The 119,537-nt window shown below is 50.6% G+C and overlaps 6 protein-coding genes across 12 annotated transcripts; 2 read left to right on the top strand and 4 right to left on the bottom strand.

Annotated features, from left to right (window-relative positions):
* Positions 1–409: 409 nt before the first annotated feature.
* Positions 410–21,476, bottom strand: ATG2A (autophagy related 2A). 2 transcript variants are annotated; one of them, XM_019954987.2, is made up of 41 exons: positions 21,187–21,476; positions 18,721–18,883; positions 18,452–18,604; positions 18,227–18,329; positions 17,679–17,814; positions 17,235–17,333; positions 16,841–16,937; positions 16,584–16,748; positions 16,340–16,480; positions 15,544–15,781; positions 15,315–15,459; positions 15,121–15,213; positions 14,521–14,679; positions 14,182–14,425; positions 13,739–13,835; positions 13,482–13,638; positions 12,636–12,778; positions 12,419–12,558; positions 12,165–12,322; positions 11,533–11,683; positions 11,205–11,404; positions 11,030–11,110; positions 10,693–10,799; positions 10,504–10,596; positions 8,885–8,955; positions 8,586–8,662; positions 7,717–7,887; positions 7,462–7,588; positions 7,163–7,377; positions 6,416–6,624; positions 6,036–6,171; positions 4,210–4,410; positions 3,903–4,004; positions 3,735–3,819; positions 3,510–3,645; positions 3,352–3,424; positions 3,117–3,199; positions 2,759–2,880; positions 2,463–2,617; positions 1,144–1,296; positions 410–1,054 (listed from the first exon to the last, which is right to left on the bottom strand). In XM_019954987.2, exons 1-41 carry the CDS (start codon positions 21,355–21,357, stop codon positions 818–820), a joined length of 5,787 nt encoding a protein of 1,928 aa, XP_019810546.2. In that variant the 5' UTR covers positions 21,358–21,476; the 3' UTR covers positions 410–817. The 2 variants fall into 2 exon arrangements, with proteins under 2 accessions (XP_019810546.2, XP_019810545.2); XM_019954986.2 differs by having other exon boundaries at positions 8,885–8,991.
* A 6,739-nt stretch (positions 21,477–28,215) lies between these two features.
* Positions 28,216–37,655, top strand: PPP2R5B (protein phosphatase 2 regulatory subunit B'beta). Of its 2 annotated transcripts, none has more exons than XM_019955175.2 (14): positions 28,216–28,898; positions 29,338–29,810; positions 30,594–30,790; positions 31,372–31,473; positions 31,633–31,725; positions 31,852–31,982; positions 33,144–33,203; positions 33,307–33,415; positions 33,961–34,014; positions 34,347–34,397; positions 34,521–34,640; positions 35,741–35,868; positions 36,133–36,234; positions 36,866–37,655. In XM_019955175.2, the coding sequence occupies exons 2-14, from the start codon at positions 29,612–29,614 to the stop codon at positions 37,008–37,010; spliced, it is 1,491 nt and encodes a 496-aa protein (XP_019810734.1). In that variant the 5' UTR covers positions 28,216–28,898; positions 29,338–29,611; the 3' UTR covers positions 37,011–37,655. The 2 variants fall into 2 exon arrangements, with proteins under 2 accessions (XP_019810734.1, XP_019810735.1); XM_019955176.2 differs by having other exon boundaries at positions 28,225–28,898; positions 29,725–29,810.
* GPHA2 (glycoprotein hormone subunit alpha 2) lies at positions 37,653–39,660 on the bottom strand. Of its 2 annotated transcripts, XM_070783136.1 has the most exons (4): positions 38,927–39,382; positions 38,424–38,526; positions 38,079–38,263; positions 37,653–37,967 (listed from the first exon to the last, which is right to left on the bottom strand). In XM_070783136.1, exons 2-4 carry the CDS (start codon positions 38,524–38,526, stop codon positions 37,866–37,868), a joined length of 390 nt encoding a protein of 129 aa, XP_070639237.1. In that variant the 5' UTR covers positions 38,927–39,382; the 3' UTR covers positions 37,653–37,865. The 2 variants fall into 2 exon arrangements, with proteins under 2 accessions (XP_070639237.1, XP_019810738.2); XM_019955179.2 differs by having other exon boundaries at positions 37,653–38,263; positions 38,927–39,660.
* A 539-nt stretch (positions 39,661–40,199) lies between these two features.
* MAJIN (membrane anchored junction protein) lies at positions 40,200–66,440 on the bottom strand. Of its 2 annotated transcripts, none has more exons than XM_070783135.1 (11): positions 66,344–66,440; positions 57,812–57,929; positions 52,289–52,334; positions 49,525–49,600; positions 49,225–49,350; positions 48,336–48,367; positions 47,945–48,036; positions 46,329–46,392; positions 42,702–42,774; positions 41,705–41,822; positions 40,200–41,152 (listed from the first exon to the last, which is right to left on the bottom strand). In XM_070783135.1, the coding sequence occupies exons 2-11, from the start codon at positions 57,910–57,912 to the stop codon at positions 41,107–41,109; spliced, it is 774 nt and encodes a 257-aa protein (XP_070639236.1). In that variant the 5' UTR covers positions 57,913–57,929; positions 66,344–66,440; the 3' UTR covers positions 40,200–41,106. The 2 variants fall into 2 exon arrangements, with proteins under 2 accessions (XP_070639236.1, XP_070639235.1); XM_070783134.1 differs by having other exon boundaries at positions 40,209–41,152; positions 66,285–66,433.
* A 20,971-nt stretch (positions 66,441–87,411) lies between these two features.
* Positions 87,412–96,358, bottom strand: BATF2 (basic leucine zipper ATF-like transcription factor 2). 2 transcript variants are annotated; one of them, XM_019955343.2, is made up of 3 exons: positions 94,305–96,358; positions 92,643–92,747; positions 87,412–89,432 (listed from the first exon to the last, which is right to left on the bottom strand). In XM_019955343.2, the coding sequence occupies exons 1-3, from the start codon at positions 94,341–94,343 to the stop codon at positions 88,752–88,754; spliced, it is 825 nt and encodes a 274-aa protein (XP_019810902.2). In that variant the 5' UTR covers positions 94,344–96,358; the 3' UTR covers positions 87,412–88,751. The 2 variants fall into 2 exon arrangements, with proteins under 2 accessions (XP_019810902.2, XP_019810901.2); XM_019955342.2 differs by having other exon boundaries at positions 87,412–89,435; positions 94,305–96,348.
* A 12,637-nt stretch (positions 96,359–108,995) lies between these two features.
* On the top strand, positions 108,996–116,848 carry ARL2 (ARF like GTPase 2). Of its 2 annotated transcripts, none has more exons than XM_019954806.2 (5): positions 108,996–109,409; positions 113,536–113,646; positions 113,742–113,904; positions 115,445–115,525; positions 116,369–116,848. In XM_019954806.2, exons 1-5 carry the CDS (start codon positions 109,345–109,347, stop codon positions 116,501–116,503), a joined length of 555 nt encoding a protein of 184 aa, XP_019810365.1. In that variant the 5' UTR covers positions 108,996–109,344; the 3' UTR covers positions 116,504–116,848. The 2 variants fall into 2 exon arrangements, with proteins under 2 accessions (XP_019810365.1, XP_070639327.1); XM_070783226.1 differs by lacking the exon at positions 108,996–109,409 and adding an exon at positions 111,128–111,227.
* Positions 116,849–119,537: the final 2,689 nt, after the last annotated feature.

Raw genomic sequence — 119,537 nt, forward strand, 5'->3', positions numbered from 1 at the left:
TGGTCCAGCGCCCTCCCAGCGCCCCAGGGAGGGCTGGATTGGGCTTTTGGGGGAGGAGCCAAGAAACGTGGTCTGGGTGAGGTGGGCTCCAAGGACCACTCCTCCTCTCCTCTCCACTCAGTGCCCGCCAGGTCACAAGTGGTGCCAGGGTGACAGTCCCCCAGGAGAGGGGCGAGGGGCCCAGCACATCAACAAGGCAGCGGAGGGGAGGAGCAGAGAGGTGGGCAGGTGGCTGGGTTCGAGGCCGGGGGCAGTGGGTGGGGTGGTGGTGGGCTGGGGGCTGTTCACCTGCCGGGTGCGTGAAGAGGGTGTGGCAACCCCTGGTGGTGAGCTGGGCAGTGCTGGGTACAGAGCTGGGGACCGGGCGGTGCAGGTCGAGGCTGGGGCACTGCAGGTACACAGGAGGGGCTGGCGGTGGGCAGTTTATTCCACGTCATGCAGACACTGACCCACACGCTCAAGGAGCTTAAAAATACATTGAGCCACACGGTGTTCGTGCCCCCATCTCCCGCTGAGACACAGAAAGACACTTGGCTGAGTGGGTCCGGGTCCGAGAGCCTCCATTCTGGAACAAGGCAGCGGTGTGGGCCCAGGTGGTGGTGGGGGCGTGGTGTCCTTTCTCCCGGGAGGAAAAGTGCAGAGACAGGGCCGAGGCCCCAGGCAGGGAAGGTCCACTCTCACAGCGGTTGGCAGCGGGTGGGCCTGTCAGGGTCCTTCCTGGTCCGTTTCTGAAGGCCTGGCCCATCCAGCGGGGGGCCGCAGCGCTCCGGAAGTGCCCCTGGGATGGCCGGGCGAGGTGGGGTCCCGGGGCCCGCGCTCAGTCCCGGGCCTCGTCCAGACGCCACTTCAGAGCGTGGTCCTTGTGCGCGTCGGGGAGGATCTGGTTGCGCATCCCTCCCAGCAGGTTGGACGTGGCCTCGGTGGCCAGGATGAGGGGCTTCACCACGGTTGGGGGCAGCTGGCGGATCACGCCCCCCACGGCGCCGGTCAGCCCCTTCTGTTCGTGGCCCCGAGACGCCACCTCGCAGATGGTCTGAGCTGTGTCCAGGATGCCCTGTGGAGGCCGGCGGTCAGTGCGGGAGTCCGTGGAGGGGGTGTGGGTGTGGACGTGGGATGACTGGAAGCGGGGCTGGGCCTCCTTACCTCGCGAACTGTGTCGTAGGCCTTGGCCACGCCCTCCCGGAGGTCAGCCGGCTGCTGGCCCTTCCGCAGCCTCCGCACGGAGCGCTTGTCCTGCAGGGAGCGCGAGATGGGCGCCGCTGGGGACAGGATGTCATACACGGTCTCAGCTGTGGCCTGGGGGCGTGGGGGACAGCAGATGAGGAGACAGGACCAGGAGGGAGCCCACTACCCCCCCACAATCCCTGCCTCCCCCACAGCCACACTGTACTGTACTGCTCCTGGAGTCCTGCCAAGCTCCCAGCCCCCACGTCAGGGGGCTTTCAGGTGACCTCATGCCCCGAGGGGACTCCCCGAACGTCCTCTGGACCCACACCCCTCCTCCTGCCTGTCTGGTGGCGCCACAGATGCAGCCCAAACCCAGTGCCTTGCCCTCCCCAGCTGCTCCTCGTGAGCCCCAGGGGCGGCCCTGACAGAGACCTGGGTTCCCCTCTGCCACCCCCAGCGTCGTTCCCCTCACCCGGCCTCCTCACCTGGCCGGGCCACACCCCAGCTCACTGCCCTGGGAGGGCCTCAGATACCCGCTTATCCCTCCAGCCTCCTCTCAAGAGATCCTGCCTGCCCCTCCCCAACTGCCCCGAGGATTTGCACGCTCCCCGCTCACTTCTGAGTATGGATGCACCTGTCCATCCGGCTCCCTCTACTCCAGAACCCAGGGCACTCATCTGCAACTGCTCGCAGGGTAACCCCCGGGCTTCCCGCCGGGCCTGGTGAAGCACCAGGGTCAATCTCTGGTTCATTCAAGAGAACCAGCCCCTTCCCCACCTGTCAGGACAGTGCCACGAATGGATGGACACCTGCTGCTGCTGCTAAGTCGCTTCAGTCGTGTCCGACTCTGTGTGACCTCATAGAGGGCAGCCCACCAGGCTCCCCCGTCCCTGGGATTCTCCAGGCAAGAACACTGGAGTGGGTTGCCACTTCCTTCTCCAATGCATGAAAGTGAAAAGTGAAAGTGAAGTCGCTCAGTTGTGTCCAACTCTTTTCGACCCTATGGACCGCAGCCCACCAGGCTCCTCCATCCACGGGATTTTCCAGGCAAGAGTACTGGAGTGGGGTGCCATTGTCGTCTCCGAATGGACACCTAGTGGGCTCTAAAGCTGGGGGCCTGACACTCCCACACAGGAGCCACGGGGGCTCCAGGCCGGTCACTTGGCCTCTTGTCTCTGTGACTCTTCCTCCTAAGATCTCAAACGTCCAGACTGCCCACGCTCGGTAGAGCTGAGGAGGGAACTGGGCACCGTGGAGCAGAGCCTCCCCGCCCTGGACGCTGGGGGTCTGCTCACCTGGATAGCTTGCACCAGCCGGTTGCTGAGTTCCAAGGCGGCCGAGGCTGTGGACGAGCCGAAGGAGGCAGCGCCGCGCTGCAGCCCCCGCATGAGGCGGCCGTCCTTCCTGTACTGCTCGATGGGCAGCCACAGCAGGTCCCGGAACCCTTGGACTGTGGGGAGGGGGTGGTCAGAGATGCCCGAGGCTGCCCCCACCTACCCTGCTGCGGGAACTCGTCCACTTAACTCCCCAGAGCAGCTTCTAGGCTGCCCGAGTATGGCAGTTTCCAGAGCGCCCAAAGTCAGATACTCACAGAGCTGGACGACTGAGTGCATGGGGCCCACACCCCCCAGCAAGCCCGGCAGCTGGTTCTTGCGGATGTCCTGCAGCCACTCATTGAGCGCGTAGCCCAGCACCTTGTCCACACCCAGGAGCCTGGAACAGGGCGGGGAGAGGAGGGTGGGGCGGGCAGAGCCCCTCACTGAGGGGTCACAGGGCCAGAGGGACCCAAGGCACCCCAACACACCCTGCAGTTCCACCCGGCCCGGTATGGAGGGACTGACTGAGCCCATTTCACAGAGGACAAAACTGAGGTGCCAGAAGGGTGAGGTCTTGGCCAAGGCCCGAGTCAGGAACAGACAGAGGGCCCTGCGAAAGGCCTGCAGGCTCACCCATGCCGGCAGCAGAGCCGCTTTAGCTTCAGCTCTGAACAGTTGAGCTGGGCCAGGCCGATGAGGAGACCTGCGAAAGTGCCCTGCAGAGGGGAGAGGAGCTGGAGTTTACACCCTGGGGCCCAGGGACCGGCCCAGCCCCCCGGAGCCACTAGAGGCTGACAGCGGCCGGTACTGCCTGGCCCCCCTGGCCTCCCAAGGCCACGGCAGGACTGGGACCTGACAGCCCACTCACCACCTGGTCCATGGTGACGTGCTTGCCATGGTAATCCAGCCAAATGGGTACTTCAGACGTGAAGCGGAACTCCCTGGGTGGGGAGTGGGGAGAGAGTCCCGAGGTCACTGGCCTGGCCCCCTGAGGCCTGGCCCAGGGTCCCCAGCCCAACGCCCTACCTGAAGTAGATGGGCTGCTGCTCGGTGGGGGAGGTGCCGAGCCTACCGCCTGCGGCCTCCTGGGAGCTGGTGGTCTCCACACCCTCCGGCTGCCCTTCCTGGGGGCCGCTGGGCGGGACCGGGGTCTCAGGGCGAGCTGGAGGGGAGATGGCGGGGACAGACTGGGGGTGGGCCCAGGCATGGTGGTGAGGCGGGGACCCTCCCCTCGCCAGCCCAGTTGCTCACCTTCAGCGGAGGTCTCTGCTGGGACCATGGGGTTGATGCTGGCCGCCAGGGTGGTGAAGAAGTCCCTGAGGAAGAGCAGGGCGTCCTGCGGGGAGTGAGGGGGTCAGACTCAGAGGCCAGTGGGGCAGCAGGCTCGGCTCAGGCTCCATCCCCACGTGGCCCGCTCACCTGATCCACGTTGAGCCGCAGGGGCAGCAGCGAGACGCGGAGGCAGCACTCGGGGCCCCCCAGGTTGGTCACGGGGGCCACGTGCAGTGCTTTGACCTTGAGCTGAAGGCAGGAGGTGAGCTCTGGGACCCGCTGCGCCTCAGGCCCCCAGCCGCCCACCGCTCACCCAGCGGGTCCTGCAGAGGCCGCTCCCTCAGCGAAGCCCGCCTGTGCTCCCACCCTCCCGGATGTGTGTGAGCGCGCGCATGCGTACGCGAGCGTGCCTGCGGGCTCGTGTATGGCCGTGTGCGGCCCGCGGGGCCCGTACCATGTTGGAGTGGGTGCGCCGCGGCATGCGCTCGCTCGTGTGGAGATACAGGAACTTGTTGATCTGGGAGGAAGCCAGCCGGTCGCGCACCTCCAGCTCCTGCACGATGAACACCTGGCGGGACAGCGGCTGCTCCTCCAGCTCCCGGCCAGGGGCGACGGGGCCTGGCTCCGCTGGGTATGCCTCGTGCTGGAAGCTCACCTGCGGGGCGCACGGCGGCCTGAGCGGGCCACTCCCTGCACTCTCCGCCCCACGTGGCTGTCCTGCCGGCACCGCATGCTCCGCACAGCCTCTGGTGAACCCGCAGGCCCGTTCTCACAGACCTCCCGTCCCCCGAGTGGCACCGGCGCCCCGTCACTCTCGAGGGCAGACCTGGTGCGGTCCTCCCGGCATCTCTCCATCGCCATGGCTGTCAGTCCTGCCTCCTCTACAATCCCTCCAGTCCCTCCACACTGTCACCGCCGCAGCTGCCCCTGGCCCGGGGCTGCCGTTCCCCCTCCCCTGAACACCCCCTGCTCACCCCCTCAAGCCCCTTCTCCTTCCACCCAGAGGGACCTTCGTGAAGTGTTCGCCTGCCCACCCCACGCCTGCAGACTCCTCCCCGTGGCCTTGCTAGGCCTTGCTCTCCCTCCAAGCCCCTCCTCGGCCCTTGCCCTTGATGTGGGGCACCCTGGCCTCTCTGCCCTTGACAGGTCAAAGCCTCCCTCAGCCACAGGCCCTTGCCGGGCCTTCTCTCCCCATCACTCGGCACTGTCACCAGCTCCCTGGCCCATGTGCAGTCTGCGGAGCACTCACCACCCCCCTGAAGCACTTCCGCCCGAGTTCTCTCAGCACCAGCGCCCTTGTGAGCTCGGGGAGTGGGTCTGTGTGGGCTCGCTCTCAGTGAGTGGCCCTTGACCTGCACCATTTCTCAGGCCAGCCTGGCCCGCTCTCTCCCTCATGGACACTCAGTCCAGCAGCCCACCCTGTGGTTCTTTCCGCTGTCCCTCTGGTAAAACCCAGAACCGCCCGTGGTCCTCAGGCCCTGTGCAGCCTGCCCGGGGTCGGAGCTCCGGCCTCCTCGTCTCCTACCGCTCCCCGCCCTTCTCAGCGGCAGTCTCGCCGGCCTCCTTGCTGGTCCCAGAACATGCAAGGGATGCTCCTGGCTTGTAGCCCTCGCGCTGTGCCCTCTGCCTGAAAACCTCCTCCTGGCTCACTTCCTCACACCTTTGTGCAAAACGGCACATTTCCACGAGCACCTTCCAGCCCTCCCCAGTGCTCCCTGAGCCCTCTCTCTGTTCACATTCCCCAAGCACTTATCACATTTGAGTATATGTATATCTAGTCTTCGGAGGCGGGCATGGCAACCCACTCCAGTATTGTCGCCTGGAGGATCCCATGGACAGAGGAGCCTGTCCACAGAGCTGGACACGACTGAAGTGACTTAGCACACGCACACGTGTAGTCTTATCAGGCTCCCTCTACTATGACACAAGGGACAGGAAGGCAGGTTTCTGTCTGCTTTGCTCATCGCTGCATCCAGCACTTAGAACAGCATAGCAGCAGCTGACTGAGTGCACGACCCGCGGGTTCCGTGGAGTGAAGCGCTAGCTGGGCAGCCGGGAGGGAAGGGTCTGTTCTGGTCCCCCACCCAGTCTGCCTTCTATGCCCGAGCCCCCAGCTCACCTTGCTGACCCCGGTCCCCACCCCCACCTTCTGCACCCAAGCTCCTGGCTCACCTTGCTGATCCCGGTCCCCGCCCAGCCCACCTTCTGCATCCGAGCCCCCACTCACCTTGCTGACCCTGGTCCCCATCCCTGCTTCCTCTGCCCAAGCCCCCCGCTCACCTTGCTAAGCTGAATCTCCATAAGGACGTGGTGCTGCCTCCCACTGCCCCCCTGTGCACGCCAGGAGTTCTGGGGCCGGTTGGGGCCGGAGCTGCGAGAAGGGGAACTCCGGGGGCCTGAGAGGCTGACCCTTGCCCTGGGCAGAGGAACAAGGGACGAGTTGACTCAAAGGGAACCCCCTTCCCACGTTCCCTCCGGTCAGAGTCGGGGCCAGAGACCCTCCCCCTGGGAAGTTGGCGGGGCATGGGGAAGAGGAAGCCTTAAGGCCAGAAGATGAGGCTTGGGTTCAAGGTCTCCAGCTGCCGAAGGTCAGAACTGGACCCCAGCCCGGGCCCCATCTCCTGGGGGCCCCACTGCCACCCGCACCCGCTCCTTCTCACCTGTGGCCAGGGTGGGGGCCAAAGTCTCGGCCGCCATAGAGGTGCCAGACGAGGGAGACCTCACGCAGCACCACTCGACTGCTGGGCACGGGGAAGTGGGCAGGTGCCCGCAGCAGGTCCGTGCTGCCCAGTGGCTGCGCAAAGTGCCCGTCCTGCACTACGATGGGGCCTGGGTGCAGCTGCGTCACCACGGGCTCCCCGTCGGCGGGCTGCAGGGGGGACGCCACGTGAGCACAGCAGCTCCCCCGGTCCAGGCCGCTTGTTTCCCCCATCCTCACACCCCTCTCCCCTATTTCACATAAGGGGAGTCTCACGGACCGTGACCTGGAGGGGCCTGAGTGCCCCGTGCTCCTGCCAGCCCTGCCTCCCTGAACTAAGGTCTTGCTTGCGTGTGACAGGGAGCTTGGGCATTCCCAATGGCACCGGGCGGCCGGGAGGCCAGCACCCTCACAGCGAATGGTGCTCCTCCCCCTCCTGCTATCTGCCCTGCTCCTCTCCCTCCCGACCCTCAATGTCCCCACCCCTCTGCCCCAGACTCCATGCCTTGTCACTCCTCTGGACCTTTGTCAACTTCTTCCAAGCCCACAGTGAGGGTTGCCTCCCCAGGGAGCCCTTCTCAGCCCTACCTGTGGTTCCAACCCGCATCCTGGCAGGTGACCACCTCCTGCCTCTCCCACAGTGGGAGTTCTAGGAGGCCCCAAACTGAGCACCCTCTTCCTGGCCCTGCTCAGCCTGCCCACCACACACCAGGATGCCCAGGCCAGGAGCGTCCAGGATGCAGAACTCATCGCTGTCCAAAGTGTCTCCATCCCCCTCATCTTCCTTTTCAGCTTCTTTGGCCCCAGAGCGGGACCCCAAGCTGCCAGTGGGGGCCCCAGCAGCGGGTGAGGGGGGTTGAGCCCCACTCCGTTCTCCGGGGAACAGGTAGACCGACACTGGAGAGGCCTGGAAGAAGGGGCTGCCTGTGGTGGAGAGAGGGGCCGGTTGAGGGCTGCCTGGTGTGGGTGCTGACTGTGTCTGCTGAGCCCACTGCACCCTGACCCCACCTGAGGCCTGCGCCAGCTCCCGCAGGCTGCGCTCGGTGTCCAGGAGGGCGTCCGTCAGGTCCCGCTGGTTGATGAGGGCCGTCTCCACCGGTGGGCACGAGGGCAGGGAGGCGGGGCTTTCTGAGAGCTGGGCCGGGCGGAGGGGCACTGGTGAGCTCGAGTTAGGAGGGAGGGGTGGGCCCCAGGGCCCTGGTGGGGGCCGCAGCAGGGGACAGGCCTGGGCGGAGCTCCGGGAACGGTGGGGCCAGGCCTCACCTGCACCTTCTGGCCGGCGATCTCCGTGGGGCTGGGCGGCCGGGGTGGGGGGTGCAGGTCCCCCGCGCTCGTCAGGTACTGCAGCAGGTTGATCAGCAGGGCACAGGAGTCAGCGCAGCTGTGCACGTGCATCGCATTGTTGGAGCAGCGCAGCTCGAACAGCGGCTGGCTCTGTGGGGCAGGGCCGGGCGGGGGTCAGCCCTGGGGTGGTCAGTCAACAACCCACTGAACATGGGCACACTCAGCCTGAGGGAAAAGGGGCTTCGCCCAGGGCTGTCCGAGGAGGCACGGGGGCTCTTCAGTGCCTCCAGGCTCCCGAGTCCTGCACCACAGCCCGGTGAGCTGGGGCCTGTGGTGGGGGTTTAGTTGCTCAGTTGTGTCCGACTCTTGGCGATCCCATGGACTGTAGTCCACCAGGCTCCTCTGTCGAAGGGGCTTTCCAGGCAAGAATACTGGAGTGGGTTGCCATTTCCTTCTCCAGGGGATTGTCCCCACCCAGGGATTGAACCTGGCTCTCCTGCACTGCAGGCGGATTCTTTACCAACTGAGCCCCAGGCCTAGTGACTGTCTTTTGCAGACAGGGAAATCAGGCCCCCACGGGCTGTCTCCGCAGGTCCTGCTCTTTCTGGGCCACAGCTGCCTTGTGCTGGCAGGGTTCCTACGGAGGGATGTCTGCCGAGGGCCGGACCCTTCCCAGGAGGGTGGCAACCACAGGGGAGGGCTGCCAGGGACTGCGAGCTGAGCCCAGGCCCCGGGGGCAGAAGCAAAAGAGACAGCAGGTGGGGGACAGTGACGCCCTGAGGCTCCCTTGCCCAGATACCTGCTCTGGCTCGGGGACCCTGGTAGGCCCTGGGCGCAGCCACACTCACCAGTCTGTCATCGGTGTTCCCCTTCCAGGTTTTTATCACGAGTTCCAGGAGGTCAACATCCAAGACGCAGACGTAATCTGAGGCAGAAGGCAGAAGAGGGCCCTGTTGCCTCCTCCTACCCAGCCCCGGCCCTGGTGGGAGAGTCTAGGGTTTGAGTGGGTGCCACCCTGGTGTGCGTGCGTGTGTCTGTGGGCGCTGAGAACCTGGCTGGCGGCTGGGGGAGGACGTCTGGCCGCTCTGGGGGTGGCCAGGGCCACAGTCCCTCAGAGGGGAGGGAGCCCAGTCTAGGCCCTGCCCACCTCGCCGCAGATCCAGGGTCTCCATCTCACACTTGTCGGACAGGTACAAGGCGGAGTCGTCGAGGATGAACCTGGCGGGGAACAGGGCTGAGAAGGGCCGGGAGCCGCTGCAGGGCCACAGCTCCTAAGAAGGTGGGGCTCACAGAGACAGGCAGAGGGGGCCCTGACAGGGTGTCCCAAGCTGACAAGAAACTAGTGCCAGCCCTTCTCTGGCCTTGGTGTTCTTGTCTGTACAATGGGGAGACCACAGGCCCAGCCAGCAGGCACTCGGGGACACTGGGCAGCATTTCTCTTTCTGCATATCTGTCCAGCTCGTCCATCTCACCTGGAACTCATAGCAGCCCTGGGAGGGAAATGTCCTGCTTTTCCCCTACTGCTTTTAAATATGTAAGAATAAAGCTAATCTCAGATTCTGAGAATAGAACCTTGGCCCTCCCAATCTGTGGGTTCTGCTTCTGAGGATTCAACCAACTGCGGATCAAAAATATTTTTTAAAAAATCCATTCTTGGTCAGAGAACCAAAACAAACAAACCAACAAAAATCTAGAAAGTTCCAAAAAGCAAAACTTGTATTTGTTGCATGCTAGCAACTACTTTCACTTTCCACTTTCATGCACTGGAGAAGGAAATGGCAGCCCACTCCAGTGTTCTTCCTGGAGAATCCCAGGGACGGGGGAGCCTGGTGGGCTGCAGTCCATGGGGTTGCACAGAGTCGGACACAACCGGAGCGACTTAGCAGCAGCAGCATTGACTACTTATGTAGCATTTACACTGTGTTGGGTGTTAAAAGTAATCTAGAGATGACTTAAAGAATATGGGAGGATGTACATGGGATACATGCAAATGTTGCACCCTTTTATATAAATGACTTCAGCCCTGAATTTTGGTGTCACGAGAGGTCCTGGAAGCAATCCCCTGCAGATACTGAGGGATAGCTATCCATCTCCTTCCAGTCTTTTCTGTGAAGACACGGAGACGTATACAAACACACCCCCAAGAATCTTTAAAAATATATGTATGTATGGCTTTATATCTTATTTTTTTCAGTAAATATTATTTGATGGCGTTTTTCAATGTTACTCTTAAATTTGACTTTAATGGTTGGGTAGGCCGTCTTTGGGTCAGGAAAATCCACTGGTGGTGGGCATGGCAACCCAATCCAGTGTTTTTGCCTGGAGAATCCCATGGACAGAGGAGCCGGACGGGCCACAGTCCATGGGGTCGCAAAGAGTTGGACACGAATGAAGTGACTGAGCACAAGGCCACGTTTGCTGACTGAGGTCGTAATCTGAGGTCATATAAACTGCTTACAAGTTTTAACTATTTTAAATTATACTATGGAGGCTTTATATTTTACCCTTCTTATCCTTTCTTTTATCCTGAGGACGACCTCCAGAAGTGAGATTATCAGGCAAGAGCTCAAACGCTCTGCCTCAGAGGTCTGACTGCCTCTAGGTAGGGGAAACCTCCTTGACTTCCTCAGAGAGGGATCACTCAGATGCACAGAAAGGCCTGAGGCCTGAGGACACACAGCAGGCATGTGGGACCCTGGGGAAGGGGTAGCTACAGCCGACTTGGGGTGGGATGGATGGGGAGCTTGGGTAGGAGGGGTTGCATACCTGAGCAGGAAGGTAGAGGTGTCCATGACGATGTTGCTGGAGAGGGTGAAGGTCTCAGCAGTGACAAGGACACGTACGGGGAGGTAGAGGGGCCTGGGAGGGAAGGGGTCACATTTGGGCTGGGGCAGGTTCCTTGCCCATGAGAGCCTGGCCCCAGCCCCAGGCCCCCAGGTCCCTGAGCCTGGGTACCTGTAGTCCACGGCACAGGAGAACAGGTGGACGTGTAGGATGGTGATGACCGTTGGAGGCAGGTAGCCCAGCACTGGGTCATCCAGGACATCTAAGAACTCCAATAGCTTTGGTGGCCAGAGGAGAGGTATGTGAGGGTGAGGGAGCTTCTTTCTTCCCAACCCCCCGCCCCAGCCCAGCCCCCTATGTGCTGCCCACCAGCTGTCCACCGCAGCCTGGCCCAGGGGCTCCACCCATGAGCCATCTCCAGTCCAAGGGCAGCTCTGGCGCAGCCTCTGCCCCTCGCACCTGCCTCACCCAGGCCTGGAGACCTGCCCGCTGCACCCTCTTGGCTCACCTGGGAGTGCCAGCTCTGCTCCGGCAGGGCCATGCGGTGGCGCAAGGTGGCCCTGTGCAGCCGCAGGGTCACCAGGAACTCCTGGGGGGCAGGGCAGAGTCAGCACAGGAGCCCCATGGACCTGGGAGGCAGAGCCCTGACCAAACAGGTGGGCCGGAAGCAGGCGGGCCTGTACCTTGACGTTCCTCTGGGGGTCCAGCTGGATGCGCACCGCGGTGGACAGCATGTGGGGGCCCCGGCCCTGGCCTCTGCGGCCTGAGGCTCCTTGCTCAGTTACCCCATCCTCCGATGGGTAGATGGTCCGGGCCAGCTGAGCCGGGGGAGCAAAGGCGGGCAGCTCCAGGCGACCGGGCAGTGGGTAGTCATCCATGGCCGCTGGGGAGGTATCTGGTGAGCTCCCCTGCCCAGTTGGGCACTCTACCCAGGGCACACATCCCTCCCGAGAGACTATCCGTGACCATGGACCCCTGGGACCCATGGCAACTGGCCCCCAGCCCTCACACCTCGGTGGTAGAGTGCTGCCTTCTCCGCTTCCAGGCAGAAGTAGCCAAGTCCCGGCTGGCCTCGGTACTGAGAGACGCTGAAGATGGTTCCTTGTTCCACGTCCAGCACCAGCTCGCCATGGGTGCCCTCCAGCCGCTTCCCACACTCGTCCTGCAGACAGAGCGTGCAGCCTGGCCTCAGAGGCTTTACTCGGCAGCCCCCACGCCCTCGGGGTCAGGGGGCCTCCAGAGCCCTGGTCTGACTAGGATTGGCTCTGGCTGCTCTCCAGACTGCTACAGATCTGGGGCAGCACCCAGAGGAGAAGGGTCACCCTCCCTGTCTACCTCCAAGCATCGGATGGTGCCTGCTCGGACCCCGAGCCTTACCTAACCCTAACCCTGAGTGCCTTACACATGGCAGGTGCTAGTAAGTGGCTGACGGGGCGTGATGGGATGGGTGGGGTGGCATGGGTGGGTCAGGGGAGCAGGTGGGTGCTAATGGCTGGGCAGGCCACACTCGGACCCAAGTAGGGCTTCTGTTTCGCACATTCCCAACTTGGAGCAGCTCACACAGGTCTGGTTTTCCTGCCGGTGGGGGCTCTGGAGTCGGGGGTCCCTGCCCCTGGGCTGTCGTCACCTCCTCTATGCCTCACCTTGGTCTCACAGTGGGCGGTGATCCGGCCCTTCAGCACCGTCACCAATGCAGAGAAGGTACTCTGGGAGCGAGGGCTCCGGGACTCACGGGCAAGGGGCCGGGGGGCACCTGATGCCCCCACTGAGAAATGGGTGTCCTCGTCGTCCGAGTCCGAGTCTAGGATGAGATCAAGGAGCTGAGTGGCAGGGAGACCCGGAGGTGGGGGAAGGGTCTGCCCCGGCGCCCGGGACGCCACCAGAGCACCCTGCCTACCCAGCTTGAAGGCAGACTTGCACATCTTGAAGCTGTCTTGCCAGAAGCCCGATGCATCTGGGCAGCCGGCGGGGGGCGTGGCGGGGGCGGGGGCGGGAAGCAGGTCTGCGGGCTCCCACATGAGCAGGTCATTGTTGATCCTGGGAGGACGGTGGGACACGGCGGTGAGGGGGGTCCGGCCCAGGCCCTGGCCACCCCGCCCCGCCCACACCATCACCTGTTGTAGAGGCTCTCGTAGGCCTCCTTGCTGGGCAGGAAGATATGGGCAGCGGGCAGGATCACTTCTAGGCTACAGCGGGACAGCGCCAGGGCCCGGGTCTGAAAGGTTCTCATCTCCTCAGGGTCTCCAGGGATCACCATCTTGAGGGGGAGGGGCGCGAGTGGGGAGAGCAGGGAAGGGGATGCGAGAGAGGTCAGGGCCTGCTGCCGGACTCAGAATCTGCTTCCTGAACTCCAACCATCATTCACATGAGCCTCCTCTGCTGGGATGTATGACAGCCGTCTTGTCTGGTCTGAAGGACTGACTGCATGTGAAACCTGCTCCAAGGGGCCTCATTTATGTTACCTCCTCTATCCTCATGGCAGGCCCTATGGGAGGGGTCATTACACCCACTCTCCAGAAGGAGAAGCTCATCTGTTGTTCACTTTCTAGGAAGTTGGACAATCCCGAGATGACACAGCCACGGAGGGGCAGAGCCTGGATTTGAACCTAAACCGTTTGGACCAGAGGCCAGGTGCTTAACTGCCTCTCACTCGACCCTCAGCACCTTCAGAGAATAGGATCCCGAGGCCCAAGTGTCCACTGCTGAGAAATGGCTGATGGGACGGGGTCATAACCGTCCCCATCAAGGCCCGTGGCCCAGGGCACTGCCCTCGCCACGGCCCCCACTCTCGGGCCCCACAAGCTGTGGTGTTTCTGATTCTTCACTGACCAGAGACAATGGAAGACATGAAATTCTCACTGGTGCTGAGTCACATGTTATCTGGCCCTGCAGGTGGTCTTATCCCCCTGGCCCACAGCCACTAAGTGGCTCCCAAGAGACTCAGAAGGCCTGGACCTCACCTCTTCCGTCTCGTACATGGTCCTTTTGGAGGAGAAGGGCGAGGGCTCGGGCTCCCGAAGGTCGCACAGGTTCTCAGCCGACAGCTCCAGATCCTCTCCCTTCTCCGAGGCCACTTCCCACGGTGCGTTGAGCTGGGGGTTCAGGGTCACCACTACCCTGCCAGGGCACAGGCCTGTCACTGGCCTGCAGGGCCTCCCGCTGCCCTTGGTAGCAAAGCCCTCCTCTCCTGTCTGCTCCTTCCAGAGCCCTGACTTACTGGGGCAGGAAGTACTTGTGCCCAGGGCTCTTGGGATCCAGAGCTTTGGAGACCCGCAGGCAGGGGATGGGCGGCTTCTCTCCATCTTCATAGGTGACTGGAGGGGATAGGGAGGGGTGGGGGTCGTCACTGCCACCTTTCCCCATCTCTTCCTCAACACCAGGTGGGTCAGTGGGGGCCTGGAGCCCTGCCCACGACAACTGTGTTTTATTGTTTACGGACCTGTGCCCTCCCTTGCACCCACAGTCTGCAACGGCCCTGGGATAAACAGTCCACTCTGCCCACTGCGCAGAGAAGCCCGGGGAACGGGCAGTGAGGGCGCCTCACTAAGCAGATGAGGCCTGGACCCCACTCATGACCCAGCCCCTTCTGGGGCCCCAAGCCCACCTCTCCCAGAGGCCTCAGCCCCCTGCCCAAGGGGTTGTCTCCTGGGGCAGTCTTACCATGCAGGTCAGAGCAGGTAAGTTCCAGGCGGGTGGGGGCTGGGGGACCAGGCCCACTGCTCAACTCTGACCGGAACTGGGGCTCAGTCAGCTCCAGTCTCAGCTGCTCAGCTCGCACGGCCCGGCCCGCCCAGGGGTCCCGCTCAGGTCGCAGGTCAGCGATAGGGAAGCGCAGCTGCAGTGTGGCCCGGGGTGCTGAGAGCTGCACCAGCGTGTGCTGCTCGGCTGCTAGTGGGGGCTCTGTCTGCGGGGCGGGGAGAATCAGAGCTGAGGCCACCCCCCACCACCCCAGGAGCGGGAGGATCCTGCCCCGTTCCCCACCCGGGTTGGGCCTCTCACCAGCAGGCCCGCAGGCAGCTCAGGAGGGGGTGTGGTGGCCAGGTGCAGCAGGGCAGCGAGCCGGTCCAGGGCCCCCAGTTCCACATCCGCCTGGAAGTCGGCCAGGTCCAGAGCCAGTTCTGAGTGACAATGGCAGGCAGGTGGGCGCCGGGGCCGGCTCTGAGGGGGAGGGTGCTCAGGTCAGCGAGTGCTGTGTGGCGGGGGATGTGAGGGCAGGATGGGCAGGGGTCCCCTGAGCGAAAACAGGAAGAATACAGAGCCCTCCCAAGTTGTGAGGAGATGAGCTTGGGGAAGGGAGACCCAGGAGGGGAGCAGGGCGTCATGGCCTGCTCGAAGCAGACAACCACGCCGCCCAGAACCTACCACCCACCCCCAGCCCTATGAGCTGGCAGGGCTTTGCCATGAACCAGGAGAGGGGCTGAGAGGATGGCACGCACGTGGCCCAGAGGTATTTCAGGGCTCCGGGGTTGGGGATGTGCTCTGGATGGAGCACAGGGAATGGGGTAGAGGGGGGAGCAGGGAGGCACCAGGGGAGGCTGGTGGGGGCAACACCCACAGCAAACAGCCAAGGGCCCCCAGGCCTGGAGTCGGCCGGGTTACCTTGGGCACCCGGCGCAGGGTCTGCGTGTGGCGCAGGTGGGCGCAGGGCTGAGCCGAGGCCTGGGATCGCAGGCTGTTGGGGAAGCTCAGGATCTGGGCAGGGACGGGGAAGACGGCGGGGTCAGGCTGAGCCCCTGCGCCCACCCTCACCTCCGGGCCCGGCCGCACCACACGCACAGGCTGTCAGCCCTCACCTCTGCGTACTCAGGCTCCAAGGCGCCCCTGGGCCACAGGCACTCCAGCACCTCCAGCTGCCCGAAGTGCACTTCTGTGCTGGTGGCCCGCCGGCCCCTGCTTGTCTGCAGCTCCCAGGACAGCTGCACGGCGGCACCCGTTAGCCTACGGAGAAGAAGCTGGGCGTCAGAAGCGGGGACTTCAGGGGCTCGGGGGTCCCCTCACGTTCAGGCCGCCCTGGGCTTGTACCGGACATGGCTGCAAGGACAGGCCCTCTGGAAGCGCGGTCGCAGACGGTGCAAGTCATGGGAGCCGAAGGACCCATCCACGGTGGCATCAAATTCGGCAAAAAAGTGGGTAGTGAGGTCAGGGGGTCCAGAAGACGGGGCAGATGTCTGAAGCAAGGTCAGGGTCACACCCCCCAAGGTCATCTTCAGCAGCGAGTCTGGGCGCAGGGTGTTCGAGGGGGGCACCGGGGCTGTCCTGCCTGAGAGGACAAAGGCTTCACCAGAGGCTCCCCAGAGCTCGTGGGGACCCCAGGTCAAGTGACAGTCAGACACTTCGGCTCGGGGCTGGGAGAAGCCTCGGCCAAGGTGAGCCCTGACTCCGACCGGGAGCTTGGCCAGGCAGGCGTGACACGAAGCCTCGTTATGTCAGACACTGAGTCCAGGCTCGATTCAACCTGCTCAAGGAAACTGGACAAACTGGAGGTGATAAAGCACTTACCCAGTACCTGACACATATAAACTCTCAAACATACAGCCTGCTGGGGTCAGGTCTTATCCCTCACGAGAAGAGAAACTGAGTCTCCAAGAGTTTAAGTACTTGGGCCAATGTCACTGACTCTACCGCCTGAGCCCCCAGGGAATCCCCCGGTGTCACTGCCTCTGAAATCCAGGCTCTGTCCGTCACTTTGCCACCTCCCCTGAGTGTTCCCCCAGAACCAGGTCACCAAGGGTGGACCCCCAGGCCTCCTGCACGCACGTTAGCAACATGACCCAACACCGCGCCTTCCTCCAGCTCTCCCGGACCTGGGAGGACTCACCGGTAGGGGGGGCTTGAGCAGAGAGCCGGCGGGAGGCTGTGGTACTGTGCACAGAGGAGCCCAGGTCTACGTCGGAGAGCGAGAGCTCGGACACGGCTGAGGCCACACTGCTTGTGAGGCCCGCCATGGAGAAGAAGAGGTCTGTGAGCCAGAGGAAGGGGTCTCAGAGACAGCCGGGCTTGGCCCCCCGAGCCCTGTACCCACACCAGACTCCGTCAATTGCCAGGTCTAGCCCCACACCCACCAGTGCTCTCCAGGTTGACAAGGGGGTTCGAAAGGGGGTCTGGGCTGAGGGGCTCAGTCCCAGTCCCCGCCTGCAGCTGCTGGTTCAGATCCTGTTCAATCAGCCACAGGTCTTCAGCACCGAGCGGGCGGCTCTTGTTCAGCTTGTCCACCAGGCTCTCGGGGTCTGCCGGGGAGGACATAGCCTTGTGTCAGTCCCATCTGCCGGCCCCTTCCCAGCCATCCTCCCCCACCCCCCGGACTACCCAGACACCTCACCTGCAAGGCTCACAGCGCTGAGCAGTTCCTGAAGCTGCTGGAGCTGCCGTGGGGTCAGGAGCAGGTGCAGGGAGCCCAGCTGTCCACACACCTCCAGCTGGGGGAGTAGCGAGCAACCATGGAGCCCACGCCAGCCGCTGCGGCCACCCACCTGCTCTTACCCTGAGGAGGCAGCCTGCCAGCCACCAGGCTGAGCTTGGCCACCAACTAGCTGTGCGACCCTGGCCCCAACTTGACCACTCTGAGCCTCTGTATCCCTGTTTCCCCAGTTGCCTTGAAGGCAATGAGCTCCCCCCTTCCAATGACCTAGCTCTGTCCCAGGGAATACCAGCTCTGCTGAGAAGGACGCTGAAATGTGGTATACTTCCTTGTCCCCAGAGGTCTGGGGACCCACCTTGGGGCCTGGGAAGGCCTCATTCTGCTTCAGTTTCACTGTCAGCTCCAGGCACCCTGAGCAGCTGCCAATCTGCAAAGGTGGCTCTGGGGGTCCTTCCTGGGAGACGAGATATAGGAGAGGAGGGATCGAAAAGATGCAGTCAAGGTGGCAGTAGTGGTAAAGAATCCGCCTGCCGATGCAGGAGACGCAAGAGACGTGGGTTCAATCCCTGGGTCGGGAAGATCCCCTGGAGGAGGAAATGGCCACCTGCTCCAGTATTCTTGCCTGGAAAATTCCATGGACAGAGGAGCCTGGCTGGCTACAGTCTAAGGGACGGCAAAGAGTCGGCCATGACGGAGCGTGCACACGGTCAGAAGGGGTGGAGAAGGGCAGGTGGGTCCAGGGCCAGCAAGGACAGGCATTCGAAGGAGAGAGAGACCGTGAGGACCAGAGTTGGCCCACCTGCTGGGGGAGCTCCTCGAAGTGCAGGCGGACCCCCGCCAGCTGCAGCAGCTTGTGGAGGAAGGCAGGAGGCTGGTGCACATCCACCGGGGGCGCCTGGCTTGGGTCTCGCACCGCCTCATCGCAGTACTCCAGTCTGGGGAGTGGAGGATCAGAGAGTGCCTGGGCCACCATGAGCTGGAGTCCCCCGCCACGCATCATATTCTAGAAGTCTGGGGTCAGTGACATCTGGCCTGCTGAGCTACCACATCGCAGCCAGGCCATCCTGGAACTCCATGGCCAGCCAGCTCTTGCTCCTCAGACCCTCAGCATGTGACCTGATCCTGAGGGCCCAGCACCCTGGCCCTGCACCACCCGGCCTCTGGACACCACTCCAGGCTCCCAGCACAGTCCACCTCCCTCTGCCACGACCACAGCCCAAGCCCACTCAGACTTGCCCTGATACCTCCTAGGAGCCTGGGATGGGGAGGCAGGCAGGGCCAGGGCCATTCAGCAGCCCCTCGCGCCCCTCCCCATTCACACAGCCCACCTGCTCGGCCTGCCCTTACCTCTGCACGTGGGCCTCCACCGCCACGCCACGCTCCCCAGTGCCCGGCGAGTGCTCCACCCTCACGACAGTATCCAAGAAGGTCACCTTGATCCTCCGCAGTACTGAGGGGTGGAGAGGGGGGTCTCAGGTCAGGCAGAGTGGTGAAGACCAGACAGTTTCCCTGTCAGGCAGCAGGGTGCTGCCTGAGGTCCTTGCACTAAGGGCCATGGAAGGGCCTACTCACCAGTCTCGATGGTCTGGGCGAACATCTCCAGTCCTTCCAGGGGCTGCGGTGGCTCAGAGGGCTCAGGCAGCCCGTCCCGCAGGCACTCCTGAGCCAGCTGCATGCTGGTGGTCATGCACGAGGCCCAGCTCTGTGAGTCGCCAGTCCCCGGCCCTGCAGGTAGGAAGAGGGTCTCAGGGCAGGCGGGCCCAGTCAGACCCTGGGTGCCCAGGCCCGCTCCCACTGTCTGCTCCCCTCCCCTCCGCGCCTGAGCTTCACCCGGCTCTGACCTGGGCCCTGGCGGGGTTGCAAGGTGAGCTGGAGGCCTGACACGTGCACAGTGCAGTGGTCGGTGAGCAGGGCAGCCCAGGGCACGGCCACTTCAATGGAGCCCACGAAGCCTTCCACCAGCTCCAGTGGCGACTCCATAGACTCCAGTACCTCATTCACAGACTGGGAGCAAACAGGAGACAAAGCCAGCTCAGGGAACTCCCAAACCCAGCTGTCTCCCTGCTACTGCACTCCTCACCAGGCCGCTCCACCTTGGAGAGCGCTCTTGCTCTCCCATCCCGCCACGTGCTACTTACAAAGTCCTACCTCTGCTCAACTGACCCCTACTCTTGGCTGCCCTGTTACTGTACAGTTCAACACGCCCAGTCTTTCAAACCTGAGGACGGGGGAGCTGAAGGAGGAAGAGGAAGGAGCCAGGCAGAGAGGATGGAAGGGAGGGTTCCAGGCATGGGAACAGCACGTGCAAAGGCCCAGCCGAGACTGCAGCAGCCCACATTCACCTGGACAAGCATGGGGTTTAAGGGGAGTGTCCGGGAAAGGCAGGCAGGGGCTGACCTGAGCTGGAGGGGGACCCCAACTCCACCTGGTGTAGCTGCACCTCTCTCTGAAGCACAAGGCTAGAGCCTCCTGTTACAAATAGAGGGACAGCCCCCTGCACCAGTCTGGAAGCTCCCCGGCGGCAGGAGCCCACCTGCCTTCTCAGTGTGATTCTAGGCACTGTGGTGCCACCCAGAGAGGGCCTCAGTAAACCTCTGTTGGATCCATGAATAAAATACACGGCAGAACCAGAAGGTCCACAGAGATCAAGTGCAAATTCCTTACCCAGAGATCCACAGATGGGGAACCTTGAGGCCTAAACAGAAGGGACTCGCCTAGTCACTCAGTGCATTCTGGAAACTGAGACTGAGACCCAGGTTTTTCTCTTTCTGCTATCGCAGGGTCCCCAGGGACCAGGCTTCTCTGGAGGTCCACAAGGTAGGGGCTGCAGGCCTAGCAGCTTGGAGAAGGGTGGGCATATTGGGAAAGAACTTGCATTCCACCAGGGGTCAACCCCTCCCTGGAGGCCAGGAAGGAAAGTAGCCTAGCTAGGAGTCAATTCACTCCCCAACCAGAGGGCAGGGCAGGTGGGAGTGTAGAAAGACGCAGTCTATAGGTTTGGGCCAGCCTAAGAGGCTGAGGTTAGAGGTCAGAAAAGGTCTTCTGCACAGGGATTCACAGCTAAGAAATGTCACCAACTCTGGGCCTGGGGGTCTCCTATGCTCCACATTTGCTCAGGAAGGCCTGGTCTACCGTAAAGCCCAACTCTTCTCGCCCAGACTATACTGAGGTGAGGCACACTGTCTGCTCCCCTAGAAAACTGAGAAGCCCCTGTCCTCATCGGGGCTTCCCTGATGGCTCATTTAGTAAAGAATCCACCTGTAATTCGGGAGACCCAGGTTCAATGGCACCCACTCCAGTATTCTTGCCTGGGAAATCCCATGGACAGAGCAGCCTGGCAGGCTACGGGGGAGGGGGCGGTTCACGGGGTCTCAAAGAGTAGTATACAGCTTAGCGACTAAACCACCAACTACCACCTGTCCCCTTGCCCACCCCTGTCACTCTGGACTCGAGGGCTGATCCAGTGCCAGCCCTGGTCTTTCGCCTCTACGGGGAGGCGCCTTTGCAACTTCCCAGGTCAGCTGTACCCTGAGTCACAGCTCTTTACCGCCCCCAGCCTCAGGGCTCTGACCCAGACCTCATTCCTCTCTGCTTGCCCAGAATCTCTCTCCTCTCTGCCTCAGGCCAGACCTCTCCACCTTTCCTCCAGGGCTTTCCTCTAGGTGATGCTACATGCTGATGCCCAAGCCCCTCCCCAAACACCCATTTGGTCCATCCCACTCTCCCCAAAGCAGGAAGTAGGCAGCAGAGGCAGTCAAACAAAGTGTTGATCAACAAGGGCGCTGACGCGGTTGTTGACATCCATATCCGGAGATGAACACCACCCACTGAGCCTGGGACGAGGGGTCAGGAGGTCAGGGCACCTTTCCCACAGGTGCCCACAGCAGGGTCCTGGACCCCTTCCAGACTTCCCCAACCAGCTGTATGTCCCAACTCTGCCACTTCCCTGGCCTGGTCCCACCAGAGCCCTCTAGTTCCTGCAATCCCTCCTCACCTTCTCCTTAGCCCCTTGACAACACCCTCAACTCTGGCCCCCAATTTGATACGCTTATCCTGGCATTCTCCAGAGAATTGACATCCGGCTCTCCAGCCTCAGTTTCTCTTCCTGCGAAGAAGAGGCAGGGACCCCTTCCCGTCTAGCTTCTGGCTCTGGACACGACTGGCTGGGGTCCCTCTGACCCCTGGAAAGGGCCGGACGCCCAAGGCCTCTCCACTCCGGTGCCTGGTCCCTTAGGTCGACCCTTTCGCAGGCAGCCTCAGGCCGCTGAGCTCCCCGAGTCTGACCCTTCCCAGGTTCGGATCCTCACCCAGATCTCCAGATGTATATCCCGCAGGGCAACGCTGCCCTTGTACAGATCCAGGCTGAGCTGGTCCAGGCTGAGGTGCTCCTGGAAGAAGTGACCCAAGTAATGGTGCAGCAAGTAGCGGCAAACCCGCTCTTTCACACAGTTCGACCACGGCCACAGCCATCGTGACATCTCGGGGACCGCCGGGCCCGGGCCGCTTCCACTCGCCTCTTGCCAGCGTTCCCCGTCCGGTTGCGCTGTTCACTAGAGCCCCCGGCTCACCCCGCCGCTTCTCTTAGTGCCAGGCCGCACCTCCGGACGCCCGACCACGCCCCCCACGCTCACTGCCATTGGTCACTGCAAAGGGCGAGGCCTACTGATTGGCTGCGGGGGCGGAGCCTTCAGGCGCGAAAAAGGGACTGGGTTCCCAGTATGATATAGAGCTCCAGATACTGATTTACGCTTGCGTATAAATTCTGTGTGGGTGGACCTTTAACCTCTCCTACGGGCTCCGGGAAGGCTGTAGCCTGAGGTGCCAGCCCTTCAAAGGAATGCGCATGTGCCGACTCGTCCAATTGGTACTTGAGGTGGTTGTGGAGGATTTAAAGGGACAGTGTCCCATTAAACTTAGTAAAAGCTTTCTAGAGGACCACTTGGTGTCAGAGACCCAGCACTTATCTCTAGAAACAATTAACTGAAAACATTTGCATTTTGAGCATTACTTTGCTAGCGTGTGAGATGCTTTTGAACTGTGGTGTTGGAGAAGACTCTGGAGGGTCCCTTGGACTGCAAGGAGATAAAACCAGTCAATCCTAAAAGAAATCAGTCCTGAATATTCATTGGAATATTAAAAGAGAAGAAGAACTAAAGCGCCTCTTGATGAAAGTGAAAGAGGAGAGTGAAAAAGTTGGCTTAAAACTCAACATTCAGAAAACTAAGATCATGGCATCTGGTCCCTTCATGGCAAACAAATGGGGAAAAAATGGAAACAGTGGCTGACTTTATTTTGGGGGGCTCCAAAATCACTGCAAATGGTGACTGCAGCCATGAAATTAAAAGACGCTTGCTCCTTGGAAGAAAAGTTATGACCAACCTTGACAGCATATTAAAAAGCAGAGACATTACTTTGCCAACAAAGGTCTGTCTAGTCAAACCTATGGTTTTTCCAGTAGTCATGTATGGATGTGAGAGTTGGACTATAAAGAAAGCTGAGCGCTGAAGAATTGATGCTTTTGAGCTGTGGTGTTCAAGAAGACTCTTGAGAGTCCCTTGAACTGCAAGGAGATCCAACCAGTCCATCCTAAAGGAAATCAGTCCTGAACATTCAGTGGAAGGACTGATGCTGAAGCTGAAACTCCAATACTTTGGCCACCTGATGTGCAGAACTGACTCATTGGAAAAGACCCTGATGCTGGGAAAGATTGAAGGCGGGAGGAGAAGAGGACGACAGAAGATGAGATGATTGAATGGCATCACCGGCTTGATGGACATGTGTTTGAACAAGCTCCGGGAGTTGGTGACGGACAGGGAAGCCTGGTGTGCTGCAGTCCATGGGGTCGCAGAGAGTAGGGTACGACTGAGCAACTGAACTGAAGTGATTTGCATTTTGCAAAACACTTAACCTTTATCTATCTCGTTCAACCCTCACAGCAACCCTCTAATGTAGAGACTATTGTAACCATTTTATAAAAAAGGAAACACATTTATAAAGGTTGCTATGAGCCCATAATGAAGAAGGTCTCACCTGGAATGCTTGAGAGGAGATTAATGCATCTTCCCTTCTCTTTGTACTTGGTCAGGCCTCCAGCCTCTCTCCCTATGAGAATAATAATAAATTTTAATATCTCTAATCCTAAAATCCAATAAAGAATGGATTCTAACCCCCTTGAGCAGGGGTTTATTATTTTGTACAGCCCTTGAACCAAGAATGGTTTTTACATATTAGAATAGTTGGAAATAATCAAAAGAAGAATAAGATTTCATGACCTAAATAGCGTATGAAATTCACATGTGTCCACAAATAAAGTTTTAGTGGAAGATATCTATGCTCATTTGATTATGTACTCTAGGGCTGCTTTCTTTTTAAAAATTTTAACGAATTTGGCTGCGTAGCTGCAACACGTGGGATCCTCCTTGTGTCATGCAGCCCACGGATTCTCTATATGCAGTGCAAGCTTAGTTGCTCCTCAGCATGTGGGATCTTAGTTCCCTGACCAGGGGTCGAACTTGTGTCCCCTGCATTGCAAGGCAGATTCTTAACCACTGGACTAGCAGGAAACTCCTTGGGACTGCTTTCTTGCTACAGCAGAGTTGAGTACTTGAGACAGAGCCCTACAAAGCCTAAAATATTTATTTTCTGGCCCTTTACAGAAAAATTTGCCCACTCTTGCCTTACAGGTTTGGTCACACAAGATCCCTTACATCATGATGACTTAAGAGATACTCACAGGTAATTATAATCCCATTTTAGCCTTACAAGAGAGATGAACTCTACTGAAATCTAAAACCAAAAGTTGGCCTGAAGCCGAAAGTTCAGGGATCTGGATTCCAATTCCAGCTCTGTGTGGCCTCAGGCAAGTCACTGCTCCTATTGATGAGACTGTTTTAATCCCTTTAACCTGGGTTTGGGTTAGACAGCTCAGTACCTGAAGAGTCTGAAGAACAGCCTCTGAGAGAATTGTTAGAAACACAAGGCAGGCCCCATTCTAGGAGGCCAGCTAATAAGATGCTGCTCAGAAGATGCTTGTGGAATGAATTAAGAGGTCTGCCTGACCCCCATGTTAGGCCAGGAGCAGGGCTGTGTTCATCAAGTGTTTATTAAATTAATAATAAAAATAACAGGGCTTCCCTGGTGGTCTAGTGGCTAAGAATCTGCCTGCCAATGCAGAGGACAGGGGTTTGTTGACTTGAAAAATAGCCAGAACCTAAAAATCGAGGTCCTCCCCTGGACAGCAAGGAGATCAAACCAGTAAATCCTAAAGGACATCAACCCTGAATATTCATTGGAAGGACTGGTGCTGAAGCTGAAACACCAATACTTTGGCCACCTGATGTGAAGACCCAACTCATTGGAAAAGACACTGATGCTGGGAAAGATTGAAGGCAAAAGGAGAAGGAATCGACAGAGGATGAGATGGCTGGATGGCATCACTGACTCAATGGACATGAGTTTGAGCAGACTCAGATAGAGTGATGGACAGAGAAGCCTGGCGTGCTGTAGTCCACGGGGTCACTAAGAGTTGGACACGATTTAGAGACTAGACAACAACAAAAATTGCGAGTCATGTTTTATCTGGGAGACAGCATTTCAGGTGACCCTGAGAGAGCTGTTTTGAGGAGTTTGGGTGGGGAATCAAGTTAAACAGAAGTTTGCAACAAAGGGCAGATAGTCTGGACATCAAAAGTATTTTTGTGAATTAGAGAAGACCAGAGTTCCCAAGTTAAGGAGTTAAGTGCTTTTCTCTGTATGGGGAGATGCAAGAGTCTGGCCTCACTGAAATCATCCCTTTCCTGTGCACCTCAGCTATCTGGGGCCAGTATCTTGTGCTTTTCACTTCCTGAGTTCCTCAGTGCTCAGCGTGGGGAGTGGCTGCAATCTGATGGCCGTTATGTCTCAGGTATTTTTCTCTTTCCTGAGTGCCCTTAGGGCTCAGGAATTCACATTTGGAGACTGGGAATCCTGATGACTGTGACATCCTTGCTGACTGACATGGCAGGAAATACGCTATTTCTCAGGTTGGATCCCTGGTCTGGGAAGATCCCACATGCCGCAGAGCAACTAAGCCAGTGCACCCCAGTTACTGAGCCCGTGCACGGCAACTACTGAAGCCCGAGCATCTAGAACCCGTGCTCCACAACAAGAGAAGCCACCGCAATGAGAAGCCTGCGCACACAGTGCAGAGTAGCCCCCACTGGCCACAACCAGAGAACGCCCATGGGCAGTAACAAAAACCCAGCACAGCCATAGCTGGAGCCCATCAGGCTCCTCTGTCCATGGAATTCTCCAGGCAAGAATACTGGAGTGTGTCAGTTCAGTTCAGTCGCTCAGGGTTTCCATTGTTTCTCCATCTATTTTCCACGAAGTGATAGGACTGGATGCCATGATCTTAGTTTTCTGAATGTGGAGTTTTAAGCCAGCTTCTTAACTCTCCTCTTTCACCTTTATCAAGAGACTCTTAAGTTCCTCTTTGCTTTCTGCCATTAGGGTGGTGTCATCTGAATATCCGGAGAAGGCAATGGCACCCCACTCCAGTACTCTTGCCTGGAAAATCCCACGGATGGAGGAGCCTGGTCGGCTGCAGTCTGTGGGGTTGAGAAGAGTCGGACATGACTGAGCGACTTCACTTTCACTTTCCACTTTCATGCATTGGAGAAGGAAATGACACCCCACTCCAGTGTTCTTGCCTGGAGAATCCCAGGGACGGGGGAGCCTGGTAGGCTACCGTCTATGGGGTCGCACAGAGTCGGACACGACTTAGCAGCAGCAGCAGTAGCATCTGAATATCTGAGGTTATTGACGTTTCTCCTGGCAATTTTGATTCCAGCTTGAACTTCTTCCAGCCCAGCATTTCGCCTGATGTACTCTGCATGTAAGTTAAATAAGCAGGGTGACAACATACAGCCTTGACGTACCCTTTCCCCAATTTTGAACTAAGTCTGTTGTTCCATGTCTGGTTCTAACTGTTGCTTCTTGACCTGCATACAGGTTTCTCAAGAGGCAGGTAAGGTGGTCTAGTATTTCCATCTCTTTAAGAATTTCCTATAGTTTGTTCCACACAGTCAAAGACTTCAGTGTAGTTAATGAAGCAGATGTTTTTCTGGAATTCTCTTGCTTTTTCTATGATCCAACAGATGTTGGCAATTTGATCTCTGGTTCCTCTGCCTTTTCTAAAGCCACCTTGAACATCTGGAAGGTCTCAGTTCACACACTGTTAAAGCCCAACTTGAAGGATTTTGAGAATTACCTTGCTGGCATGTAAAATGAGCACAATTGTGCAGTAGTGTGAACATTCTTTGGCATTGCCCTTTTTGGGGATTGGAATGAAAACTGACCTTTTCCAGTCCTGTGGCCACTGCTGAGTTTTCCAAATCTGCTGACATATTGAGTGCAGCACTTCAAAGCATCATCTTTTAGGATTTGAAATAGCTCAGCTGGAATTCCATCACCTCCACTAGCTTTGTTCATAGTAATGCTTCCTATGGCCCACTTGACTTCACGTTCCAGGATGTCTGGCTCTAGGTGAGTGATCACACCATCGTGTACAACTAATCTCCTGAACCTTTCATCTTGCAAAACCGATATTCTATACTCGTTAAACAGCAACACCAAAATGAGTGAATTTTGTGGTGTGTTAATAATATCTCAGTAAACATGATTTTAAAAATAATTTTCAGGCTTCCCTGGTGGCTCAGTGCTAAAGAAACTCCCTGCCAATGCAGGAGACATCAGTTCAATCCCTGATTTAGGAAGATTCCACATGCCTTGGAGTGACTAAGCCCTGTGCACCACAACTATTGAGCCTGTGCTCTAGAGCCTGGGAGCCACAGCTGCTGAGCCCATGTGCCACAACTACTGAAGCCCTTGCTCTAGAGTCCGTGCTCCGCAACAAGAGAAGCCACCATGATAAGAAGCCCTTGCACTTAAACTGTTAATAGAGAGTAGTCCCTGCTTGCGACAACTAAAGAAAAGCCTGCACAGCAAGGAAGACCCAGGACAACCGAAAATAAATATTTAAAAATTATTTTAAAAGTCTTTTTCAACTTTCCAACAGCCATGTAACATTGTATCTATTTTGAAATGCAGTTCAAAGGCTATTTCTTGCAGGAAATCTTATGTGTGTCTTCTACTCTTCAGTGCCCCAGTCCTCAATCTGAGGGTTGTACAAAGCACCAACCTTCCATGGCCACTCTGGCCTGGAGACCCTCAGAGTCCAGAGCACTGGGCCCGGGACCTGGGCTGGGGGTCTGGAGTTGGTGTGCTCCTGACTTAGGCTGGGAGGTGGGAGCCTGGGCTGCGGTCCTGGATTTTGATGGCAGGATATGTAACCTTGGGCAAAGCACTTCTCCTCTCCACTCCTCGGGGTCCTCATCTGGTTGTAGAAGGTTTGGTGGGCCTCCCCTCCCCCAGCTTTTTCTGTAGGGGTGTTGGAGAAGCTTCATCTCCTAAGCCTGGGAGGTGGGCAAGGAGGAGAGTATGGGCTTCCATTTGACAGATGAAGTCACAAGGGCCAGACGGACAGGCCTACCGAGCAAAGGATTCTGCTCTGGATCTCAGCCTGGCTAAACTGCAGCCTTTGCTTTTCATTGCTCCGGTAGGTGGGCACCCTTTGGGCACCCAGGCTCCCTCTGCAGCAGGTAAGGTGGCTGGGTGGTTCCAAGGCAGCAGAGTGGCCAACAAGGCCTAGGGCAGGATGAGGAAGACTCTGTAAAGGACCCCAGCCCCTCCCTGACTTCATTGCCAGGTTCCATTGCCCATTCCTGGTGCTCCATTGACCAGTTGTTCATTTGGGCAGAACTTTTGGGTGGAGATTTCGCAGTATAGGGTAGGAGATGAAGTCCAGGAGAATGAAGGGTGTTGGGGTCCAGGGTGCTAGGAAAGGGGCCCAGGACTACAAACCGGGAACTTTTGGCAGGAATGCCAAACTCCTGGAATTCCACCTGTGCCTTGGAGTCCCTGCAGCAGGGTTTTGAACAAGAGACCCCAGGAGCACATCTTAGGTCCCAGAGAGGCTGGGAGTTCCATCCAGAGAGGCTAGCTTGCTGGGGTGGTGTGGCAGCACCAGGGAGCACCTCCAGCTCTGATGCTTTGCCACTCCTAGGCTGGCCCTTTAAATCCAGACCATGATGTCACCTTAGACAGCAAGGGAGGGGAGGGGGACTGCAGGCTGAGGAAGGACTTCATTTCCCAGCAGCCTTGGAGGCACCACACCCCTCCCAGCAGGCACTGACTCACTGCAGACTATTAACCAGTCCAGTGCCATTTTCTACTGGTGTTTTAAAGTGTCCGGCCATTCTGGAGTGAGAGTGGCCTTCCCTTGTGGGTGGAATGCCTGGGGCACAGATGGAGCAGGGCAAATCTTTGGGTTGATGACAGAGAATTGGGCCTCTTTGCTGCCAGAGTCCTGGCATCGCCCCCAGCGTCCTGGTGCAGACTCCTGAGTCGTCCTCTCTCCGTGTGCACTCTCCCTTCCAGAGCCCAGGAGCCCAGCCCCAGTTGGACCCCGTCCCACTCTGCTTCAGTCTTGTCCCCTGGTGCCCGCAGGGATTACCCCTTCGGTCAGGCAGCCGCTTTAATTAGTGCAGGGACTACATCTCCCAGCTGCCCGCGGCGGGAACTTCCTGACGCAGCCCCCCTCCCCCGCCCCCCAAACCCGCGGGGATGTGCGGGCCGACTGGGGGAGGTGACTTGATGTCATCGTGAGAAGCTGGGCGGCGGGTGCCGGTGCGCACAGAGCCGGGGCTCCCGCGGTGCCGCGCGGGTCAGATACCCCGACTTGAGGAGAGGTCTGCGCGCTGCCCCGGCCAGCCCGGAGCCCGCCGAGCGCCCGCGCCCCGACTTGGGGCTGAGTTGGGGGCATGCTCCGGCCCCCCCGGAGCCGGACAGAGAACCCAGGAGCGCCGCCGCCCAGCGCCAGCGCCCCGAACCGAACCGCTGCGAAGGAGCCCTGAGCAGCTGCTGCCCTCCCCATAGGCAGCCCCTGGAGGGCCGTGACCTAAGTCTGGGCATCTGAGAAGTGAGTGTACCCCCATTGGGAGGCAGATGAGATTTGGGGGTGAGGAAGGAGAAACTGAGGTTGGGGAGGGCGCCGGGTTGTAGGAGGCGGGTGGCATGGGGATAGGGCCCCCATTCTTGGAAGAGTCCCTGGTGACCCTGATTAGTGGAGCAGGAACAGGGTCCCCATTCTGTTAGGGGCCAGGGATGAGGGCCAAGGTCCCCATTCTAGATAGGGTCTGGCTTGGGGGAGAGGCCCTATTTTGAGGGGGTTGTTTTAGAGCCTGGGGCCTTTATGTCTGGGACAAGGGAGGCACCTGCACCTCGTTTAGGGTCTGGGCCAGGGTCGAAAGGCAGGAAGATGGGCTGTCAGCGGCAGCCCCACAGGCTGTCCTGAAAGAACTGACAGGCTCTCTGTCTCTTTCTTGCCGACCTCTCTGCCCTGACTTTTTTTTCAAAAGAGCCAGGCTGGGAATCCTAGCTGGACTCTTCGGACCCTCAGGAAGGACCTGAAACCTGAGCCATCCTCCTCTCTACCGTGCTTGCCCCCCAGGACTGGGCAGTTGCCAAAGGTCCTGGGGGGGTCCCAGGACTGTGGTTGTGCCCACCCCATCCCCCCCACCTCCCGCAGCGCACAGGATGGGCCCAAGTTAGTCAACCCAGCCTCACTCAGCATCTTGCAGCCCCAGAGGGAACCTCAGGGGCTCTGAAGGCTTGACCCACCGCCTAGCTGCCATGGAGACGAAGCTACCCCCAGCGAGCACCCCCACCAGCCCCTCTTCCCCGGGGCTGTCCCCTGTGCCCCCACCCGACAAGGTGGACGGCTTCTCCCGCCGTTCCCTCCGCAGGGCCCGGCCCCGGCGGTCCCACAGCTCCTCACAGTTCCGCTATCAGAGCAACCAGCAAGAACTCACTCCACTGCCCCTGCTCAAAGGTGAGCCCGGCTGCTGGCCGCGAGGGGACCTGAGTCCTGGAGTGGGCCAGCGAGCCTTGGGGGTGGGGGAGTGAGAAGCAGCTGGCAGCTGTGATCCGATGGAGTCTGGATGGCCCCTTCCGAGCAAGGGACTCCACCACCTGAGCTGACCCCCACCCCCCAGCCCTCTCGCCCTCTGTGCTGACGCATGGCCTGACTGGCCTGTCATCCTTGGAGGTGGGGCATCTGGAGGTGGTGCCACCCTGGGGGGCAGACCAGGGCTAAGGGTGGGGCCTACAGCCTGGGTTCCAGGAAGCCACTAGCAGCCTGGCTGCTGCCAGGGTCCTGGAACAGGTGCTCAGCATGGCTCCCTGCAATCACGGTGTTGTCCCCCCACCTCTGGGTACAGGGCCCCACTAGCTGAGGCAGAGGGCACCCGGGAGACTCCTAGTCCTGGCTCTTCTCCCCACTTCTGGCTCTTAGAACAGAGTGCTACCTAGGAGAGGGAGGCCGTGGCTGCTGGGGGCACCTGTGGAAGGCCCAGGAGTCCAGGGTCTGTAACCATGCTTTCCAGTCAGGCCGCCGTGTTCTCTGGGCCTCAGTTAGGATGAAGAGATGAAGCTCCTTTACCTCACAAGGATGGAGGGTGGGACAGAAGTGGTTTACTCTCTGCAAGGAGTGGGAGATGGCCCAGAAGCATGGGGCATGGGGGCAGAGGAGCCTGCCCTAGGGATTAGGAAGGCCTGCCCCTGCCCAGAGCTGCAGCAGCTGGGGCCCAGGCTCAGACCCCTCCTCCCTCCCCAGATGTGCCAGCCTCTGAGCTGCACGAGCTGCTGAGCCGGAAGCTGGCCCAGTGTGGGGTGATGTTTGACTTCTTGGACTGTGTGGCTGACCTGAAGGGGAAGGAGGTGAAGCGGGCGGCACTCAATGAGCTGGTGGAGTGCGTGGGGAGCACCCGGGGGGTCCTCATTGAGCCTGTCTACCCAGACATCATCCGCATGGTGAGCACCGTGGTGTGCATGGGAACCCTACTGCCTGCCCGCGGAGCTCCCGGGCAGAGAATAAACCCATACACTGGCTTGGCCTTAGGGCCCATGTCTTCCCGCCTGACCCGTCTCCCAGCCCCACTCCTGCCCAGCACTCTGCCAGTGTGGGTCCCTCAGTGCCCCCTGGGCTTGTCCCACCCTGCCCTTTTGCTTACGCTCTCCTGAGGCCTGGTGTGCATTCCACACGTTCCTTGTGCCATGGCCTAGCTCATCTGCTGCTTCTTCCATGAAGCCTCTCTCAGTACTCAAACTAGAAATCTCCCCTTTACTGCTTAGAAAGTCCGTAGACCTTACCATTTTCCATCTTGTCTTCCCTGCTGGCCTGCACCTGGTAGAGGGTGGGGATGTGTCTCATCTGCCCCTCAGTCCCCAACCCCAAGCCCAGGTCTTCCATGAATTAGATGTTTAGGCAGTGATTACAAAGGAGGGAACTGCTTGCTGAGGCAGGTGCTGAGGCCCGTTAGACTCTGGATGAGGGATGTCCTAGATTCTGCCTCAGGGGGTTCTTCCTTAAAGAACCCTGACCTGCCCCTCAGATCTCAGTGAATATCTTTCGGACGCTGCCGCCCAGTGAGAACCCTGAATTTGACCCTGAAGAGGATGAGCCCAACCTTGAGCCTTCCTGGCCACATCTTCAGGTAGGCAGGCTGGGGAAGACAGGGATATGAGTTTCAGAAGAGACCCGAGGAGGGGGTAGAGGGTCTCTTGAGATCCTGGACTGTTGGCTGAGGGCCACAGGGCAGGATGAAGGGGAAGGCAGTTCCTGAACTCACCGTGTTGTCTGTCCCCTCCTCCAGCTGGTATATGAGTTTTTCCTGCGTTTCTTGGAGAGCCCAGACTTCCAGCCCTCTGTGGCCAAGAGATATGTGGATCAAAAGTTTGTCTTGATGGTGAAGTGGGGAACCCGGGCTGGGTGGTGTCATGGGGCAGGGGCAGGCTCTCTGTGGGGGCGTGGGGATAGGATGGAAGTAGCCTGGCTTGGTCTCTTTCCTAACCCCTGATCCCGGCACCCACAGCTCCTGGAGCTGTTTGATAGCGAGGACCCCCGGGAGCGTGAGTACCTCAAGACCATCTTGCACCGGGTCTACGGCAAGTTCCTGGGGCTCCGGGCCTACATCCGCAAACAGTGCAGCCATATCTTCCTCCGGTGGGTGCCTGCTGCCTGCCCTGCTGAAACCTAGGGAGGGAGCGGGGAGAGCTGTGGGAAGAAGACACAGGCAAAGGCTTCTGGGCTAGGGGACCCTGTAGAACTATGGCTTATTGAGTTTTTTTCTTGGCAGCATGTACTGCTGCCAGTAGTACTGCTTATACAAACCCTGTGAGATCAACAGAGAAAGGGTATTTATTTCTGTTTTACAGATGAAAAATAGAGGCTGAGAGATGAAATGGTTGCAGGGACTAGGTCAGTTCAGGGGGCCTAGGATCTAAATCTTTTGATCTTTGTTGTACCAGGCCATAGGACCCAAAGAAAGGGATTCTTTCTGTAAATATGTATTGAGCACCAATGCCTACTTGGCATCAGGGGCCCATATGGCCTTGTAGTTGAGACTGGCTCTTGAACTCGATGGCCTGTGTTTGAGTTTGGTTCAAATATTTGGGTGAATTTGGGCAAAATATTTAAGCTCTTTCCTAGCTTCCTCGTCTCTAGAATGAGAATGATAAGTATACTAACACAGAGACAGTTGTCAAGATGAAAGGAGGCAATGCCTTCGATCACTGTAACTCCCGGACGAAGACTAGAACTCTGAAACCTTAGCTCTTATTGTTATTAGCTATGAAATAGGTGAGGAATGATCCCTGTCCTCCAGGAGCTCAGGGTATTAGATCCCTTGCTTATTAACTTTAGGGCAAGTTTGACTGAGCTGCTGAGCCCTGATTTCTTCATCTGTTTGATGGATCTAATAAGCTCTACCTCTTGGGATAGTTTTGAGAAACACGTAGCCCAGAATAGACACTGTCATTCTTTCAGTTGACTGGCATGAAGAGTGAAGGACTCAGGCTGAGTGCCTGTGGACTGGATGGGGACCAAGTAATGAGCGTTAGGGTCTGGCAGACGGTGCTTCACAGAAGAGAGTTTTGAGCTGGGACCCAGAGTGGCAGTGGTGGCTGGGCTGAGAGGGTGATGTAGAAGTGGGTGTGGATCTCAGTGGGCCCGGTTTGGTGTTTGGGGAAGAGAGCACAGCCTCTGGGTTGGGAGAGAGCTGGGTTAACATGCAGGGCTGGGGTGGGTAGGCAGGGTGGTTGAGAGGAGGGTCGGGTCTGCTCCGATTGCCTTGAACTCTTGTGCATCCTTCTCTTCCTCTCAAAGGTTCATCTATGAATTCGAGCACTTCAATGGCGTTGCTGAACTGCTGGAGATCTTAGGAAGGTGACTCTCTCGGGGCCTCAGCTGGAGCATCTGGAGGATTCTGGGAGGAACGATGGAGGCCCAGTCATCCCAACCCTCTTCATCTCTTCTGTCCCCTCCTCAGCATCATCAATGGCTTTGCACTGCCCCTGAAGACTGAGCACAAGCAGTTCCTGGTTCGAGTCCTGATTCCCCTGCACTCTGTCAAGTCGCTGTCTGTCTTTCATGCCCAGGTAAGGCCCAGGCCTGGCCCTGCCATGGTGGAGAGGTCCTGAGGGTCAGGGCAGCCACCGGACTGGCAGGGTCAGCCTGACACTCTGACTCCAGGCACTCTAAAGCATGACCTCATGGGATCCTCTCTCACCTTTTTCTTGACTAATTCTCTTCCATCTACCTTAGAGAATCCCCACGATCCTTTCAGGCCGATCTTAGACATCAGCTCTCTGAAGGCTTCCCAGACCCCTCCCTCTTAACCTGCTCTGGGCAGGATTAAGCTCTCCTCTTTCTATATTCCCGTAGATCATGGTACAGATTGTGGTTATGGAACCTTTTATAAAATTTATAAGGATTGGTTTGCTGAATATTTCCCCTGTAGGGTCATTATTGTGTCCCTACACATCAAACACGGTGCCTGGTATGTCCTAGGTGGCCAGTAAATGCTTGGTGAATGAGCGAAGAGTAAGTGAGCAAATATCTGGTGCCCTGTCCCGGTCCCCTCTGACCCTGTGCTCTTTCTCTCTGCCTACCCCTCCACCACCCTACCCCCGCTGCCTTGCAGCTGGCATACTGTGTGGTGCAGTTCCTGGAGAAGGATGCAACCCTGACAGAGCATGTGAGTACCTCTGGTGTGTGCGCTAAATTGCTTCAGTCTCGTCCGACTCTTTGTGGCCCTATAGACTGTAGCCCGCCAGGCTCCTCTGTCCTTGGGATTCTCCAGGCAAGAATACTGGAGTGGGTTGTCATGCCCTCCTCCAGGGGATCTTCCCAACCCAGGGATTGAACCCACGTCTTGTGCATCTCCTGCATTGCAGGTGGATTCTTTACCACTGAGCCCCCAGGGAAGCCCTCAAGTACCTCTGGTGGGGGAGGCAACCTGGCGTCCTGGCAGTCCACCCTGGGGCCAACCCTGGCAGGCCTGACTCCTTTCTGCCTCAACTCCCACAGGTGATCCGGGGGCTGCTCAAATACTGGCCAAAAACCTGTACCCAGAAAGAGGTATGAAGAAGGGCTCTGGTGTCCACTGCAGGGAGGCTGGGAAGGCTTGGCTTCCGGAAGGCAGTTGGGTGTATGTCGGGGGAGATGGGAACCATCGCCCCTGTGTCCCTGCCCCCACCCCAGGTGATGTTTCTGGGGGAGATGGAGGAGATTCTGGATGTTATCGAGCCCTCGCAGTTCGTGAAGATCCAGGAACCCCTCTTCAAGCAGGTGGCCCGCTGTGTGTCCAGCCCCCACTTCCAGGTACAGGTGGGGACAGGTGGGGTAAGAGCCAGGGTACGGACTGGAAGGTTGGCAGGTTGACCTCACACAGCTTCCTCTGCCCTCAGTTTCTCCTCTGGACCTTCCTGGGTCTGATAATGTGGAGATGCTGGACTCAGGGTCAGGAGACCTCGCAAATCACTTCACCACTCTGAGTTGGATTAAGCTTCCTTGTCTGTAGAATGGGCCAACTGGGTGGAGAGGAGAACTGAAGAGATGGTAGCACAAACACATCTGGTAAACTGGAATGGATGTTTACCAGACGTCCCTGAATGGGATGGGTGGTTGTCATCACTTTCCCCCTTTCTTAGTGGCCTTAAATTTCATTAGCCTCCCAGAGACCAGCAAGGCTTCACCACTCCATCCAGGCTGGATGTAACCAGTGTTCTCCTACATGTGTATGCAGACTTTCATTTTTATAAGCCGTAACCTGGTGGTCGGAGAAGGCACTGGCACCCCACTCCAATACTCTTGCCAGAAAATCCCACAGACAGAGCCACCTGGTAGGCTGCTGTCCGTGGGGTCACTAAGAGTAGGACACAACTGAGCAACTTCACTTTCACTTTTCACTTTCATGCATTGGAGAAGGAAATGGCAACCCACTCCAGTATTCTTGCCTGGAGAATCCCAGGGATGGGGGAGCCTGGTGGGCTGCCGTCTCTGGTGTCGCACAGAGTCGGACACGACTGAAGCAACTTAGCAGCAGCAGCAACCTGGTGGTTGTCAATTTTTCTCACAGTGACTCTGGCACTGCAGTTTACTAAATACCTCATATAATTCTTATAACAGCTGTATGGAGGTAGCTATTATTAGCCCCAATTTACAGATTTGAAAACTGAGGCTGAGGAGTAAATTGCCTTTCCCAAAGTCATGTGGCCAGTGTGTAGTGGAGCCAGGATTCACCTTTGAGCATTGGACTCCAAATCCAATGTTCTTTGCACCTCACCACGTTGGTCAGATGAACCCTGAAGATGGGGTGTAAGGAGGACAGCGTGCCCTGGGTTTGGGGCTGGGTCTGATTCCGGGACGGGCACCTGCAGGGAAGCCACTGAGGCGCTTACTCTGCCATCTTGCTGCCCCAGGTTGCAGAGCGGGCTCTGTATTTCTGGAACAATGAGTATATCCTGAGCCTCATTGAGGACAATTGCCACACTGTGCTGCCTGCTGTGTTTGGGACCCTCTACCAAGTCTCCAAGGAGCACTGGAATCAGTGAGTGCCCAGGCTTTGACCTGACCCACAGAGGCTGGGGCAGGGCCAGCCAGTCCAGAACTGGGGTTACTCCTAGCTGGAGAGGATCAGGGAAGGCATCTGAAGGTGGCGGAGGGGTGGTGAAAGGGGAAGGAGAAGGGTAGTGCTTGTGGTGTTCAGGGCTGCAGGCTGTTTGGGACACAGAGATAGGCAGAATGCTGGAGTGGGAGGTGGGACCCAACTGAAATTGCTCTCATCTCTCACCTCATCCTTGTCCCTGCCAAGAACCATTGTGTCTCTGATCTACAATGTGCTCAAGACCTTCATGGAGATGAATGGGAAGCTGTTTGATGAGCTCACGGCCTCCTACAAGCTGGAAAAGCAGCAGTGAGTGCTGAGAGGCTGGGCATGGAGGGAGAGGGGAGAAAAGCAGGAAAAGGACCAGCCCCTAAGGGTTGGAGGGAACCTAAAAGGACAACCCATATCCCATCTGGTCAGATGTTTAAAGTCTCTCCCTAAGGTCTTGTCACGTGCTGGGCCATCTGTGCCCAGCTTTCCACTGCATCCTCCAATTATCCTCCCAAGTACTTCCTCCTAGTATGGAGGTTACTGGTGGCTCTGTGGTAAAGAATCTGCCTGCCAATGCAGGAGATGCAGGTTTGATCCCTGGGTCAGATAGATCCCCTGGAGAAGGAAATAGCTACCCACTCCAGTATTCTTGCCTGGAAAATCCCATGGCTAGGGAAGCCTGGTGGGCTACAGTACATGGGGTTGCAAAAGAGTTGGACATGACTTAGCAACTAAACAACATAACAACAGCCCCTCAGGCGGGGCCTCTCAGGGCCAGGCTGATCCACCTACTCCATGACCATGGGTGGGACCCATCTCTCCTTGGTGTTTTCTCCCCAAGTGGAAGATTCCCACTGAGTCTCTTTGCAGGTGGGGTAGTGGTGAGGGAGTTAGATTGCAGTTGGAGCTCCAGGAAGGGGACTGCCCCTCCCTCTCCCTCTCTCCCCAGGGAGCAGCAGAAGGCCCGGGAACGTCAGGAGCTGTGGCAAGGCCTGGAGGAGCTACGGCTACGCCGGTTACAGGGGACCCAGGGGGCCAAAGAGGCCCCGCTGCAGCGGCTTACACCCCAGGTCACCGGTGGAGGTCAGAGCTAAAGATCCCCAGAAGGGGAGGAGCTAAACCCAGAGCTATCAGTCCCTCCACCCTCCCTCCTGCCCAGGGGCCCAGAGAGATACACACCTGCTCCTGGCCTTGCCAGTGGGGGCTTGGAGGGCTCCCTGCCTGGCCCAGCGTGGGCAGTTTCCTCTGGGGGGAGAGGAGGAGAGATGGTGGTCCTGGCAACAGAACTCTCAGGCCCTCCTGGCAGGACTGGACCAGGGTACATTTGATCAGGAAGCGGCCATCGGGGACTGCCCTGCCCCACAAAGCTGGGCTCTAGACTGCAGGCAGGTTCCCAACCCCCGCTCCCAGCCTAGGGCAAGGGGACGCAGCCCCTCGCCTGCCCCACCTTGTGCCAGCGCAAGGTCCTTCCTCACCCCACCATGGGATCCATGGTCTATTTATTCTCCCCCAGCTCCCCTGCAACACAGACATTATCCTGGGCCTGGGGCACCCTCCTCCCCTCTCCTCCCTGGCCCTGTACATCCTTGTCCCCTTTTTATTTATTGGGCAGGGGGAGGGGTAAGGGCACAGGCAGAAAGAAAATTCCCTGTGTCCGGGGACAAGGGGGGTGGTCACAGTAACTGTGGTCTGTTCCCCTTTCCATGGCTGGGGGTAGATTTAATAAAGAGAGAAACTCACGATCTGCTTGCTTTATTTAGGGGTAGGGACAAGGGGGAGGTGAACTGATGAAGGACTGGTTCGGAAGCCAGGCAGAGGTGGGGAAGAGGCAGAAACCCCCCTCTTCTCAGAGGGTTGGACCTGTTATCCTTACTGAGGTTCAGGATATATAGGATATACTCCAACTCTAAACCCTGTGACCAGGGGGAGGGGAAGGGGAGAAGGATGGGCTAGTAGCGCGAGAGGCGACACATGTCACACTGGCAGGCCCTGGCCGTGAAGATCTCCAGCTCCTCCTTCCGGTTCCCCCCACAATGCAGCTGTACCTTCACCTGTAGGAGAGGTGGGTGTCTGTTCCAGGCTCCTTTCTTAGGCCATCTTAGATCCCTGCCTCCTCTGTCTCTGCAACCCCAATGAGCCACTGCCGAGCTCAGCCCCCTCACCTTCCTCAGGCTGCTGATGGTACAGCACTGAGACACGGAGGTGATGTTATGTCGATAACCACTGGCCACCAGCACGGAGTACCGGGAAGGGAAGGCGCTGGACTCGCAGTGGCCCACACAGGCCTGTGCCACATGGGAGCCCTGGCAGGTGCCTTGGCGGTCACTTCGCACCGTCACGTTGAAGGCTAGGAGACAGGGGAGTGGTAAATGGTGCCTTGGCGAAGGCTTGCCCAGCACCTGCCGCCTGAGCCTCACTGGGTCCCTCAAGGGTGCTGCCTGCCCCGCCTTGGTCCAATCCATCTGCTCTTTGTTTCCACCCAGCTCTCTGCTCCCAGAGTCACTTACGGTGCAAGTAGCAGCCTGGGATGGCAGCCTGTCGACTCTGGCCTTCAGTGACCGCCAGGAGCAGCAGGCAGAGGAGCAGGGTTTGGGGGGACGCCATGGGCATCTGAAACACAGAGGGTGGGTAGATGTTTCTAGGTGGGTGTGCAGGTGTGGGGGAGGAGTTCTTTACATGCTGCATGCCTCTGGGTGAATGAGCCAGGGCTAGGCTGGTCTGTCTGGGGTGAGGCATGCCTCAAGGGCCTGTCTTTCCCTTGGGTGTGCCTTTGGGTGTATGTGTATGTGCATGTATGTGTGTACCCGTCCTCTCTGGATGGGTGTGAGTGTGAGCAGCTGTCCCAGTGTGACTCGCATGTCAGCCCACAGCAGTGATTCTCCCCAGGAATCTCCTCTACCATCTGGAGCACAAACCTCCGCCTCCCTCCACCTGCCCCATCTGGGCCTGCAGGACCCTTAGCTGGAGCCCCCAGGCCCTCCCCGGGCTCTTGCTGCCTCAGTGAGCTCACCGCTTCTGAATGGATCGTTGAATGGCTCCTCTTGCCTCCTGCTGGTCTCCTGACGGTGCTGGCTCTCCGAGTTTTTATTCGCCATCATCCTGGAGCCACGCCTTCTTGGAGATCAGCTTTCAGGCCTGCCTCTCTTCTGCCCGAAGCCTCACAGCAAAACCACCTGGGAGATCCTGCTCTTCTCTGAGGTGTGGTCCTCAGAGGGTGGTTTCTGCTTTCCAGCTGTCCTATGGCTGCCTGTGGCCCAGGGCTGGGGAACTGAGGTGTACAGAGAAGGCCAGGACCTGGCAGAGGGGGCAGTGTGTGTGCGCTTGGGGAGAGAGGGCTCTGGACTGGGCTGAGTTGTGGCCACCTGGGTTCTCTTCTTTGCTGTGTGACCTCGGGCAGGACACTACTGTTTAGGGCTTTGCCAGCCCAACCTTAAAGTGATTAAACTCAGCCCTGCCTATCTCTTTTACCCACTGCAAAGGTAAGGATGGAGAGAGATTCTTACGGACAAGGAGGTGAAAGCGTCTCACTGATGGTATCAGTGGGGATATCCCGAGAGGTGCTTCATGGCAGAGCCAGAGGAGAGTGGGGCAGGGGGTTCTAAGTTCATTTCAGAGCTTCACTTTCACTGTCAAGTGGATGACTTCTCATTCTGGGGGTCAGCTGCAGCGTGGGGCTCCCCCTAGTTCCTGGAATAACAGGGACCTGACACCTGGAAGAGCCTGAAGCCATCAACCCCAGCAGATCCAATCATTTAGTCCAGCCCTGGCTCTGGTGTTGCAGGTGGAGGCAACTAAGGTTCAGAGAAGGAAATTTACTGAAGGTCACACAGCTAGTTCATGGCAGGGCTGATTTGGAACCCAAATCTGCTCTTCATGCATGGTGCTAAATTATACCTGGGGCGAGAATGTGGCAAGTTAGAAAAAGACCCCTCTCATCAGCGAGAGCCACAGGGGCTGGGCAAGGGAAAAATGAGAAGGAAGCCAGTGCTAACTCTGGCCCTGCACACCCCAGGGCTACAGGCTCACTGACCTGCTCAGAGAAGCAGAGCCAACCACACAGACAGCCAGAACTGGAAGGCACTTGAGAGCTCATCAAATCCTACCCTTTCATTTTCCAGATGAGAAAATAAGAACCAGAAAGGAAAGTGACTTTGCCAAGGGTTCATTGTAAGCTTGGAAGTCAGAATGGCACTACTCAGATCTCCAGACTCTGGAGCTGAGCCTTTGGACAGCTTTGTAAAGCAGGCTGTGTTTGGAACAGGAGGGCAAAGGCGTAAACACAACTTGTCCCTAGTCCTCCAGTCCTCACGCAGAGTGACTTCCCCTTCAGCCCTTCTCCCCTCAGGTCCCAGGCCCTTCAGTAGCCCACCTCATCTGTCCTCCCCACCTAGGGAAAGGTATCAGAACAAGGGGTCTCCAAGAGACCCCTTTAGCAGTCCAGCCCTAACTTTTCCATTTACCATGAGACACTTCCAGCATGACAGATAATCAGCTCTGTTCAAAGAGTAGGAGTGACAAGCGCTCATTACCTTACAAAGTGGCCTATTCTAATGCTGGTCATCTCTGCAGTTAAAAAATGCCTCTAACCTACACTAACTTCAAGTTAATCCAGTAAACTGCTCTGCATTACTGTCAAAAGCCAAAGGAGTAGCTAGATGAGAAGAATTTATCTACGAAGAGACTGTATTTTGGGGCCAAATGGGGTGAACTGACAAGACATGATTTCTTGAGGGGCAGCAGGGCTCAGGACATGGACATTCTCTAGCCCGGCCAGGAGAGTTGAAGATTTGAGGTCAGGTACAGACTCCACCTACCCAAAGTGTTCTGTTAACAACTGGATCCCTGTATCTTGAGAAAAAGATAAGAGTTTGCTCTCTCTCTACTCCCACTAAAATTCAGTGATTAAGTCTTCATAAATAATTTATTGTCATTAGAAATCAAAGTGCTAGAGATGAAAGACCCAACTGGCCCATTGGGCAGTAAAATTCTCAGACTAAAGCATTTTAGAAACTTACATTCTTAGTGATTTAAATTGGGTGAGGACACTCCTTTGTAAAGAGGCAAATGACAGGACAAACCCACAAGAGGACTCAGGGAGTCTGGGGCTTTCGTTCTCCATGACTGGAGCGTCAGAAGCAGAGAGCGGAGTGGGAAGGGTCACTGCCCCTCCCACTGCTGCATTTAGGAGGCTCACTGGCTGCTCTTTCTGAAGAAATACCTAAACGGGAAGAGAGAGCTGCAGAAGGAGAGCAGAGCAGGTTGAGACTCCAGAGGTCCAGTTCCCCTCTCCCAGGTCCCATTAGGGCTCTATTATTAGCTAGGGCATTTCTGCTCTGAGACCACTGATTGGAAATTCAAGTCTGAAACAGCATTTGAAAAGGTACCCACGTTAAATTATACTCTGGAAGTATAAATAAAGAACAATAGCAATGGGATGGCTGAGCTCTAGACACATGAAGGGATTTGTTTTGTACTCTGCAAAAAGGACTCTGAAGACAGAGCCTAGGTTCAGAGAGAAGAATGGAACTATTTTAGTAACAAAATCAACTGAATAACCCAAACACAATAAGAATAGTTGTTGTCCAAGTAACATTTGGTATATCAGATTCAATGCTGGGCACATCAGGGTGGGGTAGGTTAGTTAGGACCCTAAAGCTCTATCTCATTTCCATCATTTGTTCTGCACAAAATAGTGATTTATAAGGGTAATCCGCTTTCTTTTCTAGTCTTCTTTCCTTGAGAGATTCAATGGGGCTAAGTTTAATGGCAGGAGAGAAGTCTGTCTTACGTCAGAAACCCGAAGAAGCCACTGGTTCCCAGCTCTGTGGGTCCCTCAGCTGGAGGTGGATTGTTTTGCTGCGATGGTGGGATAGTCTTCCCTACCAGGCTGTCCTCCCACTTAGAATCTGCAAGGGAAACACTCAGGCAGGGAAAGGGCTACTTGTATGTGAGCAGGAGAAGGCAGGACACTGAGAATAAGCCAAGGGCAGCCTCAAACCAGGATAAGTGAAGCCAGGGGCATTGTTGGCTCTGATCTTCTCAATTTCATCCCAGCTCAGTAAGAGGCTATTCTGACCTTGGAGTATTTTCAAAGTCAGGTCGAGATTTTTTACACTGCTCAAATCCTAGACACCTACCATGGCTGGTGTGTCTACACGTGGACTGACAACTTGTTGGAGAACTCACTTTGCTCATGTGCCTGCATCTGTGATAACTGCATCCATACTGAATTCTCATGCTGAGTGAAAGATCAGCAAGCCAAAAGGGTGACACCTTGACATGCATTCCCAGCCCCTGCCAAGCACCATCTGCACCTTCCATATTAACACTAATGCCCTAAAGAGAAGAGGAGGAGAGACAGCTTCCCAGATTGTTCTCTGGGATAGAAAAGCAAAGCATATCCCTCCCAACTTTTCTGTAAAACTTACATGGAATGTTCTGAAACTGTGGGACCACCAGTTTTGCTATCAGAAGCACAAGAAGAACATGCATTGCCTCTTTCACTCCATTTGGGAACTGCTGCTGCTGCTGCTAAGTCGCTTCAGTCGTGTCCGACTCTGTGCGACCCCAGAGATGGCAGTCCACCACGCTCTGCCGTCCCTGGGATTCTACTGCAGGGGCTCCTATTACCCAAGAGCATGCCCCCAGACTGAATGAACAAGCACCTCCACGGGAGCAAGGCACATCGCCCACTGAGTGTGCCCAGACTCAAAGAGCTCTGTGCTGCTTTGCTCATCAGGGGACTAAAGAGGACAGGATGCTTACTAGAGGAGACCAGAACCTACCCTGGTCCTGGACATCGGTGACATCAAATGCTGGGGTCTTCTGGCATTCTTGCTGGGTTTTTCTTTCTCTGTTCTGATTAAAAGACCAAGAAAAGTCTTAAACTTTACTCTTTTCCAGCTTGGGGGTCTGAATGCTATTTGCTGGTGAAGAGATTTCACATCAGTGCTGGGGTCTGGCTCCTGACTGCCCAGGCAGGTTCTATTTTTCTGTCCTTTTCCCATATCAGCTTCCCAAACACTGTCCTTCTAAAATCATAATGTTTAACAGACAAGAACAAACCAAGCTGGGTGTACCTTACCATTCCATGTTTCTGAGTACCAGCTATTGCCAAGGACAGAATTTCAAGTTTTCAGAAATCAGGAGGACCTTTATTTTACCTTGGAGAAAAGTATAATCTATGTGGTAAAACTGACATATAAACTAAGTACTATAAGTCAGTGTGATAAGACTACCCTATCAGTCTACATAGAGTACTGCGGTTGCTGAGAAGGATGTGAAGAGAGTGGGTAGTGGTTAGACAAGGAAGACTTCACAGGGGAAGTGTTATTTAAGTGGGGCCTCAATGGACAGCATCAAGGAGTCAAAGAGAGCAGGGCATTCCAGACAAGGACATGATGTACAAGGGCACATTGCCATTAACATGTAAATATGATCAATGTGGCTAGAGCCAGCAGAAACATGACTGTGGCGTAAGCAGCCAGCACACTACAACACAATCTTATTTCTCCCTGTGCTACTGCCCTATAGACCTTCCTTTGTACTTTGAAGAGGACACTCTATAGCCTGGTTCCAAGCCTGTAATATTCTCCGAGACACCTAGATAGTCAGAAACACGGTTTATATATTTCTTTTTGGGAATCACTGCCAACTGGTCACTTCCCTCATTGAGGCAAAACCTGAGGCTTGACTACCCAGCAGTGCTGGGGAGTTCTTGAGCCATTTTGCCGGTGAAGAATTCTGTAGCAAGCGGCTGCCGACTGTTAGGGTGTATCAAGGGGGCAGAGGCACAGCGATGCCAGGAAAGGGAGGACAGGTCCTCCAAGCTAAGCATGAGCTGATATTGCTGGTAACCTTTTCCACAAGCCCTTAAATCCCAGACCACATGGGCAGCCACCTAAGTCATACTCCTATAAAAGTGAAAAGATCTCTTGGGCAGAAGGAGACTACCTCTCTCTTCTTCTATATAGGGTGGAGGGGAAACTAGAGGCCCTAGATATGATTTCTAGCTTGAGGGAAACTACGGTTTGCAATTTAAATCCTGCTGCATTGGCCCTAAGGAAAGCATCTACTAAGGCTGGAAGTGGGGACCAGAAGCGCAAAGGCCCTGGGGCAGAGGCACAGCCCATCTCTGAACCCGTGGAAATTTCCATGGTAAGAGAGCCTTCGTGCTCTCCTGAAATCTTGACAGAGGTTTCCTCAGGCAAATGTTGTTAAGAGAGGAAAAACATTATAGCGTGAAATAACACTTAGGGTACCATCCAGGACATCCAGCCACAATAATACCCTGAAAACCTGATGCAAAGCTGTCCCCTGTACCTTCAGGGTCGCCTCTGCTTGGAAGTGCAGGTCAAGCAAGCAGAGGCGGAAAAGAAAGCTACATGCACAGCAGTCTATTTCCCTTCTGGACCATTCATCTGCTCTCTTCCATTTTTTTTCCTTTTACAGTCTGGATCTCTAGATCTGGGAGCTGAAGTAACAAAAGGAATGAGTCTGCCCTTCTTATCCATTCTCCCTAAACACCTCTGATGAAACAGAGACCTTATTCAGGTATGTGTTGTATTCTTCTAAGCTTTCCCTGCACAGGCTCCCTATGTGTACAGATGTGCACAATCCATACTGTGTTTCTACACCTTAACTTCCCCCAAAGGGGAGCGAAGATATTAAGCACCGGACCAAAGGAGCGTGTTCGATTCTTCCAGCTCTTAGTGACTTGCACTAAGAATCACTGTGATCATGTTAATTTAAGAGACGTCTGCTCTCTGACAACAGGGTCTACAATGAAGATCATTTGGGCTTTGAGTCAAAATCAATAAACATATTCCTTTTCTTTTTTCCTCAGAGTTTTTTTTCTAACCCAGTATCAGGTTGACAAGGTAATTATGTTGAGTTAAGAAACTGTGGGTTCTTGAGGGAGATGATGCGTCAGACTAAGAATAGGAAGGTACAAAGGGTAGAGAGTGAGGGAAGTGTTCCTTTAATAGTAATTATCTTGGTTGTATAAAGTGTCTTTGTTCTCCAGAGCTTCATGTCCTCTTCTTGTACTTTCTAAATTCTTCTTCTTCCCTCTCAAAAGGATGAGAGTATAGAGGGAAACCACCTGCTAAGATCACTGCATGGGCCAGCTGGCCATGGGTATAACAACACGGCTCTGTACCCTGCTCCTGCCTACAAAGGCAGAGGTCTTCATCTTTAAGGGTTCACTCTACTCCAGCTAAATGGTAAACTCCTGGAAAAAAACTAGATTTTATATGTTTGTGTGCACTCCAGCACCTAACACAATGCCTGGCAAACAGGGGACAGAATTGTTTAGAAATGAAAATCAGTTTTCTGCTTAAAAATGTTTTAGGGAATTCCTGTGATCTTGAAGGTGGCTTTAAGACCTTTTAGGATGAAGCCTGTGCTGACCTCTCCAGTAGGTCACCAGAAGCACTGTACTCTTACACTCTTTCCACTTGGCCTAAGTGCTTGGCGCACCCTGAGCTACTCTGCGAACTCTCTCTCACACCCACTTGGTCTCAGTGAGGTTCTCCTTCGTGGTCCCTTTGTCCCCTGGGCTTCCTTTATTCCTGTTCATAGCACATTTATCATAAATTGTCTGCCCAGCTTTACACTTTCAGCACTTCTGGGGGAGAGTGTGCTTGCTAGTACTTGGCACACAGTAGATACTCAATAAATGTTTGCTGAATGAATGAATATGTAAATGTTTACTCAATAACTGATCATGTTTTGGATCCTGGGAAGGTGAGGGAGGTGAGCTAGGAAATAAAAGTCAGAGCTGCTTTGGAGCTATGGTGGAGAAGTAAGAAACGTCACAAATAACAGCTATTTCAAGGAAAAAGCGCATTATTTTAGGGACTATTATGGAAAAGAAGCCCTAAAATTGAGGAGTAGCAGATGTATGAATATCTAAATGGAGAACAGACCTCACAAAATGAATCAAGTATTATTGAGGCTGACCCATCATTGCTCTAAATGAAGTTTTCTTTTACCAGTATCCTGTGCTGATACAAACCTATTTTGTCTGTAAAAATTAGATGTTCCCAGACTCAGACTCCAGTGCAGATGAGGGCAAAAAGCTTACGGAAAAAAAATTCTACACTGGATTTCACCTCAACTCAACAGACCTATTTTCTTTTTCGACTGCATAGTATAAAAAAGCAGCTCTTTAAGCTAAGAGAAGGCTTTTTAACAAAAGGATTCATCGATGTGTGTATTATGCAGCTACATTTAGGACAGGCTGTGGCAAGGGTGGATGGCTGAAAGTTGTTCTGAAGACAGGGAAACCTGAGAATGAGTGCAGTGAATTCAGTCTGTACTTAGGACCAAGATGTGCTGATAATAGGAATCCTGACTCGTAACCAAACAGAAATAGCCAAGAGTCTTGAAGTCTCCATTTTGGTGCATACCCTCCTGGTTTCCATAGGGGGCTTCTTTTTGCTGAGCCCTTGACTGGAAGTCCCCATCTCGGCCCTAAAGTGGGAGGAAAAAAAGCCCAAGAAGCATTACTGGCAGCGGCAACATCCTCACATTCAAGCAAAAGTGTCCCAGATGAATATTTCAGCAGGTTGGCTATTTTTATGCCACTCCTGGCCTGCAGAATAAATTGTGTGGCCAAATTCTCTTTGGGTGCTGCTTTAATTCACAGCAGAATCACAATTTGAGACACTTGGGGATCTAGGGGTTGAGAAAGGGAAAATGTGATTGACAGCAGGATTTTGAAATACTTGGTTGGGCATCAAAACACAGAGAAAGGGAAGACATGAGGCCCCTTCTCCGTGAAAAATTCAGTCAAACAGAACCAAGCAAAGCTTCATACCTTCAAGCATCCTCACATCCCACCTGTCTGGAGGAGGAATTTCCCGCCTCTTCACTGACACGTGCATTAGGACAGTGTAGGGGTCAGCTCCTGCGTGGCCCACCCTCACAGCCCCATACATCCCCACTGCCCTTGTTATGTCTTGGTGCCCACATAATACCAGGAAAAGGACACTTGCTTTCTGTGAACCTGAGTTGAAAGCACTTTGGCTTGGGGAGCAAACCACACCTTGGATTATTCCAGCATCTCTCTGTGGGTGCTAATATGAAAAACTGAATTGTCTTACTGACTCATTCTGTCCTTGACAGAGAATCAAAAGAAGAAATAAGTAGCCCCTACAATAGTAACTTCAACATGTTAAGAGTTGTGCTCAACACTCCCCGTAATTTGCAGCACCTCAGCCAGTAATTGAGGCATACCCTCTTACAGACATCTATGTTTCGACCTGTACTACCTCTTAAGGTAGAGTTCCAAAAGCTGCACAGGCTCCGCAAGCAGCAGACACAACCACCCACACCTGCCGGAAAACTGAGAGCAGGCACAAAAATATACTACTCACTGCATGAAATAAGATTATATTTTATTCGTTCTCACTCTTTTGAGGCTTTCTCTATGTTCATGTATGATACTGTGGGACTTCATATCTTATGCCTTCTGAGTGTCTTTTTTCTTTCTGTTTTTTGGCTGCACTGCTCGGCTTGTTGTTGTTTAGTTGCTCAGTCCTGTCCAACTCTTTGAGACCCCACGGACTGCAGCCTGCCAGCCTCCTCTATCCATGGGATTTCTCAGGCAAGAACACTGGAGTGGGTTGCCATTTCCTTCTTCAGGGGATCTTCCCGACCCAGGGATCAGACCTGAGTCCCCTGCATTGGCAAGCGGATTCTTTACCCCTGAGCCACCAAGATCTTAGTTCCCCAACCAGGGATGGAACCTGTGGCCCTTGCAGTGGAAGCTCAGAGTCCTAACCACTGGACCACCAGGGAATTCCCTCAGTCCTCACTGAGGATAATGAACAGAAAAATTCTACTTTGCTAAGGAAGTAGATTTGCAAATTATATTGCAAATACCAACTTGCTTCCTTCCCTTAGTCTACCCACCCGAATAAGCAGCTATGAATGAAGCCCTGAGACAGAGAGTGACTCACCCCAACAGAGGGCAAGGCCTAGCTAGAATGCAGGGTTTAGTGCCTCACTCAACACCACTGACCTGTTCAGCCCTGGCCTGGCTGGGGAGCTGGGCACTTCTCTGCGTTTTCGTTTCTTCAGCACGGCTTCTGCTGTTTTCCTCTCTGCCAGGACCTTCAGAGAGGAACCAGATTCCTGAGACTTTTCCTTTTCCAGAGTTGTTCACATGAGGGCACAGTGAAGAGAACTGCCCATCTATAAATTGCCAAAGGCAGCTTTTAACATCAGCTTTGTAAGTAAGGATAGACAAAGTCTCAGAAATCTAGCCAAGAAGATAAAAAATTCTCAAGTATACAATCCTTATTGGACCTGGGCAACAACCAAAGGGCAAAAGAGAGGAGTCAAGAGCAAAACATGAGATAATAAGAGGCAATAAAGGCAATTTTCATCTCATAAACAAAAGGCAAACTTACCAACCCAAGAGGACTGCTGTTCATTGATTTTCCTACAATAGGAAATTTGAATATCATAATGAAGCAAGGCTGTTTCTTCATCGACTTCTTAGAACTGGTCCTAGATAAAACTTTGGTGTGTGCCCTTTTCCCTTTCACGTGGTTATCAGTTTTCCAAGAAATACTGTGTCTCCAAACTTTTTTCCTCCCTTATTTTATTGTCATCTACAAGTCATGTGGAGATGACGTGGTGAGAGATGACTTGACTCCACTGTGTCATCTAAAAAGTCTGACACAGATAATATTATAACAATAAGTCACTTAAAAGGGGATGATCCCTATTATGAAAGAAAAAAGGTAGAACTTATGGCATCAGTGACAAATGAATTGAGGTATTTTGAGATAATGCCTTTGTACTTTTTTTTTCCCAAACTGGTAGATGTCTCCTTGTCCCTCTATTTGTAAAAATAACAATGGCCCCCAGAGATTAAAAATTGGGAGATATGTTTAAGATATTACTAAGTGAAAGTCATTAAATACTCTAAAATGGAAGGAATTATTTATATCATAGGTTATTTTTCATTGAGTTATTACCCTAAGTCATACTGTACTTTCCATTTCCCAGTACACATTTAATATTTTCAACAACTCAATGACTATTATTAGTTTTCACCATTTCACAAAGGAGGCATACAAAGACTGAGTAATTTATCTAAGGTCACACACTCCTAAGTGGCAAATCCACCAAGATTTGAACCAGGCAGTCTAGCTTGGAGGACATGCTCCTGACTTCTGCAGTGTCAGTGTGGGGGCTCAATCTGGCTATTTCACCACATTCAGCACTGCTAACCTATGGATGTTCAACCGCCCCCTTTTCCTTCTCCACCTACACTTTCATCGTTCTACTTACCCGGTGACAGATTTTCATGAAAGCATTTCATCTCCACATACAGAGTGAAAACAAATGGATAAGGGACCAAGACAGCTTCCCCATGTTTGAACTTCAGATGGGACACTCTTTCCCATTTGCTTTTATCTGGGATGTGCTAAGGACTGAGGATGTAGCCAGTATGAATCCCTGAGTACTATTTTAGAGGAAAGACTCCGTCTCCTTTCCATGACCTACCCTCCAAACTGCACGGGTTTGCTGCTTCCACTTGAATCTACAGTGTGAATTGCAGCTCATTTCCCCCCAGGAAAGAAAGGATACAGGGAAATACAATAAAGTGTTCTGTAGCAAATGGCTGTAAATTATCCAGGTTTCCTAAGACCGCACGAATAGAATCCTGAAAAAAAAAAAGTGAAATAACTTTAATACTAATTTCAGCCAGTCTATTAACTTACCTCTATCGCTGTTCTTCACATACCCTATACTCTTTTAGAGTCCAACTACTTGCTGTTCCCTGAATATACCTTCCACTTCTCCACTTCTCTGCTCTGGCCTGAAATACCCTTTTAGTCCATCATCATATGACTAAATTCCACTTATTCTTTTATGGCACAACTCAAAAGCCATCTCCTCCACAAAATTTTCCCTAATTTCTCAAGTTGAATTAACTACAGGTCTCAAATTTCACAGTAGTTAGCCTCGGGCCTTCACTATATTCCATGCATCTTTTTCCCCCTTCTGTGCCTCCAGGCTTGTGAAATCTGAATTCCTTGACCAGAGACTGAACTCTGGCCCAGCAGTGAAAGTGCTGAGTCCTAACCACTGGATTGCCAGAGAATTCCCTCCATGTACATATTTTTATTTTCTTTACTAAGAAATCTTCTTGAAGGAGAATACATACCTGATTTGTCTTAGCATCCCTTCTCTGCCATAGTGGATGAAGCATAACAGGTCCTCAACAAATAGATCCTGGATTTGTTGCTCAGTTCTGCTGGACTTTCTATGACCCTATGGACTGCAGCCCACCAGGCTCCTCTGTCCACGAAATTCTCCAGGCAAGAAAACTGGAGTGGGTAGCCATTCCCTTCTCCAGGGGATCTTCTCAAGCCAGGGATTGAACCCCATTACAGGCAGATTCTTTACCATCTGAGCCACCAGGAAAGCCCCAATGAATAATATTGGTATTTATTTATATGTACGTATTTTGCTTTAGTTTATGTCAAACCTTTTCTTCTACTGTCTTTAAATCTTAATTATTTAGTCTCTAATTAACCTATGCTTATTAGTATATGGGCAAAGAGTCTGATATGACTGAGCACTCACCACTACTCAAGAACCCTTTAAGATAAAAGATTTCTATTATCCTCATTTTACTACTGAGGAAACTAAGACAGAGAGAGGTACAGTGATTTATGGAAGGCTACACAGCTAGTAATGATGGAGTTAAGACACAAACCCAGGCAGTGGGGCTCCAGAGCTTACACTCCTAACCATTAGACTAAACTGCTTATCAATATATGTTTTCTAAGTGAATGACAAAGGATAACTTCTGCTTCAAAACTAATGAGAGTAAAAAAAAAAAGAACATATAAAAAGCACTTCAAAAAGTTTTAGGGAATTCCCTGGTGGTCCAGTGGCTAAGACTCCACACTCCCATTGCAGGAGGCCTGGTTTTGATCCCTGGTCAGGGAACTAGATTCTGCATGCTGCAACAAAGAGTTCACATGCTGCGACAAAGACTGAAGATCCTGCAACTAAGACCCGTGCAGTCAAATAAATCAATAAATGTTTTAAAAAAACACAACATTTTTATATGATTATAAATGCATATAAGTGTTCTCTAGCTACCATTAGATGAACTATTGTGCAGCAAGAACCGCATACATCTATTTCTAATCCTCACTACAATCCTGAAAACTGATATTATTTATCAATCTTACCGACAGGTAAGGAAACAGATTCAGATAAGGAAGACAAATTTCCCAAAAATTGTACTGTGAAGGCAGAACTAGAGTTCAAATCCAGGTTTCATTGGTTCTAAAAACTATGTTTGCAATACTTTACTGCCTTGAGCTTTTCTCTACCCATATTAAGTGAAGCAAAGTGAAATAAATTTTGCTCTACTCATAATTAAAATAAGCAGAAAACTGTCATGATCCTATGTTAAAATAATTGCTATTTATAATGATGCCTCTGAGGTCCTCAAAGATCTTACTGTATTTTTCAACACATAGCTAAAGAGTACCTTTAAGGCTTTGACTCAACTTTTTGGCTTTACAGTTTTGCATTTGTATATGTAATTATATTCAAATTCTTTGAAATGTGGCAGCATATGTCTTTATAAATTACAACAGTCATAGAGCACTCAGTCATGAAGTTAGAAAAGAATACACTAGTTTAAAACTCTCATATTTTGAATGAGGCAAATAAGACCCAGAGAGAGAAATGATTTGCTAAGGCTCACACATTTCTTAGTGGTTCAGCCAGGACTAGAAACTGCGGCCAGCCCCCAGAACTCTAATTCCTTGTCCAGTGCTTTCACCAGTTTACAAATTTGTCCACCGTCTTTGTCTTCTTCTTGTGGGAGAATTTAAAGCCATTAGAGTTGGGTAGTAAAGGAATGAAAATGAAGTGGAAATATAGCAAATGCAAATGTTTCCAATTAAAATGAAGACACAGCAGCCTTGTCTGTGTATTTACAGTTGAGTTTCCTGAACGTCAAGTACCAGGCAGTGGTTGGGATGGTGAGGTTTCCCAGAGCCCTGGAAGGCAGTCCTCCGGATGCTTTCTCTATGCCAGCCGCCACAAAAGACAGCTGCCCATGGCTGGGAACTCTAGTGGAAACAAAATCACTCTTAGCCTCAAAGGTGCTGACACTTCAACTAGGAAAATTGAGAAAGAGTATAGGCTTTAATTTCCCTGGAAAAACAGTAACCTTTCTCTGCAGAGGAAATGTGGCAGGGAGAAGTCAAGTAATCAAGAGGAGATTGTGACTCAGTTTGTAGGAAACAACTAAAACCTAAATAGGGATGCATCCTCAGCTTAAAAAACAACATTCCCAGAAGTTGTCTGCTTCTTTCCCTACCTCCAGCTCCTGGACGATGACTTCCTTGTTTTCTACCTCTTCCCCTCTAGAAGGTAAACAGACAAGAAGTAAATGAGCCAAGAAGAAAAGCTCTGGAGACAACAGACTCTAGTAAAAATGACATTTCCAATGAGCTAAGGGAACATAACTAAATAACAATTGTGTGTGCTGACCCAGTGCTCAAGGGAAGAAGAGCTCACTAGGTGGTGCAGACTGAAAGCTGGTACAGGCTGTACCAGAGTATCTTCTCCATGCCCTGCCGGGACCCGACACTGCCACCGTTAAGGTTAATAATTGTTTAGACCAGTAGTACAAGTGCAATCTGCGGACCTCCGGGGGTCCTCAAGACCCTTTCAAGGAGTCTCCAAGGGCAAAATTAGTTTCATAATAATACTAAGATATTATTTGCCTTTTTCACTATATTGACATTTGTATCATAGTGCAAAATCTGTGGTGGTCAAAATGCTGGTGCCTTAGCACAGATCTAGTCAGTTGCACTAAACTGTACTAGCAATTGTAGCCATCTTTGCAACCACACAGGAAAAAAAATTCAATTCCATTTAATATGTTAGAGGAAGAAGTAAGGCCTTAATAATTCTATAAATCTCACCCCCCAAATAATGGATTTTAATATATTCTGTGATAAAACAGGAAGTATGGATAAAGTGTTTCTGCGGCATACCAGAAGATGATGGTTCTCTTGAGAAGTGCCTGCACAACTGTTTAGGTTGCAAACTGAACCACATGCTTTTTCATATTTTATTTGACTGGTCAGCTGACAGATAAACGATGGTGTTTATTCAGACTTGGGAATGTGACAGACATTTTCTCAAAAGCGAACAGTGAGCTTATCAATAAAACTGACAGTATTTGTTGTTAAGGACAAATTTTTGGATTTCAAGTAAAATTTTGAATTTTGGAAAACTTTTATCCACCACTGTAGGGTTGACAACTTCCCAATACTTGGGCATTTTTCTGATAAGATTGGTAGTGATATTAGCAAATATGTTTTTTGATACTGTATATGAAGCGTGTTGACATTTGAACAATCTGCAAGTGAAACAATATTTTCCAAGCGACCATAGAAACACTTCAGGTTACAAAATCATTCTAGGTAAAAGATCAGCTTTCAAAGAACAAGATAGACCAATGGATTTTCATGTTGCAGAGATCAGAAAGTACAGTGATATAATTTCAGATTCCACATTGCAACTAACCTTTAAAAAACTACTATATTTTTAAAAAATGAAACTGAGTTTCCTGGTTGTCTAGTGGTTAGGACTCGGCACTTTTACTACTGTGGCGTGAGAGATCCCACAAGTTGTGCTGTGCAGCCAAAAAAAAAAACCAATTTTTTTAATTTAAAAAAATAATAAAAATTTAAAAAGAAACAAAATAAACAACTGTTATTTGTCAAGTTTTGACACAGGGCCAAGGAAGATTATCCACAATGATCTGAGAAGACTATTAATATATTCCTACCTTTCCCTACTACAAACATTTGTTGTTCAGTTGATCAGAAGTGTCCAACTCTTTGCAACCCCATGGACTGCAGCATGCCGGCTTCCCTGTCCTTCACCATCTCCTGGAGTTTGCTCAAACCCATGTCCACAGAGTCAATGATGCCATCCAACCACCTCTGTTGCTCCTTCTCCTCCTGCCCTCAATCTTTCCCAGCATCGGGATCTTTTCCAATGAGTTGGCTCTTGACATCAGGTGGCCAAAGGATTAGAGCTTCGGCTTCAGCATCAGTCCTTCCAATAAATATTCAGAGTTGATTTCCTTTAGGATTAGTTTGACTAGTTTGATCTCCTTGCTGTCCAAGGGACTCTCAAGAGTCTTCTCCAGCACTGTGGTTTGAAAGCATCAATTCTTCGGTGCTCAGCCTTCTCTGTGGTCCAACTCTCACATCTATACATGACTACTGGAAAAACCATACCTTTGACTATATGGACCTTTGTTGGCAAATATATGTAATGCTACATATATATGTACAGCTGAGTTTTTCATGTAATTCAACCAAAAGAAAAAACTCACGACAGATTAAATGTAAAAGCAAATACAATAATCTAGCAGTTTTTTTATTAAGCCAGACATTAATGAGATTTGCAGAAATTTAATGTGATGTCAATCCTCCCATTAATTTTTGCTTTAGAAAATATGGTTTAGTTACAAAGTTGTGTTTGACTCTTTTGCCACTCCATGGACTGTAGCTTGCCAGGCTCCTCTGTCCATGGGATTCTTCAGGCAAAAATACTGGAGTATATAGTTATTTTTAATAAAAATATATTAAAACTTAATAGGTATATCATTATTTTAAAATTAATATTATACATTTAAAAGTTGTGCTAAAATACATATAACCTCAACTTTTCCATTTTAACTATTTTTAAGTATATAATTCAGTGGCATTAATTAATGGGTTGGCCAAAAATTTTGTTCAGGTTTTTCCATACAATATTACATTCAAAACCATGGCTTGCAGTCAGCACTACCTTATTTCTAAAACTTATTTCCACAAACTGAAACATTGTGCTCTTTAAACAATAACTCCACATTCTTCCCTTTACCCAGCCTGTCTTTATGAGTTTTCCTATTTTAATATTTCATATAAGCAGAATCATACAAGATTTGCCCTGTTGTGACTGGCATATACCTAGGAATGAAACTGCTGGGTCATATGGTAATATGGTCATATGGTAAGGGCTTCCCTGGTGGCTCAGACGGTAAAGTGTCTGCCTGCAATGCAGGAGACCCAGGTTCAATCCCTGGGTCAGGAAGATCCTCTGGAGAAGGAAATGGCAACTCACTCCAGTATTCTTGCCTGGAAAATCTCATGGATGGAGCCTGGTTGGCTACAGTCCATGGAGTCGCAAAGAGTCGGACACCACTGAGCAACTTCATTTCTTCATGGTAATTTTAACTTTTTGAGGAACTGCTAAACCAGTTTCCATAGTATCTGCATCATTTTACATTCCCACCAGCAATGTATGAAAGTTCCCATTTCTCCACATCCTTGTCAACAACTGTTGTTTTGTTTTTTAATTATAGCTATCCTAGTAGGTGTGAAGTGGTATATCATCGCAATTTTGATTTGCATTTTCCTAGTGACTAAAGATATTGAGCATTTTTTCATGTGCTTACTGGCCATTTGTATATCTTCTTTAGAGAAATGTCTATTCAAGTCCTTTGTCCATTTTCAATTGGATTGCTTATCTTTTTGTTGTTGAGTTGTAGTTCTTTATATATTCTGGATATTAAACTCTTATCAGATACATGATTTGCAAATATCTTTTCTCATCTGTGGTTTTCCTTTTCACTCTGTTAGTAGGGTTCTTAGACATATAAATTTTATAAAATCAACTAAGTGCAATTTATCTAATTTCTTTTGAGGCCTGTGTGTTTGGTGTTGTATTTAAGAAACCACTGCCAAATCCAAAGTCATAAAGATTTGCCCCTATGTTTTATTCTAAGAGTTTTAGTTTTAGCTCTAATTTCGTCTTTGATCCATTTTTAGTTAACTGTAGTATATTGTGTAAGATAAGGGTCCAACTTTATTCTTCGGCATGTGGATATCCAGTTTTCCCAGAACCATTTGTTAAAGAAACTCTTCTTTCCCATTGAATGCTCTTGGCATTCTAGTCAAAAATCAATTGACCATAGATGTTAGTGAGGTTTTATTTCTGGGCTCTCAATTCTATACTATTTATTGGTTATAGTCTGTCCTTATGCAGTACCACACTTTTTGATTACTTATAGTTTTGTAGGAAGTTTTTTAATTGGCAAGTATGAGTACTTCAAATCTGTTCTTTTCCAAGATTGTTTTGGCTATTTGGGATCCCTTGAAATTCCATATGAATTTTAGGTTGGGTTTGTACATTTGCAAAAAAAAGTGCCATTGGGATTTTGCTAGGGATTACATTGAATCTGCTGATTGCTTGAGTACTGTTTTCATCTTAACAATATGTATATCTGGCTGCACCACAGGGCATGCAGGATCTTATTAACAGTTCCCTAACCAGGGATCAAACCTCTGCCCCTAGCAGTGAAAGCACAGAGTCCCAATCACTGGATTGCCAGGGAATTCCCATCTTAACAATATTAAGTCTTCCAATCCATGAACACAGATATCTTTCTAATTAATTAATTAATTATTTTGGCCTCTCTGCATGGCTTGTGGAATCTTAAATTCCCTGACCAGGGATTAAATCCAGCTCTGACAGTGGAATTCTGGGTCCTAACCACTAGATCACCATGGAATTCCTATAGAGGTCTTTCTATTTAGGTCTCCTTTCTCTCAGAAATATTTTTTAGTTTTCAGTGTGCAAGTCTTGTACCTCATTGGTTGAATTTATTGCTAAGAATTTTTTTCTTTTTGATACTATTGTAAGAAAAATTGTTTTCTTAATTTTCTTTTCAGAAAGTACTACTAGTTTACTGCTAGTGTATACAAATCAACTGATGTTGATTTAGTATAACTTTGCTGAATTCATTGATAAGGTTTAATAGTTTTTTGTTGGTTTGTGTGGATTTTTTAGGTTTTTCCACATATAAGATCATGCCAGGAATTCCCTGGCAGTCTAGTCGTTAGGACTCCATGCTTTCGCTGCCAAAAGCTCAAGTTCAATCCCTGGTTGTGGAATTAAGATCTCACAAGCCATGTGGTGCAGCCAAAAAAGAAAAAAAAAAAAAAAAGATCACGTCATCTGCAAACAGAGATAGTTTCACTTCTTCCTTTCCATTATGTATGCATTTTTTTTTCTTGACTAATTGCTCTGGCTAGAGCTCTAGTACCATGATGAACAGAAGTGATGAAAGTGGGCATCCTTATCTTGTTCCTGATCTTAAGGAAAAAGATTAAGTTTTTCACCACTGAGTATGTTGTTAAACTGTGGTTTTTTCACATATAGACTTTATATTGAGGAAGCTCCCTTCTACTCCTAGTTTGAGTATTTTTATCATGAAAGGGTGCTAGATTTGGTCAAATGTCTTTTCTGCATCCATTGAGAGGGTCATGCGGTATTTTTTCTCTTCTTTCTATTAATGTGGTGTATTATATTGATTGATTTTTGTATACTCAACTATCCTTGCATTCCTGGGGTAGTTTCAGGAATATAAACAATGCCAATCTTCTTATTAATTTTTAAAAATATGGCTATTTTAAATAAAGTGTTATAGTATTTTTAAATTAATAAGTAATTATTTGAAATTGTTCTTTTGATTTTATATGATAAATATTGACAGGTATGACTCATTTAATCAAAAACTCTTTGGAAGCCTCAATTTTAAGAGTGCAAAGGGGTCCTGAGATAATTTGAGAACCACTGCCCCAAAGGTATGCTATTACCAATTTAAAAACTTATATGAATAATAAATATATAGAACATAAAATACCTAGAAAAGAGAGCTACAAGGTGCTGCTTCAGCCAGTCTCCTGGACTTGGTGAAGGCAGAGAAGGAATGACCTGTGGGAATGTATTAACCTGTGTTTGTAAAGGCTACCCTCCTAGTTTTTAAAATTACCTGATGCTGTTGCCATATCTAATTTTGAATTTATACACGTTGGGTCCTGCATGAAGAAATCTTGTCTCTGGAAATGGGTAGGTGAAAGGTTTTAAACTCATTGCTTCCGAACAGTAACCTAAATAAAATAGAAGTGTTAAAGAATTACGAAAAAGCTAAATATGGTTCCTTATGTATGGAAATAAAGCCTGCCCAATCTGTAGCATCTCTTCATTAGTATAATGTCCAGTTCTCAGTATCACTGCCCATGTCCCAGGCTCACTTCTAATATTAATTACCTGGATCATTTCTCCACCTGCATGGGGAGGATATATGATATTCTGAGATAACCTTTATACTTGAAGTCAGAAGACCTAAGTTAAAGTTTTGCTGTTTACCTTATGACCTTGTACAAATTACTTCTTTTCCATGAGACTAATGATACTAACATCTGATGATAACAGGGTTTTTGTTAGGATTAAATCTATCTCCCAAATATCTCTTGCATCTGTTCTCATCCCTTGCCCCCATTTTCTCTGGAACCTAGGCCAATGTGAAGAGGGCTCAAATCAAATAATGAAACAGTTCAAAGGACGCACCAGTAAGAGGCAACTGGGAACACCTCTGCTGTTAATTTTCTCTGACGTTTAGGAATTAGCACACCTTCCTGCTACAGCCAGTGCAGGAAATAAGGACGTACACTGATGTTTTAAAGTCTTGCCAAGGAGGGCCTTATCTTCCCACCTCTCAACTGTTCTTCTTCACCACTTATGAGAGGACCCTGCGCCACAAGACTGCCCCCTACTCTCCTAGCACTTACTAGTTTTACTTTTCCTATTCCAGAATCTCTACTCACTTAAAGGCCTCTCTGTGGGAAACTCAGAAGAAGAAATGGAGAACGAAGTACGGCATGCCTCCTCTACTCCAAGAGAGCACTTGGTATGCACTCAGAGGACTTTTCTATGCCTCTTTTTATTTGTAAAGTAGAGATAATAAGCCTTGTACTTTCTGTCTCTTCATATGGAAGTTTAAATAATAAATAATGAGAGTAAAAGGTCCAGAGTTTCTAGGATCAAATCTACCCATATACAATGCAAGGTATTGATTTCCGAGGCAGCTGAGCTGAGGTAGACAGGACAAGCAAAAGTAAGAATAATTTATGTTTTAATCTCAGTTCCATTATCCCTACATAGCTTTTCTGGGCCTTGGTTTTATTATTTATACAATAATAACAACTTATGTATGTAACAACTAACAACAATTTTTTGTCATACCCTATTCTAAGTACCTTATATATAGATCTTACTTAATTCTCACAAAAAGCGTATGAAATAAGTAATCTAAATATGATAGATGAGGAAATTGAAGCACTGAGAGATGAAGTAAGTTTTATATGGCTATGGATTTTGGAATTGGAATTCAAATTGAGGCAGTGTTAATTGAGACTTGATGGTCTTAACCACTTTTCCATGCTGCTTCCTGGGGTTATTAGAAAGCAAAACAAAAAAAACAAGATAATGACTATAAAATCATTTTGCAAGTATTAACATATTATATACACATAAAGAACTATTTTCATTATTCTTTCCTCCATATTACCCTGATTCCATGCCTACTCAGCAGGGAGAACTCTAATATGTACAGTTGGAAGATCTATGTGCCCAAAGAATGGCATTCCCCACAATTTCCAAAGTTCAAGTCTGGGGCTGCCAGTAAAGAGATATCCCAGTGTCCGATCTTGGCTGCTTGGGATTAGAATGACAGGAGGCTGGAGCCAAAACCCGAGACTATTTAGACTAGAATTGCACTCAAAAGTGAAAAGAAATAGTTGGTGCCAACTGCAGAGTTACCAGAGGGGAAATACTGTTCACATCCTGAGAAAAACTTGCACATTCTCCATGCCCTCGGCATGGCAAGAACCCACGCTAGATTTGATAGTGTTTTTGGTGCTAGATGACTTTACCAAGTAAGCAGGGACCACCTGATGAGACTTAGGTTGCTGCCACAAAAACTGAGCCCTTCATTATTCAGAGGGTTCTTCTAAAATGCAATCACCACAGACTGAGGACTGGGGCCATCAGAGCAAAGGAAATGAAGAACATTTGCTGGAAATGACAATCCAGAGAGGAAACTTCATGTGCTGTGCTACAGCTGGCTGGCTGAGAGAAGTAAAAACAATCCCCTTCTAGCTGGGGCCTGTTCCTGTTAATTGCTGCCTGCCTGCTTCAGAAACAAACACCACACACTAATTACTCTATTCGAAAATAAAGATTAGACAGCATAATTCCAAATAACCACATAGTAGCAGTGGTTCAAAGATTCACAAGGTTATTTTCCAACATGAGTACTGCAGTCATGGTGACACTATGTCCCAAGAACATATCATTAAGTTGATAAGATCTTACAGATGAAAGGTCAGACTCTCAGCCAATTTTAGGTGATCATAAAACATGATGCCTTTAAAACAAAAAAAGAGAAGTTATAGGCAATATGGGATAGTGGGAAAGACACAGGATTTGTAATTGGAGGACGAAGGCTTGAGTTCTAGCTCTGCCTCTTAACAGTCATTCGACCTTAATCAAGTCACTTAGCCTTTTCATTTCTCAATTTCTACATCTCTAAAAGGGAAATGCACTTATCCCTGAAATTTCTGTGAGGATTAAATGAAATAATGCTGTAAAAAGCACTTCATAAACGCTGGGTAATTATATTAACATTAGCTCTTTTGATAGATTTGAAGTTTCTCTCTTAATGCTTTACTAGAAAAGCAACCTCAAGAGAAGTGTTTAGCTTTAATATCAGTACAAAATCTGACAAATCTCAATTAAGACTCTTTCCTTGAAATTCCCCAGTAATAGATTTAAATGAGATATAGGCACTGATGTTAGAAAGGGAAAGATTTTTTTAAGGTTTTAGTAATTTGTCTCACATAAAGAAACATTTGGGTCAATGCACAGAACTTGAATCAGTGCTGAATGCAATATGAAGATAATGATATGACTACTGAAGCTGAAGGAGAAGATCATACAGAAGTACCAGCATTAAATATATCTGGTGATACTTAATGGCAAAATGCTCTGCAGAGTTAATAAAAGAGCTTTAATAAGCATTCATTAAAAATACATTTATGAGCAGGTCTAACATAACAGGCTCTGTGACCACTAATGAGTTTGGGCCAAAAGAAAAAAAACAGGGAAATCCCACTCATGCTATGAATCCAACACCCAAATTTTAGAATTGAGGCTGAGGACAGAAGCTTGGCTTCTCCTTCTGCCTTCAGAAGTCCTTGGCTAGTTTCAAAAGTCTGCCTGTCTTTGCTGAAATAGATCCAAACTCTCTGAAAACCTATATTTCCAATGAGATTTATGCTTGCCTATAGCTGAAGTGCCCTTCATTTCAGAGGAGACAAAAAGGAAGTGAATTCATCAAAGAAGGAAATGACTGCTATAGGTCACATAACTCAGTATGGAACCAGGATTAGCCCCCAAGATTGTTGAATCCTTTGGCTAATACATTTTCCATAACACATCACCTGATCATTTTATTAAACTATAACCCTGGTCAATCGCATAAATCTGGATAGCATCCTCAATCTGGGTACAAAGACATCAAGCCAAAGTGCAGCATTTCTGGATTAGAGCTTCTTAGGATTATATCTTGGGATATAAAGGGTTTCTTTCACATTTGTTTGTCTTTGAGCTCTATTTTCAAAAGGAACTATTCTCAGTTTCCTCACCTTGCAGGGTGACTAGGATGATTAATGAAATAATGCATGTATAATTGCTTATTGCAGTGCTCTATGCATAGGTTATTCAATAAAGAATAGCTGTTTTAAAAGCAAAACAAATCCAAGAGTTAAGATATAGGACAAGAGCTGATCTAAGACTACCCAAGATACTTCTATGCCTACTGATGTCATTCTTTCCCATTAGACTTCTACCTACTCTTTCTGGTAAGACACAATCTTTAAAACACCACTGGCATTTATTCAGAAATATATTTGCAACTGGAACTGTGTCAGATTTTGTTTTGTTTTGTTTGGGAGGGGAGAAGTAACTAAATCTTCTAACAGAGGGATAGGAAGGTGTCCTGAAACGAAATCAAAAGGCCTTAGTGAACAACTCAATAGGGCAGAAAGGAGATTAAGTGAACTTCTTAAGTTACTCTTTACACCTAAATGTCTCTTCCACTTTCATTTTAACCATCCTAAAAGCTAATGGAAGAATTATCTTTGGTCAATAGGTCTAGGACTGTGCTCCTTCCTTGGAAAAAGCAATAGAATGGTATCTCATCTCACCATCCTGCCCAATAGTTGTGGCTTGTTACATGAAGATCCTTGGAGAAGAAAATGGCAACCCACTCCAGTATTCTTGCCTCGAAAATCCCATGGACAGAAAAGCTGGGCAGGCTACAGACCCAGGGGTCGCAAGAGTCAGACACGACTTAGTGACTAAACCACCACATGAAGATCAACCTATTAGCATTCATATCACACTGAATTCACTGCAGAACTCTAAAAATCCTAATCCCAGGAATCCTAAAAGCATTTGGATGTAAAACTGCAGGCAATGAGGGATATTTTATTTTTTGGTTACACCACTGGGTGAATTGCCCTGAAGCAGTACCTGCAAAGATTTTAAAATGATAAAAAAGCATCAGTACTTTCAGAAGGGCAAATGGTGAAGAGAATATCCTTAGCTAAACAGAAAGAAGCATCTTTTGCAGTTTTGAGCTATAAACTGAGTCCTTGATGTACATATCTCAAGGGTCTTAGTGACAGAAGACAGACGAAAGTGTGAAAAGAAAGCTTCTAAAATATACAGCTCTGTTCTTGGCATGAAAAAATGGTAGGTTCTGAAGAAACAAAGTTAATAAAAAACTATATTACTTTTTATACAAAGAGAGCAAATTTCACACAGGAAATCTGAAATATTTTACTGCCTTTAATTCTGGTGAGATACTGGGAAGATAAAAATTATATTCACTAGGTTTACAAAAAGATAAACCCAACATGAGGAGATCATCTAATTTGACCAAGGTCATACATCAAGAGCAAGACTAAAACACAGATGTATTGCTAAAGCAAGGTAGTCTCACTGAATTAAGGGTGTCAAGTATATAGTTACCTTATGAATTAACCTAGACTCCATATTAGCCTCAATTCTTTATATCTTTATATTTTACCACCTAAGTATATCTCTAATATAACAGAATCAGGCATAACTGCTAAGAAACAAAATTTAGCACTTTGAAAGATCATCAGACCATAGGGATCTGATGAATAAAATCTTACATTTATAAAAGCACTTTCAGTTTATACAATGCTTTTCCCATCTATCCCTATCTCATAAGATTCAAAAACATCTATTGAAGTAGGCAGGGCAGTTCAGCTAACTTATACTTCACGCTAAATGCTCTCCTAATTTTTATCTGATTTGATCCTCTCGATCTTGTATTCATTCAATATTTATTCATTCAGTTCACAATTATCTGCATACCAACTATGTTCCAGAAACTTAAGTGCTGGAGATAAAGTGGGGAATAATAAGAACTCAGTAACTGCCTGCAAAGAGCTTACAAATAATTTGACGGATGATGACTGCTACAAAAAAGGACAGGGTGACATAGGAACATGACAGAGAATCCTAACCTAGAATGGAAGTCAGGGAACTTCACGTAAGTGACTCATATTTGAAGGATGAGTATGAGTTGGGGAAGGCACAAATGGCGAGTGGGTGAGGGGTCTGATGCAGGTACAAGAAAAGCAGATACAACAGTCCTCAGTTGAGAGAGACTGCTGTCATTTCCAGAGGGAGAAGTATAGTACTTCTGAACACAGGTGGCACGAAGCGTGACAAACTAGGACTACAAAGATAAACAGTGAGTCATCACTCGTTTGAGAGCCTACTATGTATCAGGCATTTCTTTCAGCAATGATAGAGGGGGTAATAAGAAAGACACGATTCTTTGTCTTTAACAGCTTAGACTTCAGGAAGTTTGGAGAACAATAATAAACACATAAATAAATCAATGTAATTTGAAATACTGTAAGTATTATGAAGAAAATAAAACAGGGTTTTGTAGTAGAGAGTGACTGGGAGACTGCTTTAGTGTGGCCAGTGAAGGGCTTTCAGAACAGATCAAACTGAGTTATGGCCTTAATGGAAAGTGAAACAACAAAGTCAAGGAGAAGAGCATTCCAAGCAGGAAAAACCAAGCACAGAAGCCCTGTGATAATTGGTAGTTAAATGACAGAAAGGTCAGTATGACTGGAGCACAGAGAATGAAGACTTGAGTAGAAAGAAATGAAGTCAGAGAGCTAGGCAAGAGCCAGATCATATAAAGGCTGCCAGCCATTGTAGAGTTGCGATTTTATGCTACTGAAAGTGAAAGTTGCTCAGTCGTGTCTGACTCTTTGTGACACCATAGACTATACAGTCCATGGAATTCTCCAGGCCAGAATACTGGAGTGGGTAGCCTTTCCCTTCTCCAGGGGATCTTCCTGACCCAGGGATCGAACCCAGGTCTCCTAAAAAGAAGTGTAATTATTTGATTTATGCTTTAGAAACAGTACTCTGGCTGCCAAGAGAAAGATGAACTGAAGAGTTGTAGCAGTCGGGCAGAAAGATGTTTCAGATTCAGACTTTGAGGTCTTAGTAGTCAGTAACTACTTAGATTGGGGGTATATTTTAGACTGATGGACTAGATGTGGGAATCAAGAATGGCTCTTGATTTTGGTCTATGCTATTAGACAGGTAATGGTACACATCCTTTACTGAGATGGAGAAGAATTCTGAAAAAAAAGATTTGCCATTCTAGGGAATTCTCTGGCAGTCCAGCAGTTAGGACTCTGGGCTTTCACTGCCAAGGGCCCAAGTTCAATCTCTGGCAGGGGAACTAAGATCCCATAAGCTGCCTGGTGCCACCAAAAAAAAATTTTTTTTGCCATTCTCTTTCTGTTCTGGGTAAGCGTGAGAGGCCTGTTAGATATCCTGTGGCCTGACATATCCTGTGGATATGTCAAGGGGGTGGTCTCTTGGTATGCAAGGACTGGAAATCAGGATAGAAATATAAACTTGAGTTATCAGTGTTTAAGTGGTATTTGAAGATGGTATTGGAAGCTATTAGAACAGTAAGATCATCCAGGGAGAAAATACAGATAGAGAAAGAAAAAGGGCCTTCCTCATAGGCCAGGCTATGAACTGTGAAGTCTATCCAAAGAGCAATCAGAAGGCATTGAAGGGCATAATAAAGAGATGACATGATCACATATCTGTGGGTTTAAAAAAAAAACAAACAAACCAAAAAATCAAAACAATCCCTCTGATTGTAATGTAGGAAATAACCCAGAACCAGAACAGATGAAAGAGGCTCCGTTAGGAGACTCCTGTGGTTCCTGGCAGAAGCTGATAATAGCCTGGTTTATAGTGATGAGAGTGGAGATGAAGAGAAGTGGTCTGGTTTAGAAGACGTCTAGTCATGATTTGGTGACTTGACAGGGTAAAGAAGAAGTCCAGACAAGGATTGTGAGCTGCTTGAACAAACAACTGAAAAATAAAGATACCTCTTCCCCCCCACAAAAAAGGAGCCTTAGAAAGTAAGTTTTTGAGGGGAAGATAATTGAGTCCATTTTGGGATATGCTCAATCTTAAGGTACCCACAAAATATCTAGACATTCTAGGTAGGCTGTTGGATATTGTGGTAGGTCTACTATCTGCAGATTAAGGAATTAAGTTCAGAAAAGTCAAGGATGTAGGGTCAAGTATACCCTTCCCAGATGCCAAGATTGAAGGACCTGAGTAGTTGAACAGAGAGATCTCACTGAGAGCTATGACTCAAATATTGATACTTACTTCCTAGATTCAGTCAGGCATCTGAAAACAAGAAATTCATTCAAATCATTAAGACATGATGTGACAAGACATATTTTGATGAAAGAAGTCATGTTTTCACGCCAACTCCTAAGCCTGAGTTAGAGGATGGTTATGAACCAGAATGATGGCTTTTGTGTGCAGCTTTGTTTTTTTAAGAGGCTGTGGTGAGAGGGAGCTGGGGGGCTTAGAAGACTGGATCTGTGCCAGAGGCAGCACTTCGTGCTGGGTGTGGTGTGGCAGCAAGAACTGTCCCTGGGGTTCCTTCACCTCTGCCCTGCTCACTCGCCCGTGGAAGGGGATCTGGACATAGTTCGGCGCCTGCCTGGCTTCCATCCCTGCTCACCTGGTTACCCCGACCGGAGCTCCAGGCCGCCGCCCTAACCAGGAGGCCCTGCGCTGGGCATCCAAAGGGGCCCGGGGCTTCTAAGGCTGCCTCAGGAGGCGGCTGCGGAATGGGGACTGGGCCCGAAATCTCCTTCAGAGAAAGGCGCCAACCTCACTAGAGAAACAGGCCGCTGCCAGTTGTTACCTCAGACCCAAGGACCTCCCAGGCGCGGCCTGGCTCTTTCTTACAGGGGTTCTTCACGCCTCATCAAATTGGCTTGGGCCAGGGTACCCACCAAAATCTGTTCTTTAAAAAGAGCGGGCGCCGACCTCGCACGAAACCTGGCTTGCTGACCTGCTCGCCCTCGTGCCGAGCCTCAACTCTTGCCGCAGGCAGACCAGGCCTTCAGCGCACGCGCAACTGCGCACCCTGGTCGCCAGGTAGGCCCGCTCCGAAGCCTGGGCGCGGTCTGCGCGTGCGCGCCGCTGAGACGCTGCCCAGGGGTCGCGCGAGACCGAGATCTGGGACGGCGCCCCGCCTCACGCGCCCCGCCTGCGGGAGCACAGGTTCCCAGTGTCTTTCCCTGGTTCCTGACCTCCTCTGCCTGTTGGTCTTTCTGTGCCTGGTGTGGGTGGATCGGGTACTGTGGACCGCGGAGCCCCCACTGTGTGTCGAGCATCGTGGTGGCGCTTTCCGTACACGTGCTCCCTTAACTTTCACCCCTGTACTGTACAGCTGTGTTCTAAAGAAGCCAGGAAACAGGAGCGACTTGTGGACACGCAAGGACTCGAACACTCAGATAAGTTTTTGTGACTCCAAAGCCCAGCACCTTCCCATCCACTTCCTGCTGATCAAATTCTGACTGCGTTGTGAATTATTAAACGCCTCAGTCCCACATTCAGTGGATCGGACTGGGTGTCCTGAATTCCTGATAATGGACCTGCCTACTTGGGAGATACCCCTCGGCCACAACTCTTATCCCTGTAGCCCTGCATTCTCCGGTCTCCATTTTTACTGTTCCTGCCATCCCCTCTGCATGGAATACATCCCCCCACCAGTAAGGCCACCCCATTTTAAAGCCTACTCCACATGCTGATGGCTGAGTCTTGTGTATTTTTCATACTCAGGACTACTGAGCACCTACTATCAGCTAGTACTTCACAAGGGCCTGGGAAAGGAAGGCAGGAAAAGAGAGGAAAGAAGTGGGAGTGGGAGGAGAGAGGAAACTAGATCCGAGGAGGATGCCTACCCCATCCAAAGAGGGCATCTGCTAGCCAGTCACCTACTGAAAGAAGGGAAGTGTGGCCTGGTAATGTCCAATCTGATTTTCTTGAGAAACCTCCCAAAGTGTTGGCGGGGCTTTCCTAGTGGTCCAGTGACTAAGAGCCCATCTTACAATGCAGGGATAATGGTTGGGTCCCTGGTCCAGGAAGATCCCACATGCTTTGGAGCTGCTAAGCCTGTGCACCACAACTACTGAGCCTGCACGCTGGAGCCCAGGAGCCAGGTACTAAGGCCACGCACACCAGAGCCTGTGCTCGGCGTCAAGAGAAGCCACCACAGTGAGAAGCCAGTGCACCGCAGCTAGAGAGTAGCCCCTGCTCTCCACAACTAGAGAAAGCCTGTGCAGAGCAATGAAAGACCCAGTGCAGCCAAAAATAAATAAAATTATTTTTAAAATAAAAATGTTGGCAACAGTTGAAAAACTTGAATACACTGTGTGGACTGAAACAAACACATTTGTGGGCAGACCTAGCTCTTGAGCCACCTATATGTAGCTCTGACTTTGACTGACACAGTGAAAGTTGACCAAGTGGATACGGCTTGAGTCCCAGCGCAGGGCACCTTCAGGCCACTATTGGGCGCACATCCCTTGCACTCTCCATGCCTGGGAACCAACAGAAAAAAACCTTTTTGGGTAGAGGTGGAGTCAACCCAGGGAAAATGAATCAGTCTGCTGAGAGCCTGAAGAAAACTGTTGTGTACCTGTGCTGGTTACTTTCTATCTATTTACCTGGACATTGTTTGTACCTAAGATTGTGGTAAGGAAGGTCATGAGTCTTACATGACCACCTGTGTAACGTGTGTAAAGATTTCCTGTGGAGGAGGTCCCCTGGCCAGGCATAAAGGACAGAGGAAGTAACCACTGTTTGGACATAAATAGCCCTCAGTTTCAACCAGCTTGGAGGGAAATAGGCAGAAACCCAGGGGATTCCAGAAACCCCTGGGGCATTATTACAACCCCAAATGACCAAACACCGACTACCAGTCATCTACAACCATGGAGTGCTGAGGGAAACGAAAGGAAAACATAAACACTATGAAGGGATGAGACTGAACCAAAGTGCTCTCTGGCAGACACATACCTGCACATACATGCGCTGCTATTGAGGCACGGAAGCAGCATTTGGTGGCTCCAAGGTGACTTCTCAGCCCATGTGGCCCACTGGCATCTTCTCCCTGCCCGAGGAGAGTGCCAACTCCATGGTGGGCTCTATCCTTTGTAATGAGGCCAGGGTTGCTTCCACTGGCTCACGCTGAGGGCCCAGAGTGGCATGCAGCTTGTTCTGTCTGACTATTTGCGACCACATGGACTACAGCACGCCAGGCTTCCCTGTCCTTCATCATCCCCTGGAGCTTGTTCAAACTCATGTCCATGGAGTTGGTGATGCCATCCAACCATATCATCCTCTGTTGTCCCCTTCTCCTCCTGTCTTCAATCTTTCCCAGCATCAAGGTCTTTTCTGATGAATCGACTCTTCGCATCAGGTGGCCAAAGTATTGGAGCTTCAGCTTCAGCATGTCTTTCCAATGAACATTCAGGACTGATATCCTTTAGGATTGACTGGTTTGATCTCCTTGCAGTCCAAGGGACTCTCAAGAGTCTTCTCCAGCACCACAGTTCAAAAGCATCACTTCTTCAGTGCTCAGCCTTCTTTATGGTCCAACTCTCGCCTCTATACATGACTACTGGAAAAACCATAGCTTTGACTATTACAGACCTTTGCTGGCAAAGTAATGTCTCTGCTTTTTAATACGCTGTCTAGGTTTGTCATAGCTTTTCTTCTGAGAAAGCATCTTTTGATTTCATGGCTGCAGTCACCATCTGCAGTGATTTTGGAGCCCAAGAAAATAAAGTCTGTCACTGTTTCCATTGTTTCTCCATCTGTTTGATATGAAGTGATGGGACTGGATGCCATGAATTTAGTTTTCTGAAGGTTGAGTTTTAAGCCAGCTTTTTCACTGTCCTCTTTCACCTTCATCTAGAGGCTCTTTGATTTCTGCCATAAAGGTGGTGTCATCTACGTATCTGAGGTTATTGATATTTCTCTTGGCAATCTTGATTCCAGCTTGTGCTTCATCCAGCCCAGAATTTTGTATGATGTACTCTGCCTAGAAGTTAAATAAGCAGGGTGACAATATACAGCCTTAATGTACTCCTTTCCCAATTTGGAACCAGTCCATTGTTCCATGTCTGATTCTAACTGTTGCTTCTTGACCTGCATGCAGGTTTCTCAGGAGGCAAGTCAGGTGGTCTGGTATTCCCATCTCTTTCAGAATTTTCCACAGTTTGTTGTGATCCACAGAGTCAAAGGCTTTAGTGTAGTCAATGAAGCAGAAGTAGATGTTTTTCTGGAATTCTCTTGCTTTTTCTATGATCCAGTGGATGTTGGCAATTTGACCTCTGATTCCTCAGTCTTTTCTAAATCCAGCTTGAACGTCTGGGAGCTCTTCGTTCACATACTATTGAAGCCTAGCATGGAGAACTTTGAGCATTACTTTGCTGGCATGTGAAATGAGCACAATTGTGCAGTAATTTGAACATTCTTTGGCATGCCTTTCTTTGGGATTGGAATGAAAACTGACCTTTTCCAGTGCTGTGACCACTGCTGAGTTTTCCAAATTTGTTGGCATATTGAGTGCAGCCCTTTCATAACATCATCTTTTAGGATTTGAAATAGCTCAGCTGGAATTCTATCACCTCCACTAGCTTTGTTCATAGTAATGCCTCCTATGTTCCTTCCCACTTGATTTCACACTCCAGGATGTCTGGCTCTAGGTGAGTGATCACACCATCATGGTAATCTGGGTTATTATGATCTTCTTTGTATAGTTCTGTGTATTCTTGCCACCTCTTCTTAATATCTTCTGTTTCTGTTAGGTCCATAAGAGTTGTGTCCTTTATTGTGCCCATCTTTGCATGAAATATTCCCTTGGTATCTCTGATTTTCTTGAAGAGATCTCTAGTCTTTCCATTCTATTGTTTTCCTCTATTTCCTTGCATTGATCACTTTGGAAGTCTTCCTTACCTCTCTTTGTTATTCTTTGGGACTCTGCATTCGGATGGCTATATCTTTCCTTTTTGCCTTTGTAGGCATACAGCTACCAGAGGAATTCTTACCTGAGACAACAGGAGACCCTTTCGTGGGAGCCAACACCTGAGCAGAAATGCTAAGTGCCAAAATTCTAGGAGTGGAATTAGAGCAAGTGACATTATTGGATGAGGTGGGGAGGCCAAAGTGAGTATTTAACTTAGAGTAGATTTAGGAACTTGGAGCCAGTGAGATAAAGAGCTAATAAATATTTGCTCAATCAACAGACATTTATTGAGTAACTTCTATACAAGCACTGTTCTGAGCCCTTAGGGATACCTTGGTGAACAAGCCAAAGTCAGCTGTCATTATGGGGATGTGTGTCAACTAGATGTGAAGGTTGTAGCATGCTGGGGTGAATCACCAGGAGAGTTGTATGGGCTGATGACCCTGCTTAAGGAGCTAGAAGTGGAAGAGATACTGACTGCAGAGATGAGACAGTGGGAGAGCACACCCCTTCTGGGCCTGAGGACTGCCTTGTCCCTTGGGGTTCTTTTTTCTTCAGTTCAGTTCAGTTGCTCAGTCATGTCCGACTCTTTGCGATCCCATGGACTGCAGCACACCAGGCTTCCCTGTCCATCACCAACTCCCAGATCTTGCTCAAACTCATGTCCATCAAGTCAGTGATGCTATCCAACCAGCCCATCCTCTATTGTCCCCTTCTCCTCCTGCCTTCAATCTTTCCCAGCATCAGTGTCTTTTCCAATGAGTCAGTTTTTCACATCAGGTGGCCAAAGTATTGGAGTTTTAGCTTCAGCATCAGTCCTTCCATTGAATATTCAGGACTGATTTCCTTGAGGGTTGACTGGTTTGATCTCTTTGCTGTCCAAGGGACTCTCAAGAGTCTTCTCCAACACCATAGTTCAAAAGCATCAATTCTTCGGCGCTCAGCTTTCTTTATAGTCCAACTATCACATCCATTGGAGAAGGAAATGGCAACCCACTCCAGTGTTCTTGCCTGGAGAATCCCAGGGACGGGCAAGCCTAGTGGGCTGCCATCTATGGGGTCGCACAGAGTTGGACACGACTGAAGCAACTTAGCAGCAGCAGCAGCATCACATCCATACCTGACTAGTGGAAAAACCAACTTTTAAAAATTTACGTATAATACAATTCATTGTTTCTGATGTATGTGTATGATTTTTTAGCATATAGTTAGATTGAAGGATAAATCAGGATAGAGAACAATTTCGTCGCACAAAAAATTCCTTCAAGATGCAGTTAAACCCTCCTCCCACCCCCAACCACTAGCATCCTGTCCTTCATTCCTAAAGTTTTGCCTTTTCCAGGGGACCATATAAATGAAGTCGCATGGTGTGTAACCAGGAATTAGGTTCTTCCTCTTAGTGAAATGCATTTAGATTTATCCCGTGTTTGTTTTTCTTTCTTTCTTTCTTTTTTTTTTCTGGCCATCCCATGAGCAGAGTCCTAACCACTGGACTGTCAGGGAATTTCCTAAATTTATCCATGTTGTTGCATGTATCAATATTTAACTCCAGAAGAAAAAAAAAGTTAACTCCTCTTTATTGTTGAGTGCTGTGCTAAGTCACTTCAGTCGTGTCCAGCTCTTTGCAATGCTATGGACAGTAGCCTGCCAGGCTCTTCTGTCCAGGGGATTCTCCAGGCAAGAATACTGGAGTGAGTTGCCATTTCCTACTCCAGGGGAATCTTCTGGACCCAGGGATTGAGCCCTCGTCACTTTCATTTCCTGCAATGACAGGCAGGTTCTTTACCTCCAGCGCCACCTGGGAAGCATTGCTGAGTACTCTTCTGTTGCATGGCTCTAGCACTGTTTATTTGCCTATTGATAAATATTTCAGTTGTTTTCAATTTGGGGCTATTGTGAATAATTTCTATAAGCATTCATGTACCGGTTGTTTTGTGAATTTAAGCCTTCATATTGTTTTTCCTATTTTTTGGCTGGACTGCACAGCATGCAGGATCTTAGTTCCCAGAGCAGGGATCAAACCTGTGCCCCAGGCAGTGGAAGAGCAGAGTGTTAACCACTTGACCACCGGGGAAGTTCCAAGTCTTTATATGTATTAAGTAAATACCTCAAAGCGGGATTGCTGGGCTATGAAATCAATCCTGAATATTCATTGGAGGCTCGATACTGCAGCTGAACCTCCAATACTTTGGCCACCTGATGGGAAGAGCCAACTCATTGGAAAAGACCCTGATGCTGGAAAAGATTGAAGGCAAAAGGAGAAGAGGGCGGCAGAGGATGAGATGGTTGGGTGGCATCATCAAATCAATGGACATAAGTTTGAGCAAACTCCTGGAGACAGAGAAGGACAGGAAGACCTGGCGTGCTGCCTTCCATGGGGTCTCAAAGAATTGGACACTACTTAGCCACTGAACAACAATGACAACAACAACATGGTAAGTATATGTTTAATTTTATAAGGAATTACCAAACTGTTTTCTGGAGTGGTTGTACCATTTTGGATTCCCATCAGCAGAATATGAGAGTTTCAGTTGCTCTGCATCCTAGTCACCATTTGATATCTTCAGTTAAAATTTTTTTTGTCTTGCTAATAGATGTTGATGGTATCTAGTTGTAGATCTAATTTGCCTTTCCCTAATGACTAATGGAAATGGCAACCCACTCCATTGTTCTTGCCTGGAGAATCCCAGGGACGGGGGAGCCTGGTGTGCTGCCGTCTGTGGGGTTGCACAGAGTCAGACAAGACTGAAGCGACATAGCAGCAATAGGAATGACTAATGAAATTAAAAGATGCTTACTGCTTGGATGGAAAGTTATGATCAATCTAGACAGCATATTAAAAAGCAGAGACATTACTTTGCCAACAAAGGTCCATCTAGTCAAGGCTATGGTTTTTCCAGTGGTCATGTATGGATGTGAGAGTTGGACTGTAAAGAAAGCTGAGCGCCGAAGAATTGATGCTTTTGAACTGTGGTGTTGGAGAAGACTCTTGAAAGTCCCTTGGACTGCGAGGAGATCCAACCAGTCCATTCTAAAGGAGACCAGTCCTGGGTGTTCATTGAAAGGACTGATGCTAAAGCTGAAACTCCAGTACTTTGGCCACCTCATGTGAAGAGTTGACTCATTGGAAAAGACCCTGATGCTGGGAGGGAATGGGGGCAGGAGGAAAAGGGGACGACAGAGGATGAGATGGCTGGATGGCATCACCAACTTGATGGACATGAGTTTGGGTAAACTCCAGGAATTGGTGATGGACAGGGAGGCCTGGCGTGCTGCGATTCATGGCGTCACAAAGAGTCGGACATGACTGAGCAACTGAACTGAGCTGAACTGAACTGAATGACTAATGATACTGAGCATCTTTTCATGTGCCCTTAATTTCTGGGGAATTAATAAACCTGTACCCTAACTCAGATCCCAACTTAACAGTGTTAAAGAAGACACATGCAAATTCACATTTGGCCCGCCAAACTGGAACATTTTAACAGCAACGCTCAGCAGATGACAACTGGATTCAAAGCACTTACGCCAGATCTGTCAAGCCAGCAAGCAGGTGGCAAGAAATTCCTGGCTGCTAAGCCATGTCTCCTCTCTTCCAGGTTTTCTGTGGAGAAGAACATTCTATGCCTTTGCCTTTGGCATGTACTCACTGTCAGACTCTTCAACTCCTGCCATGGCTTTTTTCCTAGACCTCCTATTTAACATTCTCCTCCCTTCTTTCTCTCCTTCACTGAATATATAAATATTTATTGAAAGCCCACATCATGTCAGGCACTGCATTGGGCCCCAAGGTCCTAAAGTTGAAGATGTCTGCTCACAAAAAATTCACATTTGTAACAGGGGGATTAACATAAAAGCAGATTTTAACATACAAAGTAGTAAGGGCTCTGATGCACCTGTGTTCCAGGCCTTGGGGTACTTAGAGGATGATACTTAACCAGCCAGGAGTTAGGAAGGTTTTCTGGAGGAGGAGATACCTGAAATGAGTCCTGGAGGATGGGAAGTATTAACCTCAGAGCCACAGAGAGGACATTCTGGGAGGAAGAGACAGAGTGAGCAAAGGCCTGGCAGTAAGAACTAGATGCTGCGTGTACCTGTCTGTGAGAAGTTCAGTTTCACTCAAATATATAAGTGGAGGTGTGGAGTGGCAGGAGGTGGGGTCCATGAAGGAGAGAAGGGAGAGACCATGAAGAAGCTTGTGCTCAGGCACTAAAATTTATCCCCAAAGTAACAAAATGCCTTTAAAAGCTAGATTTGGGGATGGGGAGCTGGGGACGTGGGCACAGGCGCCAGGGCCTCAGGCTCTTCTCTAGCAGCTGCAGCATAGAGAGCAGTTTTTAAATTCCCAGTTCCATTTCTGATCGACTCAAGAGAGTAAAACTAAGGGGCCCACCCTTCAGCAACAGCGACCTCTGGTTGGAGGGCAGGGAGAGCACCAGGCTGCCTGCCATCCAGTTACCACGAAGCTCGGTCCTCAGACCAGGGCTGACAAGGACTCTGGGCCTAGCGAGCATCTGGCTCTGCCGGCGGCCTCCCAGGGACACGGAGGCAGGACACGTGTTTTTAATGCAGTCAAATCCACATGGTTTGTATATTTTTTCCTTTAATCTTGGGCATTTGTTTCTCTTTCTGAGAACATAACTGGAAACACTACAGAGTCAATAATCATAAAAAGTGTACCTTTAAGCTCTGTACAGTTTTATACAAGTTCACGATGTACTTTTGCTGCCTTCTAGATAATTTATTCTGCAAGATATTACTGCACAGTTGTAAATAACTTATGTACTGTAACATCACTTCTGCTGCTGCTGCTGCTAAGTCGCTTCAGTCGTGTCCAACTCTGTGCGATACCACAGACGGCAGCCCACCAGGCTCCCCCGTCCCTGGGATTCTCCAGGCAAGAACACTGGAGTGGGTTGCCATTTCCTTCTCCAATGCATGAAAATGAAAAGTGAAAGTGAAGTCGCTCAGTCATGTCTGACTCTTAGCAACCCCATGGACTGCAGCCTACCAGGCTCCTCTGTCCATGAGATTTTCCAGGCAAGAGTATTAGAGTGGGGTGCCATTGCCTTCTCCAAACATCACTTCAGTTATGTGTAAAGAAATAAATTAATTACTTGCCCCCCAAAAAAACAAAAGCTAGATTTAGGTTTTAGAAGAATATTTCTGGTGTCTGTTCCTTTTCTGCTTGTTGATTCTATCTCATCCTTCAAGGCCCAATTCAAAGGTCACCTCCTCTGTGAAGCTCTTTCTAATCCCTTAGCCAGAAAAATCTACTCCTTGCTGGGGCTGTCTTTCCTGCCTTGTACATACTGATCAGTCTGCCTGGCAGGTGGGAACTTTCATTTACTCCACTTTGGGCTCCTTGTAAGGCTTGAGTGGTATCTAGCACATAGATGGTGCTAATAAATGTTTGGTGAATGTGAATTGATTTGTGAATGAAGAAAGTTTTCTGGACAGGCCAGTCCAGAGCCTATCAGATTATACCAGAGGTTCTCAAACTTGAACCTGCATTGAAATCACCTTAGAGTACTTGTGGATTGCTGGGCCCAATCCCAAACTTCTTCTTCTTTTTTAACATTTACTTATATATTTGTTTTTGGCTGTGCTGGTCTTTGTTGCTGGGTGCAGTTTTCTCTAGTTGCCGAGAGTGAGAGCAGGAGCTACTCCGAAGCTGTGAATTTTGCGGGCTTCTCAGGTTTCAGTCTTACTGCATGTGGCCTCTGTCGTTGCTGCATGGCCTGTGGGATCTTCCCTGACCAGGGATGGAAACTGTATGCCCTGCATTGCAAGGCAGATTCTTGACCACTGGACCACCAAGAAAGCCCCAGCCCCCAATTTCTGATTTATAGGCCTGGGATGGGAAAAGGCCTGAGCATGTGTATCTTGAACTTGTAAAATAAATTCTCAGAAGACAGTTGGTGCTGCCTGGGGGACCACACTTAGAGAATCTTCGATGTAGCTGCGGTTACAATTCAAGTGTTTTTCACAGCCAAGTCCCGTGCTGGGGCATTGTCAAAGGGCCATTATTGCTGCAGTTTATCAACCATCTGATGGACTACCTGGCCCTTCAGGGGATTTCCTTGGTATTGACTCTTGTCCCACCTGCTTTGAGCTGCAGCTGGGGGTTCCTGTACCCCTTCCTGGTCTTTTTATCCCAGGGACTCCGTAGGACTTTTCAGAAGAGGCCCTGGTCACATGGGTTTCTTAGCTAGCTTCCCTCCCACTGAGTGGTTCCATGAGGGAGCCCCAGAAGACAGGATAAATCCTGAGCTTAACCTGTGAAGAAACTGAGGATGTAGGAAGAAGGAGTGCCAGGAGCAGGGGAGTTCCCCCAACCTCCTGCAGCTCTCCCTAAGAGGCTCAGAATGGGGTCCTGTCTCCTTTAACAGCTGCTGCTACCCGGGCCTCTGCAGCTCCACCTCTCCCTCCCCCAGGGTGGGAAGGAGCCACTTTATCAGCAGCTCCACTTCCTGCAGCACCTAGGATTCCCTCCTCCCCTGAGTCTCTGTCACCTCCCTTTGGGCTTCCCAGGCCAATTACCTGCCTGACACCAGTCCTCCGCCCTCAGCCTTGGAGGCTGGAGGCCACAGACTGGCCTGGCAGGGCCACAGGGAGATATGACCCTGCTCAGAAAGGCAGCCTTGGGGGTGGGAGCAAGGGGTCTCCTAAGGGTGGAGACTATTATCAGGTTGGCCAGTTGTTGCTTTCTCTTTGCATGTTGGGTGTTTCAGTTAGGTCGCTGTGAAGCCAGTGACCACTGGGGTATGAGCCCTGTAGAGCTCAGGGAAGAGATGGGGTGGGTTACGGCTGCTCAAAGAGGCTTCTGAAGACTTCTGGGCTCAGTTTAGACTTTGGAGGCCATTGTGCATTTGGTAATGAAAGCTGATTCCTGCAGGTGGTGGCTGTCATCGGACAAAAGCAGAGAACCCCAGAAAGGAGGTGAGAGAGACCCTGCAGAGACCTCTTCAGAAGAATGCTCTTTGGAAAAGATTTGTGTTTGGACCTAGCTGGGAGTCTGAGCCCCTGGAGGTTCAAGTATGCCAAGAGCTTGTTCTAGACTCTAGGTTCCAGGCCCAGCCCAGAGAGTTACACTTAAGAGGGGCAGGCGGTGGGGCACAGCTAGCACTCTGCATTTGTACTGAGGATCCCAAGTGGTTGTTGATTAAAAATAATTTTATCATGAAAATCTTCAAAAAAGTTGTACACTCACCTCCTAGACTCTATCGCTACAATTTAATTGTACTTGCTTCATCATATATCATCCGTCTATCCATCATTCCTTGATTTTTTGAGGCATTCCAAAGAAGTTGCATACCTCAGCATATTTCCCCCTAAACCCTTTATCACACGTATCATTAAATAGAGATCAACACTGAGTTACAAGCTTTTTCTTTAAAAAAAAAAAAAGCGGGGCTGTGCTGTATCTTCGCTGCTGCCTGGGCTTTCTCTAGTTGCAGTGCATGGGCTCAGTTGCCCCGTGGCATGTGGGGTCTTAGTTTCCTGACCAGGGATCAAACCTGTGTCCTTTGCATTGGAAGGCGTATTCTTAAACCACTGGACCACAAGCGAGGTCCCACAGCTTTGTATTTTTTAGTACAATTTATGTAAAATGAAATGTCCAAGTCTTTATATATATTTGCTGAGTTCTGACAAATGCATACACCTGTGTATCTCAAAACCCTATCAAGATACGGAACATTTCCTTTGTACCAAAAAGTTCCCTGATGCCCCTTCCCAGTCAATCCCTGCTCCCACTTCCACCCCTACCCTGGAGGTTGACATGACATGACATGAAAGTCGCTCAGTCGTGTCCGACTCTTTGCGACCCCATGGACTATACTGTCCATGAAATTCTCCAGGGCAGAATACTGGAGTGGGTAGCCTTTTCCTTCTCCAGGGGATCTTCCCAATCCAGGGATCGAACCCTGGAGGTTACCACCACCCTAATTTTTTTCCATTATAAATTGTTTGCTTGTTTTAGAACTTCATATAAATGAGTGTATAGTGTATACTATTTTGTGTAAAGTTTCTTCCACACAGCATAGTGCTTTGGAGATTTATCCATATTGTTGCCTAAATTCACAGTTCCTTTTAATTGCTGAGTAATATTCTGTCTAGATCAGGCCCCTTTGTGCCACGGGGCACCCAAGGGAGGAGGAGGCAGCTCTGCAGCTGGGTTAGGGTCCCTCAAGACCTAGTCTACTCCATCCCACAAAGATCCTTTCTCTTGTTTCTTTGCCCTTCTATATTATAGTTGTTCCCTTTGCCTAGAATTCTCACCCTGCCATATGATTCCCCCATCACTTAGCTGAGTCCTTGTATTAATTATCTGTTGCCCTATAACAATTTCTCTCAAAACATAATGGCTTAAAATGATAAACACTCGGGACTTCCCTGTGGCCCAGTGATTAGGACTCTGTGCTTCCACTGCAGAGGGCATGGGTTCCATCCTTGCCTGGTTGCATGGTGCAGCCAAAAAAAATTTTTTTTAATAAAAATAAGTAAATAAATAAAATGATAAACACTTATTATCTCACACAGTTTCTATAGGTCAGAAATCTAAGAGGGGCTTAGCTGGATAGTTTTGGCTTGAGGTTTCTCATGAGGTTGGAGTTAAGATATAGGTGGGGTCACAGTCAGGGGATTCAGTAGTAAAGAATCTGCCTGCCAATGCTGGAGACCTGGATTCGATCCCTGGGTTGGGAAGATCCCCTGGAGAAGGAAATGGCAACCCACTCCAGTATTCGTGCCTGGGAAATCCCATAGACAGAGAAGCCTGGCAGACTACAGTCCATGGGGTCAAAAAAGAGTCTTAACACAACTTAATGACTTAACAACAGTCATCGGAAGGTTGGAATGGGGCAGGAAACGCTGCTTCCAAAATGCTCAGTTATAGGTCTAGCAAGTTGATGCTTGCTTTTGGCAGGAGGCCTCATTTCTTCCTTGTCTGGACCTCTCCATAGTGATCTCACAACGTGGTAACTGAATTCCCTGATAAAAATAAATTGACCATTTAAATTATTTCCTTTGACTTAATAATTTCCCTTCTGGAAACATGACCTAAAAAAAGAACTCAAAGTGTAAGTATCCATGTTTGCACAAACATATTCATCATGAGGCAATCTACGTGTGTCTGTGTTTTAGTTGCTTAGCCATGTCCAACTCTGCAACCCCATGGACTGTAGCCTCCAAGCTCCTCTGTCCACGGGATTCTCCAGGCAGGAATACTGGAGTGGGTTGCCATTTCCTTCTCCAGGGGATCTTCCTGACCCAGGAATCGAACCTGAGTCTCCTGCACTGCAGGCACATTCTTTACCATCTGAGCTATAGGGAAGTCCCAAGGCAATCTATAGTGGTGAAAAATGTGAAACATCCCAAACATTCCACATGGGATGGATGGTTAAGTAAAGAATGACATATCCATGAAATTGGCATGTTACACAGCTACTAAAGTGATTGTTTTGTGGAGTAGTTAATGACATAGAAAATGCCTATGATATTCTCAGGAGAAAATTCCAGGATATAAAACTTAGGTACAATATGATCCTGTGTGAGGAAAATAATTTATATTTTGAATTGAATTTGAATTTTAGCATATTGAAGAAATATGCTAAAATGTTAAGGGTGGAAATTGCTATGCTCTTAAAATTTTTTTCAAAGTTATACAGTCACAAGAAATTGCAAAGGCAGTCCAGAAAGGTCCTTACAAGACTCATGTGATGTGCTGAGTCACTCAGTCGTGTCTGACTCTTTTCAACCCCGTGGACTGTAGCCCATCAGGCTCCTCTGTCCATGGGGATTCTCCAGGCAAAATACTGGAGTGGGTTGCCATAACCTTCTCCAGGGGATCTTCCCAACCCAGGGATGGAACCCAGGTCTCCTGCACTGTAGGTGGAGTCTTTACTGTCTGAGCCACCAGGGAAGTCCTTTACATGACTTAGTACAGTATCAAAATCAGAAAATCGTCATTGCTATAAAGTGTGTGTATAAGTCTATATCTTTTTATCACATGTGTAGTTTTGTGTATTCACCACATGGAAGATACAGAATTGTTCCATACCCCAAAGATGCCACCCTTTATAGTCACCCCAACCCTTCCGTCTACCATCCCTAACCCTTTGCTACCACTAATCTGTTCTCTACCTCTATAATTTCGTCATTTTGAGAATGTTATATAGTGGAATCTTAACAGTAGGTGGTCTTTTGAGATCGTCTTTTTCCACTCAGCAGAATGCCCTTGAGATCCATCCACCTTGGTTCATGCATCTATAATTCATTCCTTTTTATTGCTGAATAGTATTCAATGAATGGTATAGAAAATTTCCCCCCTTGCTTTTCAGATTTCCTACTGGAGCATGCAATATTTAAGGCTTAGGAAAAAGGAAACATACTTGCAAGAGGGGCAGTGCAGAGAGAAGCAATTCAAGCATTCAAGGAAATTTTGTATCGAATTGAATAACAGAATTTTAGACTTGGCGTGCCCTCTGCAGTCACCTGGGCAAGTTTTTCATGTTGTAGGAATCCTCCTTGCAGTATCCTGGCAGGTTTTTGTGCAGCCTCTGTGTGGATACTCCCAGTAACAGGGAAATGCTACCAGATGAAACAGCTCATTAAATTGATACAAAATATGCCTTGCTTCCTGGAGCTTGGGCATGACTGAAAGATCTTCTGTCCTGGGTTATTTTTACCCTGCCTGGAGTCTCTTCCCTTTCTCCACTAACTAGATAAATACAAGCCCAAGAGAGTGAGAAAAGCCTGCAAGAGCCTGAGCAAGCTGGGGATGTCCTGGATCCAGGACTGGCCTCTCTAGGGAGATTTCCGCGTTCACTGGCTTAGAAAAACAAGGGGCTGAAGACCTTTCAAAATGGAATAAAATTCTGCATGAACACACACACAGATATCCATGGTCCCCTAGGAATGTCCTCCTTTCTGCATGATAGGAGTGCCTTCGGAAGGCACGGAACCATGTCTCAGAGGAAAGGTCTTAGCTTCTCTTCTGTCTGGAATCCCCAGTTTCAGACCAGAGAGCTCTTTTCCTCCAACCATCCTTGAATGCAGTCTCTGATCTGTCCATGGTTCTGATTGTTAATGGTTTCACCTGGGGACAAGGCATGGTTCTTTGATTCATTTCTTTGTGGTAACTTGGGCTTCCCTTATGGCTCAGCTGGTAAAGAATCCACCTGCAATGCAGGAGACCTGGGTTTGATCCCTGGGTTGGGATGATCCCCTGGAGAAGAGAAAGGCTACCACTCCAGTGTTCTGGCCTAGAGAATTCCATGGACTGTATAGTCCGTGGGGTCGCAAAGAGTCGGACTCAACTTTCACTTTCACTTCGTGATAACTTATCGATCATTTACTGTGTGCCAGGGACTGTGATGTGCTCCTAATAGCCAACCTCTTTTTTTAAATATATAATTTTGTTTATTTTTGGCTGTGCTGGATCTTCACTGATGCACAGGCTTTTCTCTAGTTGTGGCAGCTGAGGGCTATTCTCCAGTTGCTGTGCACAGGCTTTTCATTGTGGTGGCTTCTCCTGTTGCAGAGCACGAGCTCCAGGACACTCAGACTTCAGCAGTTGCGGCACATGGGCTCAGTAGGTGTGGCTCGTGGGCTCTAGAGCACAGGCTCAACAGCTGTGGCGCACAGGCTTAGTTGCTCTGTGGCATATGGGATTGTCCCGGATCAGGGATTCAACCCATGTCTCCTGCATTGGCAGATGGATTCTTTACCACTGAGCCACCAGAGAAGCCCCCCACCCTCTTTCTGTTGAAGTATATCAGACATAACAGGAAAGAGCACACATCAAAAACATATTGTTCGGTGTTTCATGCAATGAATGCATTTATGTAACCACCACAAAGATCAAGAAACAGAATATTGTCAGCCCCCCACCAAGAAGGCCTCCTGTCCCCTTCCAGGTGCTGTCCTCCAACTGTAACCACTACCCTGACTTTTAACAACATAGATTAATTTTTTTTCTACTTTTTAACTTTAGATAAATGGATCATACAGATTGCCTTCTCTTCTGTCTCTGGCTTCTGTGGCCCAGCACTATGTTTGTGAAGCTTATTCACACTATTCCAGATAGTCGTGTTGATAGTTTGCTCATTCCTGTTACTCTGTAGCATTATCTAGTATAAAATACTCCACAATTTATTGGTTATACTCTTGATGGGGCCTTTTGATTATTTTCAGTTTATATAAAGTCTCTCATTTATGTCTTTTGATAAACATGTGCTTTTCTATTATGCGGCTGCTAAGTGGCTTCAGTCGTGTCCGACTCTGTGTGACCCCATAGACAGCAGCCCACCAGGCTCCCCCATCCCTGGGATTCTCCAGGCAAGAATACTGGAGTGGGTTGCTATTTCCTTCTCCAGTGCATGAAAGTGACAAATGAAAGTGAAGTCATTCAGTCATGTCTGACTCTTCGTGACCCCATGGACTGTAGCCCACCAGGCTCCTCCGTCCATGGGATTTCCCAGGCAAGAGTACTGGAGTGGGTTGCCATTGACTTCTCCAGCTTTTCTATTATATATAATGTATATTACATTTACATGTATATATAAATATGTATGGGCTTCCCAGATGGCTCAGTGGTAAAGAATCCACCTGCTAACACAGGAGCCACAGGAGACACAGGCTCAATTCCTGGGTTAGGAAGATCCCCTGGAGGAAGAAATGGCAACTCACTCCAGTATTCTTGCCAGGATAATCCCGTGGACTGAGGAGCCTGGCAGGCTACTGTCCATGGGGTCACAAAGAGTCGGACATGGCTGAGCAACAGCACACACACGCACACATGGATATGTATACACATACACACATATACATTGGGTGGATTGTGGGCAGGTACTTTTTTCAATTCCCATTTTTCAGATAAGAAAGCTGAGGCTTGAAGACGTGTGGAGCCAGTTGCGGAGCTGGAACGTGCACCCAGTCCTGTCTGGCCCTGGAGCTCAAACTCTGTAACCATCATGCTTTACTGCCTCCTGCTGTTTAAATGTACTTATGATGGACCTGACTGGTTGCTGCCATTGAGGGAGACAAAAAGATAGGAAGGCACAGTCAGTCACAGAAGAAGGAAAATGATAGATGCTGGTGAAAGGCACATGAGTGTGATGAGGAGCCTGAGGGGTCATTTTATCTTGGAAGGTCATATGAGGCTTCCTGGAGAATGAAGCATTTGATGAGGAAGGTTGGGGGCAGATTCTGGGCATACAGGAGGGAAGGAGTGCCAGGCTGAGAGAGCTCTGGGGCTTGAGAAGAGGAGGCCCTCATAGAGGCATAGCTGCAAGGGCCTTCATAGATTATTTCATCTGGTCCCCAACATGTCCACCCACCCACCTTTATACTGCTGGCTTCCAAATTTATATACTCAGTCTTTTTTTTTTCTTTTCTCGGCTGTGCTTTGTGGCTTGTAGGATCTTAGTTCCCCAGCCAGGGATCAAACTCAGGCCCTCAGCAGTGTTAAGTCCAGAGTCCTAACCACTGGACTGCCAGGAAATTCCCTATACACCCAGTTTTGACCATTCCCCTAATTGCCAAACAGTTTTCTATTCAGTCAGATGACAAATAGGCATCTCAAACTTGACCTGGCCAAAACAGGTCTCCTGGTTTCCCCTCCCGAACATACCCACTCCAAACTGCTCCTCTCGCAATCTTTCTTAAGGTCTCAAGCTGCGACATCATCCTTCTGTCCTCCCTTTCCCCATGTCCAATCCATGAGCACATTCCATCATCCCTACCTGTAAAGCACACCCTGAATTAGACCTCATCTTACCACCTCCCTGCTACCCGCCTGGCTGTGGTCACCACCATCACTTACCTGGAAGACAGCAACAGCTTCCCCACAGCTCTCCCAGTTCCTTCTGAAGTTCCACGGGGAGAAGCCTTCTTGGCCTCTTCCAGCTTCTGGTGACTCCATGTGTTTCCTGATTAGGGGCTACCTAACTCCAATCTCTGCCTCTGTCCTCATATGACCGTCTTCTTTGTGTCTTCTCTTCCTGTTACAGCGGTCTCCTCTTATTGGTCTTTGCATTTAGGGCCCACCTGGACAATCCAAGATCATTTCATCTGGAGATTTTTAATTTAATTGTATCTGCAAAACCCTAAGGGCACATTTGCAGGTTCTAGGTGGACTTATCTTTCAAGTGCTACCGTTCAACTCACTGTGTTGTGTGCTGTGCTTGGTCGCTTCAGTCGTGTCTGACTCTGCAACCCCATGGACTGTACCCCACAGGGCTCCTCTGTCCATGGGATTCTCCAAGCAAGAATACTGGAGTGGGTTGCCATGCCCTTCTCCAGGGGATCTTCCTGATCTGGGGATCTAACCCATGTCTCCTGCATTGCAGGCAGATTCTTTACCTGCTGAGCCATTAGGGAAGCCCATTCAACCCTGTAGAGAGGTAAATATCAGAAAAAAATAAAACAGCTGGAAGAATTTTTATTGAGTTTACATTCAGTCCTCCAGTGAGTGATTACTTTTCAAAGCATAGAAGACTCTTGGCTTGCACACACTTGCTCTTTCAGCACTGACTGTTCATGCGTCACTTCAAAGGTCGTTCCCGAGGAGTGAGCGTCTGCATTGTGTAAGGCTAACGTGAGGCTGAGTGTCTCTAGCCTTGCTGGAGCCTCAAACCTACCAGATTATCTCTGCCTACTACTGGGGGCATGACCACTGCTGTCAAGGGGTCAAAATTGTTTCCTCCTAAAAACAAATAGTCTCCCCAAGGAAAGCCAGCTGCTAGTGCTGCTGCTGCTAAGTTGCTTCAGTCGTGTCCAACTCTGTGCGACCTCATAGATGACAGCCCACCAGGCTCCGCCGTCCCGGGGTTCTCCAGGCAAGAACACTGGAGTGGGTTAGTGCTGATGATAAAAGGAAAAAGAAGGGATCCAAGAAAGTACTAGTTCTCACCCAGTGTGATGAGCAACCTCTAAAATGAATATTCTCCCAATGGTCCTGCCTTCTGTTTTTTTTGTTTTTGTTTTATATTTTTGGCTGCAGTGGGTCTTCGTTGCTGCATGCTGACTTTCTCTAGTTCTGGCAAATGAGGGCTCCTCTTCACTGAAGTGCACAGAATTCTCATTGCAGTGGCTTCTCTTGTAGAGCGCAGGCTCTAGAGCACAGGCTCAGTGGTTGTGGCACACGGGCTTAGCTGCTCCATAGCATGTGGAATCTTCCTGGACCAGGGATCGAACCTGTGTCCCCTGCACTGGCAGGCAGATTCTCATCCACTGAACCCCAAGGGAGGCCCCACCTTCTGGCTTTTATGCCTTTGTGACATCCTCTTCTCTTGAGTGTGGGCTGGATCTAGTAACTTGCCTCTACTCAACAGAACATAGTAAAACTGACAGGATGTCATTTCTGAAATTAAGTTACAAAAAGACTGTGGCTTCTGATCGCTCACCTTTTTCACTTTCTGGCTTGCTTGTTCTGAGCGAAGCCAGCTGCCATGTCAAACAGCCCTATGGAGAGGCCCACATGGCAAGGAGATAATACCTGCACCCAACAGCCTGTAAGAACCTGAGGTCCTCAGTCCAGCAGCCCTCCAGGAACTCAGTTCTGCCAATGACCTGGTGAATAAGCTTGGGAGTGGACCTTCTGAGGCCCACAGGGAGCCATACATGTGAGCTTGGGAGCCGATCCCCCAGTTGAGCCTTTGGATGATTGCAGCTCCGGCCAACACTTTGTGGTTTGAGAACTGTATTTTTATGTTTTTTTTTTCATTTGCTCGGGTCGTTGTTGTTGTTTGTGTGGACCATTTTTAAAGACTTTATTGAATTTGTTACAATATTGCTTCTGTTTCATGTTTGTTTGTTTTTTTCTTTTTGCCCCCAAGGCATGCAGGATCTTAGTCCCTGAACAGGGTTGGAACTCAACCCTCCTGCATTGGGAGGTGAAGTCTGAACCACTGGGCCACCGGAGAAGTCCTTGGCCAACACTTTGATTGGAGCCTGTGAGAAACCCTGAGCCACTAAGCTGTGCCCAGATTCCCACTCTACGGGAATTTTAAGATGATAAATGTTTGTTGATTAAACCACTGGGTTTTGGAATAATTTGTTATGCAGCAATAGACACACCCAGATATAGATTTCTAGGATATATTCAACCATGTGGAAGGCTTCTGCTACAGTGGTGGCTGTTTACAATTTGGGGATTCACAGATATTAGCTCATATGCCTCAAGAATCTACAGCACCTCCTCCCACTCCTTTGATTCTGTTTATATTTTTAAACAAACAGAAAACTATAGTGACAGTTGCACATTCCATTTTTTCTGCTTGATATGTTGTAAGCATTTTCTCACCTCATTAAATATTCTTCAAAGCATTCTTTGTTCTTACCATCTCTTCTGGGGTATGAGTGTACCAACATTAATTAAGTCACTCCCCTCTCTTATTTTGAGCTTAAGGTAGGGTTTTACCTTCTTGGGTCATGTCTATGGGCATGTTTCAGCCCCTCCATTCAGGGCCTACAGGGAAAGTTCCAGGAAGGTAGAAGGCAGAATCACCTGTGGTTAAGTGCTCCTGAGTTATATCAAGCCTATACCATTTCCTAGCTACGTGACCTTTACACCCGTGGGCCTTGGTTTCCCCTTCCAAACAATGGGCTAATAATTATATCTACTTTCCAGAGTTATTAGAGGCATCAATGAGTTAACCCAAGTTACACAGAGAGTGCCTGACAAATTTTAGGTTATACAGACACAAGCCAGGCCACAGTGTCCTCGTCACCCCACGAGTCCTGGAGCGCCATACGTCATATCGACTCTTGTCCCAGACTCAAGCCAGCCTCCAACCAACAATGTCTTGGCTTCCCTCCCACCAGTCTGTTCTCCCTGAACCTGCTGGTGACTCCTGCTCTGCAGCCATCCACAATCCTGTGGCCACGACACCTCCTCTTCCTGCATGACTCTGAGCAAGTCCATCCCATCTTAAGGCCTCAGTCTCCTCATCTGCAAAATGGGAAGGGAGGTTGGATTAAGAAGTCCATGAGGGATTGCCCACTTAAGATTCTAGACCATGTGCTTTCCTTTCAAAGGTCTTTTGGTTCAATAGTACAAAGTACAGTCAGAATTTTAAACAACTAACCAAAGCAAAAAGAATTGGAAAACACTTTATTTATCATAACATAGGTACCAAGTGCTCAGCATTTCCTGGAGTGTGTCAAACACTAGCCTAGTGTCTGCTTACATGTGTAAATCTGGGTGAAGAGCTGGAGTTTCTCATCTCTGTCCCCTTACAGTGTTCGTCTTGAGTCTGAATGAGAACCGTCCCGCACTTCCACCCCCATCCCCAAGCAGGCGCTGCAACTGTGCTCCTATCTGGTCCCAGGACCCTGCTCCATCAGGCCAAAGAGCAACAGGGTCATTGCTCAGAGGGGCTGGAGGGTAATGGGGGCCTGTGGGCTGCACAGGGATGAGGACAGCACTGAAGAAGACACAGGTCTCGCTGCGTGCTAAGTGCTAGTTGCTCAGTCATGTCCAACTCTTTGCGCCCCCACGGACTGTAGCCCGCCAGGCTCCTCTGTCCAGGGGGATTCTCCAAGCAAGAATACTGGAGTGGGTTGCCATGCCCTCCTCCAGGGGATATTCCCAACCTAGGGCTGGAACCTACGTCTCTTACGTCTCCTGCATTGGCAGGCAAGTTCTTTACCACTATCACCACCTGGGAAGCAGGGAATCACAAAGCAAAAGGTTCAAGTCCACCACTTGCTCAAACCTAAGTTTGCACCTGGTCCTTCCCTCATTCTTTCCACCTGCCTTTTGTGCAGGATATGAATGCTCTCAGAAGTCCACTCACCATGGCCCTGGGAGGAAGGGAGAGGTAGGGAGTTTTCGGGAATAGCTTGGTGAGCCGACCCTTCAGAATCCAAGGTCACCATGTGGCTATGGACCCTCAGTGGGTAGAAATCCCAGAGGGGACTGCTCCAGGCTTGTCCACAACTCCAACCCACAGGTTCAGCTCTTTGGCATTGAAAAAACTACTAGGAGCAGAAAGGATTCTCTTCTGGGCTCCTGCTGGGCCCTTCCCCACCTGGGTTTGGGCTCTGGACCAGCCCCAGTAAAGGCAAACTTTCAGAAATTACAGGGCTTTGTGGCCCTGGGAATCACAGAGCAAACAGTGGGGAGCGTCCCTCCCCACTCCCAGCACTTAAACCTCTCATGCCGGCTCTAGGTTTCTAGGACCCCAGCCCCTACGGTGCCTGGGCCAGGATCCCACCAGGAGAAGGAGGAGCAGATTGTGATGTTTCGAGTCCCAAGAAAGGCTGTGTGACCTTGGACAAGTCACTTGGCTTCTCTGAGCCTCTGTGTCCTTTCTACTCCTAGTTAGCTGGTCAGCCAAGAAAGGCAGCCCCCAGCAGCAACAGAGGAGATGCCTGTGTGCTGAGGCTGCTTCCTGGGTCCAAGGAAGGGGTTAGCCCAGTTCTGGGGGCCAGATTAGAAGTGGACTTGAGCAGAAGAGAGCAGAGGGAAGTCCAGGAGGGGGTGGGGGCTGGGATCCACGCCCAGCCCTTGCCAATCTGCTGCTGAGGAAGCTGGCTTATGCTCCCTGCCCTGCAGAGACCCCAGCCCCGTAGCAGCTGAGGGGCTGTGGGGTGTGGACCCTGGCTTTCCCCCGTTGGGGTGCTCCAGCCTGAGGAACTCTAGAGGGGCAGGTTGGGCTGTGGGGCTGGGCAGGACGATGTTGAGCTTAGAGGAAGGTTTCAGCAGGCCAGAGCCAGCAGGGGAGGTGGACTGGGCAGGGCTGGGTGACAGCTGTGCAGGAGATGCAGTGACTGCAGTGGGACCGAGGGACAGTGAGGGCAGAGGGGACAGGAGGAGGCTGAGGGAACCATGAGGCTGTGGGTCTGGAGAGGGTTGCGGAGCCGAGGGAGAAGAGACTGGGGTCCGGAACAGGCCCAGCTGCTCCTGGCAGCCATGCTGTCCGTGGGGCACGGAGCCTGGGGGCCGCTCGGCCTGGCCCCAGAAGCCAGCGGCCCCTGGAGCCAAGCAGGAGGCACAGTCCAGCAGGCACAGGCGCTCATGCACGTGCAGGGCCTGAGTCCACCAGGCTAGCTCGGCCTGAAGGGCCTGGATCTCCTTCCGCAGGGCGTGGTTCTGCTTCTCCAGTGACTCATGCTGCTGGGGGGAGAAGCAGATATAGGTGGGGAGGGTTATGTCAGCCAGAGTCAGAGGCCCAGCTTGAGCCCTATTTCCCAATGCCCCAGGGTCCTCAATTTAGGAGGAAAGATACTCCTGCCACCTCAATGCCCTTTGGCTGCTCTCTGGCCAGACATTCATGACCACCAGCTCAGACCTGTCTGCTCTGTCTCCCCAGTGCCAGGTCCCTGAGCCAGCCAGCCTGGGGTCTCCACTCACCCGGGAGCTCTACCAGCCTCCTAACTGATGCGCCTCTCAAACTACCTGATCTCTTGGCCCAGAGGAGACATTCGACGGCTGCAGTGCTAATGGAACATTAAAGCCCTTTAAAGTCTCCCGTGACTCCCCATGTGTGGGGGCCCCAGCTCACACTTCCAGTTTTATCTCTCCAACTGCTCCTGATGCCTCCACTTCCTGTTCCTCAAATGGACTCTGCTTCCTCGTCACACTTGCAGTCTCCTCTGCCTGGACAATTCCAGCCCCGCTTCCCCGGTCTAATCCTGACATGGCCTTCTTGTGACAACTTAGATGTCCTCTGTCCTAGACACTTCTAGGCTGCTCAATGCCACTGCCAGACCTCCTCGACATCCAGCACTTGCCCACCGAGGCACTGTGGGCGGAGTCCAGGGTCACGTTTTACAGGTTGGCAGCACGGGTGTGCTCTTTTCGGCATTTAGGTTCTGTTCTGCTGAGTACTGGGTGGGAACTCAGTGGGACAGTAATCAATGTGAAGTTCTAAACAATCATTTATTAGTATGATGGCAACAGTGGTGGAAAATGCAGAAGAAACTTTATTTCCACAGCTCATCAGACTCGGAGAAGGCAATGGCACCCCACTCCAGTGCTCTTGCCTGGAAAATCCCATGGACGGAGGAGCCTGGTAGGCTGCAGTCCATGGGGTCGCTAGGAGTCAGACACGACTGAGCAACTTCACTTTCACTTTTCACTTTCATGCATTGGAGAAGGAAATGGCAACTCACTCCAGTGTTCTTGCCTGGAGAATCCCAGGGACGGGGGAGCCTTGTGGGTTGCCATCTATGGGGTCACAAAGAGTCAGACACGACTGAAGCGACTTAGCAGCAGCAGCAGCAGCAGCAGCTGGCTCAGTGACTTCCTTTGCGCCCCTTGCCCTGCCTCTTATGGACACTTTCTAAAAGAAGAAGCTGCAAGGGTGTTTTATATTAAAATGTTGCTTAAGCCATGGACTCAAAGTTCTAACAGGCCTCAAAGCCACCCACAGCGCCACTCCCAAGCTGGTTTCTGCTGTGGAAGTTGGAAAGACATTTTAAAAACATGTCATTAGGTCACTCTTTACCTAAATTCTCCAAAGGCATCAATTCACCTCCAGAAACTGGGTCACTTATTCATTCATTTACCACCCTCAGGTTGCTCAACGTCACCTCCTCTGGGAGGGCTTCCCCAGGTAGGTTTCCATCACCCTACATATCCCACTCCCTTCCCTCTTCCCTGCTTTAATCCTTCCTAGAGCACTTATCACTATCTGATATCCCAAATACCTCATGGGTCATTTATTTGTCTATCCAGCTTCCCCATGAAAATACAAGCCCTAGGAGGGTGAACTGGACTTTTGTGTGCTGTGTTCACAGCTGTATCTACAGTGCTTAGAACTGTGCTTGCTGCACGAGAGATACTCAGTAGGCATTTCTGGAAGGAAGGAATAAATGAGCTCATGAAGTCTCAGCTGCTCCCAAGCATGCCATCCTGGGTATCAGCCCTCATTCTCATGCATTGTACAGGGTGCAACTCTCTTATGCTCGTGCCAGCCCTATTTCATTTGCCTGCAATGCTTTTTCTTACCTTCATCCATTTGGAAAACTCCTATTCATCCCTCAAAACCAGCTCAGACTTCATCCCTGTATCACCTTAACCCAACTACCTGTGTGTTGTTCCTACCTATGAGTTCCCACTTTATTTTGACTCTATTGTTCACTCCACAGAGAAATACTGAGTTCCTTCTATCTGCCAGGCACTGGTCCAGGTGATGGGGAGACAGTAGGCAGCAGAAGAGCTCCCTGCCTTCAGGGTGCTTACAGTCTGGGGAGGAGGACAAGCAATGGTCAACATCTAAACTTGGAATGCAAGGTCAGTGCTAACCAGAAAAATAAAGCAGAGTAATAGGTGAGGTCTCTTTAGCTCAGACATTTAGAAAGACCTCCTCCTTTTGAGCTGGTGACATTTGAGCCAAACACCCAGCAAGGAGTGAAGATCTAGCTGGGCTGCTGTCTGAAGACAGAGGGAGCAGCCGGGGGAGCCCCTGAGGCTGGACATGCTCCACCAAGGAAGGAACAGAGAGAACGAGGTGCAGGATGTTAGGAGAGGAAGGTGGATGGTGCGGCTGGGGTCGCAGAGAGCGTAGGACTTTTGGGTGTGGAGGGCTCCGAAGTTTACTCATTGCAGTAAGGACTATCGTGTATGCAGCCCAACCAAAGGCCAGGTCCTGAACCCAGCTCTTAATGGGCCCCCCGAGGTGTGTCCTTTCTGCACAGAGGAAGAAGGGAAACCCCAAGGTCAGGTTACCATCTGAGGTCAGGTTACCATCAAGTGTGAGTGGAGCCCCCCACCCTCCACCCCACCAGGCTCCTTGGCCTCCTTTAATCTTCACAAGGGTCCTGCCAGGGGGCAGGGATTTTCGGATGAGGACAGTGAAGCTCAGTGAAAGAAATGACCTGCAGCTATGGAATGCAGCAGCTGGGACTCTAAAGCCAGCCTGTCTTAACCCTGAACCAGTTTCTCACAGACGGTCTTGGCCACTTACATCAGAACCTAGACAGGCAGGGTGATCACCGCAGTGCAGCACCTCTGAGCTAGGTTCTGGATGGGCAAGGCTCAGGGACCTACCTTTGAATGAAGGCCTCACCTGGTCACTGGGCCAGGTTCTCCCAGTTTCCCTCCCCTTCTTGTCTCCTCCCTCTAGACTGGGAGTGCCTTGAGGGCAGGCCTGGGCTGAGGATGCACTGTCATGCCCCTGGAGCCCAGCGTGTATCTGGCACACAATTTCCGCTCAACACTCAGGAATTTTTGAATCTCAGCAGCAGAGCCCTCCTCTCTCCCCAAGTTCAGGGCCCCTGGCACCTACAGCAGTGCAGGGGAACTGCTGATTAGTGGGACGGAGAAGAGGTGGCCGGGCCAGGTGAGTGACGTCGGGGAAGGGAAGGGAGGCACCCCCACCTGGTGCAGGGCATCCGCCTTGTTCGTGTGCTTCTGCCGGCTTCTCTGGGCGGCCGCCCGGTTCTTCTGTTTCTTCCTCAGCTGCCTCTGATGCTCCTCAGCGTCCTGTAGGGTGAGAGACTGGGGCTCAGGGGGCCCGACAGGGGCGGGCTAGCTGTAAAGCCATCCCCTTCTCTTTTGGGGAGGGTCAGCGCTGTGCAGCCTGTGGGATCTTAGTTTAGCTCAGGTGTTTAGAAAGACCTTCTCCTTCTGAGGCGGTGACATTTGAGCCAAACAGCCAGCAAGGAGTGAGGGTCTAGCTGGGCTGCTGTCTAAAGGTAGAGGGAGCAGCCAGGGGGAGCCACCAGCGTTCAAACCCATGACCCCTAAATTGGAAGCCTGGAGACTTAACCACTGAACCACCAGGGAAGTCTCAGCCATATCCTTCTTGAATCAAGTCCCCGAGGGTCCCCTTTCCCCCAGAAGCCCTCTCTGGCTCCGTCGGTGTCCACACACCCCATCACAGACACAGCACCGCTCGGTGGAATGCCAGCCTCACACACGTACCACTCACAGCTCATGACCGGGCAGCACACGCCCTAGACAACCCACTTCACACCTACAGCCTCCTTATGGACCGTGTTGCTCTGGGTAGCTCACTCACTTCCCTGAGCCCCATTGCCTGATCTGCCCCAAATGGAGGCACAGGTGCCTTCCTCACTGGCTGGAAAGCTGGCAGGGGTTAATAAAAGTCGCTGTTGTTCTAATCACTACTGTTTCCACTGTTAAGGTGTTGATTTCTCTAGCCCTGAGCTCTTTCTGTGAGGACGGGACAGGGCGCGATTCTGATTCTACTCTGTGTTCCCTTGCCCAGCGCAGGCCCAAAGCTGATATTCATTAATCCCACAGACATTTGTGCACTATGATGTGCCACGCACTGAGCTGAGGGGACACGGCAGCAAACGTAAGAGGCAGTACTCTCTGCCCTCAGGCTACTTGCATTCTAGTGGGCCAGCAGCCTAGAATGAGGGAATGAGTCCCCTCTGACAGAAGAGCGGACGCAGAGGGTGACAGCTGTGACCCTCTCCCTACACTGGGTTCATGAACTTAGATGAAATAGTTAACCCAAATGCCCAGGGCTCTGGAAAATCAGACAAGAGGGAACACTGGAGACCCCACAACCCCCTCCCTCAGGTCACTCTGGGAGGTGTGTTCTGAGTGTGGGGACCTCAGGCAAGACCCTGCCGCCCTGGCTGAGGACTCTGCGACTCCCAGGTTCAGGAGGCCCCTTGCAGGTGCTGGGGCCTGAGAGACTGGAGTCTGGAGGGGAAAGACCCGCCATAAGAGAAGGCCTTGGGCCTCTGGTACTTGGGTTCTGGACTAGAGGCAAGGCCTCCAGGGGAACCGTGGCCAGAGAGCTGGGGGAGGAAGGAGGAGGCTCCTGTAATGGCAGCGTAGGACAGGTAGTGAGGAGCAGCTGTAATCAGAGGCCGAGTTCTAAACTGAAGCCTGGATCCGCAATGTGAAAGCAGGAAAGCCCTCAAGCCAAACCCCTAAGGAGACTGAGGTCCAGAGATGGGGTGTGTGAGGCCTCCGCCCCCAAGCCCATGCGAACAGAGCCAGCCCCGGCACCCTGAGGCATGTTCCCCTTCTTAGCCCCCGAACCTGCTCCCCTGCACTCACCGTCCTGGTCAGAGGCCCATCGCCCCCGCAGAGGTGCATGGTGGGGAGGAGAACCCGGGCTCACACCGGTCGGGGCGTCCCTCAGCTGCTGTGACCTCCCAGTGCCCTCTTGGGGCCCAAGGAAGTGGCAGCTCTTTAAATCCCCGGTGACCACTCCGCCCCCAACAAGCCAAGTTTCAGTTTCTCCTAAAGCCACCGGCTGCTCAGAATCCCAGGCTCGGCTTGGCTCACGTGGCTGGAATTTCCTCACACGAACGGGCCTTCCGGTTGGGCCCCTTCTCTGGGATGAGGACGGTGGAGGGTGGCTAGAGGAGGGGGGCTGAAGGCCAGGTGTGGGGAGGCTGTTGTAGGAGAGGGCAGGCAGGCTGCCAACGACAGAGCCAAGAGAAGAAGCCAGTGGGGCACCAAGGGCTCACCAGGGATGTGGGGGGACCCCTGGGCTCCACAATTGCAGGAGCCAGGTTCACAGTTGGAGCTGTGCAGCTTTTGGCTCGTTGGAGCTGTGCAGCTTTCAGAAGGTGATTTACCCTCTCTGAGCCTTAGTTTCCTCGTCTGAAAAGGGAGATGATACAGATATCCACTCACAGGCTTGATGTAGGAATTAAGCAAGATAATATAACCACCTCCCCCAACCCTGTGAGACTAATAATGTTGAGACAAGTCTGCAAAAATAAGCAATGGCCCTTAAATAGACGAACAGATGGCTAATGGCTGTGTTTTCATACAACAGACCACGCAGCAGAAGAGAGAGTGGCGTCTAGCAGTTAAGAGCACAGCTCCCAAGCTACGTGACTCAGGTTCGTCATTTCACCTTTCTGTGCCTCTGTTTCCAAATCTGTTAAGTGGGGATAAAGGAAGTTTTGTTGCGAAGGTTACGTACGTGAAGGCAGGTGAGGCACCTGAAAACGTGGCCGGTGCAGAACGGGGGCCCAAGAAATACAATTGTGATGCGGCGAAGAGTCAAAGCTGCGTGTATCATCGTGTCTAAAAGTTCATTCCACCCACTTGGATGAAAATGACAAGTGGCAACAAGATCTGAATAACACCATTTCTGTAATGGTGAATAATAGGATATGTGATTACGTAGGAAAAGCATAAAAATATGCATGAGAATCAGAAACACAAAATTCAGAGAGTGGTGGCTGGGTGGGGGTGGAGGTGGAGAGGGACTAAAGGGGCCCACAGAGACTTCAGTGCGTCTGTGAAATATCAGTGCTTCAACTGTGGGAACGCAGTTGTCTTGTGATAGTACTATTAGCTACACTCTGGGGTCCTGGAGAGGGAAAGGGCAACCCATTCCAGTATTCTTGCCTGGGAAATCCCATGGACAGAGGAGCCAGGTGGGCTACAGTCTGTGGGGTCACAAAGAGTCGGATACGACTTAGTGAGTAGACCACCACCACCACACTTTGGGGTAGTCCTGATGTTTCATAATGTTTCACAATAAAAAGTTTTGTTAAAGACCTAAAAAAACCTGAAGCCCCAGGCAAATCTGTATGGTTGCTGAATCTCTAAGACAGACCATGCTTGGGAGCGACAGAAGTTCAGGGGATGGTGGAGCCACTGATCCCTGTCCAAGAACAGCATCATAACTGATATACAGTGAAGAGTCCTGTGGTCTGCTGACCAGAGCATCTGGGGATTGTGCCTGAGTCTCAAGGGCTCAAGGCTGATGGTGTGGGTAAATACTGTGGATTCCATCTTCTGACAGATAATGGTGTCCTGAGAGATAGTGTGTTGAGGAGTTCACAGCTGTCTCTGAGCTTATTAGAAAAGAACACTGTCAGGAACTCCCTGGTGGTCCAGTGCTTTGGACGTGGCACTTTCACTGCCGTGGCCTGGGTTCAATCCCTGGTGGGGGAACTAAGATCCCTACAAGACTCATGAGCAGCCAAAAGAGAGAAAAAAAAAAGAACACCACAATTGATTAGCAATGTCTGCCATGCCATAATTGATCGGTAATGCCTGTCATGAGCAGGGCATTGAGAGCAATAGTCCCCTGCTACCCACCCCAGTATTCTTGCTGGGAGAATTCTGGGACAGAGGAGCCTGGCAGGCTACAGTCCATGGGATCACAGACAGTCAGACACGACTGAGAGACTTGGGCTTCCCCAGTAGCTCAGACAGTACAGAATCTGCCTGCAGTGCAAGAGACCTAGGTTCAATACCTGGGTTGGGAGGATCCCCTGGAGAAGGGACTGGCTACCCACTCCAGTGTTCTTGCCTGGAGAATTCCATGGACAGAGGAGCCTGGTGGGCTGCAGTTCACGGGGTCGCAAAGAGTCAGACAGGACTGAGCGACCAACACTTTCATAACACTTTCATGCCAGAAGTGGGCATGAAACCTGTTTCTGCTCTAGAGTCAGACTGGAATCTGGCACGTGGCACTCTCCTCACCAGGTCTAGCACCTGGGATCTCAGTGTTCTTGTATAGATGCTGTGGATGACCAGGAAATCATATCTGTTTACAAAGTTGATTTGAAGATGGGAACGAATGAAATGAGAAGAGAGCTCTTTGCATATGGTGAAGTACTATCTGGTTAGAATCCATTCCCATTCCTGAGATTTGTGGGGACACAGGAGGAATTATGCCACCTCATAATTTTAAATGCCTGTTTATACATGGGATTGGGCATGACGGCTGGGCCTGGCCCTCCTTGTGTGTGAAGGGCCTGGGGGAGGAGGCTAAAGTGGGGGCACCCCATGCAGTGAGGCTGCCCCAACTACTCTGAATTACTCCTGTTTCCCAGAAACCAAGAGGGCTGAGGCCTCTTGCCTGAGGCGGGCACCTGAGGGGCTCATTAGGCCATAAGCTCCTCAGGGAAGGGGCTCCTCCTCCGGGGGAGCCACAGGCATGATGTAACCAAGGAAAACACACCTGGAGGTGGGGAGGGAGGGGTGAATAGGGCTAGGGCCCAGGTATCCCCACCTCAAGCTCCCGGCCCTAGACGTGGACCCCAGTGTTCCCCTCTCAAGACTCTGGCTTTTGGCGGAAGGGAGATAGCAAGTGTTCCTGTGACCCCTCTCAGAAGGCCACAGCCCCGGAGGAAAATCAAAGAAGGCAGCATTTATGGCTTGATGTCCCTGAGGAGTGGCAGGGAGGGAGGGACACAGAGTGGGTAATGTTTAACCATGGATGGCTATGCCAGGCTGGTAAAGTAGGCTTCAGGGCACCCAGTCCAACTTCTTACTTAGAAGGTGAGGAACTAATGCCCAGAGAGGCAAGGTCATCTGGGGGAAGGGGGCGGAGCTGGAGGGGGACACACCATCTTCCTCCAAGCCCTGTCTCCACACCCTGCATGGAAGGCCCCAGTCCATGAGTCCCAAGACTGGAGCACCTCCATGGGTGAAGGCTTGGAGGCCTCCCCAAACCAGGGTGACAGAGTGAGCTCCTGGGCAGCAAGATCGCTGCCTGTCTTACTCTCTGAAGCATCTCCAGCACCTCAAACTGCCTCCACGTAATGTTGCTATTCAGTCACTCAGTCATGTCCGACTCTGCGACCCCATGGACTGCAGCACACCAGGCTTCCCTGTCCTTCACCATCTCCTGGAGCTTGCTCCAACTCATGTCCATAGAGTTGATAATGTCATCCAATCATCTCATCCTCTGTTGCCCTCTTCTTCTCCTGCCCTCAGTCTTTCCCAGCATCAGGGTCTTTTCCAATGAGTCAGCTCTTTGCATCAAGTGGCCAAAGTACTGGAGCTTTAACCTCAGCATCAGTCCTTCCAATGAGTATTCAGGGTTGATTTCCTTTAGGATTGACTGGTTTGCACTTGATTAACGAACACATGAGTGAAAGTCCAGCAGGCGGGCAGCTTGCCATCAGGGAACCCCACCAACTTCCTGGATGAGTAAAATACTTTCACTTTCCTCATTCCTAGGTTCCTGGGGGACTCTCCCTAACCAACTTCTTCATTTTACCAGTGGGGAAACTGAGGTACCAGGAGGGGACCATCACACAGCTGGTTGGGAGAGGCCAGGACACATTGATTACCTTGTCCCAATCCCCTCCCACACCTCCTAGAGTGAGAGAGATGCCCAGGGTCTTCAGTCACAACCCCCCTCTTTCTAGGTCCTGTCCATGTGCACCCCTCAGTTGAGGCCTGGCCTCTCCAGGGCACCTCAAGCGAGCTTCAGACGATCGCAAGGAGAGAAAGAGGCCAGGTGCCAGCTGGTGGGGCTGAGGCTGGCTATCGACTTCCTACCATGAGCATGGATGGGCCCTCATGGAAGCTAAGCCTCAGCTGGGAGGGGTTCACAACCGAATCGGGTGTAGGACGCATGCCCAGCATGTTGATGGGCAGGGCAGGAGGGTGACAGCCTGCCTCTGTGAAGGCGTCTGTGGCAGGCAGAGAGCACTTCCTGTTGGGGCGGTCAGAGGCTTTCCAGAGAAAGAAAGGAAGGATGTTGTCTTTGGGAAGGACATTGAAGATCAGGGAGAGGGACTTGACCCAGGGTCCGGAACTTGATCTCAAGCAAGTCATTTAACTAACGGGACTTCCCTGGTGGTCCACTGGTTAAGAATCTGCCTGGCAATGTTGGGCATGTGGGTTCAACCCCTGGTCGGGGAACTAAGATCTCATATACTGCCGGGCAACGAAGCCCATGAGCCACAGCTACTGAGCCTGTGCACCGCAACAAAGATGCTGCGTGCCGCCACTAAGACCCAATGCAGCCAAGTAAATAAATAAATATTTTTAATTACAAAAAAAAAAAAACAAACTAACCTCTTTCTGGCTTATTGTAAAATGGGGGTAATAACATAAGTATCTAGAAGTAATACATGTGAAGTGCTTAGAACACTGCCTGGCGCACAGTAAGTCCCATAAATATCTTTTAAGCTTTTAACAGATGCACTTAATAAAAAACTGGTGAATTTTTTGTTCACATACCGCAGGCTTGTATTTTGTTTTTTTCATTATTACTTTTATTACTATTATTAATTTTAAGAAAAAAATGGCAGAGTGCAAGATCAGGCATGAGGTTTTTTATTCTAATGAAATACATTTAGTGAAAAGAGGGTTAGTGATTGTGTCCATATGTAAAGAGCAGCACGTAATATTTGATGAAAACTGCTCAAAATTTCTCATGCTTACAAAGAAGTCTCAATAAGAGATGGGAAATGAGCTGTCTCTAGATTCTTAGTTTATAAATGATCTAGCTAGGCTTAAGTTACTGACAAGTTCTGAGTATACCAGCTTCAGGCATGGCTTGATCATGATGCCCAAACAAGGTCATCAGGAGTCAGTGCTTCACCCTATCTGCTCTGTCCCTTATTGGCTTCATTCTCAGGCAGGTCCTGCTCGTGGTGGCAAGATGGCCACTAGAAACACCAGCTCAGCTGCCCCAAGAGGGGCGTCCCTGCTACTTCCCCATTATTTCCAACAAAGATATCAGACCTGGCTCTGCTTGGTCTGCCCTGAGTCATGTGCCTGTTCCTGACATCAGTCACTGTGGCCAGGAGACAAGGTGAGATAGGTAAGGCTGGGGTCCCCTGGGGGCCAGGGGTGAGGAGGGGAAACTTGCAGAGGGCTTGGGGCACTGTTGGCAGGAGAAGGGGGACCGGATGCTGGGCTGATGTCACCACCTTGGCTGAGATTCAGATATGAGGAAGCTGCCTTTCCGCAGTACATCCCTTGGCTGGGTCATGTCCCCAGCTGGGACAGGCTCGAGCCCCACGTGTCTCTCACACCAAGCCTGGCACTTTCTCCTTTTATTACCTCACAGGGACCTGTAAGTGGGAGAGGAAAGGTTTGCTAAGGGGACAACTCCAGATGAACAATGCTGGGCAAGGACGTCGTGGGGACAACCCGTGGCATAGGGAGAAAAGGACTGACTTTCACTTCAGCACGGCACCTTGACCATGGAGGTTCTCATTAAAGCTGGAATCTGCAAATAGCTGGGCCTCCAAGGGAGAGGGCAACTTCACTGGAACCCTGTAATGCCATTACCTCCCAATCCTGCCAGGTCCCCTGGGGCCTCCAAAGCTTTACGCTTCGGATTCTCTGCTATTTCTTGAACGTACATGTCTTTCTGGGAAGCTGACTCAAACCTCTGGAAGAGGGCAGGGACTATAAATAGTAAACAACCGAGCATTTAAGAGTGGGCGAGCCTCCCAGGGCTTCTCGGGTATGGCAACAGCGACCACAGCACATGGGTTTCCCCAGATGGCCCAAGTCCCAAACAGGTTGGGTTCAAATCCCCGCTCTGCGTCTTCCACCCATGTGAACTTGGATAGGGCCCTTAGTTTCTCTGGGCCTCAGTTTCCTCATCTGTATTAATGGGCCATGGTGATAACTGAAACCACATCTGGACAGCAGTCACCAGAGAGCTCCTTCTTGTCCCCGTGTCCCTGGATGGGCCTCCCTAGTGATGTCACATTTAGACTGTCCACTTTGGATGGTGGAGAAGCCCAGGCTGGGCACCCTGCTGAGATCCTGGACACTGGAGAGCAAAGACAGTCTCCCTGGCCTTGGAGGGAGCGTTTCCCTTCTTCAAACGGTTCTCTTCCCCTGAGCTTCTGTGTCGGTTCCCACGAGAGCTCTGAGAGGCAGGAAACTCTCACTAGGAGGCCAGTTTGGGAGGTGGGCAGCCAGGGTCATGAGCAAGGGCCTGGAGGACTGGGGTGGGATGAGGGCTAAAGCCCAGCCCAGAGTGGCCAGCGACTCATGAGCACAAACCAGAGAGCGCTCGCCACAGCTGACCCAGCCCAGGACTCATACCAAGGGTGCCAAGAGCTTTGGCAAGGCAGATTGGCAGTCGTCATGGTCAGAAGATTCTAGAGATTGTCATCCAGTCTCCTTGTTTTACAGTTGGGAAAACAGGCTCAGTCGGGGAGGGGACTTGCCCCGGGGCAAGGAGGCGGCAGAGCCAGGCAGGTTCTGCTGCAGCCCCGGATTCTTGTCCCCTCTGACTTCTCACTTATCCAGGTAACCTCTGCCAGCTCTGCTGTGGAAATAGCAGGGACACAGGGCACCCTCAGAAGAGCAGGGAGCACTCACACCTGTGGCAGAAACCTGCCGTGGGTCCTTGGCAGAAGGACTCTGACCTTCGTTGAAGCACCATTGAAGACGGGGCCTCCCACGGGTCCTGGGCCAGGTAGGGGTCCCCAGTCAGAAAAAGCCCAGGAAGTTGTCCCAGGAGAACTGGGTTCACCTGCAGCTCAGGGACTGCCAGGGACGAGGCCTCGGCAGACTTTCGCCCTCTCTGGGGCTCAATTTCCTCATTTGTAAAATGAAGGAATGTGACCACTGACCTCTGAGAGTCCTTTTGCTCTGGGTGGAGGTTGGGAACAGCCTGAGGCCTATGGGGAGGTGACACCTCTAAGCTGGAGCGAGTTCCTGCCGTTTGAGAGAACAGAGCCAGTATTTTACTGAACCAGGGGCTGAGCGTTGAACCGAGGGTGGACGCATGGGCACAGGAGACCCAGCACTTGCCTGCCTTCCACACCAGGCTCCAGCTCCCACTCGACACCCGCGGGCAGGCTGCCTGTGAGACGCCCTGCTTGGTTGGGGCCTGGTCTGGGCGTTGAGCTCTGTGGGTTCTCAGAGGAGAGGGTAGGGGCCAGGCCTGGGCTGAGAAGCCTGGTGGTTAGGAACAAGGCTGATGAGGCTCTGCTGCTTCCAGGCCATGTGAGCAGCTAGAAAGTAGTTAGTGAACCCTCTGCCCCATTCTTTTCACTCAACAGATATTTTCTGAGCATCTATTATGTGGTAGGCCCTGTTCCAGGTATTGTGAACAGCTTAAAAAAAAAAATCCAAATCCTGCTGTTGGGACTTGCCTGGTGGTCCAGTGGTTAAGAATCTGCCTTCTAATGCAGCGGACGCAGGGCACTGTGAAGCCTTCTTTACATTCCTTTTATACTGATATATGGTAGTTTCTTGAATTCTCAGATCCACCTCGCATGGCAAACATAATTATTATACTGTTTTTACAAAGGAGACAACAGAAACTCAAAATGGTTAATGATTTGACCCAATTCACAAAGGTGGTGGTGGTGGTTTAGTCACTCAGTCTGACTCCGCGACCCTATGGACTGTAGCCCGCCAGGCTCCTCTTTCTATGTGACTTTCCAGGCAAGAATACTGGAGTGGGTTGCCCTTTCCTTCTCCAGGGGAACTTCCTGACCCAGGGATCGAATCTGGGTCTCCTGTATTGCAGCCAGTCTTCTGCATTGCAGGCTGATTCTTTCCTGACTGAGCCAGCACGGAAGCCGCCTCTCTGCTAATGCAGGGGACGCAGGTTCAATCCCTGGTTGAGGAACTCAGATCCCACAGGCCTCAGAGCAACTAACCTTGTGTGTCACGACTACTAAGCCCGTGAGCCACAACAAAGATCCCGCGCAGCCAAAATAAAAAAGCAAAACAAGCAGAAACAAATCCGTGGCCTCGCGGTACTTCCGTTCTTGAGGGGATGGAGGTATAGGGGAGAATAAATTGTGATCAATTAAGGGAATTACATAGGCTGATAGGAGGACTTAGGTGTCACAAGGGAATACAGAGCAAAACAAAGGATTTGGCGAATGTGGGTGGGGGATTGGGCTGTTTCAAACTTAACAAGGGTGGTCACACTGGACCCGCTTGTGCTATTTGAACGACAAAAAAAAAATTTTGTGTTTTTTTTTTAATCTTTTTTTTTTTGGACATACTCTGTAGCTTGTGGGATCTTAATTCCCCACCAGGGATTGAACCCATGCCCTCAGCAGTGAAAAGCACAGAGTCCTAACCGCTGGACCCTCAGGGAATGCCCCACTAAAACTGTTTTGAGACGTTGAACGTTTGAGCAAAAAATTGAAGAGAGGTGACAAGGAGGTATGCGTTAAGGGCGCTGGTCATTTGGAGGACTGACAAGCAGGGGAGGAACAGGCGATGGGGCACAGAGAATGGGGAGTACTCATGCAAGGTGCAGGAAGGCCACTGAAGCCCCTGGGCTCTGCCCAGCAGACCGTGGAGGGTTTTGAGCAAAAGACGGACATGATCTGACCAGAGGTTATAAAGGTCCCTTTACCCTGGGGAGGAGGAGCAGCGAAACTGCTCGAGAGACTGCTGCGGCCATCCAGGTGAGCGGAGCCCTGGCTCATCTGTCTAGTGGAGATAAGAGTGGTACCTGCCTCTCAGGTTGCTGAGTGAAGGCACCGCAGCTCCTCCCTGGCCCCCTTCCCCACTCCCCCACCCCACCCCATTCACCAGGCCAGGCCCTGGGGAGACAAACAAGAAGCAGCCGGCACAGCCTTGCTCTAGAGGTTGCCAAGGCATGGGTCAGATGGACGTGGAAGAGCTCAGATTTTCAAGTTCTTAATCATTCTTATGGAGAAGGGAATGGCAGTCCACTCCAGCGTTCTTGCCTGGAGAATCCCATGGACAGAGAAGCCTGGAGGGCTACATACAGTTCATGGGGTTGCAAAGAGTTGGACACGACAGAGCAAGTAACACACACACACAATCATTCTTAAGATTCTGGAAAGGTCTGAGGATGCCATGTGCCCTGAGGAGGATGACTAGGCTTTAACAGCTCATTTTGTCATCTGGGAGTTGGAGAAGATACCTCCCCTGGCTCCCACGAGAGGCATCTGGGCTGCGATCTATAACGAGGATGCTCGGACACTCTGATTGCCATTCAGGGCCTTCGGCTGCGGCTTGCACGTTGCACACACGTGCACTTGGGACACGGGGCCCGTGGATACTCAGGCCCACTAAACCCCGCCGCGGGGGGAACGGGGCGGGCGTACAGGGGCAAGCCAGAGTAGGACCGTGGTCCACAGGCAGCTGTTTGTGACTAAGCCGTGTATTCAACCCCCCGGTCTTTGTTTACTCATTAGGACAAAAGCTGCCCTTGGGTATGCTGCCACCAAGTGCTGGGTGGAGCTTTCGTCATACACGTGTGGTCCCCAAAATAAAACTTGCATCACAGATGTTTCACCAGAGAGAAAAACAGGATTCCTTTTATCAAAACTGTAACTTTTTAAAATATATATGTAAGATGGTAAACTTCTTCACACTACTTTTTTTTAACTCTTTTTTTTTGGCCAGCACCCATGGCATGTGGGATCTTAGTTCCCTCATGAAGAACTGAACCCACTCTCCCTGCAGCGGAAGGATGGAGTCCTAACCACTGGACCACCAGGGAAGTCCCTGTAACTTCATTTTAAACAACCTCAATTGAACATTACAGTTTAAACGAATCAAATAGGAAATTGATCTGGAGCAACCTTAAATATATATACAAATAAATAAAATACATACTTTGATATATACTCCTTGCTGGGCTTCCCTGGTGGCTCAGCAGTAAAGAAGCCGGCTGCCGGATTTCCACAGTGGTGCAGTGGATAAGAATCCGCCTGCCAATGCAGGGGACGCAGGTTCAACCCCTGATCTGGGAAGATCCCGCATGCCTCAGAGCAACTAAACCTGTGCACCACATCTACTGAGTCCGTGTGCCGCCACTTCTGAAGCCCAAGTGCCTACAGCCTGTGCTCTGGAACAAGAGAAGCCACCGCAGTGAGAAGCCTGGGCAAAAGCAGCAAAAACCCAGCGCAGGAATAAATAAATAAAATTAAAAAAAAAGAATCCGCCTGCCCACGCAGCAGATTCGGCTTTGATCCTTGGGTCAGGAAGATCCCCTGGAGAAGAAAATGGCAACCCACTCCAGTATTCTTGCCTGAGAGATCCTATGGACATAGGAGCCTGGAAGGCTACGGTCCATGGGGTCGCAGAGTCAGACACGACTTAGTGTCCTGGTGTCTCAGTGTCTGTCTTCAACAACAACAGTAATACTCAGTGCTAATGCTTAATGATCAACAGTTATACTTAAGTAGAGTCTTTTCCCTCAGCTTTTATGATTATTATTATTGTTGTTGTTCCATGATAACAAAGTTTCCTTTATGATTATAAAGGTGATGCAGTAAGTGGACTATCTGGATCCAAAAGGTTACACCTCTGGGACTTCCCTAGCAGTCTGGTGTTAAGACTTCGTGCTCCCAGTGTAGGGGACACAGGTTTGATTCCTGGTTGGGGAACTAAGATCCCGAATGCCATGGGGTGTAGAAAAAAGTTTACATGTCTTAAAATTAAAACCATAAGGCCAAATTTTCCTCCTCAGATATTGGGTAAATATTCCCTTTTAGAAGGCATCTAGAACTCTACCCTCCAATTAAAATTCACTTACTTAGTTCCAAGAAACTCTCCCTTCAAAAGCCAGTTTCAGAGCTGTCAGGATTTGGGTATTTTAAGCTCATGAGTCTTTCCTGTGAATATGTATATATTCAAAAGATATATATATATTCACAGTTATATATAACTACAGCTCTAGAGATCTTCTTTCCCAGTTGTCTTTCAAAGGTATTCCCCAAAGATTCAGTTCCTCAAGAGCAACCTTTCCTCCTTTCCGTGAAGCAAATGAAAATACTTTTCACTAGGCTCCTAACTGGGCTTTCCAGGTGGCGCTAGTGCTGAAGAGCCTATCTGCCAACACAGGAGACAGCAGACATGTGGGTTTGATCCCTGTGTTTGATCCCTGTGTCAGGAAGATTCCCTGGAGGAGGTCATGGCAACCCACCCCAGTATTCTTGCCTGGAGAATCCCATGGACAAAGGAGCCTAGCAGGCTACAGTCCATGGGGTCACAGAGAGCTGGACATGACTGAAGTGATTTAGCATGCACGCAGGCCCCTAACAGGTTTTTAAAAGCCCCTCCACCCCCACTCCCCAACCCCTGACTTCTAGCTACTAGCAATTATGATTCAAAAGTTCAACACAGTTACCCCCTGGTATCCTAATGTTTCATTAAGCTATGATGTTTTTTTCAAACAGGTGTCCATTGAAATTCTACTCTAGCCCCAGGGGAGCTACAACAACAGCTTGGACAGGACAGGGCTCTAAAGCCTGACATTTATACAAGGATTTCAACTACTATAGCGAGACAAACCTTGACAGCATACTAAAAAGCAGATACATCATTTTGCTGGCAAAGGTCTGTATAGTCAAAGCTATGGTTTTTCTAGTAGTCGTGTCTGGATGTGAGAGTTGCACTGAAGAAATGATGCTTTTGAACTGTGGTGTGGAGAAGACTCTTGAGAGTCCCTTGGACTGCAAGGAGATCAAACCAGTCAATCCTAAAGGAAATCAGTCCTGAATATTCATTGGAAGGATTGTTGCTGAAGCTGACACTCCAATCCTTTGGCCACCTGATGCAAAGAACTGACTCTTTGGAAAAGACCCCGATGCTGGGAAAGTTTGAAGGCAAAAGGAGAAGGGGGTGGAAGAGGATGATGGTTAGATAGCATCACCGACTGAGTGGACATGAATCTGAGCAAACTCTGGGAGACAGTGGGACAGAGGAGTCTGGTGTGCTGTAGTCCACGGGGTCACAAAGAGTCGGGCACAACTCACTGCCTTAATAACAGCAAGAACAGTAGCAGTGAAGTAAAACCACCCAGAAGTGCTTACAGTAATAATTAAGTTTCCCTCAAACTTGCTCCAGCGTTAACAGTTGAGTTGCAGCAATTTTCAAACTTCTGTGACTATGAGCTTGTGAGTACATATATTCTGATATAAATCAGAATCTGATATAAATATCAGAAACAAACATGCTAACAAATACCATGTACCTTCTCTTCAAGGGCACAGGCAGCAATGTTTTGTTTTCTTTTTTATTTATTTGGCTGTGCCAGGTCTTGGTTGCAGCACATGGGATCTTCAATTTTTTATTGCAGCATGTGGGATCTCTGACCAAGGATCAAACCTGGGCCCCCTGCATTGGGAGCAAGGACACTTAGCCACTGGACCACCAGGGAAATCCCAAATGTTTTCTGTTTTGTTCATTCTATTTAATTTTTGCCAATGCTACCTGGCCGAGCTAAATGAAACTGGTATCTGTGTGGTCCAAACTGTCAAATATGGGCAATTTCATATGGTCCAATTTATTTGTGACACTAAAGTAACTCTACAATCTACTTAATGGGCTACTTAGTTCGAAATGGGCTACATAGTTCGAAAACATTGTTTAGGGGTTATTGTCATTTTAAAAATTAAAATGGGCCTGAAATTCATTTTTTTCACTTAATATGGCATGCACATCTTTCCATGCAGGTATTGGGTTGGCCAAAATGGTCATTCGGGTTTTTGTAACATCTTATGAAAAAACCTGAACAAACTTGTTGGCCAACCCAATACTACACCTTTCTCAAAAGTTTAATAGAAACCACCACACAGGATTACCCCAACTTAGGTAACTGATGTCCACTGAAGACTCTTAGATTTTTTTCCAATTTCTTACTGTTCCAAACCATGCCAAAGTGAACTTCCTTGTCATAAATGTTCATGTGCTGGTGCTAGAATTTCTGTAGTGTGGACTCAGGGAGGCAGGATGGAAACACTGTGATCTTAGCTGTATTTCAAAGCCTCTGAAGAAAATTTACTGTCACTTTTTTCCCTTGGGGGCGCTTGGTGGAGAGCAAGTGGTGCTGAGGGGCCCCACCAGGCACCCCTTTCTGTCCAGCTTTCATCTCTCTACAACCTTATTCTGCAAGATGGGAAGTTCCAGTTCACCCCAGACCTCTCCCTCTGTAGACAACCACCACGGAGGAACCCAGAAAAACAACACTCTGTACTGCCCACCAGACATAGTTTAAATTGCTGCCCAAGTTCCTTAAACTCTGGGGACTCCACTATCACATCTACAAAAAGGAAATAATCTCTTAGGGTTGCAGGGAAGATAAAGTAGGAAATGTGGATGCTTTATAAATGTCACAGCAATCAGTCATTCTTTTCAGCTAGTGCTGCACTGGTCTTTCCCAATCATTAGACACAGCTTCTTCTACTGCCTACTCACATTCACCCCATAGTTCCCTTGGGAAGGGCTCAAAACAAAGACACTAAGGCTCACCCTTCATTTTTTATTTTAATTTTCTGGCCTCCTGGCCCAGCAGGAAGGATCTTAGTTCCCCCATTAGGGATTGAACCCGCACCCCCTGCAATGGAAGAAAGAAGTCTTAACCACTAGATCGCTAGGGAAGTCCAAGGCTCACCTTTCTTCTTCTTGGAGTGGGACACTGAGTGGCATGCTGGATCTTAGTTGCCCGACCAGGAATAGAACCCCTGCCCCCTGCAGTGGAAGCAGGGAGTCTTAACCACTGGACTGCCAGTAAAATCCCAAGCTCATCCGAGTTTACAATCTGCGGAGTCCCTGGCCTCGGCTTCCTCACTTATTCTGGACTTAAGCACTAACGTAAAGAACCAAACTCTTGGACAAAGTCATTCATTAAACTACAAATATTTATTGAGCACCTACTACATGTCAGTTATGCTAAGCACATGTGAGCGTCAATTTTCTTATTGGCAAAATGAAAAATGGTGCTTCTCAACAGAGAGACAATGGGCATCTTGGGCGGAACAATTCTTTGTGCAAGTCTGTCCAATGACCTCTAGACGACAGGGGCTCTGCCTTGAAATTGGAACAACTCACTGACAGCCCTACACATTTCCTCAGGGGCATTTCCACCCTGGATGAAGAATCCCCAGCCTACCCTCTACGATTGATTTCGGAAGCCAGGGAATGAGGGGAAGCCCTAACACGGGCAGATTTAGGATGACGCCTTTCAAGGCCCAAGACAGCAGGATCTGGATCCTGTTTCCGCGGAACAAAGCCCTACGGTAGCCCCAGGGTGACGTCAACGGCCTTGGGGCTCTCGGTTCTGACTCCAGAACTCCGACTCCCTCTTCAGCTAAGACACAGCACCGGAACTTCAGGTTTCCGTTCCAGTCGGGCTTGGGGGTCCCAGAAGGGCGGTGCTCTGGTCACCCAGGAACTGGGGATGCGAAGAGTAAACGCGAACGGCCACCCAGAAGCGCCCGCCCCCCGCAGGCTAGAAGGATTGTGCATCCCAGCACCTCCCGGCGCCTTCGCGGTCACGTGGGAGCGAGGGCGGGACCAATCGAGGAGCCAGCCAATAGGCTGTGCTGTCCGTGGGCGTGACAGCCAATAGGAGCAGGGAAAGGGGTCCCGGGATACGAAGAAACGGCGGCCGGGAGGGGGCTACCGGGACATGGGGCTTCTGACCATACTGAAGAAGATGAAGCAGAAAGAGCGGGAGCTGCGACTGCTCATGCTGTATCCTTCCTGACGCCGGAGCCGGAGCCGCGAGGGTAGCGGGGGTGCGGTGGGGAGCCCGCCGACCGGGCAGTGTCAGGCGCCCCCTACCGGGCGCTGCCTGTACGGCCGGCCGGCCTGTACCAACTGCCCATTGTGCGTCACGCTCGTGGGCCCTACCATCGCTTTTGGCGGGGGGGAGCCGGGAGGAGGCCGTACCACCGGCTCGACGCGGTCGGGGGGGCCTCGTTTCCAAGGTGTGGGCGTTACGGCGCGGCGGCCGGACCAGGTGTCCCGATATAAGGGAAGGCGGGGCTGGTGACTCGAACGCTACCACCCGTCGGCCCGAGCGTGGGGCCGCCGTCCTCCCCCGACCTGGGCGCCTCCTCCCCTAGTTGGAGGGTGCCAGGCCTCGGCCCCGCCCTCAGGGTCGGCCTCTCGGGGGCGTGCGGGCCCCGCCCTACTCTCCCGGTAGAGGGCGGAGGAGCAGGGGCGCCGTCTGCGGTCGCTAGGTTCGCGTGGGTCCGACTGTCCATCTCTTTGCTGTCTCACGGCCAGTCGGGGTCCCCGCGGTTGACGGCTTGTAGGCCCGAGGGCCTTGCCGACTTTCTGAGTCTCGCTCGCAGGCGTGCACATCCGTTCTCCCCCTCCGTGCCAGGCTGGGGCCGGGTGGGGGGCAAGCTGAGATCCAAGAGCTGGGCCGGCCTCACCCCCGGCAGAGAGGAGACATTTATGTGCACAAATAACTTAGTAATATTTACATCATGTCTGTTTTTAAGAACTGTGAGACAGGCACAGAGAATTCATTCATCCAATAAACATTTATTGAGCTAAGCGTCTGCCTGCAATGCGGGAGACCTGGGTTCGATTCCTGGGTTGGGAAGATCCCCTGGCGAAGGAAATGGCAATCCACTCCAGCACTCTTGCCTGGAAAATCCCATGGACGGAGGAGCCTGATAGGCTACAGTCCATGGGGTCGCAAAGAGTCGGACACGACTGAGCGACTTCACTTCACTGTTACGTGCTAAGTTCTGTCCTGGGCGGCTAGGGAAAAGAGCAAAACAAAACAAAAATCCTACCTTCGGACATTTTGTGTGATACTGAGGGAAGAAAATGTTAACAAAGTTAATCCTGCATAAATACGGTGGTCAAAGAAGACCATACTGAGAAAGTGACAGTTGAATCTAGACAGGTGAGGGATGAATTATGTAGAGATCTGGGGGGGAAATGTTTAAGCAAAGGGAACAGCAAGTGTAAAGGTCTCCGAGGAGGAAGCCGACTGGTGTGTTCAAAGGACTGTCAGGGAGGGAAGTGTGAGCTGAGGGAGTGAGAACAGTGGAAGGCTAGGTCAGATGGAAGAGGTATTTCAGGTGGGACCTTTAGTTCTGAACTTTTCCTCTGTTTGTTTATTTTTGTGGATTTTTTTTTTTTTAATGAGGACCATTTTTAAAGTCTTTATTGAATGTGTTACAGTATTTCTTCTGTTTTATATTGTTTGTTTTTTGGCTCTGAGTCCTGTGGGATCATAGCTCCCTGACCAGGGATTGAACCCACAGCCCCTGAATTGGAAAGTGAAGTCTTAACCGCTAGACCACCAGGGAAGTCCCATATTTTTGTTATTTTTTTTCAATTAAAAATTTTTTTGCATTTTAATTTAATTTTATTTTGCATTAAATTTAAATATTTTAATTTTAATTTTAATTTTTATTTTGCAATTGATTTTCGGGCTTCCCAGGTAGTGCAAGTGGTAAAGAATCTGCTAATGCAGGAGACGAAATGGACGGGTGTTCAGTCCCTACGTGGGAAGATCCCCTGGACAGGAAATGGCAACCCCTCCCAGTATCCTTGCCTGGGAAATCCTACGGACAGAGAAACCTGGCGGGCTACAGTTCATAGAGTTGCAAAGAGTCAGACGTGACTAAGCACACACATGCACATTGTTAATTTACAATATTGTGTTAGTTTCAGGTGTATAGCAGAGTGTTTTGGTTATGTATATATTTACACACATTCTTTTTCCATCCGTTTTTTGAGATGGTTGGATGGCATCACTGACTGGATGGACATGAGTTTGAGTAAGCTCCAGGAGTTGGTGATGGACAGGGAAGCTTGGTGTGCTGCAGTCCATGAGGTCACAAAGAGTCAGACACAACTGAGCGACTGAACTGATTGTTTTTGAGGTTCTTTTCCCGTGTAGGTTATTACGGAATACTGAGTAGTTCCCCGTACTATACAGTAGGGGATGTTTGCTTTAATGAGAAGTGCAGACAGAAAGTGAGAGCTGAGACTAGTTAGGCCACTGCAGTAACACATGTAAGGTAGGATGGTAGCTTGGATCAGGGTGGAAGCAGTGACAGACGTTGATTTAAATCTTGATAGTAAGACCAGCAGCAGTTGCTGCTGGATTGGCCGTGAGCGTTAGGAGAAGAATGGTGTCAAGCGTGGGTCCTAGCGATAGGATGAGTGAGGAGCCACTTGCTGACAGGTATTATAGAAGCGGGTGGGGAACACGTTCAGGGGGAAGATGAGAGCTCAGACTGGTCCTGTAGGATGCTGCTGAGACATCCTAGAAATGTCACCCTGGCAGCTGGATATAGAGACCAATGTCCAGGGGAGCAGCCGGGTGGGACGTACGAATTTCAGAGTCATCAGCATAAAGATGGTATTTGAAGCCATAATTCTGGATGAGACCACTGAGAGAGTGTGTGTGGACAGGGAAGAGAACCTAGGGCCGAGCTCAGATCAAAAGGTCAGGGCGATGAGGAAGGGTGAACAGGGAAGTCAGGAGAGCCAGGCAAGCCCGTGTCCTGGAGTGAAGGAGGGGGCTGGCCAGGAGCAGGAGGAAGAGGGCTGAGGACTACCCAGTCAGTGGAGAGCAAGGCGTCTCTAAGGACTGACCTTGGCCAGAGCAGTCTCGGGGAAGCAGTGGGAGCAGAGGTCTTACGGGTTCACAGAGGAGCAGGAAGACAGAAACTGGAGAGGGTGAGTATGGACAACAGTTCTGAGATTTGCTATAAAGGGAACGAAATAAAGGAAAACGTCAGGGGGAGAGGGGTCAAGAGAGGGTGTTGTTCGCTTCTTCTTGGTGGGAGAGACGTCCACTCATCAGCTGATGAAAATGATCCAGTGGAGAAGGAAGCAGGATGATGGAGCTGGGGTGGGGGGCGATGAGGAGAGCAATCAGCCACCAGTGATCAGGGACTAAAGCCGGGTCTCGGGAGAGATCCTCTCACCCCCATCCCCCCAGTCCCAGCTGTAAGCCCCCTTGGGTATTAGAAGGAAAAAGGAGGGTGGTTTTCTCCAGCTGGTGAACTTACCCATTTGTTTGCACACTCAGCAGCAAAGGGTTTGGAATATTCCAGAAACAAAAGGGCAAGGGTGGCTGCCTCCAAATACTTGCTCCCTGGAATGCTCTTCTTCCCCTAGTCCTTCAAAAAGCCGGCTCCTTGCAGTCTGGGCCTCAGTCCAGCTGTCTCACACTGGAGTGGAAGCCGCACAGGGCAGGGACCGTGATTCCAGGGCACCCCCAGTGCCAGAGGTATTCTGGAGCAGTGTAGGCCTTAAGCATGGGGTTGGCCAATAAGTTCATCAGGTTTTTCTGTAACATCTGTGGCGAAACCGAAGGGACTTTTTGGCCAACAGTACATTTTTATTTTTTGTATTTGGCTGTGCTGGGTCTTCGTTGCCGCACAGGCTTTTCTCTAGTTGTGGTGAGTGGGGGCTACTCTCTAGCTGTGGTGTGCAGGCTTCTCCTGGTGGCGGCTTCTCTTGTGAAGCAGGGGCTCTAGGGCCTGCTTCTACGAGTTTTAGGAGTTGCGGCTCCTGGTCTAGAGCACAGGCTTAGTGGTTGTGCACGGGCTTAGTTGCTTCTTGGCATGTGGAATCTTCCCAGACCCGGGATCGAACTCGAGTTTCCGGCATTGGCAGGTGGAATCTTTACCACTGAGCAACCAGGGTAGCCTAGCCAACAGTATATGTTGTGGGATGAATTATGAGCATCTGGTTAGAAGATGATACATTTTCACATTTATCATGTAGGTCAGGCAGGTACTCAACATACTTTGATATGTGGTCAGAGAGGGGCCCTGGGATGGTGTCACCAGCCCGCAGAGCCTGGGGACTTCTCCTTAACCTGGCGCACCCCCAGGGGCCTGGACAATGCTGGCAAGACGACCATCCTCAAGAAGTTCAACGGTGAAGACATCGACACCATCTCCCCCACACTGGGCTTCAACATCAAGACCTTGGAGCACCGAGGGTAAGCGGGGTCCCCGAGGGCGGGCCTGCCCAGCACAGGGCAGGGAGGGCGGGCGGGGGCCGGACTGACCCTGCAGCCCCCACTGCCCTGTCCAGATTCAAGCTGAACATTTGGGATGTGGGCGGCCAGAAGTCCCTGCGGTCCTACTGGCGGAACTACTTTGAGAGCACCGACGGCCTCATCTGGGTGGTGGACAGCGCCGACCGCCAACGCATGCAGGACTGCCAGCGGGAGCTCCAGAACCTGTTGGTGGAGGAGGTAGGCAGGGGGCTCCCCCAGTGCCTGTGTCCTGGTGCTTCATGCACCTTTGTGGGTGTGTGAACACTGTCCTCAGCCGATTCCCTGTGGGGTCCATGATCCCAGGGGGACACTCAGTTGGGGTCTGTTCCCTCACCCAGCCCTCACCACGTGTCCAGCACCCTTGGGGAGGCAGAGACAACCAGTACACCCTCCCCAGGGAGGCTGACAGTGCCATGAGCAGAACACGGATCCACGTGGTCTTAGATGTGGGTCCACATCCCTGCAGTGTCACTGCTTCACCACCCTGAGCTTCAGTTTCTGCACCTTGAGTCAGGCTTTGGGGAGGATGACTTGAGGCTGGTGTGTGAAGCTTTGGCAGGCAGTGGAGCCTGCCTCAGGCGTTGGACTGTTTGCTTTGTGACCTTAGGCAAGGCACTTAGTTTCTCTGAATTGCCACTGCATCTCTCAGATGGGCATTATATTAATAATTACGGTGATCTTAAAATGTACTGTCTGAGCCAAAATGCTCTTCTTTAAATAAAATTTTAGATTTATAGAAAAGTTGCAAAGATAGTGAAAAGTTACCCATGTATCTTTCACCTGGTTTCCCTTAATATGAACATCTTACAGAACTGCCAAACACTTGTTAAAACTATTTAATAAGAAATTAACAAGTTACTGTTAACTGAACTACAGGTTTTGTTTGGATTGCACCAGTTTCTCCATTAATGTCCTTTCTGTGTTCCAGGGTTTAATCCAGGTTACTCCACTGCATTTAGCTGAAATTCAGGACACTTTTGAGAGTTAAAGAGGGAGTTGTTAATAATTATTTAGGGACAATAGGCCTAAATAGCAGTCAAGCAGGTCCAGTGAGATCCTGGCTGTTGAATGTTCAGCCCTGGCCTGGCACCTCAAGGGCCTTGTTAAGGGGTAGAGCCGCCATCCACATGGAGGGACTCCCGGTCACAAACACACAGAGGGAAGTAACTGGAATCACAGGCAGAGAGGAAGGTCTGTCAGGGTAATGGGACAGTTAGGGGACTGTGTGAACTTGGAGGAGGGGAAGCTCATTGCCCTCAGCCCCCACAGCCCCTGGGATAGTCGCGTTCTTTTTGATGTCAGGTCATCAGGTCACAGCAATCTAGAAGCAGAGGCTTGAGGATCATCTTGTCCATCACCCCCTCCCCTTGTCCATCACCCCCTCCCCTTGTCCATAACCCCTCCCCTTTGTCCATCACCCCCTCCCCTTGTCCATCATCCCCTCCCATTTATAGAAGAGGAATCTGATGCACAGAGAAGAGAGGTGCCCACTGGGTGTGACTGTGCTGGAAGCAGGGTCTCAGGCCAGCCCACAGCTCCCTCCAGCCCATAATGGCTGGACAGGAAGGCTGTGTTCACACTGCCCGCACTAATGGTGTCTTTGCAACCACCATGGGACCTTGCTCTAATCTTCCAGACTGCTCTCTGACCCCAGCTGCTCTGGGTGATTAGCGCAGGGGCTGGGCTGCCCTCTGAGCCTCCACCCCGCCTCCCCTTACTCTCTGTTTCTCTTCTCTAGCGCCTGGCCGGAGCGACCCTCCTCATCTTTGCCAACAAGCAAGACCTGCCCGGAGCACTGTCCTCTAACGCCATCCGCGAGGTGAGTCCAGGCCTTGGCACAAGCTCACAGAGGAAAAGGGGCATGTGATTCTTTGTTCATTTATTTAGAAAGCATTTATTAGCCCCTGCTGTGTGTATTCAGGGTACTGGAGATTCAGTGATAGAAGACGGAGTTGTGCTCCACAGCCTGGGGGACAGCAGATCTGCAAGTAGATTATCCCGGGGATAACAGTAACCAACAGGCAGTGGGCGCTTTTTCTGTGCTAGGCTTTTTGCATGGATTAACTTACTCAGTTCTCACAGCAACCTCCTGAGGTAGGAACTATTATCATCATTCTACAGATAGTGAAGGAGGCTTAGAGAGGTTAGGTAAGTCCCCCAGGGTCACACAGCCAGGAAGCAGACAAGCCAGGATTTAAACACAGGCCTATGTGACCGCAGGTTACATCTTCATCTGACTCTGAAGCTTGAATACCAGAATGAGAAAGAGTGGGGTTAGAATCTAGGTTCTGCCACTGATTAGCTGTGTGACTTTAGGCAGGCTGCTTAACCTCTCTGAGGTTTTCTCCTCAGTAAAATGGCAAACACATCCCTGGCTTAGGGGACCATGGGGCGAATGGATAAGAGGACATTTGTAGGGCCCATTGCACAATGTCAGGGGCCCTTGTTGCAATCTTATTATAAGGGGTAGTGCTGGCATGGTGGTGACAGAGAGCCCGGGTGCCCTGGGAGGCCAGCAGATCTTCACCAGGGGCCAGGGGAGGCTTCCCAAAGCAGGCCCTTGATGGGGGCTTGGATTTCCCCTGGGCCAGGGGAGGGAAGGGGCTGAGGGTGGGCAGGGCCTGTGGTCCCCAGGGCCCACCATCACCTTCCGCCCTCCCAGGCCCTGGAGCTGGACTCCATCCGTAGCCACCACTGGTGCATCCAGGGCTGCAGTGCCGTCACCGGGGAGAACCTGCTGCCTGGCATCGACTGGCTCCTGGATGACATCTCCAGCCGCATCTTCATGGCCGACTGAGCCGCTTCTGATGCCCCCCTACTCAGCTCACAGTCTAGGCACCCCCCACCCCGCCACCAAGCACCATCCCTGGAAGGGTGGGAGTCCGCCAGCCCAACTAACAGCCCCCGCCCCCCTCCATACCCTGCTGCTGCTACTGCTGCCCACTGCTGCTCTGTGGCCAGCCGGCTCCCGAGGCGGGAGGCCTGTCACCCTGGCTGTCCCCCTGGCTCCTGACCTGGCCCACCTGCAGCTGCGGGACCAGGAAGAGAGGGCTGTGGCTGGGAGGGGGCTGCCTCTGCTGCTATCGAGGCTGTGGGCCTCACCATTTGCTCAGCTGTGAGAATAAATTGTTCCCCGCTCCCATTCCTGGCTGAGTCATTTGTTGATTCTACAGCCCTGCAGGGTGCCTAGAGCCCACAGCCCAGTGGGAGACAAAAAAGACAACATTTCAGTCAGAGGATCAACTGTCACTGTGTCAAGGGAGTGGCAGAGAATTACAGAAGCACGGGACAGGGCATTGGAATTCCATTTGGAAGAGTTCAGGTGGGCTTCCCAGAGGAGGTGACATGAAAGCTGAGAGTAAAGGATGAGTAGAAGTTTTCCGGCCAGAGGAGGGGAAGGACAGTTTACTGGAGCAACTGCTACCCTCAGAGGTATGAATGAGAAAAAGGAAGGCACCCCAACATCAGGGCTCTCAGCTTGTCAAACGGAACAGGGGCTGAATCTCAGCTCCCAGCTTCCCACTGGCAGCCAGGAGTCTGTGCGCAGTGGGCAGCCTACACGGCTGTGTGACGCAGCGCTGGTTCACGCAGAGGGACTCACAGGACAGAGGCCTGAAGAGCAAGGGCTCTTGGGAAACGGGGGGTGATGACTCCGGTGTAGGAGGGTGTGGACATCAGGCCGGTTAGCTAACTGAGAACAGGGCTGGGAAGGGACCTTCTCTGAAGGCTAACGGGCACTCTTTGAGGCAAGGGCCAGAGTGGGAAAGGATGGGAACCAGGGAGACCCAGAGCCCCCATCCAGGTGGCAGGATAAATGGATATTTGGACAGGGTGCCCTGCTTGTAGTCCTTCCAGTAGGGGCTTCCTCTGCAGGGCTCTGTTTGAAGCACTTCTCACTTACCATCACATTGAATTATAAGCCCAACCATATATGTCCCCATTTATGTAGGAACAAAGCCTCCAGGAGGTCATGTGACTTACTTAAACCGCCCCCCGCTAGGAAGTAGTGGGGCTGGGGTTGGAACCCAGCACGCTGAGCCCCCACACCCTGCTCGCCATTTTGCTTTTGTTTCTGTGCTCAGAATTCCAGTGCCAGATGGAATTTGGCATAACATGTTTATGAGGGAAGGTGAGTTTTCCTAAGGGACAGGTGAGCAAAAGACAGATTCACTGCTCCAGGAGCCCTCCCTGGAGGGTGGAGACCTCCGCAAATCTGCACTCTGTTAGGATGGAAGAAGAGAAATGGATTTTGGGTGGACAACCTTAAAATATAAACTTGTCGGGACACTCCTGGTGGTCCAGTGGTTAAGAATCTGCCTTCCAGTGCAGAGGACGCGGGTTCGATCCCTGTTTGGGGAACATGCTGTGAGGCAACTAAGCCCGGGTGCTATAACTACTGAGCCCTCGCACCTCGATGACGACTCCATGTGGCAAATAAAGACCTGACGCTGCCAAATAAAATAAGAAAATCAGTATTTTTTTTAAGAGTATAAACTGTCCATCACCATAGAAATTGAGAACCACCTGCCGTGTCTTCTGTGCAAGATAGACACCATGTCCCAGGCTCTCATCCCTATGGGGAGCAGACATATCCAGTCTCCAGAGCCGAACCCTGGCTCTGCCACTCACTGATTGATGAAGAGCTAGTTGCTTAACCTGTCTCTGCCTTGGGGTCCCCACCTGGGTTGAAAACAGTGTCACCTACTTCCTAGGGTTGGGAGGAGAATCAGATGGGTGGGTTGCCTTGTGCGTCGTATGCACTATAGGTCAGCTATAATTATTTTTATTTGAACCAGTAGGAGTTCAAGCAGATCCAATGTGAATTCAGACATCCACTGATCTGGGTGAGTCAACCCAGTGTTCAAGCCCTCCTAGGGGCTCTTAGTAAGCAGCATGCTTTCATTCAAAGGTGAATTATACATGGTTAATGACAAATATTTCCCAGGCAAGGATACTGGGGTGGGTTGCCATGCCTTTCTCCAGAGGATCTTCCTGACCAGGGATTGAACCTGGTCTCCCACATTTCGGGCAGATTCTTTACCATCTGAGCCATCAGGGAAGTCCAGAGACAAATAAGAAAAATAACAAGGTTATAGTCATCACAAGTCCTCTGAATGTGAAGGATGAGCTGCAGCAGAAAGTCTGCATCACATGGTCAAGCCAACCGAGTGGGAATGTGGGGAGCAGACCCCCTGCCCTGCCCCTGTGCATTTGCAGCTTTTCCTTCTCCTCTGCCTTCTGAAAAGGCTCTTCTGTTCACTTCTACCAGTGACGGAACTCCTAATGAAAGGAGAAAGGCCAGAGGCTAAACTGACCTAGGTGGGAAAGGTCTTAGATAAAGAAGGCAGAAATGGGAGAATGCGGAGCCACTGGGCAAGGGAGAGGAGGGAATGATGGGAGAGAAGGGGACTTGAAGCCAGGGCCCTGCCAAGAGAACTCTGAAAACCAGGTGTGCATGTCTGTTAATTGCTCAGTCCTGTCTTGACTCTCTGCGACCCTATGGACTGTAGCCCACCAGGCTCTTCTGTCCATGGGATTCTTGAGGCAAGAATACTGGAGTGGGGAGCCATTCCCTTCTCCAGGGGTCTTCCCAACCAAGAAAGGGGTCTTCAGAGGAGCCCTGTGTATGCTGTAAGAGGGGACACACCCCATCCCAGCCTCCTCACGAACACCTCTGGATGAACTACCCTGTTTCCACCGCTGCCAAGAGTCTGGTTTGGGAGTTTGCTTTGTGTTTCTGAAGTTACAGCACCCACTCATCTGAGTTCCAGTAAGAAGAGTGGCCTCCCCTGCTACTCCATTTAGGCTTCCAGCGTGGTGGTGGTGGGATC

The sequence above is a fragment of the Bos indicus genome, chromosome 29, assembly GCF_029378745.1.
Source record: "Bos indicus isolate NIAB-ARS_2022 breed Sahiwal x Tharparkar chromosome 29, NIAB-ARS_B.indTharparkar_mat_pri_1.0, whole genome shotgun sequence".
Taxonomy (NCBI): Eukaryota; Metazoa; Chordata; class Mammalia; order Artiodactyla; family Bovidae; genus Bos; species Bos indicus.

Coding starts and splice junctions, on each gene's coding strand:
- ATG2A (XM_019954986.2), bottom strand. CDS start 21,357: ATGTCACGATGGCTGTGGCCGTGGTCGAACTGTGTGAAAGAGCGGGTT. Junction 6,625..7,162: donor CTCCTGGCCTGGGCATCCTG/GTGTGTGGTGGG, acceptor TCCCCCCTGCAG/CCCGCCGACGGGGAGCCCGT. Junction 3,820..3,902: donor TGCGGCTCAACGTGGATCAG/GTGAGCGGGCCA, acceptor CACTCCCCGCAG/GACGCCCTGCTCTTCCTCAG.
- PPP2R5B (XM_019955175.2), top strand. CDS start 29,612: ATGGAGACGAAGCTACCCCCAGCGAGCACCCCCACCAGCCCCTCTTCC. Junction 29,811..30,593: donor TCCACTGCCCCTGCTCAAAG/GTGAGCCCGGCT, acceptor CTCCCTCCCCAG/ATGTGCCAGCCTCTGAGCTG. Junction 35,869..36,132: donor TCCAAGGAGCACTGGAATCA/GTGAGTGCCCAG, acceptor GTCCCTGCCAAG/AACCATTGTGTCTCTGATCT.
- GPHA2 (XM_019955179.2), bottom strand. CDS start 38,526: ATGCCCATGGCGTCCCCCCAAACCCTGCTCCTCTGCCTGCTGCTCCTG. Junction 38,264..38,423: donor CCCAGGCTGCTACTTGCACC/GTAAGTGACTCT, acceptor CCTGTCTCCTAG/CCTTCAACGTGACGGTGCGA.
- MAJIN (XM_070783135.1), bottom strand. CDS start 57,912: ATGAGTTTAAAACCTTTCACCTACCCATTTCCAGAGACAAGATTTCTT. Junction 48,037..48,335: donor ACAGCAGTCCTCTTGGGTTG/GTAAGTTTGCCT, acceptor TCCTCTCTGAAG/GTCCTGGCAGAGAGGAAAAC. Junction 42,775..46,328: donor CCCCTATGGAAACCAGGAGG/GTATGCACCAAA, acceptor TCTTTTAATCAG/AACAGAGAAAGAAAAACCCA.
- BATF2 (XM_019955342.2), bottom strand. CDS start 94,343: ATGCACCTCTGCGGGGGCGATGGGCCTCTGACCAGGACG. Junction 92,748..94,304: donor ATGGGCCTCTGACCAGGACG/GTGAGTGCAGGG, acceptor CTCACCCTACAG/GACGCTGAGGAGCATCAGAG. Junction 89,436..92,642: donor AGGCGGATGCCCTGCACCAG/GTGGGGGTGCCT, acceptor TTCTCCCCCCAG/CAGCATGAGTCACTGGAGAA.
- ARL2 (XM_070783226.1), top strand. CDS start 111,151: ATGCAGGAGACGAAATGGACGGGTGTTCAGTCCCTACGTGGGAAGATC. Junction 111,228..113,535: donor GGAAATGGCAACCCCTCCCA/GTATCCTTGCCT, acceptor GCGCACCCCCAG/GGGCCTGGACAATGCTGGCA. Junction 113,905..115,444: donor AGAACCTGTTGGTGGAGGAG/GTAGGCAGGGGG, acceptor TCTCTTCTCTAG/CGCCTGGCCGGAGCGACCCT.